The sequence below is a fragment of the Arachis hypogaea genome, chromosome 12 (assembly GCF_003086295.3).
Source record: "Arachis hypogaea cultivar Tifrunner chromosome 12, arahy.Tifrunner.gnm2.J5K5, whole genome shotgun sequence".
NCBI classification, from domain to species: Eukaryota; Viridiplantae; Streptophyta; class Magnoliopsida; order Fabales; family Fabaceae; genus Arachis; species Arachis hypogaea.
The window spans coordinates 117094728-117237286 of NC_092047.1; the positions used below are offsets into that span (position 1 = coordinate 117094728).

At 33.5% G+C, this 142559-nt stretch overlaps 16 protein-coding genes and 1 long non-coding RNA gene across 21 annotated transcripts in view; 6 read left to right on the top strand and 11 right to left on the bottom strand.

Moving 5' to 3' along the window:
* Window positions 1-25859: 25859 nt before the first annotated feature.
* On the bottom strand, window positions 25860-28835 carry LOC112729467 (transcription factor DYT1). The gene is made up of 4 exons (XM_072210239.1): window positions 26637-28835; window positions 26373-26549; window positions 26132-26308; window positions 25860-26053 (listed from the first exon to the last, which is right to left on the bottom strand). The coding sequence occupies exons 1-4, from the start codon at window positions 26859-26861 to the stop codon at window positions 25973-25975; spliced, it is 660 nt and encodes a 219-aa protein (XP_072066340.1). The 5' UTR covers window positions 26862-28835; the 3' UTR covers window positions 25860-25972.
* On the top strand, window positions 27121-29056 carry LOC112728648 (uncharacterized). The gene has a single exon (XM_025778875.3). The coding sequence runs from the start codon at window positions 27623-27625 to the stop codon at window positions 28793-28795; it is 1173 nt and encodes a 390-aa protein (XP_025634660.1). The 5' UTR covers window positions 27121-27622; the 3' UTR covers window positions 28796-29056.
* Window positions 29057-30171: 1115 nt separating this feature from the next.
* Window positions 30172-33946, bottom strand: LOC112728647 ((3S,6E)-nerolidol synthase 1). Of its 2 annotated transcripts, none has more exons than XM_025778872.3 (7): window positions 33698-33946; window positions 33013-33277; window positions 31696-32068; window positions 31402-31623; window positions 31050-31188; window positions 30724-30972; window positions 30172-30641 (listed from the first exon to the last, which is right to left on the bottom strand). In XM_025778872.3, the coding sequence occupies exons 1-7, from the start codon at window positions 33854-33856 to the stop codon at window positions 30309-30311; spliced, it is 1740 nt and encodes a 579-aa protein (XP_025634657.1). In that variant the 5' UTR covers window positions 33857-33946; the 3' UTR covers window positions 30172-30308. The 2 variants fall into 2 exon arrangements, with proteins under 2 accessions (XP_025634657.1, XP_025634659.1); XM_025778874.2 differs by having other exon boundaries at window positions 33013-33294; window positions 33698-33914.
* Window positions 33947-36074: 2128 nt separating this feature from the next.
* LOC140177381 (uncharacterized) lies at window positions 36075-36780 on the top strand. Its single transcript, XR_011869230.1, has 2 exons — window positions 36075-36216; window positions 36441-36780. It is a non-coding gene; the product is annotated as an uncharacterized lncRNA (long non-coding RNA).
* Window positions 36781-39587: 2807 nt separating this feature from the next.
* Window positions 39588-44808, bottom strand: LOC112728649 (uncharacterized). The gene is made up of 3 exons (XM_025778876.3): window positions 44433-44808; window positions 43427-43589; window positions 39588-43276 (listed from the first exon to the last, which is right to left on the bottom strand). Exons 1-3 carry the CDS (start codon window positions 44544-44546, stop codon window positions 39843-39845), a joined length of 3711 nt encoding a protein of 1236 aa, XP_025634661.1. The 5' UTR covers window positions 44547-44808; the 3' UTR covers window positions 39588-39842.
* A 940-nt stretch (window positions 44809-45748) lies between these two features.
* On the bottom strand, window positions 45749-47550 carry LOC112728650 (anthocyanidin reductase ((2S)-flavan-3-ol-forming)). Its single transcript, XM_025778877.3, has 6 exons — window positions 47280-47550; window positions 46986-47152; window positions 46710-46910; window positions 46472-46631; window positions 46177-46390; window positions 45749-46046 (listed from the first exon to the last, which is right to left on the bottom strand). Exons 1-6 carry the CDS (start codon window positions 47518-47520, stop codon window positions 45902-45904), a joined length of 1128 nt encoding a protein of 375 aa, XP_025634662.2. The 5' UTR covers window positions 47521-47550; the 3' UTR covers window positions 45749-45901.
* A 1277-nt stretch (window positions 47551-48827) lies between these two features.
* On the bottom strand, window positions 48828-50576 carry LOC112728652 (uncharacterized). Its single transcript, XM_025778879.3, has 4 exons — window positions 50315-50576; window positions 50079-50181; window positions 49836-49954; window positions 48828-49290 (listed from the first exon to the last, which is right to left on the bottom strand). Exons 2-4 carry the CDS (start codon window positions 50173-50175, stop codon window positions 49171-49173), a joined length of 336 nt encoding a protein of 111 aa, XP_025634664.1. The 5' UTR covers window positions 50176-50181; window positions 50315-50576; the 3' UTR covers window positions 48828-49170.
* A 973-nt stretch (window positions 50577-51549) lies between these two features.
* Window positions 51550-53977, bottom strand: LOC112728653 (uncharacterized). The gene is made up of 2 exons (XM_025778880.3): window positions 53751-53977; window positions 51550-51994 (listed from the first exon to the last, which is right to left on the bottom strand). The coding sequence occupies exon 2, from the start codon at window positions 51976-51978 to the stop codon at window positions 51727-51729; it is 252 nt and encodes an 83-aa protein (XP_025634665.1). The 5' UTR covers window positions 51979-51994; window positions 53751-53977; the 3' UTR covers window positions 51550-51726.
* A 610-nt stretch (window positions 53978-54587) lies between these two features.
* Window positions 54588-57018, bottom strand: LOC112728651 (protein HEAT-STRESS-ASSOCIATED 32). The gene is made up of 5 exons (XM_025778878.3): window positions 56698-57018; window positions 56403-56594; window positions 56085-56298; window positions 55098-55321; window positions 54588-54970 (listed from the first exon to the last, which is right to left on the bottom strand). The coding sequence occupies exons 1-5, from the start codon at window positions 56818-56820 to the stop codon at window positions 54860-54862; spliced, it is 864 nt and encodes a 287-aa protein (XP_025634663.1). The 5' UTR covers window positions 56821-57018; the 3' UTR covers window positions 54588-54859.
* Window positions 57019-69132: 12114 nt separating this feature from the next.
* On the top strand, window positions 69133-74202 carry LOC112728655 (kinesin-like protein KIN-14C). 2 transcript variants are annotated; one of them, XM_025778881.3, is made up of 17 exons: window positions 69133-69321; window positions 69443-69691; window positions 69831-69975; window positions 70355-70443; window positions 70533-70652; window positions 70838-71041; window positions 71315-71524; window positions 71631-71705; window positions 71851-71997; window positions 72103-72238; window positions 72342-72451; window positions 72546-72707; window positions 72791-73008; window positions 73190-73271; window positions 73384-73488; window positions 73583-73687; window positions 73832-74202. In XM_025778881.3, the coding sequence occupies exons 1-17, from the start codon at window positions 69277-69279 to the stop codon at window positions 73994-73996; spliced, it is 2367 nt and encodes a 788-aa protein (XP_025634666.1). In that variant the 5' UTR covers window positions 69133-69276; the 3' UTR covers window positions 73997-74202. The 2 variants fall into 2 exon arrangements, with proteins under 2 accessions (XP_025634666.1, XP_025634667.1); XM_025778882.3 differs by having other exon boundaries at window positions 69446-69691.
* An 800-nt stretch (window positions 74203-75002) lies between these two features.
* LOC112728656 (sulfite exporter TauE/SafE family protein 2) lies at window positions 75003-76893 on the bottom strand. Of its 2 annotated transcripts, none has more exons than XM_025778884.2 (4): window positions 76037-76893; window positions 75837-75941; window positions 75622-75750; window positions 75003-75528 (listed from the first exon to the last, which is right to left on the bottom strand). In XM_025778884.2, the coding sequence occupies exons 1-4, from the start codon at window positions 76820-76822 to the stop codon at window positions 75220-75222; spliced, it is 1329 nt and encodes a 442-aa protein (XP_025634669.1). In that variant the 5' UTR covers window positions 76823-76893; the 3' UTR covers window positions 75003-75219. The 2 variants fall into 2 exon arrangements, with proteins under 2 accessions (XP_025634669.1, XP_025634668.1); XM_025778883.3 differs by having other exon boundaries at window positions 75604-75750; window positions 76037-76888.
* An 11641-nt stretch (window positions 76894-88534) lies between these two features.
* LOC112728657 (probably inactive leucine-rich repeat receptor-like protein kinase At5g48380) lies at window positions 88535-90888 on the bottom strand. Its single transcript, XM_025778886.3, has 2 exons — window positions 89753-90888; window positions 88535-89565 (listed from the first exon to the last, which is right to left on the bottom strand). Exons 1-2 carry the CDS (start codon window positions 90665-90667, stop codon window positions 88630-88632), a joined length of 1851 nt encoding a protein of 616 aa, XP_025634671.1. The 5' UTR covers window positions 90668-90888; the 3' UTR covers window positions 88535-88629.
* Window positions 90889-99850: 8962 nt separating this feature from the next.
* Window positions 99851-105478, bottom strand: LOC112730689 (probably inactive leucine-rich repeat receptor-like protein kinase At5g48380). Its single transcript, XM_025780752.2, has 2 exons — window positions 105161-105478; window positions 99851-100792 (listed from the first exon to the last, which is right to left on the bottom strand). The coding sequence occupies exons 1-2, from the start codon at window positions 105476-105478 to the stop codon at window positions 99851-99853; spliced, it is 1260 nt and encodes a 419-aa protein (XP_025636537.2).
* Window positions 105479-128501: 23023 nt separating this feature from the next.
* Window positions 128502-130161, top strand: LOC112729468 (branched-chain-amino-acid aminotransferase 6-like). Its single transcript, XM_025779653.3, has 5 exons — window positions 128502-129066; window positions 129137-129367; window positions 129453-129665; window positions 129754-129866; window positions 129953-130161. The coding sequence occupies exons 1-5, from the start codon at window positions 128686-128688 to the stop codon at window positions 130065-130067; spliced, it is 1053 nt and encodes a 350-aa protein (XP_025635438.1). The 5' UTR covers window positions 128502-128685; the 3' UTR covers window positions 130068-130161.
* Window positions 130162-132105: 1944 nt separating this feature from the next.
* On the top strand, window positions 132106-134144 carry LOC112728658 (branched-chain-amino-acid aminotransferase 6). 2 transcript variants are annotated; one of them, XM_025778887.3, is made up of 8 exons: window positions 132106-132381; window positions 132464-132644; window positions 132721-133029; window positions 133101-133196; window positions 133301-133417; window positions 133518-133613; window positions 133679-133791; window positions 133869-134144. In XM_025778887.3, exons 1-8 carry the CDS (start codon window positions 132287-132289, stop codon window positions 133981-133983), a joined length of 1122 nt encoding a protein of 373 aa, XP_025634672.1. In that variant the 5' UTR covers window positions 132106-132286; the 3' UTR covers window positions 133984-134144. The 2 variants fall into 2 exon arrangements, with proteins under 2 accessions (XP_025634672.1, XP_025634673.1); XM_025778888.3 differs by having other exon boundaries at window positions 132467-132644.
* Window positions 134145-137050: 2906 nt separating this feature from the next.
* On the top strand, window positions 137051-139539 carry LOC112728659 (branched-chain-amino-acid aminotransferase 6). Its single transcript, XM_025778889.3, has 10 exons — window positions 137051-137227; window positions 137456-137525; window positions 137601-137769; window positions 137843-138019; window positions 138130-138261; window positions 138341-138436; window positions 138729-138845; window positions 138936-139031; window positions 139136-139248; window positions 139338-139539. Exons 2-10 carry the CDS (start codon window positions 137479-137481, stop codon window positions 139450-139452), a joined length of 1062 nt encoding a protein of 353 aa, XP_025634674.1. The 5' UTR covers window positions 137051-137227; window positions 137456-137478; the 3' UTR covers window positions 139453-139539.
* Window positions 139540-140981: 1442 nt separating this feature from the next.
* Window positions 140982-142559, bottom strand: part of LOC112728660 (protein trichome birefringence-like 13) — a 2994-nt gene continuing 1416 nt past the window's right edge. The window contains exons 4-6 of the mRNA XM_025778890.2: window positions 142046-142166; window positions 141511-141645; window positions 140982-141378 (exon numbers count right to left, since the gene is read on the bottom strand). Coding sequence (XP_025634675.1) covers window positions 141115-141378; window positions 141511-141645; window positions 142046-142166 — 520 coding nt within the window. The 3' untranslated portion in view covers window positions 140982-141114. The remainder of the gene's footprint in view (window positions 141379-141510; window positions 141646-142045; window positions 142167-142559) is intronic.

Here is a 142559-nt window from a genome sequence, read left to right on the forward strand (position 1 = left end):
GGATGTAATCTCACACCATTAAAAACACTATTGATAACTAATTAATTGTTACAAAACATAAAACTTGCTGTCCCCTAGCACTTCTCACTTTTTCTCCCTTTTTTAATTTAATATATTTGAGATCATGACCTCATTGCCTGGCTTGATTTTTCACTTTTAAGTTTTAAGTCTAGATCAGTTGTGACTTTGAAAAGCTACTAGAGAATAAAACACTTTAAGGTTAGGTAGATTTTGTTTGTATTTATGTTTGATGGTAAACTGAGTTGAGTTATGACAAAGGGGTTTAATTATGTTTAAACGAGAATAAACAATTAAGACAAATATTTGAGAACATTATTTTTGTTTGCATCAAGAGTAAAACATATAAAAAGAAGGAATTATTCATAGCAAAATTGCACATATTGTTCAACCAGCAATCAATTTCGAGTCTATTTCTTTTTGTGTTTTGTATCTCAGATTTTGCTTCTTTTTCTGTTTGTCATTATTATTGTTCTCCGCAGAATTTTTACTTTGCTCACAAACAAACACACCCTCCCTTCTTTTAATTGTTCATTTTACTTCATAATTTAGACCTTAATTGAGAATTTTGAACGGAAAATATAATCAAATATGCAACTCCCAATGATGAATTCATCAATGAAATTACATAGATTGAATACAAATCAAATGACATAAAGAACTTCTTCAAACGTATTACTTCATCGGACAATTTTCTGTTATTAGACTCAAGCTAGATTGTCTTTTAATTAAGACATTAAGTAATAAGTACGAATTCCTCTTAATACCAAAAAAGAAAAGTACGAATTCCTCTTTGCAATTTATATATCGGAAAAGCTCTGCATACAAGCCATTAGGGCTTGTATGCTTTACAAGCTCATTAAACAATAAAACGAAAATACGCGCTCCTCCACATACGTTGATTACACGCGCTATATAAGATCCCGCGTATATCTAACTACCAAATTCAAAATATTTGTTTCCTTCTTCGTTTTCGTTATTTTGAGATTTGGTTGTTCTTCTCGCGCGTCTTCTCTCGTTCTTCTCCATCGTTCTTTTTCTCTCCTTTTCTCACTGGTATGTTCTTCGTTTACGTTACTTTTTTCTCTCTCTGCAACTCGAGCTTTGTTTTCTATTTTGATTTGTTGTTTTCTGAAATCAAAGTTTGAACTCGTTTTGAAGATAATGAATCATTCAACCTCAGATTGTCAGCTGAATCCAGGCGAAGTGGATTATGAATTTGAATCTAACGAAGTTCCTGAGGTTTGATTTACATAATGAATTTTCTTTCAGTAACAGTAATTTGTATAGGATTGTGTAGTTGAAAAATTGCTGAACATTGACTGTGAAACTAACACGTTAACATGAATCTATCGATTCAATGTATTAGTTGTGATTAATTACCTGGAATTTATAGCAGACGTTCGGGTGTAGATCAGGTCTTTTTTTGGGTGTATTTTTGCTAGAAGTGTGGGTGTATTTACACTTTACTGGTTTTTTGTTATTTTAATTGAGTTGTTGTTGTTCAGGTGTATTATATCAGACATGATTGGGTGTGTTTTTAGTTTTTGACATGGTGTATTCTGCAGCCTGTGTATTTACAGCTTATGGCTTTAAAGGTCATTGTGTAGTTGAGTTGTTGCGGCTCGGGTGTATCATATTAGGCATGATTGGGTGTATTTGAATCATATCTATGGGTATATTTACAGTTTCTGACACGGTGTATTGTGCAGCCTCTCTCCGTTGTTGATGATGAGCTTGTTCCGAAGGTTGGAATGACCTTTACCACCCTTGAAGCTGCTGGAAAATTTTACAGGAACTACGCCAAGGCTGCGGGTTTCTCTACAAGAGTTCGGTGCACAAATAGGAAGGGAAACGAGATTAAGAATCAACTGATTACATGTAGCAGAGAGGGAAAATGGAAATCTAAAATATCTCCGACCGAGAAGACCAATCCGACAGCCGGTCTAAACTGTCCTGCAAGAATTTATATACACACATTGAAGGATGTCGGTGCTTGGATCATTTCAAAGGTTGTGCTCGATCATTCACACCCCTGCTGTCCAAGCAAAGCAGAGATGCTCAAACAGCACAGGGAACTAAGCATGTCCATTCGTCGTACAATAGAGAATAACGAGGAGGCCGGTATCAGACCAAGCAAAACATACCAATCATTTGTTGCAGCTACCGGGGGTCACCGCGAGTTAAATTTTATCGAAAAGGACGTGAAGAATTACATTACGAGGGAAGTGCGGAATGTTTCCGAACAAGAAGATGCAAAGGAATTCGGGAAATATTTGTTAAGAATGAAAGAGAAGAATCATAATTTCTTTTTTGAGCTCCAACTCGAAGAGGATCAATCGATTAAGCTGGCTTTTTGGGCCGATGCAAGAAGCAGAGCCACCTTTGAGTATTTCGGAGACGTCATTTCATTCGACACCACCTACAATACAAACAGGTAACAAACTGCCCCTGTTTATGATGCTAAATTAATTTATTTTTACGAATCTGCATCAGAGGTGTATATTGGCTGTTTCATTGGGTGTATTCGAAGCATTTGTTAAGGTGTAACTAATGATTTTGCATTCTGGACCATGGTAATTTGTTTCAGGTATAATTTGGTCTGTGGTTCTTTTGTCGGGGTGAATCACCACGGTTAGTCAACACTTCTCGGATGCTCTTTGATGAAGAACGAAGAAATTGAATCATTCAAATGGTTATTTTAATGCTGGCTTCGTTGCATGGGAGGAAACGCTCCGAAAGGGTTTCTCACCGATCAGTGCGCATCAATGAAAAGGGCTTTAGAGGCCTGTATGCCAACGACAATTCACCGTTGGTGTATTTGGCACATCATGAAGAAGATTCCAAGCAAATTAAACGGGTACAAGGGACATGCCGATATCGAACAAGAAATGAGTCAAGTTGTTTGGAACTCTCATAGCAAAGACTCATTCGATAGGAATTGGAATGATTTTCTGCTAAATTTTGGTCTTGCGGACAACAAGTGGCTTTCAGGTAATGTCTTTTTAAAATCTGCAGCAGAGGTGTAAATTGCATGTTCCCTCGGGTGTATTTAGATTCTGTGTTTGGGTGTATTATGCAGATCTGTACGAAGACCGTCACATATGGGTTCCTATCTATCTGGATCACTACTTCTGGGCAGGGATGAGAAGCACACAAAGGAGCGAGAGCATGCATTCATTTTTTAACAAGTATATAACCCGGAACAGCTCGCTTATTCAGTTCGTCAAACAATACGATAATTGCCTCGGAAGCAGGGAGCAAGCAGAGAGAGAATCAGATGCTGCAGATTTTCATACAGTCATACCGTGTGCAACCAACTCCTCCATTGAAGCTCAGTTTCAAGAGGCGTACACTCACGCAAAGTTTAGGGAAGTCCAAGCGCAATTCAGAGGAAAGGCGAATTGCATCACCAGATTAAAGAATTCTGCTCTAGGCTATTCAGTATACGAAGTCGGAGAACAAGTTTCCAGCTCAATATTCAACAAGTTCGTGGTTACTTACGACTCAGTTGCAGCCGAGGTAAAATGCCAATGCTTATTATTCGAGTCGAGAGGGATACTGTGCCGTCACGCACTAAGCGTGTTAAGCTTCGAACAAGCAAGCCAAGTGTCACCTAGATACATACTGGAACGATGAAGCAAGAAGGTAAAGAGGCGACACACACACATCAAGAGCAGCCACGACGAGCCACTAATGGAGCCAAGAAGCAAGAGGTTCGACCAATTGGTTTTTCGTTCGCAAAATATTTGCGAATTTGCCTCCGAATCGGAGGAGCTGACTGCAATTCTGCACCGTGCGTATGATAACGTCATGGCCGAGATGGAAGCATTAAAAGCCAAAAGGAAGGGGACATCTTCTTTATCCCACGAAGACGCCAACTTGGAATCCGTTAACGAGCTTCAAAGCCCGCCAAGGATTCGAACAAGAGGACGTCCAAAAAACAGGCTAGGTTCAAAGCTGGAGAAACAGATCGCAAATGGCACAAAGAAGAAGAAGACGAAAGTTTTAAGCGAGGTAAAAGTAATGTTCTTTAAATTTGTGGCGATTGAGTTTATTTTTCTCGTTAATAGGTTAGCTAATGTGTGAGTGTTATATTCAGACAAACCTGTTTGATGCTGCATCAGCGGCGCATTCAAATTCCAGCCAATATCAAGGACACGTTATGAATTATCAGTTCAGGGTACCAGCAGCAGGGGATAACTCTTTGGGTGTATAGTTTTATAGAATATGGGTGTAAAAGCACCGTTCTTTTGGGTGTATTTTTGTTCATTGACAATTTACATATAGACACATATATAGATTCATATAGAACAAAAGCTCTAAAAATTCGCAGGTTATGGGTGTATATTTGATTTGATGTTTTTCTTCATATTTTAGTACATGTAATTCATACATTTTGAATACAGCACAGACAGTTTGGGTGTATATTTTATGCAATCTTGGGTGTATTATTAGACCTGCGTTGGGTGTAACAGTTTATAATTTGCGTTTATATATGCCTTGATTTTTTCCTTCATATTTTACCACCTGTAATACAGCTTTTGAATACATCACAGACAGTTTACCAGCACAGATAGTTTAACTATGGGAAAAAATATACATGGAATAGAAGTTGTTGATAAATGGCAAATATTTACATCATTTGTTCAATTTACAAACTACCCAGCAGTTGGATTACGCAGTTTCTATATCAGCAGAATTAATCTGACAAAACGGACTCAATAATACAGAGGATGGCTTCGACAGCCTTATAGCACTACTCTCCCTAATTGCCCGATCTCTTTCTTTATTCATCTCACTGAATAGTATCCGGGAAGCATACTCCACTCTATAGTGGTCCACCTCCTCCTACAATTAAAAAGGATATTCTGTTTAAACAGCAATATTAATTCAGTAAAGTAATACAGAGTTATATAGTTCTAAACACAGTTACCTGTGGCCAATTATCCCATTCATACTTCCCCTTTTTAATGTTTTCCGGCTCAATTAACTCCATCCACTTCATAACATAGATAGCGCAGTCATAGCTGAAAACGAAGAAAATAAATTACAAATCTCATTTACGAAAGTTTAATGTTCAGACTCACAAATTTATACCTTATTTTTTGGTCTGATATTTTAACATATGATGATTTAATTTTCTTCTCGTTCTCCCCTTTCTGCAGAGGTTCCCCGCCGGCATATGTTATCAATCTTGAAATTACATATCCCTTAAATAGCAAAACAAATCAGTAATACACCCGAATAAATGCACAAGATACACCCAACTGAATGGACAATATACACCCAACACAACTAACGAAATAGACCTAAATATTAAAGTAAAGAAGACAGAGGCAACTTACAGTGAATTTATTAATGTCCTTTCTCTCATCGCTTGGAGCTTTTTTGTGTAGCGGGTCAAGTATATGACATTTCCACTTTGTTGTATTTATTAGCCATAACCACCAATGCCTCGAGTGGCAAACAGGAGCAAAAATCTGAAGGATTGCCACATTTCAACAGTGTGTTATTTTATTTGGCATATAAGTAAATAAGCGTACTAACAAATTTAGCAAACGAAAACTTACATATGGATGCGAAGTTAATTTTTTTCTATCTATGAAGGGAATGAAACTCGGGTAGGCTTCCACCCTAAATTCCTTTTTCGTTTTCGGTGATATGAATTCCCCCTTTGGGTGATCCGAAAGTGCCATGCACTGCAAGAATTGCGAAACAAGAAATGAAATACTAAACTTACACCCAATTGAACGTAAAAAATACAGCCAAATCAATACATAAAATACACCCAAAGTTCGTAGAAGTAACACTTACCACAATATCGGGGCGAGACAGTATATTTGTTCTTGAAACCTCTTTTCATTTTTCTGGTTGAGGATGAGGCAGATGGCAGATACAATCTAGAAATATATGCCGAAATCAATTTTACATTAATAAGCATTGCAATTGACTTTGGTGTAAAAACATTAATGTTATTCTAATATTACCTGAGATTCTATATCACTTTTTGCTTGGAGGGATACAAGGTGCATTCTCATCAAAATGTATTCTCCTTGGCCAATCAGAGTGCACATTTCCTCATACTCGTTAGTATTGCCATCTGCATCTTCCTTCAGTCTCGTCCCCCAGATGTAGCACTTTTGTTTCATATCATCCGTAATCTGATATAATCCCCCAGGAGTTTGAACTTTGCAGAACTTTCTCCCCCAGTCTCCCTCTAAATTTGTGGACTTTTGTTTTTTCCCTTCGCCGCACTGCTTGCTATTTTTTGGACCAAATCGTCCAATTGTTCTATCAAATTTGCAGATTCAGGAGATTTTGCCCTTTTTGTCTCCTGCGTTGACGCCCCCTCCTGGCTCGAATCACTCAATCCAAGGCTGAATGATGGCACCCCTGGATCTGTTTTAGGAACATAGGATGCTGTCCATGCCATCATCAACAGGGCAGCAGCGTCTTCTGCGTCTGGATGACTGCGTCATCATGTATAAGAATAAGAATAAGAATAAGAATATACGGATGATAAGCAAAGATTGATTTTATTCTGATGAACTTACATTTTAGTTGGAGCTGGGGGAAGCGCGGGTGTGGTCTCTTGAAGTTGTTTGGGGGTTTCAGGAGTGCTGCACAGTTACAAAAAATTAATCACGGCGTAAAAAAAACTAATCAGGAACAATATACACCCAAACTCTAAACAAATATACACTCAATACTATTTCTTACGTTTCTGTAGTCCCTTCAATCTGTAGCATAGGGGTTGGTTCAAAATCTGTCTCAGTGGTTGTTTGGGATGCCGGCACAAAAACCTGAATCGGGACTCTAAACAAGAAGAAAAATGAAAGGTTAACAACGCCTTTGAAAATAATAAGCTTATAAGGTTGAAATATTCTTGGAAAACTCACACTGCAAGCGCATTCGACGGTGTCTGTTCCCTCACAACCATCATATTCGAATCAGCCGGACTCAACCTAAAATACACCCAAAGAAATTCAAGAAATACACCCGAACAATTCAAAAAGAAGACAGGCTTTGTTTTTTTGAGAACTTACATACTTGCAGTTTTTGCTTTTTTTCCTGCCTTTTTTTTCTTGAATAAAATAATAAAGGGCTTTTTTTTCTAAAAAAAAATATATACAGAATTAGAAGTAGAAGGGTAATAGAAGAACAAAAGTAACGGTTAGTTGAAAGAGAAATTACATGCTCTGTGACGGCTGGTTTACACTACTCTGTTCTGTGCACCCTTGAGAGGAAGGACCATCACTTCCCAAGTTCACAGCCGGTATTCTAAAATAGATCTCATGTTATTCAGACAAAACAAGATACATGTATAAAATACATCCAAATGAATGCACAAGATACAACCAACCGAATGGATAATATACACCCAACACAACAAACTTAATATCCCAACTTATTAAACAACATACACCCAACTTGATCCACAAAATACACCCAAATCATGATAGCAAGATTTTATTAAATAATAAAGTTTCTTACGTTTCAGACGACACATAGCGACCTTCTGTCGATCGCAGGTCAGCTCGGTTCTCCCTGCGAAACAAGAAACAATTATTAGCAAACAAAACACACCAAAATCTGAAATACACAGCCCAGTAAGACATACCCCTCTGCAGCAGATTTATCAACATTTTCCCTTAGCCATTCATCTAGTTCGTCATTTGATATTTCATATGTCTCACTACATTCATAAAAGAAGATGTTAACAAAAATAATTACGATGATAGACGGTAATATAGCTTACGAGGTACTGTACCCGTCAAAGTATTGATCTTCTTTAGGAGGTGAATCCTCCACAACAACTTTTTTCTTTTTTGGTTGTGTTCTGGGTGGAAAAAAAGGAGTACCAATCAGAAATAAAAAATTAATTTTATCACAGAATATTATGCAAAGAAGTGCTTACTTTTTTGGTGTTGTTTTTGTTTTTTTCTTTTTCTTCTCCTTCTCTGCAGGTGATGATTCTTCGCTCCTATAAGTTAATAATAGACACTTCAGTTAATACACGAAATCTTTATAATGAAGCCAAAAGAAAGGAGTAATAATTTCAGGACATTACTCATCACTTGGTTCAGATTCAGATTCTGAATCAGAATCTGACTCCTCTTGCCTCTGCTTTCTTTTTCTGGAGTCCATTCTGGAAGGCAAACAACCATTATTTAGAACATACTAAAAATACACCCAAATGAATTCACAACATACACCCAACTGAATATACAATATACACCCAACACAGCACTCAGTATGGTACTTACTTTTTCCCCTTTTTGCTGGGGTGTTTTCTTCCTAAATCCTCTGAGTCTTCTTGAGTCTCAGACTCAGAGGTAGAAGTGTCACTGTCAGTAGCTGTTTCTGTTTCCAAAGACGATGTTGGACTCGCCTTCCTTTTTTGTTTTTTTGATTTCTTGTTTTTTTCTTTTTTTTTCTTTTTTTTTTTCATTTTTTCTCTTGCTCTTGTCTCCGCCATCTTCACAATCCCCTGAAACATTAGATATTTTAGCTAGCAGCATTCAGGTAAATAAAATACAAGCAACATATTATGTTTACTTACCAAAATTTCCTCTCTTTCTGCAGTCATTCTTTCCACCAACTGCTCCTTAGTCCAGTTGGCAATCCAAGGCTTTGGTGGTCTTTCAGCCCTCTTCTTGCCTTTGTTTTCTGAAAGATGAAAGTATATTATCATCAGGGCAAAGAGGCAGCCATCAATTGCCTTCTTCTTCTTCTCCTGGTAGTCTGTGATGCCCTTGATCATGAAGGTCAAAACATGCCCCCCCCAGTTTCTCTCCGATATGCCGTCCATCTTAAAAATTGGGGCCAGGTGCACGGGTGATATTTTGTTTATCGTCGTTGGCAAAAGGAACGCCATCTGTATGTAGAGGATGAATATCCTCTTGAACATTGTAACACCCTAACTACCAAAGTTCACACTTCCGGCTGCGCGACTCTGATAGCTCGGACATTACGACGACACTTATACTACTTAATACTAAAATATGAGCCTGTTTAAAACTTTAAACCGCAATACCGCTCCCAAAGATACTTTCGTTCGATAACGTACATCCATAAATACCATTCAACTTACAACAACTCATAAAGAGTACATCCATATATATATACATACATATATATATATATAAAATATTACAAACATAATCCAATACAATTCCTATCCCTCTTACAGAATATATCAAGATAAAGGCGAGGGTACAATAAACCATAACTAAAATGATACAGAGCATCTCAACAACAATAAAATAAACTCTTCGTAACTTCTGCGCCCATATCCTGAAAGGGGAAAAATGTAGGGGGGTGAGAACATCATCCTCGAAAGGGTTCTCAGTAGAGGGTTTTTGGGAATTACTGTAATAGGATACATGAAGATAACCGCACCAGTGATTCATAACCTTCTTATGCCTCTTTTCAAAAACAACGGTTTATAATGAAAGTAAAGTCGGAAATCTTTTCGGAAAGAAGAACCGTTCAATTCTCAAAACTCAAAAGCCTTTCAAAACGGTTTGTCTATGCGGAACCAAAATAGCCTTTCATAATTTTATTCCAAACCAGAAACACAACACCGAAATCAACCGTCAGTTCATCTCTTTCCAACCACGGCCCTAGGCCCAAACAATCCAACCAACAACCAATCACCACAATCCAACAGAGTCCCAGATGCAAACACAAATAGGAAGTTCAAGCACAAACAGTTATTACAAGTAGAACAGTTAGCAATTAATCACATAGGCAAACCAAGTATAATATGCACACCCAACCAATGTCACACAAATGCATATGATGCATGCCTGTCCCTAGTGGCTGATGATATCATCTGTCGGTTATAGAGCCAACCCGACAAGTCCTGGTAGCTAACCATTGGACTGTCCCTCTGTCGTGCATCCCCAACTCGAGTTATACTCATCATAAACTTGATCATAATCATGATCCATATCCATCACCATCACTGGTGAATATTTATCCATCACCATCACTGGTGAATATTTATGGGGGCGAGCTCATCCGGGCCTTTCACAGTGCCCGGCCACACTTACGACATTGGGTTAACAGAGCTTCGAGTCTCAACCTGGAGCACATGGTGGCTAGCCATTGCTACTACCCAGGGAAACCCTCATCTCCAATAGTGGAAGTGCAAAAATCACAATTATCAATAATTCAGCATATACATGCATTCATTCTCATCCATGGATCAACATCCATCTCAGCCATCCGGCTTACGGTTCAGTCCAGAACCAGCCAATATTGATAATCACACACAGCCATTCCGGCTCACGGTTCAATCCAGAACCAGTCAATATTCATAATCATACATAGCCATTCCGGCTCATAATAAAACAGCACTTCCACATTCAAAATCATCAAATTCATGAAATCGGCATTTAAACCATAAATCATTTTCTCAATTTATTTCACTTTGAAATCAAGTTTCAACTCTTTTCAGCCTTGGATTTAAAGATCTCATTTCTCAAATTATCTCAGGCTCATAAGCCAATTTTACTCAAGGAAAATTCCCTTTTTGAAATAAGCCACTCTCGGCTTCCTCTTTCCAAAACTTCCAAAACCATGGAAAGTTAAAGATTCCTTTTGAATCATTCAAAATCACCCATCCAACAATGGGATTTTTGTAACGAAAGTTCCTCAGCAGAGTCCCAAGTCCTTAGGGGAGAATAGCATAACTCATTTCGCCAAATTCATTTAAAATCATTAAAACCTTGGCTTTCCGATTTGAGTAATAAAATAAGATCTAAGCCAAACCGAGTCACGTAATCATTTACTTCCTTCAAAGCCGTTTCCTTTACTTAGGCAAAACCAGCTTTAACCCCCATGACAAATTCTAAAACGTTTCAACTGTTAAAAATTGTTTTAGTCTTGCAAGAAATTCAGAATTCAAAGAGTACTCAAAACCTTTCTCAAAACATTTCAAAATGAAACTTGTCAATAGACACTCAGGTTCTTTCAAAGTCATTGAAACTTCTTTAATTAAAATTCCCAAGTCAAATTCAAAGGCATAAACCCTTTTCACATCCAAACAGCTTTAAAACACCAGTCTCATCTAAGTAACTTTCTTCTGAAAGAGATACAATGCCTTTCTTAAGAAGCAAGACTAAATCACAATTTCCTCTTTATTAAATTCATTTCGAAAGCATGAATCATCCTTTTCTCGTTAATTCAGATAAAATAGTAGAAGTCCTTAACTCATCATTTTCCAGACAACATTTCAATAAAGACTCGGATTTTATAGAAATTTCGGCAGCACCTCCCCTAAAACTTGGACTTTTGCCACCCGGTTCGGGTCCCAACTAAACCGTCTCTCATTCCTTTTCAACAGCTCAAAACCAGAAATCAATTCAAAAGCAAGCAAAATCCAACAGTCGCCTTAATGGCATACCTCAAGAAAATCATTTCAAAAATCAACTCAATATCAACCGATTTAACTCATTTATAAAGCTTTAAAGAATCGGTTCAGCAATAAATCATTTATCAAAACCAGAGCAATTAAAGCAACCCAGGCTGAATTTCAAGAGCATTCTATCTTTCACATCATCAAAATAATTGACTCAATTCAAACCAATCCTCAACGGATTAAACTCATTTCAAATATTTAAAGAATCAACTTCAAACATTACATTTCACAAGCCACACAACAATTCAGCCAAGCAAACGTCCATAATCATTCGAGTCAATCAAATAATACATAAGGCAGATACAATCACTAATTACACCATATCTCACATCAGTATCCATATGTAATAATTCCAATAATAAACTGTAGTTTTCAGAAAGAGCCCCTACCTCAAAACGCAATTCCATAACCCAAACGCCTCACAGAGTCCTTTTTGTCCTCAACTCGAAATCACCGGCAACCAAAACCTCGGCTCTACTTGTTACAAAATCAGAAACAGCTACAAGCGGCATAAGCAAACCGGATTCTAACTCCTAACACAATAATACCGCAAGACCTTAATATACATAACAAGACATTAACGCGGAGGTTTCGAAACGTAAAATACTCACTGAATTAACAAAACAGCCGCAGCTCCATATCAACCTGGTAGCAGCTCCGTCAGCCGCCTCAAGCGGCAGCGGCAATATAAGACTCCGACAACCGCGACTGCACAACAACGTCATGACGATAAAGACCCATGAATAGAAAGGAATGAAGACCAAATGCAAGGACCCTTACCGGCAGTGGTTTTCCGGTGGCTAAGCTGCATTCTCCGGCAGCAGAAACGGCAAAAGCCTCGGCGGTGGTTTTAGCAGCGGTGGTAAGAACAGCAACCCAGGGGTGACGGCGACGCGGCTCCACCACCAGTGACCGAGGAGCGTGACAGAGGCGTTTCCCCCACTCAATGGCGTCCTCTCCTTCAAACCGGATCGGGGCAGACCTCCAGTAGTGGCGAGGCAGCAGCTTCGAACAGCAAGCCACGGTGATGGAGGACTTCGACGATGGTGGAAGGGCAGCGAAGGACCCGCGACGGCGGAGGCACGGCCGCAGAACAGGGACCCCCTTTTCTGCCGTTATCTCTCTCTCTCCTGCTCGGGCTTCTCTCTTCGGCCCTCCATGGATGGCGAGGACTCAGACTTCGCGGTGAGGAGGACGACGACGCGAGCATCACGGTGGCGGCGGCGAGCTAGTCGGCGACGAGGAGGACAGGGAAAGCCCTCCACTTGGCCTCTCCCTCATTCCGGCGCTACTCGCTGCGAACCTCCTCTTCGTCGTGGAATGGCGGCAGCGGCGCGGATGGCAAGGCCTGGCGACGACAACGCGACGGCGGTGGTGAAGTCCGACGTGCCGGCACGGCCTCCTCTCTCCTCTCCTCTTCTTCTCCTTTGATTGCTCTTTCTCTCTCCTCTGGCTTCGCGCTCGCCGGCAGTGCCGTTGGGGAACACAGAAACAGCGGCGGCGCCAAGTCCTTCTACCCTTTCCCCATTATGCCTTCCCTTGTTTTCTTTCCCTCAAATAACCGTGTGTGTGTGTGTTTAGGTTAGAGGGGCAGCTGCTGCTGCTGGTTTAGGGAGGGGAAACGGGTACCGGGTTAGGGTTTCAGGGTTAGGATTTTTCTTTCAAAAATTAGGGTTAAGGACATTATGGTAATTTCACATAAAATTGGGAATAATATAGTAATTGAAACCCAAATTAAGTCCAACACTAATTGTATATAGGAAATACAATTTGCTCATCAATTTCACAAATTATTTTCAATAAAATGTCCAAATCAAATAATTAGAAGTAATATACTTAATTTCTTCATTTTCCAAAATAGCAGTAATAATATTTAAAATATTACTTATCTAATCCAAATCATATAAAATTCTTATTATTTCATAACTATCAACCTTATACTTTAAATATAGAAAATAATCCAATAATTATAAAATTGGATAATAATCATAACTTATCTCAAATCCAATAAATCAAAACTTGCCTTGATTATCTTTAATAAAATAATTTCTGAAATTGAGGCTGTAAATAACTATATGATTTGAGACTTGATCATAAAAAGACTTTTCAAAGTCCTGGGTCTTACAAACATCAGGCGTTCCTCTTCGTTGCCAACGCCGATTTCCATCATTTCATTGGTAAGACTTTTGAGGGTCTTACCCTGGAATCTTCTATAAATTATTTTGTCATCATCAGAAAGTTGCTTATACTCAACTTTCTCAGGAAACAGATTTCCTACAAAAAGGAAAACAACAAAGTATCAAAGTCGGTTCAAATACACCCAAGCATCAACCTTAAATACACCCAAGCATCAACTTAATATACACCTATAATTTTGAGCTAGTTACCTGTTGCATTGATGCCAAGCGCATCAGCTATTGTTTTTGGTGTTATTTGGAAAGAACCATATCCTGTCTTCAGTCTGTTCTCCCCAAGTTTAAAGTTGTTTGCCAGTTCCCTTAAGAGTTGGTGATCCACCCTTAGTGGTGGGATGTGCATCAACCCACCGAATCCGAGATCCCTCACAATTGCCTTCTTCTCCTCAGTCATGTTTCTGAACTTATCACTCAGGAGATGTGTGGCACACTTAAGGTCTTTCGTTTGGTTTCTTGCTGCCATTTTCTCTGAAACGAAAAATACACCCAAAGATATCAGTAAGATACACCCATATATAAGAGTCAGATACACCCATTAATAACAGTAAGATACACCTACAGATATAATTTAGATACACTCATTGATAACAGTGAGATACACCCATAGATATGATTCAGATAAATCCATATATATCAGTCAGGTATCACTCAAACATGCTTCAATATCAAATTAATTGAGATATCAGTAAGATACACCCACATATATGATTCAGATACACTCATTGATAATAGTGAGATACACCCATAGATATGATTCAGATAAATCCATATATATCAGTCAGGTATCACTCAAACATGCTTCAATATCAAATTAATTGAGATATCAGTAAGATACACCCATAGATATGATTCAGATACACTCATTGATAACAGTGAGATACACCCATAGATATGATTCAGATAAATCCATATATATCAGTCAGGTATCACTCAAACATGCTTCAATATCAAATTAATTGAGATATCAGCAAGATACACGCATATATGAGTCAGATACACTCATTGATAACATTAAGATACACCCATATGTAAGAATAAGATACACCCATTGATAACAGTGAGATACTCCCATAGATATGATTCAGATATAGTATCCATATATATCAGTCAGATATCAATCAAACATGCTTCAATATCAAGCCACATTACAAGTTCAAGCAGTATACACCCCTCAATCTACGGAATAAACCCCCAAAAATCAACAACAATAGCAGCAGAACTTAGAACAAGAACGTAGAACGACGTAGAACTTAGAACAGTGTAACAAAGAAGCAAGAATAATAGTAAACCCTAGAAGAACGACGTAGAAGAAAAGTAAAATATACAGGAATCTTAATGAACTTACGTTGAGTATTGTTGCTTTGTTTTCTCTTTAGATTCTTCACGGAGAGTTTGATGGTGTTTTGATGGAGGTTTCGAACAACGATTTGTATATTTTGAACTTTGATTTTCGCTCGAAAATGGGAGGATTTCCTTGTTTTCGAAGCGCTTTGAGAAGTGAAAGAAGTGGAAGAGTCTGCCATACGTAACCGTAGTGTTGAGCGCGTGATTTTGATGCGCCATGTTATCTCTCTTTATGCGCGTGACTTATGTTTGGGCTGGGCCAACTTGTAAGCTTGTATGTGTAGCCCAGCCCTTTATATATATCCAATAGACCCCTTTCTTTTGTGGTCAGTTTAATTTTCATTCAAAACAATGTTTTGCACGCAACACATACAGGAAAGTAGCCTCATATTATTATATTATATGGGGAGTGTTAGGGGAATAATAAAAATTTTGAATAACATGAACAACCACCAATCAAATAAAAATACACTATACTCTAATTTAATGTTACTAATTAAATTTACTCTTTTAACCCTATTAATTCACATTGTTTAAAAATCTTATTAGTTACCTGTACTTTTTCATATTATATAACTAGAAAAAGGTCTTCGAAAGTAGGGATATGCTCCAAGTAACTACCCTAATTGATAATAAAGACAAGTAGACAACAAAGGGATATATACAAGTACAACTTTTTTTTTAAAATAGTCTATTAAAATTGATTTTTGAAAATAACTTTTTTTAAAATTACACTACATATATTTAGTTAATCAAACTAAAAATAATTTTAATAACTATAAATAATAGTATTTAAAAATATTTTTGCTCTTTTAAACTTAAAAATTATTTAAATAAAATTATAAAAAAATAAATTAAAGACATGATGTTACCATCATCTTCTTATTCTAAATTTCTAATATTTTAAGTTTATCATTCCCAATAATAAAAATTGTATTTTAATACTCAAGTAAGTATGAATCGCAAAAAAAATCTAAATGTACATATTTAAAATAATGCATATCACTAAGTTTAGTTGATTTTAAGTCGACGAGAATTACCTTTCTTTATGAACTAGCATTTCTTTACTCAAAATACTTTTTTTATATATCTTTTTTATGACATGCTCTTTTTTCATCAGTCTATTTTTATGAGTTACCTTTTAGATTTAGTTAGTTTAAGAGAATGAACTTTCTTCTCACATGTTACTTGATGTTTTGTTGTGGTATCATGCATTGAGTCACATTCTTTTAGATACATATATAATCAATTGGAACTTTCTCTTCTAAGAAAAAAAAAATGCTCGTTACAATGTAGATATATTACACTCATAAAATGAGTTTTTTTTTTTTTTTGATAACTAACAATTCACTAGTTTCTCAAAAGGAAGTGAGGTACAATAGAAATCAACAAATACAATACATCCAAAAAAAAAGAGAAACAACCCAAATTAAAATAAAAAACACACACCACAACCGCAACAACAATCAAAAATATATAACACCTATGCCTACCAACTTACATTCATCCCATTCTTTAAGCCACATCTTATAGTCACTACAAAAAAAAGGTATGCGATCACGGTTAGTGAAAATGGTGACCATAGGTTTATGGTTACAATTTTTTTATCGTGGCCTATTCTCTTGTAGTCATAGATCTATGGTCACGATTTTTTTTATTTATGGTCATAGTTTCTATGGTCACGGTTGTAATGTTCAAATTCTAGTACTTTAGGTCGCGTTTTTTTACTATGACCATAGTCTTTATGGTCACCCCTCCCCAAAACCGTGACCATAGTTCCTATGGTCACTCCTCCTTAAACCGTGACCATAGCCTTATCCATGGTCACGGTTTTTCACCGTAACCATAGCCTTTATGGTCACCCTACCTTAACCATGACCATAGCCTTATCTATGGTCACGGTTTTCACCGTAGCCATAGCTTATCTATGGCCACCCTATTTTTAAACGGTGACCATAGCCTGTTTTATGTTATGAGATTTAATTTTTTTAAAGAATAATCACATCCCAAAATGATGATAATCACAAAATAAATCTATGAATGAGAAATTTGATAAATCCAAATCATAAAAATTTCATTAAAAACTAGATATCCATTATAACACTAATCAAAATAGGGTGTAATTTATCTATTACATATAACATCGGATAAAGTCTCTTATCAAAAAGTAAAGAACACATCAAAATAATACATTTAGATAGCCAAACTAATTATAAGACCCATCCCATCTTATATTTGTATAGAACATATTTTCTTCACATCATCATGTCCTCCTGCTAGCAAAAGAAATAAACATGTTAGAACAGAGAAAAAATATTTTTGATGATGCAGTACAGTTGAATAATGAATATGGAGCACAAATTTAATAAGTCAATCAACATGAAAATTTCATCCACTAAATAACAAGGAGCATTTGCTAAGGTTTTGAACTAAATAAAAAAGACATACTAGGTATAATAAAAACTAGTAATCTTAGGCCAATAAATCAACAATAAAGTTAACATTAAACTATTTTATATAACAAGTATGATATAAACTTACTGTTTAGTTCCTTCATTTTGAGATGCCATTTGAAGTTGTTATACACGATACCACAACAACTAGTCAACTCCTTTTGTCTTTACAAGTCCAAAAAAATTATCCTGTATACAAAACAAAACAAAAAATTCAAGAGAAGGTAAAGAACATTCAAGAGTAGGTAAACAAAATAATCAATTAACAAATATTAATCCGAATTAATATAAAATACAAAATAATTTCTATTTTAAACTTCTTGAAAATAATCAATCTTAAAATGAGACATAATCAAGCATATTCTAGAAAATATTTACAGTTTAGCAATTGAAGATTTTACATATCAATAATTAAAAAATATCTTAAAAAATACAGAGCTATTTGAAAAATCAAAGAAAATAGATACAAAAACATTTAAAATTTTTACATACTAATCACATAAATAAAGTTGATGCATGACCTCTGGAAAATAAATAAAATTAAAATTCCTAATCTATCATTAAGACAAAAAAAATATAGTCATCAACCAAGCCCACCACCACTATAATATATCTAATAACTAGCTCAACAGTAATCAACCAATAACATTAGGATTCACTCTCAGCAATTATTTATCAACAATTCATAATTCACACATAATCAATCAATCTCATAAAATCAACAAGCTCAATCATATTCAACATCCATATAGTCAATCAATTATTTACAATAATTAAACCCATTTGCAATTACTCAATAAACCTTGTGGGCATTCTTAAATTAAAACCGCTTAAATTAAACCCCCTACCTTGATGAAGCAATCGCATAATTTAACGCAAAAAGCTCCTTTATCCCCAATCATGGCAGCAGCAGCAACAATTCCAACGTAATCGGAACAGAGACAGCGACACCAACTATGATCACACTCGCAGCAATAATTTCGACATTTTCGGCAGAACACAGCAGTACTAAAACAAATATATTGGCTACCGTAATTAAAATAAGAATATAACAGAGAAGCAATGCTAAACAGAACAAGAGTGAAAGCGTTAAAGGGTTTTGAACGGGAGAATCGATGTCAGAATGAAAAGGATGCCGCAACAACTTGTCTTCTCTGGTGACAAGCTTCAACTGTGATAATTTCAGCAAACTCAACAGAGTCAAAAACATCAGAAGCAAGCGCAAGGTTGTTACAAAGCAAATAAGGTTCAGAGGTGGTGATTATGGTAGCTAGGCACGATTAACTCTCCTGAATTCCGGCGGCGACCAGGAATTCTAGCGGCGGCAGAGGAACGGCTCCTCCTCTGTTGCGTCACTTCCTCACACGCGTTGCTTCCTTCCTTTCTGCGGTAGCATCAACGACGACCTCCTCTCCCTGTTTGGTTCCTCCCAACGATGGTGGCGGCTTCCATCAACGACAACGGCGGCAAGGCGCGGCGACGGCGGCAACGAAGACGAGCTCCTCTTCCTCGCGTCGCGTCTGTCTCCCTCAACGCCTCTGCAAAGCAAATCTCTCTCTCCTCTGGCGCCTCAACGACAACGGTGACGGCAATAAAGACCCAGCCGCGTCGTCCCCTCCTCTCTTCCCTTCTTCTCCCTCGAGCTCCCCCTTCTCCCTTCTCTGTTTTTCCTTTCTCCCTCACTTACTGAGTGTTGTGTGCGTGTGTTTAGGGATTTAGGGTAGTAAATTGGAAAATTTTGGGATATTAGGGTTTTTATTAGAAATTTTTAGGACTAGTGTAAAATATACACGAGCAATATAACAATTTTACAAAATATTTGAGATAAAATAATAATTTAGAATTTAAATATAATACTATGAAGATTATTTTCAGAACACATAAAATTTCATTTATCAAGATATCATTGAGTTCAAATAATTATTTCTAATTTAAATTATAAAATAAACATACTAATCACATCTTATAAAATACTGTTAAACTCGAAATATCAATTACCTAAATTAAATTATATGTGCTTTCATTATTTTTTCATTATAACTTTAATTTCAATTTATATAAAATAACCAATTAAAATAAAAGTTGTACATAAGTATTAATTGACTTAAATCTAAAGTATTTACAAAAATCTATTTAATCATTCTTAATAAATTAATCTCTAAGAACTCAATTTAATAAAATAAACCATAATTTATTCATAATAAAAATTTCTTAAATTTAATTATATAACACTTTTATTATGAAGTTATTAAATCATTTTTTATATTATTAAGTTTTAAATCTTTTTTTAATTTAAAATTAATAGTATTCAACTTAATTTTTTATTTATAAAATTAAATTTAAAATTTTAATATCAATAAATCATATAAAATTATTATTAGCTTTTAATTATTAGAATAAATGACCATTTGTATCCATAAAAGATGAAAACACTGATATATATACCTACACTAGATCGAAACTAAACTTGTACCCACGCCCTCCGTGTGACAAAAGTACCCTACGTGACACTCAAACCCTCTAAAGACAGGGTACTTTTGTCACACTGAGAACATCTTGTGTGTGTACAAGTTTAGTTTCGATTTAGTGTAGGTACATATGTCAGCGTTTTCATCTTTTATGGGTACAAATGGTCATTTATTCTATTAAAATTTTTAAATTTTAAAAAAGATAAAATATTTAAAATTATAAAAAATACATAAAAATCTTAATTAATTTAAACTCAAATGATTAAAACTGCGACCATAGACCCCTTTAGGTCACCCCCCAAAACCGTGACTATAGACCCCTTTAAGTCACCTCCCAAAACCGTGACCATAGACCCTTTTAGGCCACCCTTCTGAAAAACCGTGACCATATACACTTTTTGGTCACTGTAAAAAACCGTGATCATAGACCCCCTTTAGGTCACCCCCTAAAACCGTGACCATAGACCCGTTTAGGTCACCCCCAAAACCGTGACCATAGACCCCTTTAGGTCACCCTCAAAACCGTGACCATAGACTCTTTTAGGTCACCCTTCCGAAAAATCGTGACCATAGACCCTTTTAGATCACCCTTTTTTTGAAAAATCGTGACCATAGCCCATTTTTGGTCACTATAAAAAATCGTGACCATAGACCCCTTTAGGTAACCACCAAAACCGTGACTATAGACCCTTTTAGTTAGAGAGAATTCGTGTGCTTGGGAGTCCCTGATAATTAAAAAAACCAAGATTTTTCCATAACTGCAATTTTAGAGAGACGCGAGAGTGAAAGCCTATGGGGTCGCTTCTGTAACTGGATAACCAGCACTGAAAATCGTCTTTACATTGGATGGTTTGGTGTTTTGATGATCCCTACTTTATTAACCACAATTTCTGTATTTATTATCACTTTCATTGCTGCCCCTCCAATAGATATTGATAGTATTCGTGAGCCTGTTTCTGGATCTCTACTTTATGAAAACAATATTATTTCGGGTGCCATTATTCCTACTTCGGCGGCTATAGGTTTGCACTTTTACCTGATATGGGAAGCAGCATCTATTGATGAATGGTTATACAATGGCAGTCCTTATGAACTAATTGTTCTACCACCTCCCAAAACCGTGACTATAGACCCCTTTAGGCCAGCCCCCAAAACCGTGACTATAGACCCCTTTAGGCCAGCCCCCAAAACCGTGATCATAGACCCTTTTAAGTCACATTTTTTTTAAAAACCGTGACCATAGATCCCTTTAAGTCACCCCTCAAAATTGTGACTATAAACCCTTTTAGGCCGCCCTTTTTTAAAAATCCGTGACTATATGTACTCTATGGTCACCCTTTCCAAAAAAACCGTGACCATAACTATTTTTTTCTGTCATTCTAAAAAATCGTAACCATAGAGAATCTATGATCACGATTTTTTTACCGTGACAAAAAAAATCGTAACCATAGACCCAAAATGTTATAGTGAGTGCTCAATTCAGCTTTTTAATTTCTCCATATTTAGGACTTTTTAATTAAACTCTGCCTTATTTTCATCCTCCATATACTCCATAGCATGACAAAAAACAAGACCATCCACCCCACTTTTGATCTTCTCGACACATAACATATTGACCACAAATTAAAACAGTCTCTGTAATCTTCTGGCCACACCCAAGATAATCCAAAGGAGTTTAAAAAATCACCCCATACCTTTTAAGACATTTCACAGACAAAGAATAAATGGTGAATACTTTTCACCTTCATACCACAAAACACACAAAACGCAAAAACTTGATCAATGATACTATATTTACTGAATTTATCCCTCATTAAATTTTTTCAAGATAACAAACCAAGCCATCTCAATATGAGGTGTCACAAGACTTCTCCACAAGTTCTTCGAAATGTTATATATATTTGGCTCCTCCTCTTTATTTTTATAGAAAACCTACAAAAAAAAAATTCACAGAAAAATTCTCACTGTTGTCATATTTCAAACATAACCTATCAATTCCTTTCTCATAAAAGCCCACTCTTAGCAAAATATGTTAAAAATCATACAAGGTTAGCGCCGTTAAAATGGGTCAAACCTATCGGACCAATCTATTTATCCATTTAAATAGGTGGACTTTGTCTCTAAAATTAAGTCTTGGGCTAAACGGACTAAGCCTGATTAATTCAAAAAAATGACGAGTTAAACGGGTTAATCTGTAGGCTAAATGGGTGGCTCGTTTATTTTTTTTATATTTTTTAAAAAAAAATAACACTTTTAGCCGATATTTCTTCCGATCCGATCCAAAAATCCGACCCACCAACTAAAAAAAATATTATTTCTTAATTTTTTTATTTAAAAGTGATATTTTTTATCAAAAAATAAAATAAAAAGATAAACGCACTGACCCGTTTAACCCACCAAACTGACCATAAACGGTGCGGATTGAAAAATTAAGATCCGTGAATGAAACGAGTTTAAACGGTCCAACTTATTTAACTCACGAGTTTAACAATCCGGACCTGAATGAGTCAGACTAGCCCATTTGACCCCGGTGGCTTCTTTCTATCTTTTTAACGGTTTTTTCCATTGCAAATTCTATACCCACAATAAGTCGTTCCGCAATCCATATTCGTTAATAACGTAATTTTTATCAACAACTAGCATAAACAACTCTGAAAATAAATCTTTTAACCCCCTTAATGAATTATTAGGTATTATGTTAATTAATGAAGGATTACTATTTATATTCATAACATTTTCTATGAAATCTTCTTAGAATCTTAGATCAAAACTAATTCTTTTTACGTACTCTTTAACTTAATTCTTAATAATAATGAGTTTAGAGAATATTTCAGAACAAATAGTAATTATATTTGGTAAAATATTTTTTAAAATTTAAAATCATAATAAATATAAATATAAAGATAAATTTAGATATTATTAATATATAATATTATATTTTTTAATTTTAAAAATTATAAACTAATTTTTAAAAATACCACTAACTTTTAAAAACTATAAAAAAAATACGTAATTTTTTTCTATCAAATACAAACCAATAAAATATTTATGCTTTAAAAAATAGAGTAAAGTATCGTTTTTGTCCCCAACATTTGGGGTAAGTCCTATTTGTGTCCCTAACGTTTAAATCGTCCTATTTATATCCTTAACATTTATAAAGTGATTCAATGTTATCCTACTATCAATTATACTAGCAAATCAGATTATATTTTTCAATTATTCTCACTTGAATGTATTCATTCTCAATTAGGTCTCACTTGGATGTGTTTGATTTTAATATTATACCCATTATTTGTGTTTAGATTCAATTATGTCCCTAGAAAAGTGAATTATGTAAATGGTTGTAGGAATTAGTTTCAACATTTGATGAGCTATTTTTCGGAGTAGATCATCGATTCTATCCTAGACATTTGTATTCTAACTTCAAGAAGAGATTTTTAAAATTCAAACTAAAGCGCTCATGATGTGTAATTGACGGCAGGATAACATTGGATCACTTTTACAAAACGTTAGGGATACAAATAGGATTTACCCCAAACGTTGGGGACAAAAACAATACTTTACTCTACAAAATATTATCAAACCAAGTCATATATAAATACTAAGATTTCTGTGTTAAGTTAGCTCAATCAAAATCAATTAGACCATTAATATATAGAAAGTTAGATATGTGTATAAAACTAACTAATAAATAGAATATTTTTTAGAAAGTCACTTTCACGGAAACGTCAAAATATGAAAATATTTTTGCTCCTTCCTTCCAATTACTACATTCCAATTTCCTCACAGCAGACGGTTAAACTGCTCCTTTTTCTATCATTTAATGATAAGATAGTCTATGGGGCGAATAGATAGGTCGACCTCATTTGATACAGATTAATTAAGGTACAATAATTTTTGGTACAGCACAGCTAAAAGAAATGGAGGTAATCAACATATCTAAAGCAAAGATAACATTAATTTTTTGGGTAACAAGATAACATTAATTCAAGACAGTAGTAGAAAATTTTAGGCCGGTGTTAGAATTTAGAATATCAGAAGAGCTATTGAAGGTGATCTATGTATATAAGTATATTGCTTCAAAACGCAACATATTGCCTCAATAAATACACTGTAGTGAAGGCATTGAATTCAAGGTTTGGTGTACTAGATTTATTTGGCGGGGTTTCATTGTTCTTGGCTTCCTTAGTTTTCGTTTTGTTCTTTTAATATATTTTTATAAATTTAATTAGGTGAAAATCTAGGTACAGTCAACTTCACGTGAAGTTAACAGTTGAGAGACGTTAAATAATTCGAATAATTTGACTAAATTTTTATCTAACGGTTCTCAATTATCAATTTAACGTGAAGTTAACTGTATAAATTTTTAGGACATATGTTAAGATTATTAATTTAAAAATTATAAAATTTAAACTTTTAATATATTTATTAAAATTCTACTCACAATAATTATTATCGGTGGAATCAGCTTCATGTTTCGGGTCTTTTACACTGTATTTGGAACAAAAGAAAACTAAGAAAGAAAATAGAGAGAATGAAAATGAATAGAAAACTTAGTTTTTCTTTGATTGGATGTGAAAGGAAATTGGATGGAAAAGAAAAAGATTGACGTGGGACTCATGTTTAAGTTTTCACTTCACTTATGCAAGAAAATTGAAAAAATTTTGTACATAAGTATAATATTACAAATTTACTCTTTATGTTATATTAATATATTATAATTTTTATATAATATAAATAAGGATATTAATGTAATTTTATTTAGGTATCATTTTCTCTCTTTTTATTTTTCTTTCTATCCAAACAAGAAAAAATTTTCTTTCTACTTTCTTTCCTTTTATTTTCTCCTCATCCAAACAATACAAAAAAATTAATTTTTTCTTCTATTTTCTTTTCTCTCATTTTCTTTTCATCCATTTTCTTACCATTTATTTTTCATTTTGCATCCAAACAAATCCTTAAGGAAATGGTTTTTTTTTTTTTTTTTTGTCAATAAAGAAATTGTTTTTGAAATCCAAATTTTAATGTAACATGAAAGCACACAGAAAAAATACCTTCGAGAAATAGTGGGTTCCAAAAATCCAATATCAACCAAGACAATTGGATTCGATTATCCTGTGACCTAAAAGTTAGCCCATAGCCCAAAAGAAAAAAAGTGATCCCACATTTTTTTCTTAAAAAAACTGAGTTTGTTTATTTCTAATTGTATAGAATATTATTTAAGAGCCCCAAAAAAAAACCTATTCAGGATGTAACCTCAAAAAAGATTTTGAGGCAAAAAGTTCTTTTAAATTTTAATGTTCTTTTTTAGTTGATGCCTAGATCAAATGGCAAATTAGATTGCTTCTGAATATAGTTACACTTACACAGTTACACTACACCCCCGACAAATAAAAAAAAAAAAAGTTACACCAAGTTTAAATCTCATCACTCGGATAAGGTTTAAAAATCTCATAGTGTGAGTGTGGGAGTTATATAATGATAATTTTTTTTTTCCTTTTTAATGAAAACTAAATATGTACCTAAAGTCCTAAATAAATATTTAAACCCAAATTTCATGTGTAATCTTGGGTGTAGATTCAAATAGCTAACATTTAATTTGGATATATTGAATTCATTTTCCTATATAGATGCATGTATGTATGTACTATGTACTATGTACTGTTTTATTGAGGTACTCAACACCTCACTTTTGCAACTGAGCAGTAACTAGACAATGCTGATTCTGCTACTACATCTCTATACGCTTTAAGCAGTCACAGACTCTTCTCACTTTCTAACCCAACATCATCGTGTTTTTATTCTATTTAATTATTAGAAGTAACTACCTATAAAATTTCTCTAACTAGGAATATATATTTAATTTGGTCATTTCGCTTCATTTTTATTAACGTGCTTAATCTAAAAAAACGGACTTTAATTGGAGGAAAAATAAATGAGCTTCTTGTAGTTTCTGAATTCTCTGCTAACAAATTTTATAAATTATTATTGCAATAATAATAATACTCTCTTAATAAGTTAATTCATATCATGAATTGATGAACAAATGAACAAGTAAAAATGTCAATAGGTGTGTGTGGAGTTGATAATATCTAGCATCAACTCTTTGGTTTGCTGAACCACAAGGGCTTCACCATCCATGCCCTGAAGCATAAGATTGTGAGTAAGGTGATAGAGCATAGTTGCTGAAATGAAAGGAAATAATGGTAGATGACTACTCACCTGTATAGAAGCTGTGATCAAAAGTGCTCCTTTCATGGTTGTAACATTTGTGTCTATGAGCTCTATGCCAAACGAATGAATGGCATCCATCAACTGTGTGAACCTTCCCTTCTTCTTCTCGATGATCAGCTTCAACCACAGCTTCTTTCCATCAATGTTGGTCACTCTCACCTCTTCCTGTAAAACAACATTATTATAATTGTACTTGTAAAGGTGCCAATTGGAAAAAGCTAAGGTTAACCTTTATCCCCCATTCTTTCATGGCTTCACCATTGTTAGTCTCATTAGTCTTTGGTTCTACAAGTGTTGTCTCCGATGTTGCTTCTATTTCCTGAAGCTCTCGGGTGAGACTGTCAACTTTGTCTTTAAGGTTCTTAATGTAAGTGATGGCATCCTCAATTATTGTTGCTTTGTTCATCTGAAGAAATCAAAAGCAGGCTTCATAATGAGCAGAGAATTACAAGAAAGCATTGGGTAATTAAAAGAGAAGGGTTAAGGTGGTTGCATTTGTGATGATGGGGACTAAGGAGCGCAGCATCAAGAGCCTGTCACTCAGCTTCTGTCTCCTCCTCCTCTCAGTCTCAAGGTTCTTGGATTTGTACACTACTGTGTCATCAGCATCATAGTTCCTCCTTCCCATCCTCCCCCTCTTGTTGATGCTACTGTTTTCAGCATTGAAATATAACTCATCTACAGACACTGTTAGCCTATTATCATATAGGTTTCCCATTCTTGGAGCAACTTTTCTTAAGAAACAAATTAAAATGCTTCTCACAAAGCAATCATGTCAGATCAGAGATGTTGTTGTATATTTTGGCGTGTGTGTGTTTTATGGGGGGATTTCATTTGGTTGGTCCAAGAGTTAACACACCTTATTCTTGTGAGAGAGAGAAAAAGTTGTTTTTTTTGGGTCATAAAAGTGTCATGAGAAATCAAATTTATTTTAAAATCAATGTACACTTGAAAATAAAAAATTGTAGAGCTTCACAAGGTAAAAGTATAACATTAGATCATTAATGAATTAATGCAGTTTAGTTAGTGGCCTATAGATGAATTAATTTATTTGTGGTATTTGTGCATCTACATGAGCAAACAAAATGTGAAGTTTGGGAACTGAGTGATGTGTGGCAGTTAGTCCTTGTTGACTGCCAAAGTACGATTGACTGAGGTTGTTAGAGCAAATGGCCACATCCTTGATGCCTTTTGCTTCTTAGAAAGTTCCAAGAATTTTTGTTAAGTACATCAACATGATATAACCCCAACTTGTCATGTGCTGTACCTACTGTGAGTAGTCTCCTTAGCTTTCCTCTCATGTTATGCTCATGTTATCCTCTGTTGGGCCAACACTCTGATCTGAGCCCAATAAGAAAATCAAAATGGGCCTTAACATGATATGATCCAATACTCATTTACTGTGAGACTGAGACCTAACATGAGTTCTTCCGCCACCCTCCAATTCTTGTAGCGAAAAACGCTCCACGCTCCACGGCCATGTATCGTCGCGTTCTCCACCGCAGCCTCTGCACGGCCACACAATCCGCCACCACCTCCTCCGCCGCATCAACAACCAGCATCAAGGCAATATCTCAGGACCTGTACAAGGAATCGAACTTCAGGCTACTCGTGGAGAAGTTCAAGAAGGCCTCCGACCTTGAGCGCTTCCGCAAAAAGACTGGCATATACGAGGACACCGTTCGCCGCCTCGCCTCCGCCAAGAGATTCAGCTGCGTCCGCAACATCCTCGACCACCAGAAGAAGTACCCGGAGATCGACAAGGAGGGCTTCTGCTCCCGCATCATCACGCTCTATGGGAAATCTCGCATGTACCGCCATGCCCGCAAGTTGTTCGACGAAATGCCCCAACGAAACTGCACTCGCACCGTGCTCTCCTTCAACGCCCTCCTCGCCGCGTACCTTCACTCTCGCAAGTTTGACCTCGTCCACACCCTTTTCAAGGAGCTTCCCAAGGAGCTCTCCGTGGAGCCTAACTTGGTGTCCTACAACACCCTCATCAAGGCTTTATGCGAATCTGGTTCTTTCGATTCAGGGTTGGAGATGCTTGACGAGATGGAGAAGAAGGGAGTGAAGCCTGATTTGATCACTTTCAACACGCTGCTTGATGCGTTGTATGCAAATGGTCGTTTTGAGGATGGGGAGAAGCTGTGGGTTTCGAAGCGTGGGAAGGGTATTGCACCTGATATCAGGACCTGCAATTCGAGGTTGATGGGGTTGGCTCTGGAGAAGAAAACAAAGGAAGCCGTTGAGTTCATCGAGGAAATGAAGAAGGATGGTGTGAAGCCTGATGTTTTCAGCTTCAATGCCTTGATTAAGGGGTTTGTGAATGAGGGCAATTTGGATGAAGCAAAGAAGTGGTTTGGTGAGATTGGGAAATCTGAGTTTGATCCTCATAAGGTCACTTATGCCACACTTGTTCCTTTCCTGTGTGAGAAGGGTGATTTGAAAACAGCACATGAGGTGTCTAAGGACATCTTCAACCATAGGTTGCGTGTTGATGGGTCGTTGCTGCAGCTCGTGGTTGATAAGCTGGTGGCCGAGTCTATGGTTTCAGAGGCGGAGGAGATTGTGGAACTAGGGAAAGCAAATAAGTATTGCCGCTATAAGCTAAATTTGCCTGGACCAGCAGAGGAAAAGAAGAGCGAGTAGAGTAGAGTAGAACCCTTTTGTGTGTGTGTGTGTGTGTGTCTTGTGTCTACCGTTAATCTTGCACTTTATTTGATGTTCTGTCATAAGTGGTGAATTTGCCATTGCCACTAAAAATGGCTTAATACGTTTTGTTTAGCATTCTGAGATCAGTAAACTGATTGCTTGAAAATGGCCTTTGCTGTGCGATTGCGCTGCTCCTTTTAGGTCCTTAGGTATTAGCCATCAAATGAATTATTCATGCGAACTTGGCCTTATGAGTAATTGGTTATGTCCCAAAGAATGAAAATGTCTTCAGTCTCGTGGCTCTGACATATGGCTTTTTTACACCTACAAGAGCCAAAGTAAGTTTGTCTTCATTGATACACCATATATCCTTATGCAGTTATGCTATCTCTTAACATTTTTCTCTACTTGGCATTGGCAAAGATGCAATTCCATGGTCGTTTCTTAGCTCCCTCACTTTGTCTTTCAGTCGAGTTGAGTTTCCAGCCTTGAATTTTGACTACAAGTCTAGAAGTGATGGTTTATGTTCAGAAATATTCATTTAAAAATAATTTGGCAGATATTAGAGTTTTTATTTTTTGAGAATGCTCTTTTATAATTATATTATTTTGGTCTGATATCGGCTGGAGAAGAATAAGAATCTCGTTTCATCTTTCAGCCGGAGAGTAAAGGCTATCGTTGATTAAGATAAGAGATTACCATAAAATTATTTGGTGGGTTCCACAGTAAGATAAGTTATTGAACAATGTTTTTTGTTTAAATAAATACTGTTCATTTTTTCTGCATTTTCATTCATCATCCTTTGTAAAGTTAATGCATTTTACAAAAACTAAGGAATCTCAAATCCGTCCTTACCAATCGCAAATCTAACAACCCAAATTTTGTCTTTAAAATAATAAATCTTTCTAGACCAACATAATAATGATAATAATAATCCTTTATAATTCATGTATATACCTTGTTTTTGGTCCTGATGTATTGCATGGTCCACAGTGAATAAAAGACCAAGATAGATATTGATGTATTTCATAATCTTCAATGTCGTGTGTGACGTGCCCAACTAACTATAGACAATAGACATTTCTTTTATAATTCTGTGCATTTTATAACAACCAAATGAAGAACTTAAGATTGCCTGCGTCATCATTGCCAGGGTAAGCGGAGCATGACCCCACGTGGCATTACAGGAGGAGTCAACCTGCATATTAACTATGGGCAACAATCCATTGCCCAATTAAAATAAGGATGTTACAAATATTTGTCCTAAAAATATATTTGTCTAAAGATACTATAAAAAACATTTTTATTATTAAAAATATTGTAACAAATTTATTATTATATTTTAAAATAGATTTTTAAAAGATAAGAAAATATTAATTTTCCAAAGAACTTTCATTGCTTATTTATTGTACATGGCTCTCGAAACAATTTACAATACACTTGAGCTTATATTTACTGTATACTTTTAGAATTATTTTATTCATGGATCAATCTTTATCCTATGGTTGCTTCAGGCAACAACTGTGGCGTGATCTTGTGGAGGAGTAGCTTGTAGGTTAGCACCATTGTAGAGCAAGGACTTGACATGCTCCTCTAGCTTTGATGGGCTATCGCCATCATAGCTGTACATGAGAGGTACCATGCGAGCAGCATTGAAGCACATTCTAACAAAAGACGATGGTAATTGATTTTCCGGTGCTAGCAATTCCTGGTTAAGTCGTTTCCATTCTTCTGAAATTCGATGACTGATATGCTTTCGTGTCTCTTCAATTGAAATTCCAGAGTGATCCTTTATGTAGCATTTTATGTACGATCCATCACTAGTATCATCTTTGTTAGATTCCTGCAGCAGTGAAAAATATAAAATATGTATTGATAAAGAGAAAGAGAGAAAACAGAGTTTATGTGATGGTGGTGATAATTACGTTGTGGCCTTCCAAGTCATCACATAGCCTAAGAATTGTGCTTAATGTGGATATAATGGTTGGGAATTCATTCATTAGAGTCACATTGTGATTGGTTAATCCCTGACCCATGGAAAAGAAAGCATGGACAAGGATCACGTGCACCCCTGTACTCACTCTACCAATTTTCAAATACTCCTCAGCACTTGGTAGATTCCCTGACGCAAACCATTTTGCTTCTTCCAGGAATGCATTGAATAGTTTTACCCACTGCAACATTATCATGCATGCAATAATTAATAATTAATTACTTGTATTTTCGTAGCAAATAATTAATATTTTATTACCGATTTTACTAAGGTGCTTATTGGATTCAATCCGTGTTTGATATAGGTCTTGAGCGCAAACTCGTTAGTCACTTCGTAAAGAGCCTTAAAGCACACTTTCATGCAATTTGGTAATTCTTCCATGGCTGCCAAGTCCCACCTACATATCAAATAATCGTGTTTTAATTCTATATATATATATTGGTGAAAACTTAAGTGTCGACTTCACAAGTTGATAACTGAGAACTGTTAGATGAAAATTTAGTCAAATCAGTCAAATTATCTAACAGCTTTTAGTTATCAACTTTACGTGAAATCGACTGCACCTGAGTTTCTACCGTATGTATTTGTATAAAACATCATGTACATATACCTCTCGACTGCATGAGTGAAAAGGGTGAGTTCATGGATGCTTCCACCATAACAATCAAAGATATCATCGACGATGTAAATTAAGGACAAAGGTTTAGTGAGGTCAACTCTTTCTTGTGAGAAGCGTGGACCAGAGAGACATGCCATGGGCCACATGTACCATTTTATTGCTTCATCTCTAACAAACTTCAACTCCTTCGCCAAACCCAAATCTTTCCACCACCTATATTAAAATGACAATTACTATGTATGTATATAGAGTAACGTGAATTAATAGAAAGCAAAGGGAACTGACTTGGAAACTTGGAGAATTTCCTTGAGATGCAAAGAGTTAACGAGTTGGGTATCTATTTGAGACAGTTGTTGTAAAGAAGTAGTCCACGGTGCATTTCCAAAAAGTTGTAAGGTTTGAGGAATGAATCGTGGAAGAGTTCTATGAATTGGGAAGCGCAATGTGTGTTGAATAGATTTGGCTTGAGGATGATCATGAAACCTTGAAGCAATGGACCATAGGTACTGCCGGCTAAACTCCTCTGCTTCATCAAGAAAATACTCCCCTGGAATTCTTAGTTGAGATGCTTCGAACAAAGCAATTAACTCATCTATGTCCTCGTATAATAACGTATGTTTGAGCTCGCCTTTAGTGTTACGGTATTCATCAAACACGTCTATAAGATGCAACAACATGCATGATTAGCACCACCATCTTAGACTAGCATTACAACATTAAACAATATTGTCATTGCGGATAAATTTTCTAGAATAACATATACGGGGTAAATTATTCAATTTTTCCTTTTCTTTTTTCATATTGTCAGATTCGCGACGAATTAGTTCTTAACATGTTGGGTTGGGCGATACATTAAAAAAAAAAAAAGACTAATGAATAAAGTAGTGAATAATTAAAAGCAAAAGTAAGGAGACAATCATTTTTAGTAATGTGAAAGGAGACAATCATTTTTGGTTAACTAATATTAGTATTTTTTAAATTTTAAAAAATTATTAATTTTTGAAAAATTTAAAATTTTGAATTTATAATTTAAGAATTTATGTTTAAAAATTTATGATTTAAGATTTAAAATTTAAAATAAATAAAATAATTTTAAAAAATTTCTAGAGTTAACATATATGTTTTTTTTTTCAGAGAATCATTTTTTTTAAAAATTAATAACTAAAAAGGGAAAGTAAGGAAAAAATATTTTTAGTTAATTAATATTTATATTTTTAAAATTATAAAAATTATTATTTTTTAAAAAATTTAAAATTTAAAATTTAAAAATTTATAACTAAAAATTTATGATTTATGATCTAAAATTTAAGATAAATAAAATAATTTAAAAAATTAACCGAAGTAAGTTGAAAAAATTGACTCTCTAACATTAATATTTATATTTTTTGCTTTTGTACTTTAAAAATTTTAACTTTTTAAGGGAAAAACATTTTGAAAAAATCCCTTTAATAACTAAATAATTGAGTAGGAAAACGTGTGTTGCATGGCATGGTTCCACACCTCAATAATTTGACTATATTTGGGATAATTAAAGTCATTTGATATGTTGGCTAAAAGTAAAAGTTATGGCTTAAAAGAGTGAAAATGACATCACTAAGTAACCTGTGGGAGCGTAGTAGCCTTGTTGTCTCAACAAACGAAATTGAAGCGCAACTCTTGACAGCTTTTGACGACGATGATATTCATTGCTTCTCTGAGTTTGAAGATATTTATTTTCAATTGTTGCTGCAATCTCATCTTCAAAGTGGTGCTCAATGCCTAACCTTTGGATGGAGTCCACCATTGACAAGCATTCTTCTGCGTTGCTCATCATCAGTGCACGCTTCACTTTCTCCACCACTTCACCATGTCTCACTTTTACGCTTTCCTGAAACTTATAAATCTCTATCAAATGCAGAAATGAGGAAGGAGTCAAAAAGAAGTTTAGATCTTTTCCAGAATTTCACTCTAAATAGCACACATGAGTAAAAGAGTTGTATATACTTACATATATTTTTTGGATATATGCACTACTATTTTCTTTTTTGTACATTTCTGTTTTAGATTTTTTAATTTTTTTTTATTAAAAGTGATTTATAAGAAGGGAGAAAAAAATAAACTTTTTTATCTTTTATAATATAAAAAGAAAATATAATTAAAAAATGCAAAAAAAAAAATGGTACAAACATCAATTTTTTTTTTTTTTGAGTCATCACTTTTGTTCCATGATACAGATCAGTGAATTAATTCATTATTTAAAAAGATCGAAGATTAAGAAAAATAAAAGGAGAAAGTCAATTTAATTTACCTTGAGTTTTAAATTTTCCGGAAGATTATTTATAGTTTCGTTGAATACGATAGTAAAATGGGTTTTACTACGGCAACGGCTCCAATAGTCATGGTTTGGTTTGTTGGGTGAAAATGATATCTGATTGGAGAAACCAAAGGAAGAGTAAGAGATGGCCATAGATATATACTATATTAAGGTTTGTGTATTAGTGTATATAAAGGAATTCCAGGAGTGCAGAAAATAAGGATACATAGATACCCTATTTATAGATCTGCAACCAAATGGGTACATCATGATTAAAACGTTTTCAAAATTTTCAATTTTTAGGAAATAAAAAAATAAAGGACGATTTAAAGGTACATATTAGTTTTGTTAACTAACTTTTTTTTCTTGAAAAGTATAAGATTTAATTTTTAATATTATTGTGTGCTTGTTAAAATATATATTTTTTTAATTTTACTAATAATAACCTGAACACATGTGTTCTTAAAATAATGTTTGGTAAATTCATTTATCAGTTATCAACTAAAATCCAATATATGTAATGACGTCATCACTCATTATGATGATCGGCAGACATGAAGGTTTGCATGGGGAGCCCGCATATGGATGACAAATAATAATGGAGAGCCATTTCGTATGTTTTGCTAAAATCATGATATTTAGAAAAAGAATAATTACTTTTTGGATTCACAATATCTATCCCTTAAATTTTTTTTTTCTTATTAGTTTACGTACATTATTTGTCATTCTAATATTTGAAATATAAAATATTTATTAAATATTTCTTATTTTTTCCTGTATAAAATGGTAAGTTCAATAACAATAAATATTCGCACCACATATAATAAAAGTATTTTATTTGGTAAATAATTGAATTTAATAATTAATTATTGATTTTAAATATTTTTAAATAATATACAAATAACTACCGCAACATATATTATTATAAGCAAGATAAGATATTTGTGGCGGAGGCGTATTGCTTGAGTTTGGTAGACTTTATATCAAGACCTAATTTATCTTGATGTGCTGTTTTCGGAAGTCTATTAGAGTTTTAGTAGATTGCAATTTGCATGCACGATTTGTTTTTCGAAGAAAACTATTATTTTTAGAGTTTAAATATTTTATATAATATTTAATTATATTTATTTTTTTAGAATTTAAATTATCATGTACATAGTTAATATTAAAAATAATTATTTTTATTGATACAATATTACATAATAAAATATATGATAGACTGCTTTATATTAAAAATGCAATAAAATTAATTTAGAATGTTTATAAATGAATAAAATAAGTTTGTATTTATGAAAAATAATTTGTGTGATGAAAAAACTCAAATATTAATTTTGCTATTGGTAAATTTATTAACACTAAAATTTTTATGAATAAAAATAAATATTTATTTTTTTATAATATAAAAATAATTTTATCTTTTTATAAAAATATTTGTCAATATTATAATTTTTTATGAATAAAAACAGTTTATAAAATTTTTCGTAATTTTAGTACATACTCCTGTTGTGATTGTACTCGGCTAACAAAATGCTACGTGTACAAAATCAAAATGTATATATTTACATTTGCATTTGCATTGTTACGCAGTTCTACAATAGTCATACCATTTATGTTGATCTTCCCTTATTAAAAGAAAGAGGGACCGTATCCATTCTTATAGCTAGATGACGAGAATACTAAATAATGTGAATAATGAATATATCGAATGTTCAATTTAATAGGTATGTAAATGATTATGTTTATTATTTTTAATTGGATGATTATTTCTTTTTATTTAATTTATTCATGCACAGTTAATAATAACTGAATGTTCAATTCATTAAGTGTGCAGATGGTTATCTTAATATTAAAATTTAGAAATTAATTTAAGATGGAATATTACTTTATTAGATCAATTCTAAAATCTATTATTCAAATTGTCTACACAAATTATTCGCTACCTACCAAAACGGATAAATTAAATATTTGAGAACTCTAATTCAGTTATCCATCTCTATTCTTCACTTATGCTGAGACCTAAACAGGCATTAGGCATGTTAGATGAATAGCTGAGACATATTTCCGATTCTGACCTGCTAATTAGTATTATATGATATAATCCATTGTTGTGTGTAAGGGATTACATAAATCCCACCAGAAAAATAGCACATTAATTAACTACGACTACTCTACTATACGTACCTAATAAGATTTTGGCTGTTATATTGTGTGGTTAAAATGAGCCACATAGAGCTTATACCTTAACAACAGGATATTCATTCTTTCTGTGGTGTTGGTCTATTCGAGATTTTCTACGACAACGAATGGCTGACTGGCTAGTATATATAGTTTCTAAATTGGTGTGCCAACAGTGACAACACGTACAATTGTCACTTATTATGGTGGAGATCCAACACCTTATTAGATTTTTCTTGCAAATAAAGGAAAGCACATGCATTACATTACGCTACGTTCCGGTTAAGAGAAAAACAGAAACTGGTGTGCCGCACCTATAGTTGCTTCCCGGTTAATCTGTGAGTCGGTCATCCCTAAACTTCCATTATACATATTGTACAGATATTCCATTGGTTATGAGTACTTATGGTTGATTGTTTCATATTACCGCTTACTAAATGGCCCACACGAACAATGTGATTGCGTATATACTTGACTAATCAATATGAATCTTAATTTGAAATTTTGAATGTTGTGTCTTCATCATAGTACATATATTTATTTGCTTCATAGTTTCCAGCAGATAGGGACAAAATACGGTTTGTTAGAAGCAGTAAACGAACGGACCCAGTACAGTAGAGGAAAAATGGCACATATTGATGAAATGCACCATCCTGTCACTACTATTTACGTACTTGCCATATGCACGTGTTCTAATAGGATGTGTCAATTAGTTTTTATTAAAATTATTTAGCATATCTAAATATTTATTATAATCGACCCCACTTAGTGGGACAAGGCTTTGTTGTTGTTTGTTTTTGTATCTAAATATTTATTATAGGTCTTTATGATTTCGATTTTGTAAATATCTTTTTATATTGTATCATTCGATACAACTTAAATACATATAAATTTTTTCTCAACTGCTCTCTCTTATTCTCTCTAACGGAATGAAGCCCTTCTAAAGTGGAACTTATATATCATAAAAATTATAAATTCAATGGTGATTAATCTCTCAATTTATTACTAGCAAATCTATCTCTATATTTAAGAACCTATTAGTATTATTGTCGGTGCGTCCATGGCCCTCAAATTCTAATGGTTATTGTAGTGTGTAATATAGACTACAAGTATATCTGTAATTCTGTATATATAATAATAAATACGCTGTATACTTAATTTTATGTTATATTGAACATTACTTCCCTTTTTCAAATGCATGAAAGAGATGTGTTCCAGGATAGTTAGTGAGTTTTCAATTTTGAGAAGCACAGAATCACAGATTAGTTATTTTTTATTTTTTTTAAAAAAAATTGTTTTAAATTGAGTATAGAATTATTGAAATCGAGACTAAATAATGTTACTAGTTCCTTCCAAATATAAGCAAATGACAACAAATTGTGGTTGGTTGATTCAGAAATCTATGGATATTTAATGGCAGACATGCATGCTTGCGCAATGGTCTATTATTCGCTTCTATATCTTTTTCAATAAATTTGTTCTGACGAGACTGACAGTTTTATTTAGATAAATATAATATGTATTAATATCTTAGCTATTATTTTTACAAAAAGATATAAGATAAAAATTGTTGGATAATTTAATAGGTTGATTAAATCACTTAACATAATACGTTGCAATTTCTTAATTATTATCTTTATGGAAAAATATCTTCAATATGATTAGTTACTTAATAACAAATCAAATCAATTAAAGCATGATTTTAGATATTTTTTGATGGTTGTACTTGAATTTGAGAAGGGAATTGAATCAAGTTAACTTAAAATTTAAAGTTTCAAACTCTGTATTCACTGAAGCTGGAAATGCAGAAATTTTTTTCGTTTTGTCTTATGGGCAGAAAATAAACGGAGAAGGGAAGAAGAGAAAGAGACCAGTGGTTTAGATTCCAAGTGCCATGAATTCTACGTCCAGTCTCCACCACAAATCATGGTGGAATCTTTATTATAATCCACTGATTACAAACATAAATACTATTGAATTACAACCTAATTCAACTAGTATCTATCCCTAAGCTTTCTTCACCAAAGTTTAGTACCCAAAGTACTGTCTCAACTTGGAAGGAGAATTCAAACAGATTCAAACTGATCACCAAGTGTTAACCCAACCTGGCAAGGGGAACTAGTCCTAGTTCAACTTCCATTTACACAAGAATTTAGTGGCTCTTTTGCATCACTCTTACCTTTTCTCTCTTGGCTTTTACAACTCACATTATTAGCCTTTTTCTCAAAACAGAAAATGACACAAGACAACCATAACAATGAAAATCAGAAATTAAGTTTGAGTAAAAGAAAAAGATTTTAGCTCAATAGTTGAGATGATACTCTGAGTTTGTGCTCTCTTTTTCTTGTCTTCAAATGTTAGAATGAGGTTAGTTATATATCTTCAGCTTGTCTTCAAATTTTGCCTCTTCCATTTCTTGTACCAGCTACCCGTTGGAGTTGTCTCAGCTGGCATGCAGTCCTTTTTTATTTCGCTCCACTATCTCTGCTGCTTGAGGAGCCCGTACACCACCTCTGTGGTCCTTTGCTTTGCTTTCTTCCTTGACATGCACTCCTTTTTCATTTTATTCCATTTCTCTGCTGTCCGAGGAGCAGCCCCACTACCTCTGCTCATTAGCAAATTTGTGTTTTGCTCTCCCATACTCTGAAGTTTGCTTTACTGATGTCCTTGGAGTGGTGGTAGTATCCTAACTGTCCTTGGTGTGTTGTTTCTTCTTTTTTCTTCCAGCGTCTTGCTTTGTTCATGATGTAGACAACTGCCCTTTTTCTTTTATCAAATGGATAGCCTTTTATTTTTGCTTAACGGTACTATGTTAGAGTGCTTTGGACTTGTGCATTAACTTGAAGCAGCAAGGGAATTGGAATAAACCAACTACATTGTTTGGCTGTGAAAGTGAGTATTTAGGCCTGTAACAATAAAACACACATTAAACAATATTGGACTTTTAACCCAACCAATATCTGTAATCATTTATTTGCCCAAAATCAAACTAAGCTCAACACTTTTGTTTTACAACATTCTTGGTAATTACATAGCTTGATTTGTTACTTTTAAAGCCTTCACATACATTTTATATACACATATGTCGGCATAGTGAAATACACAAGAATCTGTTTAATACTTAGATAGCATCGATCATGTACAAGCCTTTCAATTAATTTTTTACCCACATTCCTAAGTTCATGATTTATGCACAGACGTCCTTGCAAATAATTACACTTCACAGGATTAGCCCAAGGTTTCTATAAGTTACTCATTCTATTCAAGAGACACTACCAGTAAAAGTTGCGCATTTGTGCATACATGATTTACATTTGTTAATCAAAGGAAAAGGATCAAGTTTGATGCTTGAAAGAGGAAAGGCAAGGCTTAATTTGGAGTCCCATATATGGCAAAAGGGAATTTTACTCAAGCTAAGTGATATCAGTTGCTACCATCATCATCATGCATGAGATAAAGAGGTTATGGGAAAGAGGAGAGATCGATACAGAGAAGCCAAAAATAGAAAGAGAAGAAGGAAAAGATGAAACATACGAGGCTAGGGGATAGCTATTTATCTCTTCGACATTTGAAATTCAAGATGTTTTAATAATGGATGCTCATTAATAATACAGCAAGTTTGGGTTGAGTGGGTTTTGAAATTCTTATAGGAACAATGTTAGTAGTACCCAATAACCCACCTTATCAACTAATAAAACTTAGTTGTGAATTAGTTAATCATGCAATAGACCTTCAAATTTCTGGTGTGGTAGTTGTGAATCAAGTAATAGACCTTCAAATTTGATCATGTTTCTATGATCATAAAGAAGGTGGTCAGCCGTACAATGAACTTGTTTTCAACAGAAAGCATACACACAATATGAATAAACGCACCATATATTTACCATACAACATGGATTCTCTCCATACAACATGGATTCTCTTCACCAATTTGAACAATTTCCAGCTTGAAACTGTACCATCATCACCCAGATGTCATTGAATTCAGCTTCTTTTCATACATTTTGGCACGTCGAAGAGCGTCCAAGGCTTCAGCTTGTTTTCCTGAACGTTTCAAATTAACCGCCTTTCTTTTTTCATCTTTGATTCTTTCTTCTAACTGAATTCTTTCTTGGTTAGAGTTTTCACCTTTAGTGACATTGGATTTCACAGGCTCTTGTCTCTCCGGGCCTCTTGATGCAACATTAGCATCTTCAATTCCAATAGCTTTCAGAGCAGATAAGAGTTGAGGATCAAGAAAATCCTCAACAGTCACATCTTCGGCTGCATCTGGTTTATTGGCATCATGGGCTGCCAACTCCTCCAACTGGGTTTCGATCGCCTTTGCCTTTTCAAACTCGGCTTCTGCTTCCTCTGTGCGGCCTTCCCTCCGTAGTTTTAGGGCTTGGCGTTTGTGCCCCAGGGACTCCTGTTGCAGCTTGAACCGATCACGGCTACTCAATGGTTTTGAAGCAACACTTGTTGACTCTTGCTTCGCGGCAACACTTGTTGACTCTTGCTTCTTTACAGCATGAGATGCATCAGGAACATTGTTTGCAGAAGAAGTAATTGGCTGCGCACTTCCATCCTCCAAACTCTTCTCTAACAGCTTGGCCTGCCGGAGTTCTTCTTTAGCTTCTGCAAGTTTCCCTTCTCTTTTCAAAGTAACTGCCTTCCTTTTATGAGCTAAAATATCTTGATGTAGGTGGTCCATGGAAGCATAATTCTGAGCAGCATTTAACTTGCTAATGTTAGGTTTTTCATTTGTGCCAGTCAATTCTCTTTTCGTGGTAACACTGTTTTTGAGTTGCTGATCTTGGCTGAGATTTTCCGAGGAGTCCAAATGAATAGGATTACTTGTTTGAGATGAACTTGTTGAACCATCACTAGTAAGTCTATCTATTGAATGCATGGAGTGGCCAGCTGAAGTGCTATTATCAGTTGTTTGTGCTGTGTTCATCTTTTCTGCAAGATTTTCCCTTGAAGCACTCACCTTGGCTGATAATGAATCCTTATTTTCGATTGGCTGAGAGGGAGGAAGCACTGAATTACCTGACTCCCTTAAGAATGGAATATTTGTATCTGAACCTTTATCCACTTCAACAGTTGATCTTAAACTCTCAGGTTTTTCCTGTAAGTCAGATGATTCAGGCATTACTGATTTTTCATCCTCCATTTGAGCTTCCAGACTCTTGGTCATTCTTAAAACTTCCTCAGCTTCTTCTATTTCTCCTTGGCGCCTTAAAGCAAGAGCCTTCCTTTTCAATGCTAAAAGTTCTCTTTGAATCTCACCCTTACTCCTAGAAGCTTTAGCAGGAATACCTGAAGACGAATTGTGTATATATAGTTCCTTTTTAGCTGGCTCTTTTTTTACAGTCACAGGTTCAAATTCATCCTTCCACCCCAGATTGACGAGCATGGAATTCAAGGCGGGGTCACGCATATCCTCTTCCGAAACAAGAGTATTGCTTTCTTCATCAATTGCAGATTCAACTGGAGGATTTAAGATTTCATGTGTCATCATAGTAGCCTCAACCCGTGCTTCATTTTTTGGTGCTTCCAACTCTGAAAGCTCTGTTTCCAATGCTTTAGCCATGCTTAGCACTTCCTCTGCATCTTCAGCTTTCCCTTCACGCCTGAGAGCAAGGGCCTTTTTCTTTAATCCCAAGAGCTCCCTCTGGATTTGACCCTTATTTTTTCTTGGTGCTCTAGAATTCTTAGTTAAAGAAGCATCACTGACAGGCAGAGAATGATCATTTTCTTTCTTCAAAAGCTTGCTTGGAGAACTAGAAGGTTCATTACTGTCATCATTCCAACCCAAGTCCTTAAGGAGTGAAAGATAGGCTGGATCAGACATATCTTGATCTGTCACATCATCTTCACTTCCTTCCTCAACTTGCATATTTCTATGAATATCAGAATGCTTTCTTGATGTATGCAAGACATTGTCTGTGGTACTACTTATCTGAGGTGCTTTGAGATTTGAAGCCTTGTCCAACTCTGTCAGCTGACGCTCAAGATCAGCCCCCTTTCGCATTTCTTCCTCTGCTTCGTTCAGTTTTCCTTCCCTTCTCAAGGTAAGAGCCTTCTTTTTCGAGCTCAAAAGCTCTCTCTGAATCATCAGTCGGCTTTTTGATGCCATTTTTGAAGCAGAAGTATTAGTGGCATTAGTATTTCTCTCATCAAATTGAATGGAGTCTGATCCATTACCCGTAATGTCAGAACTCATATTTTTCTGAACAGCAGTGGACTTTTCAAATATGGTGCTGTCTTCCGACTCAAAGCCCCTTTCTAATAACTTCGCCTTTTTTAAGGATGCCATTGCTTCTTCAGTATTACCTGCCCGCTTCTGATTAAGAGCTTCTCTTTTCAAATATTGAATTTCACTAAGCACTGCTTCTTTGTCAATGGTTTGGGACTTTATGAATGTTTGTTCAGGTTCAGTCCAACCTATTGATTCCAAAGCAACAGCTAATTCAGGGTCCATCATATCCTCTTCAGTCACTTCAAAATTAGCACCAAGATCATCAGAAATATGAATAAGGCCATCAAGATCAAAACCTTTCCCATGATCATGCAGATTTGAACCTTCTTTTTCATTATCCATGCTACGGATAAGCGCTGATAGTTCATCATCAGAATCTTCAGCTTCAGCTAGGAGTTCCTGTTCTTCCAGCTGCTTTTCAAGAATTTTAGCTCTTTTTAATTCCTCTTTCGCCTCTGCAAGCCTACCCTCACGCTTCAACGTAAGAGCCTTTTTTTTCAGAGCAACAACCTCAGTCTTGTCAATTCTGCTGCCCTTTTCTTCACCAGTCTTCGGACGGACTTCTCCAATGATTGATGACAGTTCACCCTCCAAACTCAAGCTTGCTGGCTTTCTATCTTCACTATGTAGATCCATATCAGACCAACCCAGCTCTCTAAGTTCAGACATAAGATCATCCTTTTCTTTACCCTCATGAGGAAGTGACTTTGTTTTACTGCCAACCTCTTCTGGACTACCTTTGTTATGCATGTCAGACAAGTTTCCAGAAGATAACATCTTCTTACGGTTCTTCCTTAACTGAATTTCCAAAGAATCAGCCTGCCTCTCAAGTTCCTTTCCTCTCTTAAAAGATCTCAAGGCCTCCTCAGATTTCCCTTCTCCTTTCAGAATTTTGTACTTCCTTTTTTCCTCCAATGCTTGCTGACGTAACTCATCAGGAGTGGTGGATCCAACATCAATGCCCAGAATATCAGGCTTATCATTTGAGACAAATTGTTGTATTTCGCTGTCATCAGAATTGGAAAATCCCTTAGCACTTGAAGATGATGCAGTGCCACTTGATTTTTGACTGCTGGGAGCTTTTTCCTCTCTACCAGAACCAAGAATCTGGCTTAAAACTTCATCCTCATCTCTAGAAGTTGATTTCACGTTCCCTGGATGAATTGAAGTGAATATTTGAAAATATGGAACTGAAGTGATAAAGAAAGAAAGAACATAATTGACAGAGTACAACTCCAGGGTAAACTAGTACACATACAAAAGATTTTGTTTTTCAAAAAAAAGGAGAGAGAAAAGAAAAACACCTCTTCCCAGTCTGCGTCCCTGTCTCAACTCAAACCGTGCTGCCTCTTCTAGCTTCTTACATGGTTCACAAATACGTACAGGGGAATCACCTTGTCCACGTAAAACCATTCTTTGCTGGGTACAACTGTTGCAAAACAAGCCCCCACACCTTCTACAATGATGCTGAAACATGAAAGAAAACTGCCTATTAAATTTTGGACAATTATTGCTAACATAGTTCCAATAAGACTCTTATAAGCAAACATGGAGAAGCATATTCCGGCATATGAATCCCATTTTTCAATTTCCACAGAAGACCAAAATACTGACTTAACCCATCTCATTGTGTTTATTGAGACCAAAATTCCATTTGACTATAACAGAAACATTGAATTACCCATCTCATTGAAAATACAGATGCAATGCAGAAGGGAAGTGGTACCAAAAGATCAAAACACAACCACATGACATAGACAGATGTTCTTTTCTACATTTACATAAATGAGTAGGAAGTAAATTCGCACGTATTCTCCCAATGGGAAAATGAGCAAACGAACTACTCTTGTATTCATGGATCAATGAGAAAAGCACAGCATTTTACTGTAGTTTTGACAGTTGGAAATATTGTAATGCAAAGCCAATAAGTTGAGATAGTCATTTAGTTAGGATCAACTAAGAAGCAATCTAACACATAATTATACACATACAACAATATCTCTTATAAGCATGGCATTTACATACAATTAAACCATGTAATTGAAAATTCAGTCAGCTTAACCGGATTATCCCAGAAAAATCACTGACGACTAATTTTCAAATCACTTTTAACTTAATGGGAACTAACTATCCGTGAACGTAACAACATCAATGACAAAATTTCAATCGATCATGAAAAATCATGGGCTTTCTCCCTAAAAGCAAAAGTTTCAACATTTGCTCATAGAAGAAGAAAAGAATGAACAATCGGATCATGAATAATATGAAACAGAACCCAAGAGAATACAATAAAATAAAAAGAAGAAGAACCTTGCGATTGATGAAGGTGAACTGAGAGGAACATCCCTGGCAGTGTGAGGAATCGACGACCCAAGTATTCCCTCGCAGCGAAGGCTTTGGCGGCAACCCGATCTTCTCCAACATGTTGCTCCCTTTCTTTTGTGAAGAGAAAAAAGGATGGGGAAAGATAATTAGTCTGGTTTCGTGGGAGAGAGAAAAACGATGAAATCGGTGAAGAAGAAGAAGAAGAAGAAGAAGAAGTAGAAGAAAAGTGGCGATGGTTGCAAGCTGCCGATCCCGAAACGCGTACGTGACTCCGGTTCTTGTACGCCGGGTTTAGCCAGTTTCACATACGCGTTCAATACTACGTCGTCGTTTTGCTTTTATTCATTTTTCAGATTAAATCAATTTTTGGTTCCGGAAAGTATTATTGTGATTTTTTATCATGCTAGGCCAAATATTTTTAAACTATTTTCATGTGTAATGAATAAGAAAATTAATTATTTTGCTAATAAATTTTGTTATGAAGCATGCACCTAACAATTTTATATCACATTTGATTATATCAAATACTATTATATAGATAAAAATAATTAACTTACACATTCATTGTTTATATATAACAAAAGGATCAATGTAGAGATTGATCTTAAGTCAGAACATGTGAGTGGAGTAACATACATGCCTTTATAGTTGGAAGAATAATTCCCAAGTATTTCTTCGAACATATACTGCTGGACCAGTTCAGGATACTCCACAATAATATGAATAAGGATGATGGTGGTACTTGAAATATTTGTAGGTGTTTTTTTTCCTCTTGTTTGTTCTAATCTTCAAATTTATGCATTACATTTCCCTCATTTATATTCATTTCATCAGAATGATATATTATCTTATTTGTTAGGAAGCATCAAACAATGTTGTATTCTCGATTTAAAGGGTCCTACTTTCATATAAAATGAACTGCAAGTTTCCTTTCTCACTATTACCCTATAAAGCTAGAAGCATAAAATCTTTCTTTCCAATGTACTTTTGAGTTTTAAAATCTAAATTTTGCTGAGCAGGTCACTGATTTTGGGCTTTCCAGACCTCATGCTTCGATTGTCCGAGGAACTTTTGGATATCTAGATCCGGAGTATATGTCTACAAGAACCTTCACTGAGAAGAGTGAAGTTTATAGTTTTGGTATGCTACTCTTTGAGCTTATTACTGGCAGGAATCCACAGCAAGGTCTCATGGAATATGTAAAACTCTTTGATAGTTTGATGTTATGAACTTGGAAAGTATGAAAGTTAACCATGAATTAATCCATATTTTAGTAAAGTAATTAACCATGAACTAATCCATCACAAACACAGTAGGAAATTGACAGTAATAAGCCTACTGTTTCCTTGATTTAGGTTATTGTTTAAATTAATACATCACACTGGACTTCAAGAAATGGCTAGTTATTACATAACAAGCGTAAAGCATGCTGAAGGCATTGGATTTATCAAGATCTAGTTCTTGAGGGCACCCTTAGTCTTTAAGTATTCCACAGTCTGATCATAAATTTCTTCAACTCCATACTTGAAACTGAAGCCTTCTTTGATAAGCTTCTCAGAAGAGACGATTAACTTTGTTTTGGAGGGGCAATCATTGAATCTGCAATTACAAAATTGAAAATGAGTTGAAAACGGTATACATAATAAAGGCTTCACATAAAAGTGCAATATGAAATCAACAAAACATGATTCTCAAAAATTCACACCAAATTTCAGAATTAGAAGCTTACTCAGTTGGAACTTTATACTGAGGGTACCGTTTGTTAAGAAACTTAGCAAGCTCAGGAACACTAGTGTTGTGGCCACAGCAAATGTATCTACCAGAAGCTGATTCCTTCTCTGCCACAAATATATGTGCCCGGCAAATATCCTCCACATGAGTTATGGATATTGAACCTGACAGCATCTGCATTCCTTTCAAACCATTTATGAGGAAATCGTTGCCTGCAGGGTTTCAAAGAATACCATTCTTGAAACATGAACGAACTCAATTATTATTAGGAGTATTTGTAATGTTTTTTGAACCTGTTATAAGGCATGTGGGAAGGCCAACACTAGATGGGATATCTGGGGTGAGAGAAGGACCAACTGTGAGGGCAGGTATGACAGTGATGAGATTAATGTGATTCTCTTCAGCAAATTTCCATGCAGCCTTCTCAGCTAGTGTTTTGGATGCTGGATATCCCTGAACATTTGGATTACCAACTTCACTTTTAGTATCTATCATCATTCAATAATATAGTTTGGTTTCTATATACATTACCCAAGTAGGTGGCTTTGCAGTGTTCAAGAATTCAATATCAGTCCAGTTGGTTTCATCCATGACCAAACCTGTCCCATTGAGTTGGTTTATAGTCACTGCAGCTGCCGATGATGTCAGGATTACTCTTTTAACTTGTTTTGCTTTTGAACATGCTTTCAACACATTCAGGACACCTTTTATTGCTGGCTTTATCATGTCATTCTGCAACATGTCACTCTTTTTTAATTCAATCACTCATTCACACGTTTAAAAGTATCTAATTTCAATGTAAAATACCTCAGGGTCTTCAGAAGCAAAGTTCACAGGGGTAGCAAGTTGGAAGACTAGTTCACAACCTGCTATTGGGGCATCAAAATCTTCTTCCACTGTTAACTCTGCTCTAAATATCTTCAACTCTCCCACACTTTTTAGTGCCAATAGGTGAGATATTTTCTTAAGATTATCTGCACACAAATTTTGTTCAATTCAATAGAATAAAATGGTAACTTTAATACATTTTTAAAATTTATTGGAATAACCTGTTGATGAAACGTATTATTAGAATGCATGGTAGAGAGTGAATAGGCCAACCTGGGTTTCTAACAGTGGTGTTGACGGCATAACCTTTCTCAAGCAACTGCTTTATGAGCAAAGAAGCCACAAAACCAGTTCCACCAATGACGCATGCCTTCTTCTTATTCTCCATTTGGTTCTCGATGCTAGCCATGTTCAAAGATGTAATGGGATAATGGAGAGTTATACATACTTGTTTGCTCCTTAAATAATACGGTGTTTCATTTCCATCAGTTACTTGAGCACGTGACCAACGCATCAACAACAAGTCCTATGAAACTAGCTGAACAAATCTATCAATTTAGTAAGAGAGATATATATTAGAATATCAAAATCAGGAAAATATTAAAGAGGATTAAAAAAAAAATCAATGTAATTTATTAGGATATTATTTCATAACGAGCGTACTCTTGATCTTTATATTAGTAAGAATCTTGTAATCACAGATAAAAAATATGAATAATAAAAATAATACTTTTCTAAACCTCTTTGATATTTGTCTGATTTTGTTTCCTAATTATGATATTCTAATAATATATTCATTAAAGTTATTTAACCTTCATATATTCATTTCAATATTTTTAATTATCAATTCCCACCTCACCTTACAGACTCACATGATTCATCTACTATTCTAACATCTAACGTTTCACCTGCACAAGCATATAACAATAGCTAAAGGTGGGGAGAATTCTCATCCTCTATATATATATTGCTATAATTTTTATGATAAAGATATTACACTTTATTTTTAAGATTGTTATACACCTTATTTAACATTTGAAAATTTAACATTTATTTTTTTATTATATGATATAATTAAAAAATTATTAAATTTATTTTATCTTAATTATCCTATAATTAATGTAGTCTTTATTGAACTTAATAATTCATGTGGGACTCGGTAACGCTGTATTCCCATGGAGAATGGAGATGTATAAGAACGTTTTCCAATCATGAAAATTGAAGGTGCATAATATGGGTTGAGAAGCACGTTTTGGCTCCGTGTATTGCCATCTTTTTTTTTTCATGGTATTTCACTATTTCTCGATATGATAGGTTAAGAATTAATTCGCGGTGAATCTGAACATTTACTTAAATCGACGAGTGAACTGATGTTTAACAATATAATAACCGAATTTAGATTTTGAGCACTTATTATTCATGGCTGTTGGCTTTTGTGACCTAAATCTAATCACTAAGTTCTAAGTGCTTCCACAATGTTAGTGGAAATATACACAAAATTTCACTGGATTTCTCATGCGATGTGAGGCACCTAACTAATTTAAATGTGAGAGAATGGTAGTTAGGTAGTTTGATTAAAATTTTTCCCCTGTAATTTACTGCAAATGTCCAATGCTTTAAATTTCTTTAGTTAATCAATCAACATTTCCATGCTCCATCAGATAATGCTTTTTCTGCTCCCTTTTTACCAGCTGATCTACTAAAAACTATATATAGAAATTAGAATAGATGTCAAAATCTATGGCTATATTGGCTTACTTCTTAGCCAAAAAAGACGGTGACATCTTCCTCATTTTCATGTGACAGCTAATGGAACATGAATTAGGAAATCTGCTATGCTGGGGTTTCAAATAAACCACTTAAGATTTAGCAATCCAGCAGTACATTCAATATCAGAAACGAGGCATTCAACTAACGATGGGAATCATGAGAAGTTGAGAACTAAAAGCCATAGCAACTTCCAGAAAAGAAAATAACATCGTTGGAAACTATTTTTGCCTAGTCCACTGAGTGTAAAGTTCACTCTGTTAAGAAGCAATAAATATTACCAAGAACTCGCTCTTTAGCATTAATCAAAACATAATTTTTCTTGGTACTTGAAAGCATATTCTGTCTCTGAATCACTGGCCAAATTGAATGATATCTTTATTTGCACTATTTGGGTTCAATCATCATTCTCATCTAGTAAATGCCCGTAAATTTTGTTCCAACGCTCTGAAGCTTCTTCTGGTGTGCGGAAAGTCCAAATGTGAGGCTTTGAACTCTCACGAGCTTCCAGAATTTCCTGCACAAAGTAATTCATCTTATTACCAGAGCTGAAAGCTTATTTTGATCCTGCAACTTGTGCAATGCAACAATGAAAAAGCATGAACATGAATGAGGCCATTCCATAGCATACACATACCACATGAAGATTGCAAGCAATAGACAAACAATGCAAAGAGGAAGAATACCAAAAAAAGATCATTTGAAAAACATAGCTATAAGCATTCTCAGACTCCTCATAAATTATAATCAAGCTGCAGAAGAACTACCCCTCACATAGCATTGATATCTGCCTTCACTTTTCCATTACTGCCAACTCTAGCATAGGATTGATCATGAAATCGAATTCGGTTCTAACTCTAACTATGTAGGCAGCATGACAGCAAAAAAATTGCAAAATCTAATGTATCACTTAACATAATCAGAGATTTGGGACCTGAGAATAGTAAAACAGATTTGAGGAAATCAACACAAAGAAAATGTTTCCATCATCTATAAAATTAAATATTCATCCAATTACAGAGCACAACACACGAAACCAGAAAGGATGAGGAGGCAACCAACCTGGACCTCGGATTCCCTCTTCGTCTTGAGATTTAAGCAATCAAACATGGCTTTCCATTGCTTGGAACAATTATCAAGAACACCAACCCTGTAATATTGCTGCATCTGATGAACGGGGGCTGCGCGTATTCAAACAAAAGTAAAAACGGTGATAAAAATTCAAATTTGATTAGTAGTATTTAGCTAACCAGATTGAGAAAATAGGGTTAAAGACAGTAACGGAAGAGGGATGAATGGAATTACAATAGCAGAACCAGAGAGCATCGAAGCAAGCGGAGCACTTCAATTCGCGCTTAACAGTAGAGCCGCGTGGATATTCCTTCTCTTCCGCCTTAGACATAACAATCTGAGATAAAGTCAATATTTCTTTGACAGTTGCCAAATTTTGGAGCTATGATTATGAATTGATTGCTGAAAACCGAACAAAAATATAGAAGCAATGAAATAATGAACCCCCGTCAGCAATGTAGAAACCAAACCTGTGGATTTTCGGAGCAGGAGGAACGACGATGAGGGGAAAATGGGGAAGTGAGGTGGAGCTTAAAGATTTCTTAAGTGCTTCGGCGTTGCCCTCTCTTTTCAACGGAGACCAGAAGATCGTGCCTGGCGGAGCACGCAGTAGCTACGGCGGTTCCTATCTTTCTCTTTTTTTTGGATAATGGGTATAGGATTTGGGCCCCTTTGCTGGATTGGGCCAGTCAACGGGGAGCTGGCCGAATAGTAGTTGACCATAAGAAAAGGGACTTGATACTCGTCATCATCCAATTAAATTCAATGCAGAAACTAACTTAAGATTGGTTGAGTCCGTTTAATCTCGCAAGTTTGAATTTTACTTTATACATGCAGCAATTTATTGATTAATGACTGATCTTAAATGAAGTTCAGATTCATGACTGGATTGGTCCTTGGCTTAAAAAAAACCGTGGGCAACCAAATAAAAAATTCAATGCAGAAATCTGGGGAATTATTAAGGTTCTCAGCATGGCTTGGACAATCAGCAGGACAGCAGCCCCATAGAAATTCACTATGATGTAACTTGGTTTGTCACTTTCGTTTCTCTTTTTTTTTCTCTTTTTGTTTCTGTTTGGGCTTCGGCCCCCTATGTCACCAAAAATGCATCTTTTTTTGTCTGTTTTTTATATTCTCTCCATGTGTGTTGAACTATTGATGTGGCAACTTTATTGCCAAGAAGATTAAGATAACCGAGAGATGGATTAATTATATAAGTTTTAGTAAAGTTATAGTATAGTAATAGACTACCGTATTATCCAATTCATAAAATGACCATAAATGATTAAATTATATAAAAGGCCTTCACAGTTTACAGTTTACAGTTAACAGTTAAAAATATCATTTTTTTTTATATATAACACGAAGTTTAAATACTACACTCCCAAACCAGTAATCACTTTATGTTTTTTTTTTCCTCCCTTAAAACTAAACTCATTACAGGGTTTCTCAACTACTTCAAAGATATACTGAAATTTTAATTGTTTATATGCAATTCAAAGTACTTATTTTATTATTCTAGGAATTTATTTATTTTTAGTTAGTTTGTTATTTTTATGAGTATGCTTCAAAATCGCTTGATACAAAATAATGCAGGATCCAAAATCTGGTTGAACGGTTGACGATATAATTCAAGATTTGACAACTATAATTTTTGGTACTAAGGACGTTCTTAAATTAGGCAGATTAGAACAATCAACAAAAAGGAAACAATCAAGGGATAGCTTCATTATACAAGGTCTGTAATCTGTATGCATTTGTGCTCACAATAACCAAGATAAATACTATGTATACATATAACACAATGATTATACCTGAGTATGTTTCCATTTCATGTCACCTAACACAATCTCCACCAAAAATAATATTCAAATCACAAATGTCAAAGATGTTTCAGTTTACCCTTGGCAACAGAAGCCTTAAGATGCTGCATATGACATGAAGCTTTCTCAGGTCCTGTCAACCCAGAGCAAATGTCACTGGCTCCTAATGTGACAGCAAAGTAAAGATAAACACTACAAAGGAGAACTAGTAGAACAAGAGCTGACAAGAGGAACCGGTGCCTCTCCATGAGTGTTGACCAACTTCCCAGTTCATTCTTTGTGAAGGGCCTCCTGAAAGATGGTGACCTCATCGGAGCTTGCCAGAAGCTGCATGTCATGTCAAACATTTGTAGTTTGTAAATATCCAATACACACATATCTTTGGCTTCACAGAAAATATAATGAAATGATTCATTTTTATTTCTATTCTTTTGGGGCTTTGAGAAATGACATCAGAATCACATTCCACTCAAAACTTGAGTTCGGAAAATGTAGTGAATTGTCTTCTTGACTTGGCCTTAAATAAAGAACAACGGGATGTTCATGCAACTAAATATGAAAGCATCCATAGCTCAATAAAAGCCATGAATCACACTCATTTCATTGGTGTACATCAAGCAAGATGATAGGAAAATTGAAAAGCCTAAAACTACACAATTTCAATCTCTAGTGAATTACAATCAGTTCTCAAGATATCAATGCATGAGACCGCTGAAAGTAGATTCAACTAGTTACACATCCATCGCTTTGGAAATTCAAAATATTTAAGAATTGGAGAAATCCGCATATGTTGAATAATGTCAAATGGCAACCAAACTGGAAACAGCAGCTTTCAAGTTCAACCACAATGGAAAACAATATGGTAAAAGTAGTCTATAAATTTCATGCTAGAATAAATAAAATAAACAACGATAGCAACATCAATTGTCATAAAACAGAGAGCCTCAGCAAAATATATTTTGTCATTAGACTCTAGAAGAAAATAGACTCCTCCAGATTTTTCACCAGATGACATAGGCCACCCTGAAGTTTAACAAAATCGAAAATAATATTTCCACATTAACATAATAATAGTGCAACCCCTAAAAACCACTGGAACATTCTTTTCAGTGATACTTCAGCAATGTAATGACTCAAGAACCAAGAAAAGAAGACAATTTTCCCTCTTGCAAAACTGGTTCCTTTTCTAAATATATAGAATAGAAGGTAAACCATTTTTCCCACTCAGAAAAACATGTTCAAATATTATATATGATTATATGAATTGTTATAAAGCAAATATGCTGCAGAAGTAGCTTATAATTTATCACAATTTTCCTGTTTCACTTCTATTGTTGGAACCCTGATCCTGAATTGTATCAACCACTATAATAAGTTGATAGATACAACACAGCTGTGATCACAAGAAGTCAAAAGTGGGAATATAATTCATAAGAGAATTGTTGATTGCAAATTGCAATAATAGCACCTAATCAAAAGTGTAACTACTCTTAAACTCATCATACAATGCCAGTAGGCTTGCAATGGAACAACATAGATCTCACTATGACACTATCTATAATTCTATACCAAATGGCAATATCATTTTTTACCTATTTTCTTATCCTAGCAAGATCAATGAAATAGCCACGGCAGGAAAACAGATACACAATCCAAGGACCAATACTGTTGATAAACAAAAACCATCCACTCTCAACCAAGGTCACACCAATGAGAATAATAGTTCCTTCGCAAAATTCAGGATGAGAATATTAATTAATTTAAGCCCACAAATTGAATCTACCGAAACCCTACCCCGTTTTAGTTGCAAATTAATATGCAAATGCAACATCAGATCTGAAAATTCAAGCAGTGAATACTAAGGCAGTATCGAAACATGAATTAAAAGTCTCATCTAAGCAAAAGTTACTCCACGCTCATACAACAAAATGTTTTTTTGTTAAAATTTTCCGGGTAACATATACGTATACACAACAAAATCCGAGACTAGAGATAATCCAAGACACAAAGCAAAGCGAATCAAAACCAAAACCGTAGATGAAAACACAGATCGAATAAAAGGGAAAAGGAGAAAAGGCGTTACCGTGAAAATGGAAGGGCGTGCTTGATTTAAATTGAACTGAAGGGGAAGAATAGGGCGTGATGCAATTCGCGATGAAGAGCACGTAGCTCAGCAGCATAAACTAGAAGAAGATTAGAAAAATAATAACGGAAATGTATTTATTGTTATGTTAGGTGAGAAAGCATGAGATCCATCAATGTCAAAACTGATGCACACAGTCTAATATGCCGCGGGGATAGACAACGATTCGTCGCAACTTGCAACTTTAATGCAAACACAAAAGAAAACTTCTTTAAATCCTGTGGTTGCAACCTTCCCCGACTCTTCTGTTCTTGGCCTGTATTTTCTTCTTAATATTTTTTACGTCACAAGGCTTTAAATAAAATTTTTCTACTTATAAAATTAGGAATTTGTGATTTTTATTTTCAATCCTTAAAAAAAATTATGGTGTTGATTCAAATAAATATTATCATTCTTTCCAGTATCAATTATTATGTTCACACCCATATTTTAAAGAATAATAAATATGAATCTCTTAAGTTGCTTTGTATGTGTTGAATAATAGGAACTACTTTGAAAAGCTACAATATCCATTTTCTTTTAACACTATTTCCTTAACGAATAAAATAAATTTTAGTTAAAAGGTCATAACTCATAACTAACCTATCAAAATTTCAGGGAGTAATCCTATGCCTATCCCACATCACCTTGTTTAACTTGAGGTTGTCTTGATGCACATTAATTTGGCCTATAATTATGAGATAGAAGTCCAAAGCAAATTACAGCCATGCGCACATGATGACATTGCAAAAGGCAACTCTAGTAGAGTAGCAGTCTAACACATACTTACAATAGAAATGACGAAATTATCGCTTTCAGAATGTTTCAAGTTTTCTTCACATTAGGAGCTATATATTGTACGAATAATCCAACACAAAATCAAGTAGGGAAATGCATTCCTTGGAGAATATATTACAAATGCTTCTATCTCCCCTCCTGAATTTTCAGTCTTCACTCTTCATTTTTTTTAAAAGATGTTTTTAATTTTAATACCCACTATAACAAACACACATGACTTCTACATTTGACAAACAAGTCCAGTACAGGGTGCTACACAAATTCATGTCCCTTCAGAACAGGAAATATGAAGAACCAAGAACAGATGCATGATTTCTTCCCAAGTTGCGCCCTCGGAGGCATTCCACATCAACAACATCCGAGTGATCTATGAAGAGATTCACCTGAAACATATCAAAGAGGTATAGTATATGTTTAATATCCCAATAAAATAAAATGAATAAAAAAACCCTTAATATCAATAGAAGATGTGGTATGTAAATAAACATATAGTAGAGAGTATTCATTTACATTTGGACCATATTGTTTGATAAACCACTCGGATGTTCTCTGATTTGATGCTTCAAACATAGTCTTCTCAATCCCAAGCCGCCCTATGATCTTCGCTATAAGGTCTGCGCGCATGTTATCAGCATGTTTGGAAAGATCATCAGCATCAATCATTATCATGTCCGCACCGGCTTCCAAACATCTCTCAGCCCTTCTGATCAAGAGATCCACATCTTCCACAAATTCTGTGGCAAAAGTTTCAACACAAGTCAAACTAATATTTTGTTGTATGGTGATTTTGGGTGTTTGTGTGTCATTAACAAGTACAGAACATTTATATCATCATACTCTGCCCTTACAACTTACATCGCTTATATCACCCTTAGATTTTGGTATAAACTTCACTTCAACACTCAAACTCTTATTTTTCAAATTTGATCACGATGGTTATCCAATTGACATCCACATTATATGCTCAAATAGCCCTCAATCCAAAAGGATTGATACCATGTGCACCACCAGTAACTACAAGCTACTGCTTTCTAATACAGCATTCAAATTACTGAGGAAGATGATAATACCATGGTAAAATATGTTCTGCATCATCCTTTTGATTTCATACACATTCTAACTTTGAAATTTAAGAAAAGAAAAATTAAATGAATAAAAACTTATCTTATTATCTGCATTCATTCATCTGCTTAAAGACAATTTATCATCCAAATTGAACTCACAGACATTCTGAATTTCAATATTTCATTTCATTTCAACTCATTGTACTCAGCAAAATTAGAAAAGGAAGAGCATAGAGCAAAACAGAGACATGCTATATTTATTTTTCCCTCCAAAAAGATACGAGTTAACCATTTTATGAGGTAAAAGCTGAGCTTCCATTTAATTATGAGGTAGAATGAGCAGGTATCGGACAAGTTTACATCTCAAGATAAAATTATAAAAACATAAATCATAGACACACACACGCGCTTGCGCGCATATAAATATGGTTACCAGATGATCTGGGCGCTGAAGGAGGAATATAAGCCCCAAAAGCCCTATAAGGACCTCTTGGAATATCAGACTCCTTAATCTTGACCTCAAAATGGGGCTTAGCTTTCATGCCACCACTCTTAATCAATCTGACAAATCTGAGAAGAGTCTCTTCGGGAATCCCAAGTGAGCCCACATTGAGCTCAATTGTGTCAAAACCCATCTGCTTGCATTCCTGTCACAAGTCACAGCAATAAATCATGCAAATTATTATTGACCTAGCACAACAATAACAAACAGCTAATTAGAAACCAATAGAGAGAATTCTCAGACTCAAACCTCAACAAAATCTTTGAAAGCAGAAGGACCTTTGGGAATGGTGTGCTCAGCCCAATCACCAGTGCTAACGTACACATCATGGTGATGAGCCATGTCGATCACTTCTTTGAGAAGTGACTTTGGCATCAAGCTGTGAGACCCTCCAGAAAACTTCAATCCGTCAACGTACTCTCCCATTGATTCAAATATATCCTAAAATTAATCAATTAATTGATTAATTAATGTAATCTCCACTTAAGCCTTATATAATTAAATTAGAGGCACGCAATGCAGTGCAATGCATGATAATGTTAACCTGAAGAACATTGTGGTTGAAGAGAGAGTAATCAGGGCTTCTCATCTCGGTGACGCCGTAGCGGCGAGGCTTGGAGGGGCGGTCCTCGTTCTCCTCGAAGCTCTTCCATCTGTACGCTGACATTTCTCTTTCGCGATGAGATGAGAACTCAAAAGAGAGGAAGCGGGGAATTGAAGATGGATTCTTTTGGGATTAATTATTGAATCGAATTTCTCTCTGCAAATATCCAAATGGAAATGGATGCTGATTGTGATCGTGATTGAGTTCCTTCTCGGAGCTGAAAGAAGGATGCAGTTCCTTCTAGAAACACGGTTTATTCATATTGCCACGTGTTCATTCATGGTCTTTTTTAGACAATAGAACTTTGCATTTACACTTTGGATAAAAAATAAAAATATAATAAATAAAAATTTATTTTACTAAAAAAGTAAAAAAATTATAATAAAATTAAATTATATTAATATTCTTAAATCTTTTATTTTTTTACTAATTAAAGGATGAATTAATAATTATGTTAATATTTATATTTTTTTTCTTTGTTTTCTGATTAAAAAAATAAAATTTAATGAGTTGTACGTTTTTTTTTTTTCATCCAAACAAAAAAAAATTTCTTTTCTTATCCATTCTTCATTTTCTTTATAAATTACTTGACCAATAACACTTAATTTTGTTGAAATATCTGGTTTGTTTGTTATTATAATTTTTTATAAAATATTAGGTAGGATTTTAGTTTCTAAGATATAGGTCAAAAAATTTTTTAGTCCCCAACTTTTTCTTCATACAAAATGGTCCCTAAGATTTAACTTGGTTTTAAACTTGTTCCTAAGGTTTAACTTAATTTTAAATTTTTGACGACCAAAATGGAGGTAAAGATGGATAGTGGACAGATTCTTCTTCTTCTCTTCTTCCTTTTTTTTCTTCCCTCTCCCCTTAATAGGAGCAGAAACACTCCTTTTTTTAATAATTTTTTTGTTATAAATAATTTGATCCTATATTTTAAGATTTAAGTAAAAAGAACGATTTTAAATTTTAGATACGATTTTGTATAAAAAAAAAAGATTAAAAACAAAAAAAACTTTCGACTTATACTTTAGAAATCAAATTCGTACTTAACCTATAAAAAATTTTAGTATGATATTTAGATGAAACAAACCAATTCACTCGTTATTTAATAACTATTGTAATACACACATATAATATATATATAAAACTCATTGCCATGGGGGTGTTTTTATTTTTAATTTAAAGAAACAATAAAATAAATTGTAGATACCAGTCATACCACCAATAAGTCAAATATCTGCCCTTCACGATTGAATTAGTATGAGAGGGTAATAAAATTCATATGAAAAGAAATATGTGAAAAATATATAACTACCATTATTTTTTATTTTTTTAATCAAGTCATATCTAAAAGGTAAAAACAGTGGTTCTTTCGGGTTCTAATAAACCAATATCTTGGAACATGCAATGTTCAATTTTTTTTTGTGACTGAACATAACATAAAGAAAAAAGATCTAAGAAAAAGAGTAGTACTCTTCTCTAATAATAATGTCTAAATTATTAGAAGGCAATAACCACTCTACATACACCTGCTTATTTAAAACAGCAGTCTTAGCCATTAAATCAGCCGCTCTGTTTGCTATTCGCTGGATGAGCACTAAAGTAGCTGTCCAATTGCGTTGGAGCATTTCTTTGATTTTGTCAAGCAGATCAGAGTCATTCCTAATCATGCTGGTTGTGCCTCGCGAAACAAGAAGAAACGCATCAAGATTATCAGTTTCACATATGACCTCTTTGCACTCGCAATCCCAAGCCATAACAACCCTCTCCAAATAGCATAAAGCTCACAACAGAGAACACTAGAAAGAGGTATACTGGCAGAACAACCTTTTATCCAAATTCCCATGCTATCTCTAATAATACATCCAAAGCCAGCTAATTGCTCATTTTCAAAAACGCTTGCATCGCAGTTCACTTTACAGACATTCATTGGAGGTGGTTTCCAGTTATATTTCAAAGAAGAAGGAATAATATGTTTTTGGTTGATAACAACATTAGAGAAATCTCGAGCAGCATGTTTAACTAAGTGAACAATTTTCTCCTTACTCCATGGATCATCTTGGTGGAAGATGTCATTGTTCCTATCCCTCCAAATCCACCAAAAGGCCGCTGCAAAGAGAAACTCATTTTTGTTGAGGTTAGAACGAATCCAAGACACAAAATCCAAATTAGAGTCCTCAGCGGTCATTCCCAAATTTAAGCTAATCCAAATTTGACGAGCTTTTTTGCAAGTCCTAAAGAAGTGGTTAATATCCTCTAGAGCAAGATAACATCTCTGACAAAAATCAGAAGTAGAAATACCTCTTTGAAACCAGTAACTAGCTGTGGGAACTCCATTGTTGAGGCAAAGCCAGAGCAGACACTTTATCTTCTCCGGTATTCTCAAGCGCCAAAGCCAAAGCCAATTTTCATTATCATTCCAGCCAAATTTCTTCTTCAATAGCCATTCATACCCACTTTTAGTCGAGTAGGTGAGAGTATTTGAGTTTGTCCAAAACCAACCTGTTTTATCTCCTGCCTGCTTGATAGGATCAAAGAGCATCAAATCAAGTTTAACTTCTTCCGGAATCATTGTGCAAAGAATATCCCACCGCCAATGCCCAAGGTGCCAGACATCTTCTAACTTCAAGTGAGAATCAGAAATGTGTACAAAAGGAACCAAAGGAGCTAGCATTCCGCATGGTCGCCAAGCATGATACCAAAAGGATTGAGACATCCTGCCTGTACACCAATCAAAACCATCACGAAGCTTTTCTATTGTCTTATAAATCGCTCGCCAAGTGCTTGAAACATTATTAGAAAATTTGGGTGAAAAGCAAGAACTCCCAGATAAATATTTTGCCAACATAATTCTTACCCAAAGCTTATCTTTATTATGCAATAATTGCCAAACAAGCTTTCCGAGTAAAGCAAAATTTACGCATTGAGTATCTCTAATTCCCAAGCCTCCATATTTTCTTGGAGTGACAACTTTGCTCCACTTGACCAAATTTAAGCAACGCTCCCCCACCTTTCCCTTCCACAAGAATTGTCTAAGCACAGAATCAATCTTTTGACAAACCGAAGTAGGAAAAAGAGTCACTTGCATCTGATAAATAGGAAGAGAAGAAGCAACAAATTTGATTAAGCAAAGCCTGCCTGCTCTGTTAAGGAGCCGACCTTTCCAACTAGCCAGCCTATTCTTGATCTTCTCTAAAGAGTCCGAAAAAATAGATCTAGCAGCTCGAGGATAATTAAGGTTCACCCCCAAGTATTTGCCTAGGTCACTAGTAAAAGGAATATGAGAAACACCAGACAACATTTCCTTCCTTCTATTAGAGATATTTCTAGAACAAATAGCTTTAGATTTTTCAATGTTAACCTTCATACCTGAAGCTTTACAGAATAACTCCAAGGTGTGCACAACATTCTGAACTTGACTTTTCTTCGCTTTACAACAAAGGAGGAGGTCATCTGCAAACATCAAGTGAGAAACTCTAGGTCCCCCTCTAGAAACAGCCACACCATCCCAAATACCCTCGTCAACTTGTTTGGAAATGAAGCACGCCAATCTCTCCATGCACAAAACAAATAAATACAGAGAAATTGGATCTCCTTGCCTGAGCCCTCTGCGAGGTTGGAAGCTATCCAATCTATTCTCATTCCAAAGGATGGAAAGATTTGAGGCCTGAACACAATTCATTACAAGCCGAATAATTAGAGAAGGAAAGCCAAAAGATTCAAGAGTGTGCTCAAAAAAATTCCAATCAACTTTATCATAGCTCATTTCTCCAACTGATTTTTTCGTATTTTACAGAAAATAATGAAAACTAAAAGTATAGAGATTAGAGAACAATATTGGTTCCAAGAAGTTGAGTAGCAATACCCATGGATTTGAGCTTTCCTTGCTCATGAACCTCTGGTTTTCTTGTTCTCCATGAAAGAAAGGAATATTAGAAAGGGAAACAATAAAAGAAGAAGAATAAAGTAAAAGCAGCTTTTACCCCTCTTAATAACAACTAATAATTGCTCTCACAGGAGTAGGGATATCAATGGGGCAGGGTGGGGGCGGGGATGCCTCCCTGCTCCCCATCTCCGCCCTCATATTTACTCCCCATCCCCGCCCCATTCCCCGCCGTGGGAGAATATTGTTCCCCATCCCCATTCTCACGGGGCCCCATTCCCCGCGGAGACTCCATTCCCCATCTACATAATAGTTTTAACTAATTATTAATTTTCATATGAATAGAGCTGCAAGTATCTATCTTATACAAAAACTGCAAGATTTTATACAAAAAATTTAAATGACACGATGGTGACTTCTTTCGAAATAACGCAATGGGGGGACGCAACGACGAGCCAAAGGACAAAGTAGTGGACGAGGTGGGAGACGCGGCAACAGAGAGGAGAATGGACACGACGGCAGAGTTACGAAAAGGAACGCCGCAAATAGAAATTATGACGCGGTAAGGGTGATGGCACGGTGAGGTGTGACGATGCGGTGAGAAGGGTAACGAGGGGGTGGCTGCAGAGAGGTTGGATGGAGTATGGACAGCCTTAGAGATCTCTGAATTGAAGAAGGGTTATGCAAATAAAGATTAGGAGTTTTGGGTTTCTATATATATATGTGTGTGAGAAATGACTAAAAAACATATATGAGAAATAAACTATTAAGGATAATTTAAGAAATTCATAAATTTCAGGGAATAGCGGGGACGGGACGGGGATCCCCGCTCGGGTCCCCGCACCTGCTTCAGGGGAATTTTGTCCCCCATCCCCATCCCCGCGAAAAAAATTCCCTACAATCGGATCCCCATTCAGAACAGTCCCCGCAGGAATGCCCACGTCTCAGAAAATTTTGCCATTCCTACACATGAGATAATTGGCAACAATCCTGGCTCAATCTTTATTCTTATGTTGGTGTGTGCACATGCAATTGCTCACTTGCTTGGAAGATGCATTTGCATTTGGTAAGTTAATAGCCCTTCATTTCACTTTAATCTTCAATTCTATGCCATAAACTTTAAACTTGATGTGAATGATTATCATTCTTATTGCAGGATCGTATTAGGGGTTGCATTCTCGATGTTCATCATAGGCACATTAGCCAACTCAAGATCAAGAGAATCTTGTGGGATATCAAATAATCGGTTTGGGGTAAGTATGGTTTTGGTCCTTAAAATTTTTTGTCAGAATCAAATTCGTCCTTCATCTAATTTTTAATTTAAAATGGTTCTTAACGTTTTTTTTCGTATTAAAATCGTTCTTTTATTTTTTTTTGGACAAAAATACCCTCACCACTACTAACACAATTACCTCCTCCAACACCAACACCACCAACACCAACACCACCGCCACCACCACCACCACCACCACCGCCGCCGCAACCACCACCACCACCACCACCACCACCACAAACACCACCACCAACACAACACCAACACCAACTAACACCAACACTAAATTCAGAAATCAACAAAACCAACAATTCAGAAATGAAATCAGATTCAACAAGAACAAAACCAACAATAATTCAACAAATCAAATCAGATTCAACAAAATAACAAATCAAGAAGCAGAAGAAGGAGAAACAGAGATCGAAGCAAGAAGCAGAGGCGCGCGAGGAGCAGCGGCGAGGCGGTGAAGAGCAGCAGAGCGGAAGCCGACGACGAGGAGGTCACGGCGGTGACGACGAGGGCGAGGAGGAGGAGCAGAAACGGCTCGAGACGAGGGCAAGGAGTGGCGTCGGCGAGGAGCGACAAGGAGTGGCGTCGGCGAGGAGCGACGAGGAGCGGCGGCGGCGACGACCCCTTCTCTCCCCCCTCCTCCCTGTTTCTCCCGATCCCCCGCTTCTCTGTATCCCTTTCTCTCCTTTCTTTCGGCGACGGCGACGGCAGCTTCAAGCTTCGCCGGCGCCGGCGCCGTCCCGCTCCCCCCTTCCCCTTCCCCCTCCCCCTCTTCCCTTCCCCTCCCCTCCTCCCCCTTCGTATACCCTTTTCTTCCCCCCCCCCCCCAACATGCTTTACACGCGTTTTCTTTTTTTTTAATTTTATAATTTTTATTATTAAAATAGGAATATGGGTAGTTTAGGAATAATATAAAAAAATTATTAAAAATGACGATTTTAATACGAAAAAAACGTTAAGGATCATTTTAAATAAAAAATTATATGAGGGACGGATTCGATTTTGGTGAAAAACTTTAAGGACCAAAACCATACTTACCCCTAATCGGTTTCTATCCATCGGAGGGATTTTGTGTTTTATTCATGCATTGTTCAATGTTGCCTATTATGTTTCTGTCACTGCTTCAAGAAGGGAAGAGAAGAGGCAACAAAGCCCCAATTAATCATTCACTTACCAAATGTTTCAGATACAATGCCTATCATTTCGCCAAACATTTCGATTCATAGAAAAGAAATGTACATGAACAATTATTTTTTCCTTTTCACATATCTTACCTCCTCTTCCTTTTTGCTCATAACTCATAACTGAAGTATTGACAAAAAATTATTGACATGTACTTGTCACGTGAAGTTTGAATTAGGATTTTGTATAAAGATAATATAATTTGTATGTATTTTGGTCCCAAATATCATCCACAACTCTTTTTCTTTTTCAAATTAGATATTTTATATATATGATTTGTGAGTGAAAAAGTTTGAATAATTTAACCGTCACTTTGTTACATAAACTATTTCAACAGCTCCTCAAATAATTACTTAAAAAGAAAAAGAAAAGTGTATTTCACACGCATGATTTCTCCTTTTATTTAAGTGGTTGTGTTTTTATTTTTTACGAAAATAAATAAATTTAAAAGTCAATACTCATTGTGTGATTGATACAATCTTACAAAAAAATATGTAAAAAGTAAAAAACTATTGATTAGCTGTTTTTATTTATAATTTTTATACATAAATATGTTTTTGAAATATTTGTATCATTTATTTTTATCAATATACCAAACATAATCCCATTTTTTTTAACAGAAAAAGGATGAATATAAATCTTCATTACTATCAAATAAAGAAACACATAAATTTGGCTAATTATGAGATTGTGATAACAGTCACCATCTTCCACATTTGCAAACTGTGATGGAACCAAACTTTCATTGTTACACTAACATGATTTATACTAGATTTAGTACTAGAAAATGATGATGTTTCAGTTATTAGTCTTTTTTTTTTTTTTTCGCAAATTCGAATTTTACAAAGATTCATCGGTCATATTCTTTTTGAAGTAAAAAGGTTCAACACAATAAAATGGAACAATAATAGAACAAAAAAACTAAATAGTAAGTATAAAAATTAATCCATATTCATTACCATCAACAATTATTATGATCAACTTCGTTTTACTCTTTATAGCTCATAAATGACTTGTTAATAACTTCCGCAATTTCTGCTTCTTTGACTCCTCAAGATTTTGTTATTCTTTTTCTATTCATATGTGCCAAATAATAACAAAAATATCAATTAGCCACCTATTACTCTCCTCCTTTTTTACTGTCGTTCATGTTCAGCTCTCAAAGTGTTGTTTAATTGTCCCTAAAATAGTCTACAATTTACCATAGTCAAATAACTATGTACACCATATCTGTCAAGTAAACTCACAATGAAAAAACAAGTGGTGAAAGTCTTTTTACTAATTTTTAATTATTAAAAAATATTTTTTGCTTTAAATAAACATCAAAGAGACTTATTATCCTATAACAATCCTTTAAAAGAAGGTTTATGCCATAGTGATTAATCTTACGTGGCATCCTCACGATTTTTTTCAAATTTTTAATGTATGATCTTTGTTACAATAACACCCCATTATCAAACCATCCTCATTCCACATTTTCACTACTCCTCTGAACATTGTGCCTGAGTTTTCATTTTTCCTTTAGTTTTTGATGTCTTGGCTTTTATATTTTCAGAGTAATTTAGGAACTAAGGCAAAAGAAGGTCTTGCTGTGTAGCTACTGTGGAAGGTTTGCATCCACCCACTCTATTGAGTTTTTATTAGTTTTTTATTTGTTCAATTGCTTAAATTTATTTTTTGCTTTTGCTTATTATTATTCTTCTACTTATTATTACCTTATCTATCCTCCTTCCTCTCAAGTTTGGCTATGTTCTTCACTCTTCAGGGTGGTAGTTTCAATTCTCAATTTTTGGGTCTTTTTCCTTCTAAAACTGGGTTAATTTTTTAGAGAAAATTCTCCTTTATCGCTGTATCTGAGATATTATACGTATATATCTTTTCATTCATAATTAAAGCTTATTTGTGAAAATAGTATTATCCTATGGACTACAATTTTTATATTATGCATTTGAATAAGATTTTGAAGTGAAATAAGTCTAAGTTATGTTGTATATATGGCAACGAACACACTCCATTTTAATCATCAAATATTAATTATAGACATACTATGCTTAGATTCACCGTCTTTAGAAAATTTGTTGATGAACTAAATTCCCATTTTTGACATGGTCGAGATTGAACCACTTATTATTGTCCTGCAACTTTCAAGTCTAGAAAATAAAATGGTGATACTAATTACTTTTGGTATGATTGGTTAATGCCTTTCTTTTAAGTCTTAACTTTGGATGGTTTGTTCATCATAAATTCATAGACTGTTTTTTCTTGAATTCTATTTTTTTGGCTGTCCTTAATGATTATGAGTCTTTTTGGACTATGTTTATGAGTTTGTTTAACTTATAAACTTAATTCTTTTTGAACAAAAATCCACGTTCATCTCTTTTTTTCTTTTTATTTTTTTACATAATTAAAATAGTGTCTAGAAAATATTCTTGGTGCTTTTAGTTTTTCTTTATTTCGTGTATAACTTTCAAGTAAGTATTTGCCTTGATTACTATTTTGATATCTATACAGTATATCCAAAGTCCCAAAAATTACCAAATAAGCCTTTAACTTTTTTTTGTCTTCTCCGGTGGTTAGCTAGACATGGAAACTACTTACCACAGTTGTGAAAAATAATTTGTTTATTGGTTGGAGTTGTAGCAATAACTTTCGGTTAATATTTAAGACATATCATACCAAGTTATCTTTTGGCAATGTCATATAATACAACTTAAAATAGTTCAACAGAATAATTGATTATATGTTGAATCTGTTTTTGACCAATTTTTGGCACATAATATATTTATTTGAAAATTGCATAAGATAATGTAGGTTATCAAGTTTCTAGCTTCCCTTTTATTGCTTTTTCGATTTTTTTTTCCAAATTCATTTGACCCTTTATATGATATTAATAATTTCATTAGTTGATTATAGAAAGACAAAAGGTCAAACTTGATGGTTTTAAATTCCAATCTCTTTGAGGAATGGCCTAATTTTATTGCTTCTCAATTTTAGTATTTGTTTGAAGAATTTTTTTACGCATGGAGGTGTTGGAGTTAAATTTTGATTTATTTCCTAATAGTGATGTAAATGTTAGTATCACTACTATCTTGAACATATTATATATAAGGTATTTTCATAATTGCTATTCATTAATTTTTCTTTTTCATGTTCTTTATTGTTCATTATTTTCTTCTGATTTTGAACTTAGTGTTAATTCTGGTCCTGATAAGATGCTTCTTGGTCTCTAATTTTTAATGTAGGCTGTCTTTAGATTGACATAACTAGATAGAGTAACAGAGTATTTATCACGATATATTAGGGAGCATCATGAATAATGAGTAAGTTTAATTCAATGATTAGTTCTCATCAACTATGGCTCTTTTCATATTTATGTGTGATGGTTCTTTGGAAGAATCTAAATTTCATTGTTGATTAGGTTTATATCGATTCTTGATTTTTTTTTTGAGAAAAAAGTATTACATAATTATTTTTTTTTCTTTGGATATCATTACTCTGTTTATGATTTTTGGAATGGGGTACTTTTGTTGTCTATTGGGTGCCACAAGCTTTAATACTATTTGTTGCTATGGTAAATACAAAAAACTAAGCTTGGTGGCTAGAGAGTAGTAATAATTATAAGAATTTTGTTGTTATTTTTCATGATTAATTTTACATCTCATTCTTAGATGTGTTTCTAGGTTGGTTGATATGGATTCTATAGCATAGCCATACCAACATCGCTCACTTTTAACTTAATTTTACACATTTTTTTACATGTTTAATTTTGCACCTTTATTTTGATATTAATAAAGTATAGATAGATGTAATTGGTCCTCTAATAATTACTAACTGAATCATTTTAACTTAAAACACTTCAATAATAGCCCTAAAATGGGCCTTTAAATTCTTCTAATCAATTAAAAGGGCATTTGGAAGTTGGAACCACCTAACAGGAACAATGCATACCAAATTCTTATGGAATCTCCTTCTCGTCGAGTTCTTAACTTCATAGTTCACATCTTTTTATGGAGATATTGATGACTTAGTGTAACTATCAGTTTATGACTTAGTGTAATTATCAGTTTTTGAATCAGCTTAAAAAATTAAGAAACCCTTTCTCTCATATTATCTTTTGTTTACTACTACTACTAATAATAATAATTATAATAAATATGATTATTAATTAATATTAAATAAATATTTCTCTAACATCTTTTTTTTTAGTATTTCTCAAGGTATGATTAATAAGGAATTTATACATTTTTATTAATTAGAATATTTTAAAAATATTGATCTTTTTGGTAAACAATTTTCACATAAAGCCTTGCTTTTTGTTAAAGTTTTTCGACTTAATAGCAACAATATTATTTCATTAAAACTATCATCTTGTTTATAAGGTAATATCAAGTTTGACAATGGTTAGAAAGAGTTCTGCAAAGCATACAAGTTGGAACAATTATTTGTTACATTATCAAGGGTCAAATAAAAAAAGAGGTATTATAATTCTTAATCAAATAAAAAAAGCACTATAATGCTTATTCAAAACAATAGTTTGATGCCCAACAGCAGTACTATAAAGTTTAAATGTAGTATTTAACAGAGGTCTTTAATAATATTGCATGATGTGATACTTAGCTTTATTTATTTTTGTTCACATACAGCGACAATGCACGATATATTTTGTCATTTTTTCATAATTATATAAGCATATTTCTTTGAAGTAATGAAGATAGATGGTTAAATCCTTTTTTTTATGGATTACGGTAGTTGGTTAACATATTTTTATTTAAATCACAAACTCAAATTTCATTCTCATCTTCCTTCTGATTTGATACTTATGCCAATCTTTTATAATATTTTTGGTATCTTGCGACTCTTTTGAATAAAAGTTATATACATATAGTTTGTGAAATTACTTTTCACTTTGTTCGTGTCTTTTAGTAAGTGCTTTGAATCTAAATATCATGGTTTTAGACCTTTTTTCAATAAAAAAAAATAATAACTGATAATAAGAAGTAATCTTCTTAAGAACATACCCTATTAGTTTTGATGTGTCAGAATATTTACTCTTCGTTTTTAAAGAAAAAAATTGATAAAAATTAATCTCATGTTTATATGTCCAAGTAGTCATATTGAAGATTAAAAAAGGATAATCATTTTCATCTTATAGCAATTTTGTTTGATTGAATATGATTATTTATTTTTATTATTTTTTATTTGAAACTGTTTTTCAGCATTTGAGTTTTTGATATCGAAGTTTTTAAAAGGTTTTTTTTTTTTTTTGTCTTAAAAAGGAGAAAAATTAAAAAAGAACAATGAATTTAGTACATAAGAGTTTTGAAACAAATATAAAAATTAAAAAATAATGAAAATTATGGGATTATTCTGTATAGTTTTCATTATTTGAAAAAAAAAATAACTTTATTATTATAATGCAAATTGAATTGTATTTTAGCTTTAGATTTTTTTAGTATTTGTGTTGATTCGTAAACTTTTTTTTATATGAGACTTTAATATTAAATTATTTTGTTCACAACTTCATTATATAATTATATTATAATGTATTTATTATAATTAAGTCATATTTTTATTTTATTTTATTTATTTTTGTAATTTTTTTTAAAAAGTAAAATCACATATTCTTATTTTTATGATCTAATTTTATATATATATATATAAATAAAAGTCTATATCAAGTCCTTAATCTAATAATATTTTAATATTAAATATTTTTCATTATAATTATGATACCCGTGCATCGCACGGGCACTTCTCTAGTTATTACTAATTTTTTGTTTTGATCATAATTTTCTTTCATGCTCATATAGAAATTGAATTAACTATGATTTTGAAATAACTAGTTGCCCACTCTATGCAAATTGCAAAACTTGGGTGGGCTGAATGTACCAAATCACCCTTGTGTGGGCCTTAGCAAAAATAAAAAAGACGATTTTTGTTACGAGGAAGATAACCGTTAGTTTCAAATTTGAATTTATAAAAAAAAGGATTATTTCTTTATTTTATTTTATCGTAGATGATTAGATCAACTGGGTGAGTTAACCGCGCCACACCCAAATTCAAATTTCACGCTCCATCCACAACACAACGCAACACCCCGCTCTCTTCGTCTTCCCTTTCCCACAAACCCTAAGTTCCCAAATTGACCCGACCATTTCCGAAGCCAAACATGGCTTCTCGAAACCAGAACAGGCCTCCTCGCAGCCCCTCTCACGTAAGTCCCCATTTCCCCCCTTTCATCTAATTTCAGCATCGATTTCATTCACTGATAGTGATAATAATTTTCGAATCTAAGGCAATTTCTTCTTCGGATTTTTTTGTTTGTTTTATTTTAGAAGAAGGTGGGTTCAGAAGAATTATTCTCGGATAAGCGTCGAAGGATCGGAGCTGACAAGATGGAGAGACAAGGAGCCACTGGAGGTAGGATAAGGACGCCATTTTCCTCCGTTAACAACCGCACGGATGCCGCAAGTGAGGCCGGAAGCGCCGAACCCTCTGAGTGTGATACCATTGAGTTCACCAAGGAGGACGTAGCGGCCTTGTTGAATGAGAAGATGAAGAAGGGGAATCCTTATGATAATAAGGTACTTTGACAATCTTAATGAATTTGTGTTATCTGGGCGGTGGATCTTATTTGGACAATTTTTTTTTGCTGAAGTACTTAGGTGGTTGTTGTTATGCTGGTGTTTTAGTTTCATAGTGTTTTCCCAACTCGTTTTGCAGAAAAAGATGGAGCAGATGACTGACCTGATAAAGCGGCTTAAGCTTTGCGTTCGCTGGTTTAAGAAAATTGAAGAAGGAGATGCCCAAGAAAAGCAGAGGCTTGGTTCTGAACTAGAGGCAGCTCAGAAGAAGTGCAATGATATTGGTATTGTGTTTCTCTCTTGACTATGTGGACTTTTTCGGTGACAACTGATAAGTTGATTGGATGTGTTGTTGAAAATATCTGATTTTTGTTAAATATGTGGTTGAATGCTAGCTTCTTTGAATTATACTATTATTACGCTGTGGCATCCAAGATGCAGAGTATTATCCGTGAATATGGATGTCTTTCTTTAGTATAACTGTCTAATGATTTCAAATTCCTAACAAAATTTGATGTTGAAGAAAGCTTCAATTTTCTACCTTGTTGCTTTGGCTGCTTTTTCTAAAAGTCTACATAGTACTTACATTTCCTTTGACATGTTATAAGAAATTGATACCATTAGACCAACCATTTATTCATTAAATACTCATGTTTTTCTCAGAGATTGAGTTGAAGAATATGATGGAGGAATTGAACAAGAGAATCTCTGATTTAGAAGAGAGAATTGCAAAGGAAGAATCAGATAAGTTGGTAAGAATGCCTGGTTGAATATCCCAATTGAAGAGTCTATTTTTGCCCCTCTTGCCTAATGGCCTAAGTTTTCTTGGATTTAAAACCAGGAAGCAGATAATCGTTATAGAGAAGAAAAGGAAGCAAGGAATGCGGCTGAGAAAGTTTGTAAAGAGAAATCCACTGAGCTTGAGCGGATTCAGGGCGAGAAATCAGCTGCTGAGCGAAAGGTAATACTGTGCTATATTCTAGAAAAGATAGTCATTGATAAACTGGTCAAATATGTCAGGCAAAAATATTTCTCTTGGGTTATTCCTCACTTGATTTAATAATGCTAGTCAGTTATTTGATTCCTGGTGATTCCCTCATTGTTATTTATTTATCATTTTTTCTTTGAAACTGTTGAGTTTTGCAGGCAAATTCAAATGAGGACTTGTACAAAAGATCACAGGAGTACAATATGAGTCTGCAGCAGTACAATAGTCGTCTTCAGTCAGATCTTGAAGCAGCTAAGGAAGCACAGAGAAAACTTGAAACAGAGAAAGCAACTGCTGTTGAAAGCCTTAGTCTTGCTAGAGGTCACAATAAGATACTGCAGAATGAGTTGGCGACTCTTAAAGTAAGTTTTTTCAGTCTGATCTTTCTTTCTTTCACCTGCTAATGCAGTTATGCTGTTTTCTGTGCTGGCATCGTTCTTCATGATGGCACTGGAATTCAACTTGTACTCTGATTCCTAACATGTCATAAAATCTTATTGTGAAAATAGGAAATACTTTTGATTTGAGCATTACGCTGTTACGTGCTTTTCAATTATTGGCATTAGCTTCCAGTTGTTGTCTTTGTATAGCATTCTAAAGTTTGTTCACTCCCTTTTTCATATTTGGTTTTTCAGGCTTCACAGAGTGAAGCTCTAAATGAGAAAGAAAAATTAGCAAATGAACTAAAATGTCTTCGTGAGGAGTTAAAACAAATCAGAGATGACCGTGATTGTCAACAGAAGCAAGTAAAGAATTTAACAGCAGAAGTAGCAAAGTACAAAGAATTTACTGGGGAATCATGTAAACAATTGGATTCCTTGATAGATAAAACAAACGCCCTTGAGGTTTGTACAGATTTCCAGCTTTGTAATTTTTTATCCTTTTTATTAATTATGTGCACTCCTGTGACCATAAGTCACAATATCATAATAGAGTGGGCTTTCTTTATAGGAGACTTGTTCTTCTCAAAGGGAGAGAATATTCACACTCGAGCAGCACCTGGCAACTGAAAGGGAGAAGTTAAAGGTAAGGCAATTGACTTATATGTATCACATATTCTTACCTTTGTGGCTTTGCTAAAATTTTATCGGAAATAATTAAATGGTATTTATATATATAGTCCTCATTTGATTACTAGATTTGATGCTAACATCTATTTTATTTCTTTTAGATGGCTGATATGTCTGTATCAGAAACAAGAACAGTGTTTGAAGATCAGAAAAGAATCATACGTGAACTGCAGGATAAATTAGCAGATAAAGAATCTCAAATAGTTGAAGGAGATAAGCTGAGGAAAAAACTTCACAACACCATTCTGGTAATACTTTTTTGCCAAGTAATTGGTATCATCTCCACATTCCCTCTTCAGTTGTGAGGCAATATATTCTAACCAATGGTCATTATTCTAATTTTCAAATTGTAGGAGCTAAAAGGAAATATTCGCGTGTTCTGCCGGGTGAGACCTTTGCTACCAGATGACGGCACAGGAACTGATATGGTCGTTTCTTACCCTACATCAACAGAATCACTTGGCCGGGGAATTGAATTGGTTCAAAATGGTATATGCTCAAATTTCTTTGCACCATTCTCTCTGTTATGATTTTCACTTAGTGTCTATGCTTGCCAAACAAGTATAACAATGCCATCGTTGATGATCAACAGGGCAGAAGTACCCTTTTACATTTGACAAGGTGTTTAATCACGACGCTTCTCAGAATGACGTATTCCTAGAGATATCCCAGCTGGTGCAGAGTGCACTTGATGGATACAAGGTTGATTTTTTACTTTGACATGTCATACTCAACACTTATCTTTTCTTTTTGGTACAAACTGCATTGACAAGAGGATCATGGCTTGTTATGGCAGGTGTGTATCTTTGCGTATGGGCAAACGGGTTCAGGCAAAACTTATACAATGATGGGCAGGCCTGATGCTCCAGATTTGAAAGGGTTGATACCACGTTCTCTGGAACAGATATTCCAGACAAGCCAATCTCTGAAAGATCAGGGTTGGAAGTACAAAATGCAGGTTGGTACCTAGTATACTTCGTCCTGGTTTTCATGTGGTTATACCTATGAATGGGAGCTGAAATATTTTGTTAACATTTGTAGGCATCAATCTTGGAAATATATAATGAGACCATCCGGGATTTGTTATCAAATAGGCCATGTGGGATTGACCAGACACGAACAGACAATGGTGTTTCTGGCAAGCAGTACAATATTAAACATGATGCAAACGGAAACACACACGTTTCTGACCTAACCATTGTGGATGTTTGTAGCGTGAACGAGATTTCCTCACTCCTAAAACAGGCTGCCCAATGCAGGTATGGTTTGGTTTATATATGTTGGATCCTCCAATATAATGCAAGAACCTGTGTGCTCTTTCACATGAATTGCAAATGAAATATTGTTCTCTTCCAAGTTCCAGCTACTCATATACATAATACATTTTTGTTCTTGTTCTACAATTTACTTATAACTTAAGATTTTTGTGCCCTCTTTCAGGTCTGTGGGAAGGACACAGATGAATGAGCATTCATCTAGAAGCCATTTTGTCTTCACTTTGCGTATTTGTGGGATAAATGAGGTACTTGACTCCTAATACACATTGATAAAACTTTTATTTTTCATTCTGAGACACACTTCTAAATCTTTGTACTGTTTTTTTGTCTTAATACTTTATTTTCTGATGCGTGTAGAATACTGAACAACAAGTACAAGGTGTCTTAAATCTGATTGATCTTGCTGGAAGTGAAAGACTTTCAAGGAGTGGGGCAACTGGGGACCGGTTGAAGGAAACTCAGGTATCAATTTGATTTGCATTGTTCAACAAAACAGTAATTAATGCTTGTAATAAAAAAGAGATAGTAACTAATTTTGTTTTGCTGCAACATTCAGGCTATCAATAAAAGTCTATCATCTTTGAGTGATGTAATATTCGCTTTGGCAAAGAAAGAAGAGCATGTTCCTTTCAGGAATTCAAAACTTACATACCTTCTTCAGGTATGATTCTTAAATTTGTTACATACTACATAGATGTCCATACTACTTAAATTTCTATGTTCTATGTCCATACTACATAGGTATGATTCTTAAATTTGTTACATGCTACTTAACTTTCTATGTTGTATCCATGTGCATTTGCAGCCATGTCTTGCTGGTGATTCAAAAACATTGATGTTTGTCAACATTGCACCTGATCAATCATCAACCAGCGAGTCGCTTTGCTCGCTTCGTTTCGCAGCCAGAGTCAATGCGTGTGAAATCGGGGTTCCAAGGCGTCAAACTCAGACAGCCACATATCATCCATAACCCAAAAATAAAACTGTTATTTATATATTAGTGTTTGGAAAAAAAAATGCTATTCTTTCATGGTGCTTTGATAGATGTAAGAGTGTAACATTTTAGAGAAATGGGGCTTGTGTAGTTTGTTTGTAAAGAGGCTTAGATTTAGCCTCCAAAAGAAAGTACTAATGATTTGTATCATTTAGCTGACCATAATAGTCACCTTTTCATTATTTTAGCAGTGTTGACCATTCTTAAAATAAAACTTTCATCCTGTGAATTGTTCTTGAGGGAAAGCTCTACATAGAACAACACAAATCCTTACTCCTTTTCTTCTGCCTCTTTTTTTCTAAGAGGGATGAAACTTCGTTTTGAAGAAAATTGTGAATAAATAAAGGAATACGGATGATAGGAAAATAAGAAATAAATAAATACTAAGGCATGAACTTGTGTATATTAATAGAGTTGAATTTGAGTAACTGTCAATTCCGTGAGCATTTTTAGTAAAAGTATTTAATCTAAAGAAATATTCCTTCCATTAAGATTAAGATTATTAAAATGAATAACAATTTCTAGTCTTTTAACATTTTATAAAAATATGTATAAAGCCTGTTAAGACTTGTTAACATGAATAACCTATAAGAAATAATTGAATGTTAGAATTTAAAAAGAAATATGACTATTAACTTTTTTTTCCAATTCATTACTAAAATTTATAGCCTACTTTTAGGTATCCCAACATAAAAAGATAATAGTGATATGTGGGTAAAATGGTATCAAACGTCAAAGAACTGAAATGATAATCAATTTGAAATATATGTTAACCTTAAAAAATAAAAGAATATAAAAAGAATAAGAGAATCTGAGATACCATATTCTGTTGTGAGCAACAGAACCGAGAAACGTAAATTTTTCTATTTCTTGAATTTACTCATCCCTTCTTTCTTAATTGTGTTTAGGTACTGTACTCTCTTTTCTTCAATAAGAATTTCTCTAACGAAATAATGACAAAGTTACATTCATGTGATTCATCTTCCCGGAAGCTGTTATATGTTATTGCACATGGATATTACATGTCAGAATATAATAGCAGTCAAGCCTATGCTACATATTAATTTCACTCTCATAAGCTTGGCTACATTATCTATCTTAGTAATTTGTTTCCGTGACTCTCAGTAAGTCCAAAATTGCACTCCATGTACCATGTATGTAATTAAAAAAAAAAAAAACTAAGGTTATAAAACTGAAATTCAGCATGGTTGGTTGAACCCCATGTATTTCCCTGACTTGTAGTCCTTCCAAATATCCATGGCTCCAAAGCTAGTCATTAGGACATTGCTGAGTGTCATCACTAAGCTAACAGAAAATACTATCAAGGATGGTCTTCCATATTCTTTGATTGCTCTATGCAGCACTAATAACCCAAGGAGTGATGCAATGAAACATATTATGGCCAATGTTACTGCTGTCTCTATGTATTCCATTCCCAACATTACATATTGCAATGCTGACATGGTAGATGAGAAGAACACCATGAATGAGCATGTTGCTGCTGTTACCTGCACAACCAATATATTCGAAATTAAAACTCCGAACTCAGATTAATCATAATTAATGTCATAAGTGAGATTTACCTCAGGAGGTACTCCAACCTGAATGAGAAGTGGACTTATGAGCATTCCACCACCAATTCCAAATACACCACCCAGCATCCCTGCTAGTAGTGCCATCACTGGAAAAATCATCTTATTTGGTTGCCCACTTCTGCTTAGGCATGGACCCTGCATAATCAAATTTCAAGGGAAGTTGAGTAACTTAGTTGAATAGAGAAGCTTCTATTCTAAATTCTAATGTGATGTTCACTAACTTCTTTTCTAAGCACAATCCAGGCAGTGAAAACTATAGCCAGAGGTACTTGAACTGATGAGAGGATCCAAAATCCAACACCACATGCCTCCATTGGAATTATACTCTGCACAATTTCACAATTCAAAGTATCTGATTAAATAAATCTGCTAGAGCGAAATTGCCTATGGCTATAATAAAAAGAGTGAAAGAAACTGTTACCTGTCCATATTTATTGCCACGAAGAAGATAGAGGAAGAAGAAACAGAACCAGACTAAAAGCAACACCCCCACTTTCAACCAAGGGATACCAAATTTTCTATTCTCTTCAGCAGCAAGAAGAGGCTCAAGACTCTTCAACCCTTCTTCAATCTCTTGTTTGTTCTCCTGAACTAGCCTCTGGCCTTCTTCATCAGCAGCATTATCCCCATTCTCAACTCCCTCAAACCCTTTCTTCCTAATCTCTTCTGACTCGGCCTTCCAAAGCAGTACCCCATTGATGCAAGTTTTTGAGGTACACCAAGTGAGAAAGATGGCAAACAACAAAGTGATCAACCATTCTGGGAACACAAGGTTACAGATAACTCCAATGCTCACTCCCAGCAACATACACGGTTCTGACAAGAGGGCTATATCATAATCAATCAATGATTTGCCACCAAATCTAGTACTAGTGGTGCAGAGGAGGTTGCAGAAAACGTTTGCAATGGAGCCTCCAGTGACCATGAAAGCAGAGAGAGACGAAGCTGTTTTGAGGTCTAAAGAAGCAACAATGGTGAGTATCGGTATAAAGAGGCCACCACCACCGATCCCACCAGCACTGGATATGGAAGAAGCCACGAAACATAAGAGTGATGCAAGAAGCATGTGGCCTGATAAAGGTACCTTGGCATGTTCTTGTGATCCATTATCATCATAGATTTTCTCCACCGAACTTGTTTGTGATTTTGCAGAGTTGAAGGCTACGATGAAGATGAGAAGGAAGCATGAAAGAGAAGCGTGGTTCATGATTGGAATCAGTGGTGTGTGGTTTCTGTGTTGTGGGGTTTATATAGTGACACAATTAAAGGAAGAGGAAGCATATGATAAAGAGTATGAATCCAAGTGAGTAAAAAACAAATAAACAATATTGGACCGAATTCTTTAAATTAGTTAAAACAAGATTTTGCTGTTAAGGATAGTATAAATTAATATTAGCTAATCTTTTTTTTATCTTTATCTTTTAGAAGATTTAGAATTTTTAATTTAAGTCAATGATAACAACAATGGATGGCTGATCATAAAGGGTAAAATTTTGATATTAAGAATGGTGTTGGAAAGAAGAAAAAAATATGAATTAAAAAAATTAATTTCTAATTAAAGTAAAAAACCGTGGAACTTTTATATTACTCGATTTTTTTTTTTTGGTGACTGAAATAAATTAAACAAAGAAAAACAAAAAAAACAAAACAAGGAACTGCTTAAATAGAGGGACAGTCCCGTTTAAGACTACTCTTAAACTCCTCCCAAGGTGAAAGAAGCTCCACATGCGAAAGTTGTAACTTCATCGCCATCTTTGCCATAGTATCTGCCACCGTGTTTGCATCTCTCATAATCAAACGAAAGTCAACACGCCAATTCCAATGCATGATATCTCTTATTTTGAGCACCAGTGGATCAATAAACCCAAAACCATCTTGAGTAACAAGATTAAATGCTTCCACACAATCTGTCTCACAAATAACATCTCGTTGACCCACATCCCAAGCTAAGAGATATCCTCTCCAAATAGCAAACAATTCTCCTTGAAAAATACTATTACTCTCAATCATTCCCAAACACCCCCTTTGCCAGCTCCCATTACAATCTCTAATAACACAAGCAAAACCAACACTATCACCCGAACCAAAATAACTAGCATCACAATTAATCTTAAAAGTACCAATGGATGGGGGATTCCAAAAACCATTTAGAGTAGAGGGAAGGGACATACGTTGTAATTCAAAAATATTTCTAAGCTCCTTTTCTGAAGTTAATGCCAGACAAATGACTTTTTCCGGTATATTACTCGATTTGATTCCGCACATAAGTAGTGGTTTTGATTTTTGAATTCAATTGTCGTAGGAAATTAGGATTTGTTAAATGTCGAAAAAGAAAAAATCTTTTACTTTCATATTAGATATTCCTTTTTTAATTTATTGAATAAAATAAATATGACCAGAAGACTAGAACGTAAGAGTATTTCTAATACTAGTTTTAATTATAATTTTATTTTAGATTTTATAAGATAGCACATAAATATTTGTGGAATCATTTATTATAAATAATAATTTAAAATTAAAAATAAAATTTATTTTTTTAATTTTTAGTCTTAATTCAATCAAAATTTTATATTATTTTTAATTATTTTATAGATATAATTATACGAATGATAAAATTTTATTAGTTTTTTATCAAAGTGTACCATATCTTTAAGATAATATTGGTTTTATTTCATCAACTAACTTTAATACAAACTTAATTTTAAATGAATTCACTTTTTAAAAGTACCAAAAATAATACTCTAAAAATATTGCTCTAAAAGATTAAAATATTTACTAGCTAATTAATTGCATATTTATTTTCTACATATTAATTAAAAGGATAGATTAGGATTGCAAAATTAATTTATATTAGGTGAGTCAAATACTCAAATGGATAGTAGTAATCTATTCGTCAGACTCCAATAAACTTAGAGTTTTGCTCAATCACTTTGAAAATAGAAATTTTCAATACAAATCCTCTTATTATTTTAAAATAATTTTAAATTAAACTTAATTCTTTAAGAAATCTAAATTATTAAAATAAGTCAGTTTATAATTTATCAACGTTGAAAAATATATATGGATAATAGAATATTTTATTTTCGAGACTTTCAGCTTTGATTTTATTTGTTATTATATATAGTGACATGCAAGCTTTTTAATTATGTTTAGTTTTCTCCACTCATGCAACAATATATTGGAGGAAAATACTGGTCGAGATTAGGAGTCACAATTGGTAAGGTAAAGTAGGGTAAGGTTTAAATTCAATTTTCTATCGTTAAGTTGAAATTTTTATATAAATTTAATTTTAATTTATTTGCGAGTTGAGAATATTTCAACTCTAATTCTATCCGTTCTTAATTTGCGGATACTAGATCTTATCCACAGATTACTAAAAAGATGCAACATTATTATATAATTTAATAATAATTTAAAATAAAACTAATTTTTATGTAAAAAAATATTAAATTATCAATTAATAATCTTCTCTTAGTAACTAAATATCTTTTATATTTAATGAGAAGTCTTTGATTCAATATTCATTTAAAAGATATAAAAGAAAAAACTTATAAAAAAATAAAAAGAGAATAATACTAAAAACTTACTTTTTTTCAATTAACAATATTATTCGATTAATAATATTAGTCAGTCTTTTTAAAATTATTTTATTTATCTTAAATTTTAAATTTTAAATTATAAACTTTTTAAATTATAAATCTAAAATTTTAAATCTTCAAAAAAGTAAAAAAATTTAAATTAAAAAAGATAACTAATATTAACTCACTAAACATTTGGTCTCTATTTTTGTTTTTAAATTAAATGAACCGGTGAATAAGTTAGAGTTAAACTAAATGCATACACTTTTATGTCATATTTTAGGTTAGAATCTATGATACATGACTGTGTATGATATGCATGAATATAAATAATGATGACTATACAGTAATTTTCTTTTTAAAGATGATTAAGGACTGTGACAAATGACAGCTTGATTTAGATTGAGTGAAGATTAGGTTCAAGCTTTCATCTTTGGTAATTACTATAGGAAACATTTCAAGTGCATCGGAAGTACCGGTGCTCCAGTTGTTTTAACCGTTGATCTGAATTATAAAAAATATATATAATATATATTAATTAAAATCAACAGTTAAAACAACTGGTGCATCGGTATTCTCCGGTGCACCTGAAATGTTTCCATTACTATATATATCCTTGTCAGATGTCTAAAAAGTATTGTCTAATTACTAAAATAGGTAAAATAATTAATTTTAAATTTAAAACTATAAAAACTAAAAAATTTTAAATATTTTAAAGTTACTATAAAAAATAATTTAGGCAAAAATTAGACACCAAACAAAAGACACTATAAAATTAGCCATTACATAATTTTGAAAAAGGAATCTATCGACATAGGATGGGTCGGCATCAATCCAATGAACATGAACACACATGCCAAGATTCCAAGCTCTTGGTCTCCGTAAATTTTAAGGGTATTATTATATTATTTAATACAGAAACTAATTAATACTGGAATAATAGATTGTGAAACTTAATTAGTGAATGTATAATTGTGCTAAAATTTCGGCAAAGGCATAATAGAGAATAATATCTTTTTGATAATCTAGAAGAAAGAATTGGTAAAAGCCCTTTCAGCAGCCTCGATCTCTTCATCAGTTCATCATTTGCTTAGGTGTTAGTGGCAACATTATTATGTGAGATTAAGTGCATGTTTGGGCGTCATTATTTTGTTAAAAAAAGATCTTTTTTTAATAAAAAAATATTTTTTTTTATTTTTTAACGTATTTGGCAAATTTCTAGTAGTAAAAATAAAAGCACTAATAAAATCAAAAAAAGATCTTTTTTGAGAAGTTGTAATTTACTTGTTTGGGTGAGCTTTTTAAAAAAGATCTTTTTTCGAGTTATCTTTTTTTAAAAGATCTTATAGAGAAGTAAAAGTAATTTTATGTTTGGATATCTCATATAAAAATGTCTTTTTATCAATCAATTACGTTTGGGTATAACAATATAAAAGTACTTTTTTGTTTATTTATTACATGAAAAACATCTTTTTTTTAAGGAAAAAAGATCTTTTAAAAAAAGATGTAAATTACAGCTTCTCAAAAAAGATCTTTTTTTTATTTTACTAGTGCTTTTACTTTTACTACTAGAAATTTGCCAAACACGTTAAAAAATAAAAAAAGATCTTTTTTCATTGAAAAAAGATCTTTTTTTAACAAAATAATGGCGCCCAAACATGCACTTACATCTTTTTTTAAAAGATCTTTTTTTTTAAAAAAAAAGATGTTTTTTATGTAATAAATAAACAAAAAAGTACTTTTATATTGTTATACCCAAACATAATTGATAGATAAAAAGATTTTTTTACATAAGATATCCAAACATAAAATTACTTTTACTTCTCTATAAGATCTTTTAAAAAAAGATAACTCAAAAAAAGATCTTTTCTTAAAAGCTCACCCAAACAAGCCCTAAGTTAAGGCTTAATTTCTAGGTTATTTACTTGGAGATTGGTTTCCATTTGTAGCGATGAGCGCAGTTAGTTGCATAAAATGTCTATAGAGGCTGATTTTGGCTTTCCATTATTGTTAACGATAATATTAAATTAAAACTGACTAAAATTTGTCTTATTTAGTATTTATTAATTAATATAATAATTAATAAATATTAAATAAAATAAAATTTTAATAATTTTGATTTATTTTTTTTATTGTTAAATATTTTTGTATTATTAATTGAGTTAAGCCCCACTTTGGTTTTTGAGATTGGCGAATTAAACTGATTTAGTCCTCGAAATTCCAATTGCACTAAATTAGTCTCCCAAATTCAAAAAAGTGTACCATGTTAGTCCTTCTCCCAATTTCTGTCACCGGAGCACTAACGCCGTCAGTGACGTGACAATTTCTTGCCACGCTGGACAGAATGAAACGACGTCGTTTCTAATTTAGCGCTAAACATCCCTTTAAACGATGTCGTTTGTATGTAATGGGAAATAAAACGTTAGGCACCCTTTTTTGTTTCTACTCTTCCTCTTCTACTTCTCCATAAACGACGCAGAGAAAAAAAAAAGCTTCTCTTCCATGAGTGACCCAAAGTAGCAACAAGTGGCTGCAATAGAATTTGTCGAGACTATTGGAACACAACGTTCGCTGTGCAATTATTGGAAGAGTTCGTTTGCCACTATAGAGATCTTCTGTGTCGTCACTAAGGTTAGTGAGGATCAACAGTTTTTTTTTTTCAAATTTAATGGAATGCTGTGATGGTTGTTGATCATGATTAAGTGTTTTGTATATTGTCAGTTCACAAGTTTTAAAGCTGATTTTGTGATAGGATTTTGTTTTGATGTTTTGTGGGACTGTGTTTAGAATTTTTTTTTATGCTCTGTTCTAGTGGTGGAAGAATCAGCAAGGTGTCAAGGGGTTGGTTCAAGATTTGGTTAGTCGAATTTCACCCTAAATTGTTCTTGTTGAAGAAGATAGCTTCCATATATGTAACCTGTAGTCTAAGCATGACTTATAATTACTTTTTGCTATGTGCAGACTTGCTTTCTAAACTAACAAGACGAGAGATAGCAGCAAAAATTAAACCCGACCAAAATATCGATATATACATGAAGGTGAAAGGAACTAACTCCATGCTCCACTGGAAAATCTGCATAGCAAATTATAAAGCATTACTATTTCTATAGAAATGAACTTCAGCAATTGATTCTATTATACATTACCACCTTAGCCATACTCTTTCCTCTTAAGTTCAGTTAAACTGTTAATTTTAATTGATACACAACCTTTTAATCTTATTGCCTTTCTAATAATACTAGGCAACAGCATCTGAAGGCCAGGAAGCAAACCAGATGATAACAGAATATATACTAAAGCTGACATCTTCAACTTCAAGTAGTTCTGAGTTCTGATTTCTCACAATATTGCATCATCACAAATGCAAATACTGTCCTTATGGTTTCTACTATTTATCTAATTTGTGATTTACAGATCTTGGATTTAGAAATATGTGCTGATACTCTAATAGGGGATGAAATGTTGCGCAGGATATCCGAAAGACAAAGAAAGCGTGTTACCACAGGTAGTGATCAAACTCAGTCCATCAATTTTATGTGTAATTCTATTTCAACTTTTATGAGTGACATGCAAAAGGTAATAATTTTTATTCATTCATTATATTTATTTCCTTCCATGGTAAATAGTGTAAATAAACTTGTTGATTTCTTGTATTATTTCTTGTTGGTAATAATCTGAATGGATTCTGGATTATAAATAGTGTAAATGAACTTGTTGATTTCTTGTTGGTAATAATCTGAATGGATTCTGGATTATGAATAGTGTAAATGAACTTGTTGATTTCTTGTTTGTAAATAATCTGAATGGATTCTGAATGGTAAATAGTTCAAATGAACTTGTTGATTGGTCTGAATAGGACTTACCAATAACTTGTTGATTGCACAATCAGCCTCATCTTGGATATTATTTTATTGGAATAGGCACCACCTCAAAGGCCATCCAAGTTGCAGACCAGGAGGAAGTCCTCACCACCATCAGGACTGGTCACCATGGATCCACTGCAAGGAGCAAGCTCAGCCACATCTTCCAGACTGGCCAACTTCTTAAAATTTGTCCCAACACCTGGTTTCAAGCCCCCGAGAAAGAAGGAATGAAGATGTAGTTGAATTAGGAATCTTTTTGTGAATCATACTTTTGTTTTTTGGCTTCAGTATATGACAGTAGACCAATTATTATATTTGAAAACATTGTAAGCTTGATGGCACTATCTGTCTTTGTTATTGGTGTATTTTGGATCAAGAACTAGCTTTTAATTAGGTTGGGGAGGTGTCACTAATATGGCAGCTGTTTTGCTTGTTAATACTCATGCTGAAAACTCATTGTTAAGTTAGCATCTTATTATTATAATGACAAATTGTTCTACCTTTAATTATGCTACTAACAGGTTCTTCTTTACAATATTTTTTCTATCATTTTGTTGGATGACAAAAACAGAGTTCTTGGTTTATATTTAGAGCAAGACTACCAACTTCAAATAATTCACAATGACACTTTTTCTTTTGTCTACTTTACAATAACTCTAAAACATAATCATCCTCAAACCTTAAATACCAACATGAAAACAGCAACAAACATTATAAACAGAGCCAACAATAACATGTACAATCTATGGGTCCTAACTTCAACTTCTAACTTTCCAATTCTCTAGGCCAAATTGACCCTCACTTCATCAACATTCTCGGTAGCAGTCACCCTTTCACCCCGATGTCTTCTTCTCTAATGTCAGCCCAGACAAACAAACCACACCACCTTTTTTCACTGACATTGTAATTAGGACACCCAAAGAATGACTTGTTAGAGTTAACCTCTGTTGTGGACCACCGGAGAACAGGGCAGCATCCACACTCACACCACTCTGAAAAACTCGATGCTCTATTGGTTCCTCTGGAGATCCTTCTGCTTGACCACATGGAACTGTGGCTCCCATTTGCACTCATGATCCTAAACCCAGAAAGCTGCACAGCGAGGAAGAAGACAAAGAACTAGGAAAAGTGGGTAGAAGAAGAAGAGGAAGAAGTTAGGGCAGAAATCTTGGTTATAAAAGGGGACAAGGACTAAATTGGAGCTAATCAAATTTGAGTGCCATGTCATCTAATTGTTGCTGGGTCCAGCGTGGCAAGAAATGGCCACGTCACTGACGGCGTTAATGCTCCGGTGACGAAAATTGGGAGAAGGACTAACGTGGTGCACTTTTTCAAATCTGGAGGACTTATTTAGTGCAATTGGGATCTTGAGGACTAAATCAGTGCAACTCGCCAATCTCAGACCAAAGTGGGGGCTTAACTCTTATTAATTACAAGAATCTCATGAATATATATATATATATATATATATATATATATATATATATATATATATATATATATATATATATTGTGATTTGCATGCAAACTTAGTTTGTACAAAATAAGGTCAATATTAATACAACAATGCTAGGGAACTAAGAGGGTATCAACAAAAAATCAGTTAAATGTCTTTGGGTAAATCCAAAATTTTTACATAAATGGTGTTTATGTTAGGTATTAGGATGTTTTTTCTACTAAATATCTGAATGTTTCTTTTTTATACTAAGAATCAGGATTGTTAGAAGTTCCGTGATCTCCACCCCTATTCTCCAACATATCATTCAGAATTTTAATTTGGGGTGAGAAGCAATTAATATCAAATATTATAAATTAAAAACAAATAAAATTAATTAAATATAATTATAAATTAATTAAGTTGTTTACTTTTTGGCTGATCACTTTTTAATTCGATATACTTTTCCATGTTAATATTGATGCTGGAACGAAGTCGGGTTATGTTATAGTGGATGGAGAAAAGCTTCCCAAACAAGTCTTTATTTGTTTTTAGAATAAATTATGGATATTAATTATTTAATTATTAGATAAGTAATTTGATATATTTAATTAAATTATTTAATATAAAATATATTAGATATCTTTATATGCATAACACCATACAAGGTGCGTTTATTTAATGGACGTGTCTACCCAAGACATAAGTACATTGGTATATATTTGCTATTTGATTGTGAGACAAAATCTTGACAGTTACAAAAAACGTAAAGATACATAAATATTTTTATTTTAAATTTATAAGGTGAAAACTCAAGTGCAGTCGATTTCACGTGAAGTTGATAGTTGAGAGCCGTTAAATAAAAATTTAGTTAAATCAGTCAAATTATCTAACTACTCTCAACTATCAATTTTACTTAAAGTCGATTGCACCTGAATTTCTACCAATTTATAAATCCAAAATTATGTTTAAATTATGTTTAGATTCTTCTTCTTTTTCCTTTTTTTTTCCGCTAACACTCAAAGCACAATGAGTTTAACCTCTTTTTTCCTTGTTAGTCAGGCTATCACGGTCTCTCCTCCCTTGCCATTAGGCCACCGTCGCCTCTCTTCTCGGTGTGCCCTCAGACCACTGTTGCCTCTCCTATTTTCTTGTTACTAGCCTATTACCATCTCCTTTTTTGCTTCCCTTCCACTTAAATCAATGTCGCTTCTCCTTATATTAAATTTGTTGGATTAAATTTGTTATTTAGTTTTAAATTGTTAACATAATTGTTTAGTTGAGATAATAATTAATTGTTAATGGTAGTAACTTAGTTAAGATGATGACTGTAAAATGATAGTACTCTGATTAAGAATAATATTAATATTTTAATAAAATTGTGATTTATGTGTTTTATTTTGTATTTATATATCAAACAAGTTAAAAAATATATCTTATTATTTTTATGTATTTATATATCTTAATATTTTCATGTGAAGGGATGCTCAAAACAAACGCAGCCATACTTAATGGCAGGTAAAGCAACTTATAAAGCCAAATGAGGAGTTGATTGTGTTGATCTTCAATTATATACAAATAAAAATAATACAACCTCATTAATTTCTTATTGACCATTGATCTTTAAATATAAAGAAAATATTAGGAAACAATAATTTTAATATACAATGTGTACAATAGATAACATAGAAAAATTAAATTGTAATTAATAACTAGATTTTTGATTAATTTTAAATTTTAAATTTTAAAAAATTAAGATTAACAATTAAACCTTTAAATACGTACAGTTACTCAACATCTCATTAAAATTTCACACCCATTGGTATCTGACGTTGACGCCGCAGCGATTCCCGGCCGACCGTTATGCCGCTGCCGCGTGGTTCTGGCCGACCAAAACCGCACGTGGTCTCTCCGTTGGCGTATCGGATCCCTCGGCAGGTCCTTCCTTTCTTCCCCGTCGCCGCGGCCACTTTCGGTTATCGCGCAACTAGCAACTGTTCAACACTGTACTCCCTGAATCCTGGCAGCCGCGCTCAGATTCAACTCGCACCCAATGGCCTTTGTGAACGTTCCGTTACCCTTAGAAAGTAACAGAACTTCGTCGTTGACTTTCAGGAGGTCTTTTTTCCACACCTTCATCACGAATGCATCACACGCGATTCTGTCCACGCCTTTCGCCTTCAGCTCTGTTGACTGTTGGACGTGCTTCTGCAAGCAGGTTGGTGTGAAGGGCTCCTGGGACGGCAAAAATGATGGCTTTTTTGCCCTTCGTTAGGTCGGAAATGATGATGGTTTGAACTTCGCCGGCGTCATCTAGGTAGGAGAAGGTCGCTTCTGAAAAATTTGAGATAGATCTAAACCCAACAAACAATCATCCAGATATCTATTAAAATAAACATCCGACTACCTAATGAAATGAACATCTAGTATTTGTTAATTATATATACTTAAACTAACCATCCTCGTAAGAATTACAATAACCATTTGCCAACCTATTGAACTGAACATCTATCAATGGACATGGATGCGACTGTGGGACTACGAAATTAAAATTTAAAATTTAAAATTGGGGAATTTAAAATTTAAATTTAAAATTTAATGATTATTTTATTGTATATTTTGAAAAATTTGGTAATAGGTAGAAAATAGTTAAAATTTGAAAATGAAGATAAAAATTTTTTGTTATTAAAATTTAGGAGATTTTTTTTTTAATCTACGGTAGACCAATAAATCAACTCATTGTATACATTGTCTCTCATAAATATAATAGCGACGTGAGTCATACATGAGACAAAAACAATATATATTAGAGTAGTAGGCAACTTGCTAGAGATTTCTTTCAGTACCACGCGGCGGCTGAGTGGCACTTCTAGTCTAGTGCTAATTCATGGTGACAAATGTATATATGTTTGGCACTGCCACATTCTTGCAATATAATTATTCAAAGGCTAAAATGATTATGTTTATGGTTATCGGTGCCAAGCTCTCCATCATTCTGCTTTATTGCTTTTAATTAGTAATCACTTTCTATCTATTTCCTTCTCTAATTTCCAGTTGCACAAACGTCCTTTCTATCAACATGTTTTTGCCAATCACATGATCGATCTTATCTGTACTTATTCATAGTTAAAGACTCATATGTGACCTAATTATCTCACATCCATGCATTATTTATGATAAAAACTTCCTCTTGAAATGTTTTGAATACCACAATCATCATTTCTCTTTTTCTTTTTCCAAATATGCCAAAAGTAGGGATAAGTCATTGTACTAATTAAAGTTGTGTTTTACTCCTATACATGTGCCTTGGTTACATTCTTCAATGATTTTGAATACTTTTCATTATTTAAAAGAAAATAATTTTTTATTGTTGAAGAAGATACTCAATTATGTAAATACATGAAGTGAATTTTGGTTCTGAAGAAGTTACAGGTTGGAGATGTGTGCCTTTTGGTGCATATCAAGTGACAAGAAACACTTTAGGCCTTTAGTATATAATTAAATAGTGATTAGTGGTAGAGTGACAGGGCAATGCAAGTGGCCATGAATTTCCAAGCCCAAATCAAATCACTGTGATAATGTGTCTAGTTTTGTTAGTCAAGGCAAGATTTTCAGTGGTGGTGAGTTGGTGACTGCCACAACATACAACCACTTAATTAGAAGGATTTGGACTACCGCCCACTGATTTTATTATTAGAACATGTGACTGAAGTCTGAACCCTTCATTGACACCAAATGGCAGAGAATGTACTATATACATTAGTACCGTGTTGTTGTAGCCAAGTATTTCCATTTGCCATAACAAGTTAGAACTAGATATATACACATCAAGTATGCTTGGCTTGTGTGTGTTGATTGCAGTCAATGGCATTCTTCAGGAGACAAGATAAGAATTTGTTCATCGAATCCATTCACAAAAGAGATGATTAATCATCAGGGAAATCAGAAAAACCATTTGATACTGTGCATGGAATTCTTGCACAGTTCAAATTTAGAATTCACAATATGTTGATCACTACAGTAACAACAAGGATACAGCATCATATATGTAACTTGTACTTTATTTTCATTCACATCCAGCAAAGCTTATTTATAATATATATCTGAATTCATAAGTAACCTTATACATACTAATTTCTTATAACTCAACAATTTCACTACTATCCGTAGTAGCAGAAACAATTTCTAATCCCCTGGCAAGCATGTCAGAATGATCAATAGACTCATGCTTCTCTTCCCATACATTGGTCATGCTGTTGTAAACTTGAAGCATTGTTGGCCTATCATCTGGAAAAGGCTGAATACACTCACAAGCAACTTTGACAAGAGTAAACACTTCATTTTCAAATCCTTTCCCAATAAGAGACTTGTCAATTGCATCATAAATAGTTGAAGGGTCAACAGATAAGTCAGCAGTGTTAGATAAACACACCAATTCCTCCAATGTTTTTCCGGTGACCAGCTCAAGAAGCACACTACCAAGATCAAAAACATCCTTCTTGCCATCCTCTACATAAAATGCCATGCCTAGATCATCATGCTTGTTGGGGTTCATAAACTTAGCCTCTCCAAAATTTGATAGTTTTGGTTCAAAACTCTCATCAAGCAAGACACACTCAGAAGATACATTAAGATGGACAACATGCCAATTGCAAGTGTTATGAAGCCAAGATAAGGCTCTAGCCATACCAAGTGCAATCTTGATCCTCTGTGGCCATGTCAATATCAGAGCCTCAGATTCCACAGGATGCAACCATTTGGAAAGTCTTCCATTTGATGTATATTGGTACACCAGAATCCTTTCCTTATTATCCACACAGAATCCAAGCAGAGGAACTATGTTTCTGTGTTGAAGCTTCCCAAGAATCCTTATCTCTAAAAGAACTTCTCTCTCAAACAGTTGAGAATCTGATAGCCTCTTAACAGCAAGGTGCCAACCATTAGCTAGTACTCCCTCATACATTATTCCCATTTTTCCCACCCCTATGGCATTGTCAATAGAAAAGCTTTCGGTAGCATCATTGAGTTCTTCTAAGTTCATAGTGGATGTCAATCTTTCCACTAGTACCGCTATCTGTGGATTCAACTCAAAACAGTCATGATTTTTCTATGAAAAGTGATGAAGACTAAGTTCCATTCATTTCTTTGGATACTATAAAACAGGACAAGACAGAACCGAACACATTTATTTTGGCAACCCATTACATTCCATATTCTTATAACATGGCAAGATGAGACAAAGGGGGTGGTTGAGGGAGTACCTGTTGGGTTCCATTGTGTTGCAAGTGCAGAGGTAGCAGTTGGCGTATGTGATAAACAAGCGGTCGCATCTTCCACCTTATGAGGGAACAAACATATTTCAATGTATCTGGGTGGTTGAATTTGGCGGGCTTCATGTGTTTCCTAGTCCTAGAAGAAGAACGGAAGCACATAGTGCGCACAACAACACAAACGATGAAGGAGAAAACAAAAGCAAGGAGGAGGGCAACCTTAAATGTTAGGTGCAGGTGCAGGTGGAGGTGCTTGTGCGAGGAGCACGGTAACAAAGAAGGCCCTCCACAAAGCCCTCTATTATTACCATAGCTAACACTTCGACCACTTGGGAAGTTAGGTACTGGTCCTGACAACTCATTATTGGTCAAAGACAGTGTCTTAAGCCTGCGGAGACTCGCAAATTCTGGTGGGATTCCACCACTGAGCTTGTTGTCATCAAGCTTGAGATAATTCAGGAAAGTGCAGTTAGCCAAAGATGGTGGAATCTCTCCGCTGAACATGTTACTTGAGAGATCAAGGGTGGTAGCATAAGTGAGGATTGATGATATATCAGAAGGGATGTGTCCCGATAAGTGGTTTATAGAAAGGTCCAAGCCAGTCAAAGATGAACAATTCCGAATGCCCCGCGGGAACTCCCCCTTGAGACCCATGTTCGATAGTTTCAGATTGAGCACTCTATTTTCATCGGGATGCCAGCAATCAACACCAGTAAATCTACATATGAAACCTTCGGTGTAGTTGCTGAAGTCCCAGGATTGTAAGTAGTTATCTGGATCTTCCAAGGACTCCTTGATGGATTTCAAACAGAATATATCTGTGAGAGTAGCATGGCCTGGTGTGAAAACGGTGGCGAGCAAGAAACACAAGAAGGCTTGGATGATGTACAGGAGAATAATACCCATTCTTTTATTGATATCTTGGTGACTGTCTCTATGTAATGGAATGTAGGATTAATTGATGAGAAAGTTCTTCACAAGGGAACTCACATGATTACATCAAGTTTCCTACCTCATTGCTTGGACTTGGAGCCAAAAAGAAAAATACACTTCTGGTTGACTCTTGAGTCTTGACCAAGATACATATTCCATCCTAGCAACGCAAACGGACCTAAATTCGCCGGACTGACCCGCGTAACCCGCGTAACCCGTCAAAAAAGGCGGGTTGGCCTGGAAAATTGGAATTATCAAATAGTAAAAATCTGCCTAACTCGCACCGCTTAAATCGCGGACTTTAGCAGGCTTTGGCGAGGCGGGGCGAGCTTTCTCGCTGGACTTAGTATTCTTTTGGCAAGAGGTATTTTTATAATTTTTTTTTGCCAAAACCCAACTTACAAGAGAATGAGGATGAAAATTGAATGTTTTGGATTATGTTTATTTTGTTTTAGAAACAATATTTATAATTACAAAGACTTTAATGTTTGTGAATATAAAAATTATAATTTGTTTATATTTTTAAAAATTATAATAGTTAAAAGTAAAAAACATAAGAGATTTTTTTATGCATTTATATATATTATTTAATAGTTAAAAGTAAAAAAAAAAAGAGAGAGAGAGGATATTTGGCGGGCTTAGCCCGCCAGTCCGCCAGCCCGCCGTTAGGCGGGGCGGGCTGGGATTCTGGAACCACCTCACTAGGCGGGGCGGGGCGGGCCAGCCCGCCAAAGAGCAGGCTTCTCGTGGGACGGGACAGGCTTCCCCGCTTGCCACTATATGTTTTCTCATTGTATCTTCCAATAATGCTTCTTTCTAGCTCCAACTGTCTCATAAGCTGATAAGCGGCCCACAATCGTCTTTCCTTCTAAATTAAAATAAAAGTGACTTTTAATAAATATAAAAGGATAAAATATACTTTTTATTTCTTGAAATTAGGCAAAAATTTTAAAAATATTCTTAAGTTTTAGCTGTTGGGGGTATATTTCATGTAAATAAAAATATTTTAGGACAAAATCAAAATAAAATAAAACTTATGAATATTTTTAAAATTTTTGTCAAACTTCAAAAACAAAAAATATGCTTTACCCAATATAAAAAGTAATGCCACTATACTATCGACAAAATTTATTATTATTTGTCTATTAAATTTTAAATTTTAATATTTAAATTATAAATTCTAATAATATAAAAATTAAAGTGTTAGTTTAAAGTTTGATTAATATTAATAAAAAATATAAATTTTGTATTATAAACTTGTTTGGGTATTATTAAATTGATAGAAAAAAAATTTTGAATAAAAAAATACTTTTTCTTTTTTTTAATGTGTTTTACAAAATTTTAGTACTAAAAGTAAAAAAACTAGAATAAAGCATTTTTTTTAAAAGTTATAATTTATAATTTTTAAAAAGATTCTTTTTTTACTTGAAAGAAAGATATGTTTAACATAATAAATAAATTAAAAATATATTTTTATATTATTATATCCAAACATAATTATTAGATAAAAAATATTTTTATATGAAATATCTAAATATAAAATTATTTTTATTTTCAAAAAAAATCTTTAAAAAAATAAATTTTTTAGTGTCTATAAAAATTATGCCTAATTTGTCTAAAAATAGAGATAAAATAAGGTGAGACCCACCTTTTATGTTTGAATTATATGAGTGAAATATAAGCAGTTAAGCACTATAAAAGATACCTTTAAAAAAATCACTTGAAAAAAAAAATCTTTTTTATAAAAATTTATCTAAATAAGCTCTATTTCCCAAATAATAAAAATTACAAAAATTATGTTTAGTAGACAATTTTAACATTTAAAATAATTTTAGTAAATATAAATACTTATTAATAATAAATTTATATTAAATTGTTTAGCATTCAAAAACACAAATTAATTTTAAAAACTATGTTCACAACCATTTTAAAAGGCTTCTTAACTTTTGAATGAGCTTCTTTTTTTTCCAATAAATTGATAGCTACAGCAAATAGCCCAACAGCGGAATAAGTCCACACGCGCAATTGATATATTTATGTCAGTCAAATTGTTAATGTCCCAGAGTCTCACATTGTTTGATATATAATTGATATTAATTAACTAACAGAAAATGGTGCGAAATATTGAGCGCTATTAACTAATAGAAGTAGTCACCAAAAAAAAACTAATAGAAGAGATATTTTTTAAATGCAATATACAAGAAGGATAGAATATATTTAGCTCTAAATATACTGTTACATTTTTGCGCTCTAGTTATACCCGCTTCATTCTGTAGCGTTAGTGGTTTAATTAATTTTCTATTAGCATGGTTAAGAAAGTTATCAAATGCTATAGATTTCGATATGATTGTACTCCGTACTCAAAGAGAATGAGAGAAGGAGAAAGCGGGGGCGAGCGGTTGAGGGTGAAACAGGGTGAGAAAGATGGTCATGCCATCGGAAGAGATAAGGGGGAGAGCGTGGGTGGGTGTGTATCCGGTGTTAAGGAGGATTCTTCTCGAGAGGGGTTAGGAAAGCCATCCAAGGTTTCTTTTAGAGATAAAGTCATTGGTGCAGAAAAGTCCAAGGCCTTTGCATTAGTAGGGTCTTTATCTGGGGATGGTATCGCGACGGTGACAGGTAAGCAGGGTGATTCTCGTCCACCAAGTGTCAGTTTTACCAAGGAGGCAAAGAGCTGTCTAGCTGAACCTTATAAGGAAGCCATCGTGACCAAGGTGCTGGATAAGTATTATGGCTACACGGCTCTCATGCATAAGCTCCGGATAGTATGGCGCATCAAAGGAGGGTTTGATTTGTTGGACGTGGGATTTGGATATTTTTTGGTTAAATTTGATATTGCTGGGGATCGTGAGAAAGTCATTCTTGGTGGTCCGTGGTTGATAGACGGTCACTATGTTGCAGTAAAGCCATGGGATGTGGATTTTAGGCCATGCTAAAAATCCTTTGGATCAATGTTGGTATGGATTCGAGTCTCGGAACTTCCAATTTGGTGCTACCAGGAACAAGCAATGCTGCGAATTGCTTCTGTAATTGGGATTCCGGTGAAAGTAGATTTGGCTACTAAGCTTGCAGAAAGAGGAAAATATGCCCGAGCTTGTGTTCAAATTAATCTTGAGTTGCCTGTAATCAAACATATTATAGTGGAGGGTGTGACTTATGAAGTGGAGTACGAGAGTTTACAGTTGATTTGTGCTACTTGTGCACGGTATGGGCATGATAAATCGTTGTGCATGGAGAAGGAGTCCTTGGAAGGAAACATAAATTCCTTTGGTGATGGAAAAAATAATGAAGCCCCAACACTAGTGCCACACAACAATCATGAGATTCAAAAAGAGGCTGAATCAGAAGCTCGTGATTTGGGTGAGAAATTAGGAGTTGTTAAAGGGAAGGATGTGGTTACGGAATCATTGGCTCCTCACATGCCTGATGGTCTTGTTAATGAGGCATGCATGGATGATGGAGAGGGCTGGCAACAAGTGCTGCGTAAGAAAAAATTTACAATGGGCCAGTCATCAGGTTTGAAGGATCAAGATGGAAAGCAGCACAAGTTTGGTTCGAGAAGGGTCCAAGGCCCAATTTGCATGGTGATGGAGGCAAATCAACTGGCATTAGGATGGGGAAGCAAGAAAAACATGAAATTGCGCCATCTCCATCGCGCAGAACTCCTGCACGTCGTGGAATTTCTCTACGGAAGCGTCCTCGGCCTTCCTCCTTGCAGAACTCGCCAGTTGATAAAAATGGTGGCACAACGGAGGAAACCTTAGTAGATGGAAGCATGGCAAGTGCAATGTCAGGGTGTCCAAAGGTGGCAATTATTGAGGATCAGAGTGTGCCAGTACCGCAGGACAAACCACCTATTGAGGTTGGTGATTCTGTTTAGAGTTTATGTTCTTATTTATTCTGTCCCTATTATTTATGGATAGTTTAAATATGATTGTTTGGAATATTAGGGGTGCTTCTAATAAGTTAGCCCGGGTGCATTGTAAGGAACTTGTTAGGAAATTTAGATCTGTTTTCTTTATTGTGGTTGAAACTCACTCCCCTTTTCAGCATTTAAAATTATTTTGGGAAAGGTTGGGGTATCACTCTGTTGGTATAGTAGAGGCACAGGGGCACAAGGGAGGTATTTGGTTTCTATCCTCTATGAAGGGTGTTTGTTGTAAGTTCATTAATGCTTTTGATCAGGGTGTTACTGTTGAGGTTCACTTTGATAATTTAATTTGGAGGTGTAGTGGTATTTATGGCAGTCCTCAATTTAATAAAAGGGTTCTCCTTTGGGATTATCTTGTTGCACAATCCATGGTTTTTCAAGGACCTTGGATTGTTCTTGGTGATTTTAATGAAGTCAAATTTTCTCATGAATCTAAGGGCTGTCAATTTTCTCATCAAAGAGCAGACATGTTTGCTACTTCATTAGGGGATAGTGGTTTGTTTGATCTAAAGACTATCGGGAGGCAGTTTTCTTGGTACAGAAGGGTGAAAAATTATGTTGACGTGGCAAAAAAGCTTGATCGAGTCTGTATAAATAGTAGTTGGTTATCTATCTTTCCAGAGGCTTATGCAGAAGTTTTAAATAGGCTTCAGTCTGATCATTGCCCTATTCTGGTGCGTTGTAAAGGTCGTCCTCAGCCTAAAGGGAATCGACCTTTCCGATTTGTTGCTGCTTGGGCTACTCATCCTGGGTATAAAGATATTGTGAACCAGTCATGGTGGTCTGGTAATAGAGGAATTCATGGCAAGCTTTCAGAAGTACAGAAGAATTCACTAGAGTTTAACTCGAAGGTATTTGGTAACATTTTTGTTAAGAAATGTGAATTAGAGCAGCAGATTAATTATTTACAAAAGCGTTTGGAAGTGGTGGATAGTATTTATTTGCGTCAGAAAGAGCAACAGTTGCTTGATGATTATAATAATACTCTAGTGCAAGAAGAGCTCCTATGGTTCCAAAAGTCCAGAGAGCAGTGGGTAAGGTTCGGGGATAGGAATACAAGATTCTTTCATATTCAAACTCTTGCGCGAAGGAAGCATAATAAGATTCATGGCCTTTTTCTCAAGGATGGAGTGTGGGAAACTGATCCAGAGGTTCTGAGTCAAGAAGCAGAGTCTTTCTATAAAAGCTTATTATGTCATTTGGATGATGTTGATTTGGGTTGCCTTGGTGATGTGCCTCTTCCTTCTCTGAATGAGGAAGCTTGCAATAATCTTACGGCACCAGTTACTATGGAGGAAGTCAAAACAGCTGTTTTTCACATGAACTCTTTTAAAGCTCCAGGTCCGGATGGGTTTCAAGCTTTCTTCTTCAAAGAATATTGGGAGATCATTGGTCTTGATGTTTGGAAGATGGTTAAGCAGGCATTCTCCGGTGTTACTCTTGATCCGAGAATGTTGGAGACTTTACTGGTTCTCATTCCAAAGGTTGAATCACCAGTATCTATGAAAGATTTCAGGCCGATTAGTCTCTGCAATGTAGTTTACAAGATCATCACGAAGGTCCTTGTTAATAGGCTTCGTCCTCATCTTGCGGAGATTGTTGGCCCGCTTCAAGGAGGATTTATTCCGGGACGAGGAACTCCTGACAACATCATTATTGCTCAAGAAGTCCTCCACTTTATGAAGAAGACTAAATCAAAGAAAGGTACACTGGCCTTTAAGATTGATCTGGAGAAAGCTTATGACAGAGTTGACTGGAGGTTTTTAGCTCATACCCTTAAGAGCTTTGGTTTTCCTATTCCTACACTTAATTTGATTATGAATTGTGTCACTGCTTCTTCCTTATCTATTCTTTGGAATGGGAGTCGTCTGAATGGCTTTACTCCTAGCCGAGGTCTTAGACAAGGAGACCCTATGTCACCCTATCTTTTTGTATTGTGTATGGAGCGACTGGCATGCTTTATTAGTCATCAGGTTGATTTGGGCTTGTGGGAGCCGGTTGCTATTTCTAGAGGGGGACCAAGAATATCCTATTTAATGTTTGCGGATGACTTGCTTCTATTCTGTAAAGCTACAAAGAGACAAGTGCAAAATGTGATGTTGGTTTTAGAGACTTTTTGCAAAGCATCTGAGATGAAGATTAATGTGGAGAAGTCTAAAGCACTTTACTCCAAGAATGTCTCTGCAACAAGGAAAGAGGTTTTCACTGGGGTATCCTCTATCAGATTTGTCCAAGATTTGGGCAAGTATCTTGGAGTTACCCTTAGCCATTCTAGGGTGACTCGTTCAGCTTTCAATGGTGTCCTGGATAAGATTCGGAGTAGGCTAGCAAGCTGGAAAGGGAGTTTACTCAATCGGGCTGGTAGACTCTGCTTGGTTAATTCTGTTGCCGCTGCTATTCCCACGTACCAGATGCAGGTCTCTATTTTTCCCAAAGGAATCATTAGTAAATTGGAGTCTATGATGAGGAATTTTCTTTGGAAAGGACAAGTTGATGGAAGAGGATTGAATCTTGTTAGTTGGAAGGTACTGGTTACTCCAAAAAAATATGGAGGTTTGGGGATTAGAGATCCTTATTGTGTAAATATTGCTCTTCTTGGGAAGTTAGTTTGGACTTTTTTCCAGCAGCCAAACAAGCTATGGGTCCAATTATTGGATGCCAAATACCGATCATCTCTATATGACTGTTTTAGTTATCCTAAGAACAAGGACTCTCCCATTTGGAGGTGTCTTTGCAAGGCTTGGAAAGTGTTGAAGGATGAGTTTGCTTGGTGTATTGGAGATTTGAACCAGAATTTTTTGTTTTCTAGCTGGAGGAGAGAAGGACGGTTATCTAATGAGATGGATTATGTCCACATTTCTGATTCGAATCTCCGGATACAGGATATTTGGTCGGTTGGTAGGTGGCATTTGGATACTCTTTATTCTCCTTTATCTCAAAATTTGAAAGATAATATTCTCTCTTACAATCCAGATGAACAAGCAGGTCCGGAAGTGGGTTGGTATTGGAGTGGGTCTGCTGCCAAAGTCTATGACTCACGCAATGGTTACTTGTGGTTGTGTAAGCAGCTGTTTGGTTGGGAGGAGAGGGAGAATTGGCTTTGGCTTTGGCGTCAGCTTGTTCCGGAAAAGCATAAGTTTTTGGCTTGGTTGTGTCTTAAGGAGGCTCTTCCTACTGCAACTTTTCGCTTTAGAAGAGGGATGTCGTCATCGGATAGATGTCCAAGATGTCTTTCTAGCCAGGAATCGGTTATACATTGTATTCGGGATTGTCCAAAAGCTCAGCTTGTCTGGCAAAGGTTGGATATTCCTTGTCATCCTTTGGATTTGAAGAACTGGTTCTTGTATCATAGCAGAGAGCACCCGTTTAAGTTCTTTTCGGGACTTTGGTGGATATGGCGAGCAAGGAATAACGACATCTTTAATCCCATGAAACTTGGCCTCCGGAAAAAGTCATTTGTCTGACATTAACTTCAGAAAAGGAGCTTAGAAATATTTTTGAATTACAACGTATGTCCCTTCCCTCTACTCTAAATGGTTTTTGGAATCCCCATCCATTGGTACTTTTAAGATTAATTGTGATGCTAGTTATTTTGGTTCGGGTAATAGTGTTGGTTTTGCTTGTGTTATTAGAGATTGTAATGGGAGCTGGCAAAGGGGGTGTTTGGGAATGATTGAGAGTAATAGTATTCTTCAAGGAGAATTGTTTGCTATTTGGAGAGGATATCTCTTAGCTTGGGATGTGGGTCAACGAGATGTTATTTGTGAGACGGATTGTATGGAAGCATTTAATCTTGTTACTCAAGATGGTTTTGGGTTTATTGATCCACTGGTGCTCAAAATAAGAGATATCATGCATTGGAATTGGCGTGTTGACTTTCGTTTGATTATGAGAGATGCAAACACGGTGGCAGATACTATGGCAAAGATGGCGATGAAGTTACAACTTTCGCATGTGGAGCTTCTTTCACCTTATGAGGAGTTTAAGAGTAGTCTTAAACGGGACTGTCCCTCTATTTAAGCAGTTCCTTGTTTTGTTTCTTTTGTTTTTCTTTGTTTAATTTATTTCAGTCACCGAAAAAAATGCTATAGATTTCAATAATGTTTTGTAAACAACTCAAATCAAACAATTATGTAGACAACTATATACATATATAAGAGAGAGAGAAACATGTATGTATAAATATAGTAGAACAGTAGAGATGTGTATCGAGTCAGAGAGATATCTCTCTCCTTTTTTATTAGTTGTTGATAAGAAATGTTATTATAGTATTTCCCTATAATTTTTCTAAAAAATAAACAAATAATGCATATGCGTAAAAATAATTGCACTTCACTTTAGATTGGCTTTTCACTTGATTTTATTCGTCGTTTTTGATAAATTAATAAACATATATGTCAATGTACCAACTACCAAGTGCTCCATAATTTGAAATTAATTAATTTCAACTAATGAAAATGAAAATAAATCATATTATTGTACTGCGCGTATCATTACAAACATAGACACATATCCAAGCGTTATATAGCTAGAGAATTTGGTTTTTATCCCTAGATGGTAACAGTACTAAACAGAAGAGTAAGAGGAACAGTGAAAGTAATGTTTATTATAGAGATGACAAGCTAAGGGGTATTAATTTGTGTGTGTAGTAGACTAGTAGTAACTATTTAGTACATGCTTGTGTTGATCCAATCCTCTCTACTTTATTATAAGAAAGTAAAAAGTAGAAATATGTATTATTGATGTAATTTTTTTCTAAATTATTATTTTATTATTGTGGATTAAAAATTATATTAAAGTTATGGTAAATTATTATTGAAATATTCATATAAGTGAAAAACATCCTAAGCCAATTAATAGTGAGATTTAAACATACAAATTGGGCAGAGTTGAGAAAGTGGAGGGAACACTAGAGAGAGAGATCCTGAATGTGATGGTGCTATGCCTTCTGAGTTCACTGGTGGAGTATTGCAAGATCGAGAACAAGTTTTACAGCAAATGGGGGCCAAAATAAAATAAATATTATATTATAGGAAACATTTCAAGTGCACCGGGGAGTACCGGTGCACCAGTTGTTTTAACTGTTGATTTCAATTAATATATATTATATATATTTTTTATAATTCAGATCAACGGTTAAAACAACTGGAGCACTGATACTCCTGGTGTACTTGAAATGTTTCCTATATTATATATTATATATATACACAATACGACAACTATGGTTATAATTCAACAAATTCATCACGGTCAGTAGCAGAAAAACTCTCTGATCGCGTGGAAGTGTTAGAATCACCGCAAAGTTCATGTCCCTCTTCCCATAGACTGCTCATTTTGTTGTAGACTTGAACCATTGTTGGTCTTTGTTCTGGAAAAGGCTGAACACACTCGCAAGCAATCTTGATGAGCATAAACGCTTCACTTTCAAACCCTTCACCAATAATAAACTTATCAATTGCACTATAAAAACTTGAAGGATTAGGAGATAGATTAGCATTGTTACATGAATTCTCCACCAATTCCTCATATAATTTTCCCGTGACCAACTCAAAAATTACATTACCAAAATCATAAACATCCTTCTTCCCATCCTTGATATAAAACGACATGCCTAGACTCTCATGGTTGTTGGGGTTCAAAAACTTGGCATCTCCAAAATTGGATAACTTGGGTTCAAAATTCTTATCTAGCAAGATACTCCGTGAACAAATATTCAAGTGCACCACATGCAGATTGCATAAATGATGGAGCCAAGATAAGGCTCTAGCCACACCTAGTGCAATGTTAATCCTCTGTGGCCATGTCAATATCATAGCCTCAGTTTCCAAAGGGTGCAACCATTTCGAGAGTCTTCCATTTGAGAAGTAGGGGTACACCAGAATCCTTTCATCGTTATCAATGCAGAACCCAAGCAGGGGAACTATGTTTCTGTGTCGGAGCTTACCTAGAATCCTTATTTCTATAAGAACTTGTCTCCCAAATTGTTGAGAATCAGTTAGTTTCTTAATGGCTAGGTGCCAACCGTTAGCCAATGTTCCCTTGTACATTATTCCCATCTTTCCAAACCCAATTGCATTGTTTATAGAAAATCCATCTTTTGCATCATTTAGTTCTTCAAACTTCATAGTGGATGTTAATCTTTCCAGTAGTAGAGCTATCTGTGAATTCTGTTAGGATTTGGTTGAATTAGTCCCACATTGCTCAGGATAGCAAATGGAGTGGGTGGCCTAGGCTATAAATATGAGGCTAAGTTCTCCATTTGTTTTTGCACCAGTCAGAAACACTTTAAGCTTGTATCTGATTTTTCTTTTTCTCTGTACTCTTTGATTAGAGAGTGTTGTGAGGTGTAGTTAGGTATTTGCTTTGAGAGAGTGTGGGTGTACTGGGGTGCCGGTGAGAGAAAGAAGTCTATGTGTTGTAACAATTTTCACATAGTGATATTCTCTGGTTGTCATTTGACAACGGCCGTGGTTTTTTCTCCGGTAATTGGAGTTTCCACGTTAAATTCTTGTGTTGTGATTGTGTCTATTTTATTTCTTTGTCAAAGATGTTTTCTCAAGGGGGAATGGTGTTTTATTCCCAACAAGTGGTATCAGAGCTTCGGTTCGGTGGGATTTATTCTTAGTATGCTCTGTAGTTGCAGTCTAGTCTGACCTTCCACATCAGAAAAGAATTTTGTCCTGTGGCTTGAGGTTGATCTTTGGTTGCTGTTGTTGTTGCTGGAAGGCAGTGTGATACTGTGAGAGTGCAATTTGGAAAGGTTCTGGCTAAGGAAAGACCTGGTATTTAAGTGTGTCCATTGTGACCCACCTCTCTTTCCTGGGGACCCTTCCTAGTGCACGGTCTACAGTTGAGTTATACTATTCCAGTATACGGTTGCAACAATGTCAGGATATTCAAGTGCTGTGAAGCTTGAAATAGAGAAATTTGATGGAAGAATCAATTTTGGCTTGTGGCAAATACAAGTCAAGGATGTGTTGATACAATCAGGTTTGCACAAGGCGTTGAAGGAGAAGATCTCTGGTTGCTCTCTCTATGAGAGAAGATGATGTTCTCTAGAAGACAAGAAGTATCCTCATGGTATTACCGCACTGCCATGGATAAGGATGAGTTGTGGCAATCGGGTCCACAATTGCACACGGGCATTGGTTGGCGTTGAGATGCAAGATGTGTGGCGGAGTTAGGTCGATGGCTGAAGAACTTCCAGGAAAAGCCAGTTTGGAAGTTGCACCATGAATTTTCAGCAAGGTTCCGATCTGTACCAAGGCGAAATTCTTGGAGTGGTCTAATTCCAAGTGAGTATACTTTCATGGTGGAGTATGATAGTTCTCTGAACTATGATTGTCGGTATAGACAATGGCAGCGAAGAATTGTCGGTGTTGACAATGGAAGCTGAAGATGTGTGACTATTTCAATCAAGGTGGAGATTGTTAGGATTTGGTTGAATTAGTCCCACATTGCTCAGGATAGCAAATGGAGTGGGTGGCCTAGGCTATAAATATGAGGCTAAGTTCTCCATTTGTTTTTGCACCAGTCAGAAACACTTTAAGCTTGTATCTGATTTTTCTTTTCCTCTGTACTCTTTGATTAGAGAGTGTTGTGAGGTGTAGTTAGGTATTTGCTTTGAGAGAGTGTGGGTGTACTGGGGTGCCGGTGAGAGAAAGAAGTCTATGTGTTGTAACAATTTTCACATAGTGATATTCTCTGGTTGTCATTTGACAACGGCCGTGGTTTTTTCTCCGGTAATTGGAGTTTCCACGTTAAATTCTTGTGTTGTGATTGTGTCTATTTTATTTCTCTGTCAAAGATGTTTTCTCAAGGGGGAATGGTGTTTTATTCCCAACAAGATTCAACTCACAACTATCAATGAAATTATCTAGATAATAAAGCTATAGAAATTCACTTAATGTTTGCATTCATGAAATGTAATGAAAATATAGTAGTCTAGTATATCTCTAAATTCAACCGATAGATCTCAAGTCATTTGGTTTGAGTTGATTCAGTTTATTACTAATCTTAATGTTTGGGTCAGTCAAGCAGCATCAATAATGGGTGTGATCGAATCAATATACAAGTAAATTAAGATCAAAAGGCAAAATAGAAAAAGCAACATTAACAATCTTCGCCTCAAGTGTGAACTAACACATCGAGCACATCAACTCCCCCTCTTCTTGAATATTCCTTTAAAAGAGAACATAAAATGATAAGATACCACATCCAATTCAAAACCTTAAAATACTAAGCTAATAGGTCTCTCATCTTATAAACTTCTCACTCTTCTTTACTTTCTTCAATGTTAAACTAATTTCATACACTTTTCACACTTGCAGCATTAACAAGGCTGCACTCATGTAGGAAACTAACATGATAAATGTATAAGTAGCTAATTTCATTAACATGAAGTCCCAGCTAGCTAAGAAATTATATGGATCTTCCAAGGAATCCTTGATGGATTTTAAACAGAATATATCTGTTTCAGTAGCATGAATGCAGAGCAAGATTTGGGTGAAGATGAGAATAGTAATAGTAATTCCCATTCTTGTTTTAGGACTCATACTTCCTTGCTTCATTTTGAAGATTTCCAATGGTCATATTTAGCTGTAACGTAACAAGAAGTGAATTAGTGAAGATTTCATCTTGGTACTCTTTCTTCCTCACAACTACTATATTTTATTATTTTATGAGTTTCCGCATTCTGACTCTTGACTCTTCTTGGTATACTTTATCCCATTCATTTTTTAGTAAATTAAGGAAATATCAATGTTATATGGTTTTTTTTTTTCTAATTTAGATTATGGTTATTTCATTATAAATATCAGTTTCCTTTTTTTTGGATGATATGTTCGTAATTTCACGGAATTGTAATTGTGTTTAGTCCGTGTTATTTTTAAGAGTAAAATAATAAATAAATCTTGAAAATTTATATTTTAGACAAATTAATTTTTAAAAAATATATTAATAAAATTTTTTATAATAATAAATGTGAATAAATTAATTTAAATTAAAATTTTTTATTCTAATTATAAGAATTAATTTAAAAATAATATATCTACACTTATTATCTTAAAAAATATTTTTAATTAATTTATTCAAAATATAAAATTATTTTTGTTATGAGAAAGAAGTTGATGTTTTGGGAGGATATTGGAAGGTGGGGTGAATTATCGGCGGTGGAGCTTTCGGTCAACACGCAGGGGGCGTGGTGTCTCTGCTGTCAGCAACACGCCGGGGGCATAGTGACGCGGCGTGCAAGGATCTGGCAGCACGCAGGGGCGTGGTGGAGCTGGCGGCGCGGAGTCTTGAGGTGCCTGCACCACGGGAGGCGTGTTGCAGTTGCTGCCATGCAGGGGACAGATCTCACCCTAATAAACAGCAAGTGGCCTAATGTTGCTCTATATAAAGAGCCTCTCCCAACTGCAATGTATACAAAGTGTGTTAGTGAGAGAAGAAAATCATTAGTGCATTACACCAGAAACAGAGGAAAGGGGGGTTGTGATTTAACTAAAAGGGGAAGGGTGTTGCTGCTCCACAAGGAGAAGGGGTGAAAAAATAGGCAGAAAAAAAAATATTATTTTGTATTTATTTTAAAAAATGGTTCGTAATTATAGTGCTTTGAAAGAACATATTATAAATTATTTGAATTATCCAATTTATATAAGTTGTTAAGTTATATTTTTATTGTGTATTTAAATTTAAATTTCTGTTATTTTTTGTTATTTAACATGTTAAAATATAAATTTTTTGTTAATTTTGAATTAATTTTATGTTATAAAAATACTAAAATAAAATATACATTATACTATATAATATACTAAAAATCTTTTAAAAAAATATATTTTTCTATGATAAAAATATAAAATAATACTATAGTAAAATAAAATATATATTCTGTAAAATAAATAGATATGTTTGTGGAACATATTCAAAATTTTAATATATAAATGTTACAGTAATAAATACATATTAGAAAAATATATACGTTGTTATTAATAATATTAGAGAAATATATGCTATTGATGCACGAAAAAAAAATTATTTTAACTATGATACTGATAATGCACTGCACGTTAATTATTTTAACAAATAAAATATTAAAATAAATAAATATATAAATAATATTATTAAATGAAGTGATCACATACAAATAGATATGCTAATATTTGTTTATCAATAAATATATTTTTGTTGATGCAGCTTAACAGAAATTTATTGGTGCGTAAACTGGATCCGCCACAGAGTTGAAATCCGAGAGTCGAAAACTACTTACGCGCCACGGGATTCTACCACTTATCTAGGATTGGGATGATAAGAGGATTTCACTCATTGTTAGCTGCCCTGGTTGAAAGGTGGAGGCCGGAGACTCACACTTTGTACAAAAATATTTTGTGGTTCTCATCTTGTGCAACAGCGACCAGAAGTGTACCTTTGTACTTTCCATATAGGTGTGTTCCGTCAACCTGAACTAGGGGTTTGCAATGCCTAAATGCCCTAATGCATGGATTGAAACTCCAAAATACGCGATAAAGTATTTTTACCCCTTGCGCCTCTTCATTCCCATTGTACAGTGGGCGTGTTTCTATCTGGACAACTGACCCAGGCATCTTCTGAACTATAACCGAGAGCCACCACGGCAAGGCTTGGAAACTCTCCTCCCAATCACCGAAAACTTTCGCTATAGACTTCTGCTTTGCCAACCAAGCCTTTCGGTAACTGATGGTATAGTTGAACCTTGACTGGACTTCGCCTATTATAGATTTTACCTTGATGGACGGGTCAGTCTCGACCAATGGCCTTATAGCCTCAGCAACTGTATCCGAGTCCAACTTGGAATGATCCTGTGAAATCACTCCCATTGTGCACGTGTGCCTACCGTTGTATCTGCATATCTCCCAACAACCTTTTTTTCCGTATCAAGATGGCTTGGATAAGCCAGTCGCACCCACGCCCATACATCTTGCATTTTGCATAGAACGTCTGTGGCTCAGACTCATACACGTCGTAGTCAACTCCTCTAGCGATAGTGTAACTTCTAATTGCTGCCACGACCGACTTTCTAGAACTGTATTCCATTCCAATCCAAAACTCTCCGTCCTCGGGATCAGCAACGCCTACAGAAAGTGCCCATCATCGTTTATTAATCAATCTAAAGTATAGATTAAAGAAAACATATTATTCGGTCATCACGTACCTATGTTTGAATATTCCGGAAACTCCGGTGCATGCATGGCGTCGAGATCCAACTCACGCATAAAATGTGGCACGTTCATCGGTTGACTGATTGAGGGCTGAACCACTACATTATCCGCTGCTGTCTCAACTCCCACATCACCATCCTCGTCTTCGTCGCCGGCTTCATAAGTGGCTTCGAAGTCCTCTTTGCTGTCACTATTCATTCCCTCGTACATTGTAGCTCTATCATCCTCCACCTCTAAATCATTTTGAATCCCTTCCGCCTCTATGGTTTCAAACTCAACATACAGCTCAATCTGTGGCTGTCGCATCTGAGTCTGCTGGTGAATTTGAAACATATTATGCATAGTCACTTCGTCAGTGATTGGCATGGTATCAAACTGTATTAGACCACCAAAAACTACAACCGAATTCCGGTACAGAATTCTGCTCACTCTCATTAACGTACCGTTCTCCATGCTTTGACAGAGACCGTTCTGAAGTTCCATAAACGTCATGGTGCATGGAACTACAAACGAAAACGGATTCTGGCACACAAACCTCACTCCCTCATGAGTATTACGTATTATCTCACCGTCGCGATACACTACCAAGTTTGCGGTACCTTCCATTACACCAGAAACACTTTCAAAGAACACTCATACGCTTCCTCAGAATGAAAATGGACCCGAACACTGCCTTATATAGAGAGTAGCATTCACCATGCCCCCCACGTTTTGATTGCCTCAGGCCAATCACGTATTGCCACGTGTCAGGATGCCCCTGCGTGTTGACTCAGCACACCCCCACGTGATGCCTGCGTGTACCACTCAAGCTCCGCCATGTCATCATCACGCCCCCACATGCTACGTCAGCACGCTCCCACGTAATGCCCCCGTGTACCACTCAAGTTCCGTTACGTCATCATCACGCCCCATGTGTAGCAGTCAACACGCTCCCTGCGTGTTGATCATGCACCCCAGACGTCCACCATTGGATAAAATACAATGTTCTTCCATTTCTGGCCAAATCACCACTTTCCTTCTCATATTTAAATTCTTGAGCCATTTGAAAAATTTATTTGTGAATTTACTCTTTATATTATATGGTACCTAATCCTTTCGTCAAACTGGTTGATTTGTCTCCAGTAGACTTGAAGTACAGAAGTAGCATGCATCTATTCAATTGATAATTTATGACAGGAGGCAGAATAAGTCCACACATGTGAAACTCATATTCATTGTACATGCAGTGTACCATCTCTTGCGTAATTTCATATTTAATTTAGCTAACAGAACAGAAAATGACGTGACAGTGTGCGAAAAATTCAGTGCTCTTGTCTCATAGATAAAACATTAAAGAAAGACTAGAGAGATTTTAGAATGCATGTAATTTGTGTCTCTTTTATTTTTTTACTTTAAATTTATAAAATAAAAAATAAAAAACAAATCAAAATATCAAATACACAATTAAAAAAGACAATACATTTGGGCCGGACATTCTAGCTAAACAATTTCCTCTTTTGTGGTCTAAGGCGAAATTTGACTTTTTAGTTTTTGGTCAACAAACCAAATTCGTCTATATATACAAGAAACATCCAAATGGATTGGATTGGAGATCAAATAATAATGAAGCTTTACAAAGCAAATCTCGACCTCCTCCTTTTCCCAATCAAAGCCCAATATTGCTTGTCCAAAAAAGAGCTAACTGATGATGTTTATGTTTTTGGCTATGGATCTACGATTATTGAAATACATCAAGTGACAAGTCCAAAAAAAAAAAAAAGTAATACATTCAGTGAGGGCGCTCCAATCCATCTAACCTAAAAAAACACAGAAATAAAAATATTAAAAGGAAGGTGAGCAACATATGGGATTTTATCTTTACTTATTTCATATCAATTATTTTTAATTTTAAAAATTTAATTTTAATGTACTATCACTTATAAAATATCTTATACAGTCGTTCAAATATATTAGTTCTTTTGAATAACTATTCACGTAATTAACATAAAAAGTAGTTACGTAATTAAATACATGTGTAAAATTGTTTTATATTAACAGTGTATTAAAATGAATTTCTTAATTTTAAAATTTAGATGTTCAAAAATAAGATAATAATAAAATAATAAAATAATAAATTAAAATAAAAAATTAATTACCATTAATTTTATAACTTCGATTATATATGAGTTTCGCTATATTGGTTTAAAATTGATTACGATACTTTCTCACTTTATCAATTATTCTCTCACTTTAGAAGATTTTGAACCTTAATTTTAAGACTAAAAATAAAAGGTGTATTAGAATATAAGACACAAAATTAAAGTGATACATATAGTATTTTTTTCGGTACAATATAATTGTAATTTTATTAAATTAACTCAGAGTTTTACAGTTTCATTCATATTAAAACTAACCATCAATATTAGTTATTATATATATATATATTATTTAATTTATTTTTAATATATATTTTATATTTTAATATATGTTTTATATCGCTGATAATTAATATTGTTGTAATTGATATATATATATAAAAGGTTGACAAAACACAACGTGTCTTGACTCTGGATATGTTGAGACAGATCGATGGTACTATATATAATCTGTGAATTAAAATTGTAGCATTGACGACTAGGAAAAATGTTAGATGATTAATAACTTTATTTCTTTTCTATATATATTTGAATTAATGCTAACAAAATTTCTATTTTATATTACTAAAAGTGTAGTGACATGAATAAAATGCATCTGTTGTCTAAGCTTTAGAAAGTGCTTATTGAAATGAAGAGAATGGTAGAAGCGAAGCAGCAGCAAGTATAAAAAAAGAAATCCATTATTAATAATAGATGGAGCAAGCAAGGTAGGTAGGAAGAGAAGAAAGACGAAGCAGGAAGTAAAGTATTAAAAGAAAAGGATGATTACATGAGTATAAGCAGCAAAGAGTAGCGGCAACCACTATCCTAAGCCACATTTTATTTAACATTTGAAATCACCGTAACCATCACCATATACTAACAAGCATACATGATACATGCATTTAGTTGGCAGTTGGAGGCCAGTGGCCGTGATGAGGTGGGTGTGGCTTGTATGGGTGTGGATGTGGTTTGTAGTAACCGTCAGTCTGCTCATTCTCTGCCGGAGGGTGGTGACCGCCGTGTCCACCACCTCCATACGGTGGCTTGTAAGGACGAGGCTGATGGTGTTGTGGTGGCTTGTAGTACCCATTAACCTCAACCTTCTCTACTTGCTCCTCCTGATGGGGTGGCTTTCCATAGGGTGGCTTCTCGTGTGGTGGTTTTTCATATGGTGGCTTCTCATGTGGTGGCTTCTCAAAGGGTGGCTTCTCGTGTGGTGGTTTCTCGAATGGTGGCTTATGGTATGGAGGCTTCTCATAGGGTGGCTTTTGGAATGGAGGCTTGTCGTGAATAGGTTTAGGGTATTCATCAGCAATGGAGACTGCTGCAAAGAACAATGCAAGTAGCAAGACTGAAAGTGTGTATTTGAGAGCCATGTTTGTTTTGGATGCTGAAAGCAGGGAGGAGGGAGTGGGGTTTTATAGTGGTTCCATGGCATGCATGATGGCGTCATGGCACTTGTCATCTCTTCATTCTTTAGTCTCTTAAGTCCAATTGCTAAGATTTTTAGTGGAATTTATTCAGACTTTGACAGAGACGGATGTCTCATCTGCCTTGTTGCCTCATATTTTATCTTGAAGAATGTTAGGGGTCAGTAACTTTTGTAATTTGTAGCCATCAAATAGCTATCAATGATGGTTTTAATGGTGTGAGATTAGTGTGAGATTTCATCAAATGACTTACGTTTTTTTGCTGGTTACATGCTGGCCAGAATTTAACAAAGATGCTGGCCCTAGACTTTTCTTTTTATCCTTATGTAATAACTAAACCTTTGGACTGTTAGGAATAATAAGCTGCACCAGTTGAAATCTTTGACTATTTTGCTCAAATAATAATAGGTACCAACTTTATTAATTTCGTTAGGTAAATTATGTTATCAGAATCATAGGTAAAATTCGTCAAAAGTAATGCATATGCTTTTGTTTTCCGTCATCCACGAATAATATTTTCCGCATATTTTATTTGTCGCCTCGGCTAAGCATCATACCGTTAGTGCCTTCTTTTTTTTTTTTTTTATCTCAGAGAATGATAGTATAATATTATTGCACTAGCTACTTCTAATTTTGTGTAGTTTTAGAAATAAACTAGATTAGATTTTATCTATGTTTATATATATTAAAATTATATGGAATTGAATATATATTGGATTATATATGATCACTTTCCATCTTAGTTTAATATGGAGAATATATATGTAATTTTCTTCTTTAGATATAAATGTAAATGTCTTTTTGTTATTTGTAAGTGTTGTATGATTATTTTATGAATGAAATATTTGTTCCATTTAAAAGTTAAAACAATAATTTGTTGGTAAGATTTTATATATTCGTTTTGTACTATATATAATGTATAGAATATAGTTAACATCATATGTATATACAAGTCTTATGTCTCACCTAATGGTTAAAATGTCTATACGAGTGGTTGGGTAGGAGACAAAATGTATTAATGTAATTAACAAGATCTATCTTGAGCAAGAATTTTTTGTCCACGTGCGTTGCTGGTTTGCTCGGCATCCACCTACTAATTATTCTACATTATTCATTCAATCATTCATTAACTAAATCTCATCCATCTCTCATATAGTAGAAAACTCCGACACGCAACTCCCAAATAAATTAAGGTAACTCAATAATCGTTTGTTCTCACTTTTTCTTTCTAGAAGTAAAATAGGGAGTCAAACTTTTTCTATTTGTCTAAATTAAAAAAAAAAAAAAGAATTTTATAATAAAAAATTAACTAAAACTGTTTAAAAAATATTTTTTCTTAACTTTTTTCTTTCGAAAATAGTTAAACAACCAGAAACCCAATGTCAATTTGCCAAAAGGAGGTTGTTCCATAAGAACGGGTAAAACGATCTTTTTATAAAAACACTTATGTATCCTATTATTGGACGTATGAATCGATTATTTTTTAATTTTTTAATAAATCAGAATAAAATTAATTTTTTTATAATAAAAATAATAAATTCAATTGTTATCAGATTCAGTCGAATCGACTAATTTATAAAATTCATTGGATTATAGTTTTTTTATTTTTTTAAATAAAAATCAGGAATATATTTATTTTTTTATCAAAAAATTTAAACATGATTCAGTTCAGATTGTATAAATCGATCGGATCTAATAATTTTAATACGGACAATTGAGTTTATTATTGTTACTATAATAAATCGATTTTATTTTGATTTATTAAAAAATAAATTATTAACCGGTTTAATAAAAATGTCCAATAATATCATAAGGTTTAATATCTTTATTAAAGTGGTCTCTTTTGCGAAATTCATCAAAAAAGTTGATTGGATGAAAATTTTGAACTCGTCAGACTTCGTAAATTTTGGTGTGTTGGGTTATTTTTTTAGGATTATAAGAATATATACAAAAATTAAAAATTATAATTTTTAAATACATTTTTTTATTATTTTGTTATTTAGTTTTTTTTGTGATCTAACTTATTTCTTAAAATAAAGATATTTTTTGTTTTTTTTATCACAATTTTATTCCTAATTTTATGTTATATTGTGTTGTAATTTTTTGTTCCAAAATTATTTGTTAACTGAAAATTAAGTTTAAAAGGCCTTTTTTTTATTCTTTGTAATAATTTGAAAATGATGAATATTATGATGGAAAACTCTTTTGACGTTGAAAATTTGTGTTATAATTTAATTTTTTATTTATATTTAAAATATAATTAGATTTTTATTTATTATATTTTTTAAATTAATTTTTATTAGTTTTATCTACTTAATATACTAAAATTGGGTTTTCCCCCAACTAATGAAGGTGAGGTGTCGATCCCTCGTGATTCCATTTTTTCTCCAAAATGAATACACATTTTTCTATTTTAAATTATTTTATACAAAATATCTTTATTATAATTATATTATAATTAATATTTAATGAATAATACATAATTATATTAATTTAGGAACATATCTTCATTATAATTATATCAAATCAATATTTAATGCATTATTAAACTACTTATCAATTGTCAATTAAAAATATTTTTAATTATTTTTAATAATAATAATAATAATAATAATAATAATAATAATAATAATAATAATAATAATAATACTTTTAATCATCTTTATTATAATTATATTACAATATTATAATTAATATTTAATGAATAATGCACAATCATATATACTAATTTAAGAAAATATCTTTATTATCTATCTATTATATTATATAAAAATAAGATTTTTGCACTTAATAACAGAACTGATGCGACATGCTCTTAAGGTGTTTCCTGATTTATTTTATTTAATTCGTTAAAGCAAATCAATTATAATTAATTATATCAATTAATTATATCAATTAATTAATTTAGTTAATTATATTAATTATTTCATTTGATTGGAGTAAATATCGAATTATTTAATAAATAATAAATATGATAACGAAATATATAAATTAATTTAATTAGTTTATTTTTCTCAATACCCTCTATTTATACAAGATCAAATATTTTTTACTCATTCGTTTTTTTTTCTCTCTCTCCCTCCCTCCCCTGTCTCTCTATGGTGTTTAGGTAAATTTTTGTAATTTATTGAATTTTTGTTTCTTTTATCTTTATTTATATTTATTTTTTTATATTTTTTAAAATTTTATTTATTTTAATTGCTTATTATTAGGTGCACATTTTTTTTTTATTTTAGCTTCTGATTAACAAAAAAATATGTGATTTTTATGTTGTTTTTAAATAATCTTACTATAATTTTATTTTGTAATATTCTATTTTGTCATGTGTACTTCAATTCATATATATATATTATCTTTTTTTTTTGTGATTCACAATTAATATATACATTGTTTGTGTATGTGGTTTATATATTAATATTTTTATTGATTCTCTTTATTTTTTTTTTTTTGTGTCTCTTTGTTTCTCTTTATTTTAGTTATATATATTCATTAATTTTTCTGTATTGATACTCTTTTTATTTGAAATATTGTGACAATTTAGAGTGTATGTTGTGCCCCATGTGATATTCGTTAATTTGGTATATCTTTTTAGATGGTTTATGTTATAATGTGTTTAAGGAGTTGACTTAAAATTATAATATCATATATAAATTTATAATATGATTTATAGTATGCTAAAATATTAGGACATTATCATATAAATATTTTTTTATTTGTCCGTTAGATTTAACTATATAGGATCTTTAAACTTATGCAATTATGTAATTAGTTATTTTTTTATATAATTATTGTATTGATCATTTACATTAGTGAGACTATTTTTAATATTATTATTTATAAATATGCTATTATTTGTATAATTAATTATATCGGCTTATTCGTTTAAATGTAATTCTATTGAATTAATTATTCAAGATGTAATCACTATTTCTATTTTTAAATAATTTTTTTAATATTATTTAACAATTATAATAATAACAATTAAAAAAAAGTAAGACGGTACAAAATTACAATGACGATAAGATTGAAATACCCGTGATAAAATTATGTTGATAAATACACTTGGGTATTACTGACAACTATGTTAGTAATTACTTAAAATAAATAACAAAATAAGTTATAGAGTATTATTTTATTTAAATTATTAATAATTAAAATAATAAAAGGTCAGTAATTATTTTTAAAATAGATATTAAATTTAATTTTATGGTACTAATTTATTTGAGTTGTTAATAAAATTTATAATTTTTAGATTTATATCTACTCAATTTATATATTTTATTTTATTTTACTTTAACAAAAAATTGAGACATGCATTTTTAATTATTTATTTAAAAAGTATAGCGAAATGAGTTATATCAATTATAATTAATTATCGATAATTAATATCAATAAATTAATTGTATTAATTTATAAGATGAATAACCTGTAATAAATGTTGTGAAATTAATTATAATAAATTAATAATTAATAAATAAAAAACTAAAAAGAATTTTTTTTAATTATTTTTTAATGGATATACATTTTTATAATTTTACTTTCTCTTTATCTCTTCCTTTCATATTTATTTCTTTTAATTTATTGAACTAAATCAATTATATTAATTATTTGTATTAACTAATTCAGTACTTTTTAATGGGTTATTATAACTATGCCTTTAAACCATAGGTTAAAAATATTATAAAAAACCTTTTATAAAAGTTGTTGCAAAATAAATATTTTTAAAATGTGTCCTTAAGACACAAATTAACTAAATTATTTGTCAATTTAATACGTTTGATTCATTCAATTGTATTAATTATAACTAATCAATTATGTAATTTTATTTGATTATGATAAATATTTCATCATTTAATATTTTATTTGATTCATTAAATTACATTAATCATAACTTCAAATATTTAATTTAATTAGAGTAAATATTAAATTATTTTAAATTTTTTTGATTCACTAAACCAAATTAATTATAACTAATTTATTATTTAATATGATCGAGATAAATATTAAATTATTTAATAAATAATATATAAAGCAATGAAATAAATGAACTCAATTAATTCAAATTATTATCTTATTATTTTATATATCCATTTTCTTTCTCTTTATTTTGTTCTTCAGCTAAAATATTTATAATTTTTTTTTATTTTTTTTCCTTAATTTTGCTAATATTTTTCTATAATTTTGTTTTATATTAATTTTTTTATTTATTTTGATTAATAATTCTTAAGGGTATTATTATTTTATTTAAAGATAATTTAAATTTTTTGTAATATTTTTATAAAAATTGATTAATAGGTTATTTTTTAAAATATTTTTTGAAATTTTTTTAATAAGATCGTATTTTGATTTTTCTCTTTCATCCTTTTTATTAATTAATTATATTAATCTTCTATTGCAATATATTTTTTATCTACTCCACACATTATTTTTTCTATCTTTTAATTTTTTTAATTACTTTTTTTATTTTATTTTTAATTATTTATTTTACTTTTACTTCTCATATATAGATTTATTATAATTCATCACAGGTTTTTTTTTAATTTAAGTGATTTTTTAGGTTATATTTTACCATTGATGTTTTTATTTTGTTTAGTGTATTTTTTTAGTTTGTGTTTAATATAATAATCTGTAAATATCTATTCTATTATGTAAAAATTAAATTTCTGCACTTAATGATAAAACTGTCGTAACATATTTCTGATGGTGTTTTTTGATTTATTTCTTTTAACTCATTAAATTCATTTTATTATAATAAATTAATTATATCAACTAATTGATTTGGTTAATTTTTTTAAATATCATACAATTTATTATAATTTCTATCAATCAATTAATTGTAATTCAAATTGAATCATTATTTTGTTACGAAATTATTATTTCCTAATCTATTTATGGGCAATACATATATTAATTATAATCGTAAATTAAGCTATTTTACATTAAATGACTTATATAATGGTCATCTCATTTATTATCATAAATACTAAATTAAATAAGTCATTATTACTTTTAATTTAGAATTAAATGAGAATAAAATAAGTGATACTATTTTATTTGGTCTTTCGGGTTTAATGGGTGTGACATTCAAATATAAATAGTGATTTCCAGATTTTTGTCTCCAATACATCAAAGCCATCTCCGTAACTCTTTTTCCATAAAAGGAATTTCGATTCAACTCTATCAGGGATACAGAAGGTTTTCAAAGAACAAAGAAATGGTTTGAATTTGCACGAATTCTAAATGTTCGAACTTACGACGTTGTTTCAGTTCGTAGTCATTACGAGAATAACTCTAATCTATACGTATCTAAGGATTAGAATAGATTAAATATTATTTAAGTAATTTATTTCTAATATTGGTATTTGATTAAATTAGTTTTAGGGAAATTTAAATTGTTGACTCAATTTATATATTACGAGTATTCTTTTTGAATATTTTATTTTTATATTTTTTAATATAAAATTTCTTTTTTCTGATTTTTAAGTTTATTTTTTTTTCATTTTATATTTTAGATTAGTAATGTAATTATTAAGAAAAATATATTTAAAAAAATATTAAAACATCACTATTTAAAAAAAAGAAAGATACGTGAAAAAAAGGAAAATAAAAAATTAAAACATCACTATTAGAAAAAAAACTGTTAATATGCGTATGAATGGAGTCGGAATTGAGGAATATATATAGATATAAAAAATAAAAAATTATTACACGATTGTAGAATAAAAAATAATCATATATATAAAACGAAATAATTATAACAAAAAAACAATTAATATATGTGATTTAGATATTTTTAATAACCGGTAACATAGAGTTTAACAAAATATAATTCACATATTTTTTATTTATGTATATATATAGAATTATTTATGTATATGTATATATATTAAAAAAAACTACCGTAATATATAATGATTTAACAAAATTAATATATAAGGTTATGAAAAGTTCTATCCAAGTTTGACAAGAACAAGACGACTTACATAGAAATGGTTCTCATGGATAGTAAGGTAAGTTGATTATTTTTCATGATTCTTTCAAGTGATATTAGGTCCATTTTATAAATATTTTTGGTTCATATATTTGAATATTTTTAATAACCGGTAATATAGAGTTTAATAAAATATAATTCATATATTTTTTTATTTATGTATATGTATAGAATTATTTATGTATTATATATACGTATATATATTAAGAAAAACTACCATAATATATATATATATATATATATATATATATATATATATATATATATATATATATATATTATTTAACAAAATTAATATATAAGGTTATCGAAAGTCTCGTCCAAATTTGACAAGAACAAGACGACTTACATATAAATGGTTCTCATGGATGATAAAGTAGGTTGATTATTTTCCATTATTCTTTCAAGCGATGCTAGATCCAATTTATAAATATTTTTTGTTCATATTTTAAATTTATTTGATAATTAAACCATTGCACGCGAACAAAGAGAGTGCAATTTTATAGATTTATAAGTGCTAATAGCCTTTATATTTTATTTGTTTTATAGTTTGATAATAACTAATATATTTATTGGTGGATTTAACTATTACTATGTTATTTATAATCACATTCAATATATATGTCTGATTTATTGAAAAAAATAGATTATTAAAATCGATTAATAACTATTTTAGAGTTAATCCAATTTACACTAAATTTTTTTAAAAAAAATAATACACAACATGTTACTTTTTTTAATCAAATTATTATAATTCAAATTAATTTTAAAAAATAATTTAAAATTATAATTTCAATCTTACTACGTACATGACACGGATAATTATGCTTGTTATTAAAAAAAAAAATAGGTGGACTACCCACTAGCCCTCCAATCTTTCAACAAGCCAGATGAACTAATATTTCAGGCAAAGTATCAAAAATCAAATTGGTGATCGAATCGGTAGAATTAAAAATTTAAAATTTTAATCGTTTAATTGATATTCAATTAAAATTGGTCGATTTTTATCATAAATTAGATGAGTTTGATAATCGATTTTTAGTTAATTCAATTAAACCAGTCGATTCAATATGATTTTTCTCAAAACGATTATTTTAGATCTATTTATTTTGATGGATCGAAGCGACGTCAATTTTAGATAGGTCTCCTCGTGATAAAATTCAGAGTCCACTTTATCATGTCGATAATTTATTAGTTATAGAATAAGAAAAAAAATTAATTATAATTAATTTACTATAAAAAAAATAAAAATTTGATTAAGAATAGAAGAAATAATTATTTTTTGAAATTTAATTGACATAATAATTATAGATATCTGAAGCTTCTCAACTTAATTAATTTTCTTTTTCATGGACAAGTGCTCATTATATTTGCTTAGAATTTTATTAGAGAGCCCATAAATAATCTTGATAATGTATATAATAGACTGTTATTTTGCCGCTGGATAATTGCTGCTGATTATGAGGAGAGAGAGAGGACTATGAGGCGTAGAGTGAGTGGAGGTAACAGATATAAGATGATGGCTCGCTCTACTAGGATTTAGATGTAGATATCATATGTAGTGTAAATAAATTTAACTACTATTTCTAATTTTTTACATTTTAAAATCTAAATTTAAATAATTATTAAATAATTAAGTAAAAATCTAATTTTTTATTTTTAAAATACATTTCTTTTTAAATCTATTGTATACATTATACACTAAAACTATTGGGTCACATACTTTCTCATTTGCTTCATACCAAGGCAGTAATTTGTTGAGGGATTTTAAATCCGAATAAAATATAATAATGTATTTGGACGTATAATAATAAGAGGTACATGCATGATGCATGAGTCATTTTCCACTATATGCAGAGTGTAGAGTGATTGAATCGTTTTTCTAATAATGCGGCAAAATGCTTTTCACAACACGCGCTGTGTTGCCGGAGTAGCTGCTTTATGTCTCTCATCTATCTTCATCTTCATCTTCCTTAATGCCAAATGCTTTGCAATATCTTATTTAATTTATAGAGGAAAATTCGTTACTACTTTAAACAAGCGTTTAATTTTGATATATTGAAAGAAGATTATTAATTACATAATTAAGTGGCATAGTGCATGAGGTTTAAAATTAATAAATTATGATTATGATGACACATTGTCATATATATCTCAAAATAATAATAATGATAATAGGACCCAAGCCATGTTATAAAAGCTACGATGTTCCATCACTTGCATGCATTCTAATTAGAAAACATAATGATGGACATATAGGACTAGATGAGTTACAACGGACAATCAATGGCAGAATAGTCTTCAATGGCGTCTGATGTTCACACTAGGCCTCTCATGCAGAAACGTGTAATTGGTCCCAAAACTTTTTCACTCAAGTACTGTACAAATTTCGTCTTGCAATAATATTGTCTTCTTCCCAAAGTAATTAATTATTAGTTGAAAAGTTCACTACAAAGCTTTTGGAATGGAGAGACAAAATTCTTTTTTTCTTATATATTATTAAATACTTATTTATTTATATTTTATGGTAATAAAGTACTAATATGAAAAATATTACTATGTTTTCTTACTATGTAATAAATGCAAAACAAAAATAATATTCATACACTAAATAATTTTAATATTCGTATAAAAATACAATTTTTATTAATTAATTATGTATTTAAATTATTTTTAATTAATAAAATAAAAATATATATTTAATTCTTAAAAAAATATTAATATTAAAATGGTATTATTAAAGAATATAGATATAATAGGATTGGGTATCGAATGTCTCACTATACTGCATAGTCATACATGTAACTTTCTTGAGCCCACTCTAAATTCCTATAAGCGAACGTAACGAACATTCCCGATTAATTGTTAGGTAATCAATTAAAATATCAGTTAATTTGAATCACTTTTTAAATTTTAAAAAATACGCATTGTCGCTCTACTAAAAAAGAAACATTCAATAATCAACATAAAAAAATTATCTATTTACTTTAAAAAAACATCTAAAACTATAAAAGAAACATCTACTTAATATAAAAAAAAAAACAGTTAAAGAAAAAAAAAACAGGCATGCACCTCCCAAAAAAAAAAGGGTCATAAAATCTAAAAAATAAACATTCAGTAATTTACATAAAAAATTATAAAAAGAAACATATATTAGAAATTCTGTAAAAAAGATCCAAAAATTAAAAATAGTTAAAAAAAACAGAAACCTACTGCAAGAGAGCGCTATGGTAGGAGAACCAGAAAGGAAGAACGTAAATAGGAGTAGAAGAGAAAATAGGAGGTGTGCAATTATTTTTTTTATTTTAAAATTAAATTTAAGGGTGTCTTTTTTGTCTAATTATATCTTTTTATTATAGCTCACATTATAATCAGTTGAAATTGGCTAACACCCTAGTGGTTCCTAGATTTTTTCATTCCCAATTATGTGCGACCAGTAAACTTTATTCAGCCAATAAGGTATAAATGGCTATAAAATTTTAATAATATTTAAAAATATATATAGCAAACATTAAGATTATATTTTTAGTATTTAGTAATTTTTTTAATTTGATTATCTTTTAAATTAAAAATAATACTAACAAATAATAAAAATATTATTTTAATTTAAATTATTTTGTAAATTATTAAGATTTTAGTCATCATAATAATTGTTACGATGGGTAACCGGAGATGGTGGGCTGGACTTGCTAGGTTGGCCCAATCGTCTGAGGAAGGAAGCCTTTGAGCGGGTCTGCGCCTTGGGGGCCTCCGTCCGACTTGTGAGTATGAATGAATGGGGGGTGGTACCTGCAAAGACACTCCGATGCCTAAGTCAGCAAGGGTGTTAGCAGGTCTAGAGAGTCTTGGGACTTAGAGATACCTGAGGAGTGTCAGTGTATTTATAGCGGTGAGCCAATAACCACCGTTGAGGTAGTTCCACCTTTTAAGGTGGATAACCGTCCCTTTATTTTAGGGAAGTTGGGATATGGCTCCTGAAAGTGGGTTGAGAGATCTTAGGGGCAGTTACTCATTTGAGTGGGGATTTATCTGCCAGCTAATCTTCGTCCCCGACTTCTTTAGAGCAAGTCGTGGTGAGAACCGACTTCTTTGGGGGAAGGTCGGTGAGGGGTGAGGCTCAATCCTTTGGAATGGGTCCTTTCGTTTGGGCCTGGGCTTTAGTGTTGGGTCAGGGTATGAACAATAATAATCATTATATTGCATTCAATCATAGCATAAAACACTTATGATCCTCAGACACTTTACTGATTTGTCGTGTTTATCTGTCGGATACGTTTTAGACATGATATTCGTCCAACACGCGTGTCTGCTGTATTTAACCGTATTTAAAAAAAAAATTGAAGACACATCTAAATATCATCATGTGTCAACATATCTAGTCTTATTCTTAACATATATTCTTAAAATGAATGTAGAAATAACATGTATTGTTATTTATCAAAACAAAAAATATTTTAAATACTTTATATAATTAAAAAAATATATTAAAAATAATTAAAAAATTAATTTATAATTTAATATTAATAAAATATCAAAATATTATTATAATTTATTTAAAAAATACGGTATATTTTATATATATACGTGTCTCCGTATCTTATCAAATTTTAAAATTTGTGTCTCTACATACATATTTCGTATCGTATCTCGCATTTTATGTCCAAATCTGTGTTAATATCCATTCTTCATAGTAAAATACATCATATATATATACAGTATATAAGAAATGGGAATATGCTTGATTTCACTAACAAATAGATAAAAAAAGAGTAAATATCCTTTCCGTCTCCTGTCCTTTTTAAAATTTGACTACCCGCCCCCTAACATTTATAAAATATCAGATCGGCACCTGTCCATCTATTTTGTGAGACCAATAAGCCCTTCCGTTGATTTCTCCGTTTAGAGTCGTCAGAAAAAGTTGAGATGTAACGTGCAGCCTGTGACATGGCCTTGGGACATCCTACGTGAAATGGTATGTGTTGGTTGAGACCATTAAACCCTTGTACAGTCAGCAAAACGACATCGTTTTGCTTGCCTCCCCTTTTGCGTGTTATTGTGAAATCTCATTCTCCCCCTTGTGCACACTTCAGCAACCATACATTACCCTCATTCTCAACACAAAATTACGAGAAAAACCTAAGAAAGCGAAACGTTTCCATCCAAGGCAAGCTGACAGAGACTTCCAGGCGGGAGGTGGTGATGGTGTTGCAGACGGAGCAACTGACGGCGCTACTAAGGTTAGTGCCGCTATCTGATTTTGTAGCTTCGTTAGTTGGTATTGCTCCAATTTTTTTTGCTTAATGTGATTTTTTTAATGATGCTGTCGCTTAGTGATCATCCCATGCATGGTCTAATAATTATTGTCTTTAACGATTGAAAGCTGATTAAAGTAGTTATTTTAGTTCTAATTATTGCACATTGATGTTCTAATAGATGTCGTATGAAATAGTTCATGTTTTTCACCATGGGGTTTGGTTTGAACAGGATGAAGATCGTGTATTATACTACTATGACGGAAGTGTTCGTACATTTCCTCCATTAGACATAGATTATGTTAATTTCAAGGATTTGGAGAAAATGTTCAAGGGTTTAGGGTATACAAGCTACAAACAGATGTATTGGTATGATGGCAGTGCCCTTGATTTAGAGTCTGGGCTACATGTTCTCAAGGGAGATAAGAAGATCAATGAAATGTGTGATAAAAAGATGGAGAATGTGGAGTCAGATTTGCTGGTTATTTATTTTGAGCATGATGTTAGTCAACCAGAATATGGTCCAGATGTTGTTGAGGTTGATTCTTCTTCTTCCGATGATGGATATGAGACCACTGAAGACGAGCCTTACAAGCCCCCTCCCACCTGGATTCGAACCTGATGGAAGTAGTAGTAGTGAGGAAGTTAATGTAAAGAGGAAGAGTTTGAGGAAAAAGGAGCCTAGTGTGAGGATGAAAGACGCGTTGGGTGCTGGACAATCCAGTACTAAGAAGGAGAGTTGCGTTAGACAAAAAACACTTAAGCAGAAGAAGAATGTGCCTCCTGGTAGAGATGATGATAAGGACATGTCTCCTAGGACTAAGAAGAAGAAGGCAAAAAGGTATGTTAGAAGAAAAAAGAAAACATATCCTGTCCCAACAAGAAGGAGACAATGTGCCAAATAGTGGGCCTAGTGGAGAACAAGGTGATGGCCCTGGTGAGGTTGACCCAATTGCTGAGGCAAGGGATAAGCCCAATTCAAATCCAGTGGGTGAGGATTTGGACTCAAACCTGGACAAGCCATATCAATATGAGTCTAAAGAGTTTAACTCTCCAATATCCAGTTCAGATGAGGAGCATAAGGCAAGATATCCTTACTTCAATGACGAGGCCGAATATGGTGATGTTCAGTTTCAGGTAGGACAACAATTTGAGACCATGACAATGTTCAAGCAAGCACTTAAGGACTAATTTATCTTTGAGGGTAAAGAGCTGATGTATTTGAAGAATGAGCCAAAGAGGATTAGAGCAAGGTGTGTTGAGGAGGGTTGTCCATGGCTAGTGTTACGCTCTCATAATAGTCAGAGTCTATATTTCTAAATCAAGACATTCATTGGAGAGCACAACTGTGGCAGAAATTTGAGCAGTAACATGGTTGATAGAGCTTGGGTAACAAGTAAATTGGTGAAAAGGCTGCTTACTCAACCTCTAATGACTCCCAAAGAGGCACTGGACCACATGAAACAAGACTATAATGTCCATATACATTACAAGATGATTACCAGAGCTCTGAAAGCTGCTAGAGAGCAAACAATTGGAAACGAGTGAGAACAATATGGAAAGCTCCATGACTACTTGAATGAAATTCATAGAAGCAATCCAAGGTCCACTGGTATGATTGACGTAACTCCTCAACCAGAGGATCGTCCACTGTTCAATAGGTTGTACATTTTCCTAGATGCTTGCAAGAAGGGCTTCAAGGCTGGCTGTCGCCCTCTGATCGGATTGGATGGATGCTTCCTAAAAGGGTACTTCGATGGTCATCTTTTGTCAGCTGTAGGGCAGGATGCCAATAACAGTTTCTTTGTAATAGCATTTGCCGTAGTTGAAGTTGAGAACATTGATTCCTGAAAATGGTTTCTTTCAATCCTACATGATGATCTTGGTCCAGTGGCAGCCAATGGGTGGAACTTCATGTCCGATCAGCAGAAGGTAACATGCATTCAGTTTCTTTGTGTTTGTTTTTGTGTTGTTTTGATTTCTTAATTCAATATTCGGTTGACATGTTATTGAAGAGGTTGGATATGGATTTGCATGAGATAATGCCACAAGTTCATCATAGAAATTGTGTCCTACACATATGGAAAAACTTCATCAAACACTTCAAGGACAAGCAAACAAAAGGACTTGTTTAGAAGGCTGCTAAGAGCACAACAATGAGAGAATTCAACGGCACAATGGAGCTTGTGAAGAAGGTGAATAAGGATGCTTGGGAGTATCTACAGAAATTTGATCCCGGTGCATGGACCAAGGCTTACTTTATCCACGGTCCCAAGTGTGACAATATAACCAACAACATGTGCGAAGTTTGAAATGCCAAGATCGTGTAGTATAGGGCCAAACCAATTTTAACTATGTGCGAGGACCTTCAAAGCTACATTATACGAAAGATGGTAGGGCACAAACATAGATTAAGCAAGTGCAATAGTAAATTGGCTCCTGTTCAGCAATTAAGGCTGGATGAGTACATCATCCCTAAGAGTAACAAGTGGACGGCAGAGTGTGCTGCGGATGAAGCCAGAGTCTTGTTTGAAGTCCAGAGATACCAAACAAGAGTTGCTGTCAATTTGCAAAGACAAGCATGTGCTTGCAATGTTTGGCAACTAACGGGTTTAATGATAAATTTAGTGTCTGGTATTGTATCTTATGTTGTAGTAATGTGAATTCAGTAAAATTTGATTCATGTATCTTTTTCTGACAGGGTTGCCATGCAAACATGTAGTAGCTGCTATATCAAGACTAAGGAAACAACAACTAAGGCCAGAGAATTTCGCACACAAATGGCTTACCATAAAGGGTTGTTGATGTGGTGGCTGAGTCTCAAAGCCACAAGGTCACAAGGTGAGGAAGTCATTTCAAGTAACATGCAGTAAATGTGGGCAAAAGGGACACTACCATAGGACTTGCAAAGGCACACTTGCAAACCCGAATTGGCAGCCAAAGCAAAAGAAGGCAAGGCCACAACAAAATGGAAACCAAGAATCACAGACACCTGCAGATCAACCTCCAGCACAGGTTAAAAAGGTTCTACTTGTTTTTGTCATATTCTAGTTATTGTTATTTGCATAAAATGAGCAGAATAGTTATAGTACCATATGCATGAAAGTAGCTGAGGTTTTAAATTTTTTATTTGCACAGGCCCCCGAAAGAGCTCAATCAAATAACTCCTAGAATGTTATTGCCACAACACTGGACCCAGTGGCAGCCGACTGTCTTACTACCTATAGTTATTTAGTTTTTTTTTTTTTTTTTGTTTGGATGAACAACTTTACTTCTCTTGTGTACTTCACAGGCTAAAGCAAAAAGGAAAAAGAAAAAGGTTCCAAAGAGATCCACCACTATTTCAGTTCAAGAAGAGGCAAGAGTTGATATCCAATATTCACAGTCTGCCCCACCACCTACAGAGGTAATTTTATTTTTCAGATTGTTGTGCACACTATACCATATTTTAGCCCAAGTGCATAGACCCTAAATTCTATTGTTTTTCTGAAATTTAGGGTGTGAATTCCAACACTGAGCAATCAACCCCTACTAATCCAACTACACTCTATCAGGGGCCAAATTTTAAGCCCAAGCAAGTAATAACTAGGCCACCAGCACCTACATTTTACCACCCTCAACAGCAGGCCACACCTCCAACAGCTCAGCACACTCTGTAGCAGGCCACACCCCCTACACTTCAGCCACCTCTCCAGCAGGCCATAGCCCCAACCACACAACCACCAACTCAGCAGCAACACACAACTGATGGAGCAACTAGTTCAGTGACTGCCACAACTCGCTTCAAGTTTATCCCCACACCAAGCCTAAATGCACCCCACAGCTTCAAGCAAACATATGGGTTTAGGCCACCAAGACTTTAGAAATAACATACTTGTAGTCATAGTTATGGAGACTGAATATTTTTGTGTAAAATTTTTTGGTTGTCAAGTTACAATATGTAATAGACTTAAGGCTACAATTATGGAATTTGGTAGACTACTGAAACATGTTTTTTGTTTTGTGAATTCAGACATATGATGATATTTTTGGCTGATACATCAATAAACTAATGCAGGCCTTTGTGCTTAGCAGTATGAATATAAATATTATGCTTTTGGCTTATACATCATTGTGCAAAATTATTATGGTTTCACACTCGGGATTCTTCCAAAAAAAAATCCCATTCCATTTATGTAGAAGCTACAATTACAGAGCAAATTAACTCATGTCTTAACCTTGTCCATATATCACTTACAGCAATACAGTTTACCCTAAAACACTACATACACAATTGCTGTTAACAGAATTAACATTGCCAGCATAACAAATACACTATAGTGATTACTACATTTCTTTGATTTTCTTTCATATTCATGCTTAATCTTATATCCCAGTTGCTCCAATCTATTCTCCAACATCAGCATTCTTCCTTCAACATCATTGTCATCTTCATGCCCAGAACATTTAGAAATCAGTTCATCCAACCAAACAAAATAGTTGCAGTGACATTGCTCTGCCTGCAATTGCCATTATAATGAATACAACTTGTTAAATCACAGAAGAAGTTGATTACATAAATGGAAGATAGAAGCACACTTACGCGATAGTAGGAACAACCGAGGAAGATTCTGTCTGGGTTCTTCGATGTCCCAGATTCTTGCATGATTTCATAAGTTCCACACTTGCATTTAGGGTGCTGGAACTTGGCCTTCTTCCACTCACTTGCATTACTACTCGAACCCACCATAGTCTTCCTCCGGACACGGTGTGTGTGAGAGGTTGCAGATTGCTCTGGATCGCTCATGCTTGAGGCTAGAGTTAGGGTTCAGTAAAGGGGGAGAATAAGATTTCACAATAACACGCAAAAGAGGAGGCAAGCAAAACGACGTCGTTTTGCTGATTGTACAGGGAATTAATGGTCCCAACCAACACATACCATTCTACGTAGGATGTCCCAAGGCCATGTCATAGGCTGAATGTTACACCTCAGCTTTTTCCGACGACTCTAAACGAAGAAACCAATGGAAGGACTTATTGGTCTCATGGAATAGATGGACAGGGGCCGATCTGATATTTTATACATGTTAGGGAGCTGGTAGTCAAATTTTAAAAAAGATAGAAGTTGAAAAAGGTATTTACTCGTAAAAAAAAAAGTATGATACAATTAAAATATAGTCATAATATGCATCATTGAAAAAAGAATATCAATATCTATCATTCTGAGTTTTCTTTTATCTTTTTTCTTAGATATAAAATTATTTTGAGTGTTTCTATTTTATTGTGCTAACTGTTTTTTTAGTAAATAAAATAAATACTAAAAATATATAATAGACACATTAGAATTTATTTATATTTATAAATTTTATTACATCTCTTACTTTTAACATAAACAAATTAATTATGAACATATCTCATCCTCAAGATAGACAAATTAATTCTGAATGTTTATGTTTCAAGAAGTTTGATTTGTACTAATACTTTTGTATTAAATAAAATATTAAAAAATATTTTTAAACATATATGTCATCCACGTCATAAATGAGATATATTATGTTCCACTTGATTTTTGGTAACTTCGACAGGATGTCGAATTAAGTTTGTATCAAGATCTTAGTTTGGGAAGCAGATATGATTTTTTTGAAAAAGATAGATTCGACCTGAAAATTATTTAGTATTTGTGTCGAAACAAACAGTGTCGAAATGCTTGTAACAATGCAAATTGTAACGAATAAAAAAAAGTACACAAATAAAATAAATGAAGGCTTTAATAAAATAAAAGAGTAAAAGAAGCAAAATGCTCAAAGAAAATATAATAAGTTGACAAAAAAAAAGAACAAAAGAAATAAATTAAAAAACACACAAACGAAAACAAAAGAAATAAATTAATAGTGGATCCCTATATTTACATATACTTGCACTTCATGATTTTTTTTTTTTTTTTTGCATCAGTATGACTTGAATTTTTGCAAAATTTTTGTGATAATGAGATGTTTAAATTGAAATCCTAGATTTCTTCTAAATTTTTCCTATTTATAGAGCACAAAGATAGATTTTACATATTGTTTCTCTTTTCACGATCTAGATTTCTCCTTTTTTTCAGGGGTTTCATGACCCACGACATTATCTTAACCATAAAGAATCTTGACTCCAAAGTTTGATATTTCACATCTTCTCTTACCTTGGTCTTCAAGCCCCACGTCCTTTATAACTCTTTTGGATAAAATCATGTGCAATTATCACATTTAGACTTCCTTATGGTCACGTGTTCAAGACTTTCAATATATATTAATCCATGTGCTATAATATCCCGACTTGCACAATACTCAGACTTTTATATAGATTGGTCAATATTTTGTTTTACTGTGGTCGAACTGCCTATATTTTGTCAAATTTTATATTAACACATTCAAAACGATTGCACTATTTTATCTCATTTGCAGACTAAAAACTCTGTTAATAATTTTTTACATATTTTATCTATAGTATGAATGAGATATATTCGTAACAATCTTGTTATTATTGAGGACGAGATATATAATAAAATGTATAAATATAAATTTATCCATGCATGTCTATAAGCGTAAATTTAGTATTTATTTTGTTTATTTATAAAAAAAAAACGTCCTAACTGCTATCTTACTTTTTTTTTTTAATTTGTTTTTAATTAGTGGTCCAAAAGAAGCATAGTTGGATGTCAATGCTTGTGTTTGGTTTCAGTTTTGGGTTACCAAAATTGGGCTCTCCCGTAGCCCGTAGGTTTAAGTCGATAACAGTTCCCTTCGTAAGGCCCTCCATAGTAGACCACGTATTACAAAACCTCTACCCGAACCCTACTTATTGTTCGTCATTCAGTACTCATTTATCTATATTTATGTTTATCTGTACAAAGTGATGTATGTGTATTTCATTCCAGCGGGCCCAAAAATCAAGCTAAATAAAGCATGCCGTTATTTTCAAATTACGGTTTCTTGAATCCACAGAATCCGGAGTGAAATTCAAGACTTATTTAAGGCTTCCCCATGACCGAAAGATAAAAGCACATTTTGTTGTAGTCACTAGTTTGGAGCAACATTGAATTCTTGGGTTGGCAGGCATGGCAACATTAGCCACAAATGGTGATGAGAACGAAGAGAGGCATGCTACGATGGATTGGGAGCAGCTATCCTATGCCGTAATTCCAACGGATTACATGTACGTGATGAAATCCAATCCAGACGGCACCTTTTCCGATGGAGCTCTCGTACCATTCGGAACCATCGAAATCAATCCCCATTCCTCTGTTTTGAATTACGGACAGGGATTGTTCGAGGGGATGAAGGCATACAAAACACCAACCGGTGAGGTGCAGATATTCAGGCCGGAGGAGAATGCCATTCGCATGCAGATGGGAGCTGAGAGGCTTCTGATGGCCTCACCAACTGTTGACCAGTATGTTGATGCTGTCAAACAAGTTGTCCGTGCCAACATGCGCTGGGTATGAATATGACTTTACACGTTTACCCTTTTTTTTTATTTTTCAATTTGACGAGCATGCATGCATGCAGGTGCCTCCTCATGGAAAAGGAACACTCTACATTAGGCCATTGCTATTCGGAAGTGGATCTGTCATGGGTATTGCACCTGCACCACAAACCACTTTCTTAATATTCACCAATCCAATTGCCAATGCCTACAAGGGAACCTCTACTTCCTTGACCTTGTTGGTTCATCATTCACTTCCTCGCGCCTTTCCCGGTGGAACTGGCGGAATAAAAAATATAAGCAATTATTCACCGGTAACTTTAATTGTTAGTAGAATTAATGAATGTTAAATACTGCAAATTCTGACTGAAACATTTTTGCATATATAATTATATATAGGTATTCCAAGTGGGAAAAGAAGCAAAGGCCAAAGGATTCTCTGATGTGCTGTTTCTAGACGCAGTAGAACACAAGTATGTTGAGGAGGTTTCTTCATGTAATGTTTTCATAGTTAAGGGTGACAAGATTTCAACTTCACCCACCGCTGGAACAATTCTCCCCGGAGTCACAAGGAAATCTATCCTTCAACTTGCTCTTGAATTGGGCTACCAGGTCCTGTTACGCTGCCCAAGTTATAAATTACTCCAATGTACTAATTAACATGCTTATAATTGATGTGATTAATCACGAATTTGTGTAGGCCGAAGAAATCAGAATTTCAGTGGATGAATTTCTTGAAGCTGATGAGGTCTTTTGCACTGGAACTGCTGTTGGCATCTCTGACGTGTGCAGTGCAACCTACATGGATAAAAAGTAATTCTTGTTCAAATTAGTAATTTCATCATAGTATATAGTTAGTAACAAAATTAATTGATACTCGTTAATTTGCTTGCGTGCAGAGTTGAATTCAAGACGGGAGAGAACACAGTGACGAGGAAGTTGTTTGAAACGATTAGAGGGATCCAAAATGGTCTAACAGAAGATAATAGGGGATGGGTAGTCAAGATTGATTGAGCTATGTAGGTTGACTTTTTTGTTCGTTATTGCTCCCACATTGCATACAAACTCCACAAATTGGTAGTTGTTATTATTATTATTATTGTGATTTTCTTTTTAAATAATACTCTAAACCAAGTTAATTATTCAATTAAGTTTAATCAAAGTTAGTATAACCTAATTAATTGATATCCACACGCTATTATTTCTAATCATTTTTTGGCCAAACAAGTCATTATATATATATATATATATAGACTTTTTGACTATTTCTTTTTTTGCGGACTTTGTTTTCTTTTTAATTTATCTACGTTCTTCTCATTCTTCTCATCTTTAATATTGTTGTTTTTTCTTCTCTTCTTTATTTTTCTTTATCTTTTTCTTTTATTATTGTCGTCGGATAAATGATCAAATTTGTCTCTCAAAGATCACTCATTCTCCAAATTAGCCTCCAAAAGATTTTTTTTTTTAATAAAAGTCGTCCTTCAAAGATTTTAAATTAATCATATTAATCATTCTGTTATTTTCTTGGTTAACGATGCCAAAATTTGTTAATGTAGTATGTTAAGTGATACTACAATACACACATAAGAGTTTTAATTGACTATTAGTATGAAAAGTTTATGAAATTATATCAAATTAAAGCCTAATCGAAGAAAGAACTTGAGACAATAAAATTCCTCAATTTAGAGTTGATTTGATATAATTTTATAAATTTATCATGCTAACCGCCAATTAGAACTACTAGGTTATAATTTTATAAATTCCTCAATTATAATTTTATAAATTTATCAACAAAATTTGATGTTGTTAGCAACGAAAGTGACAGAAGAACTAAAATGACTAACTTAAAATCTTCGAATGACGAATTTGATTAAAAATATCATTTGGAGACTAATTTAAAAAATGAGTGATCATTCGGGTACTAATTTGACCATTTACTCCATCTTTCTCCTCCGTTCTTGTTGTCACCACCACCTCCATCTCCTCCTCCTCCTTCTTTTTTTATTTAAATTTCTTCGATCTCTTCCTTCATTTTCGTCGTCCTCCTTCATCATCATTATTATCATTATCGTTATTGTTATTGTCATTATTGTTATTTTCTTTATATATATATATATATATATATATATATATATCAGAATGCACTGAAATTTTTTAATAATAATGACACACAAACAAATTCAATTTAAAACAAATTAAGACCAGAATACACCGAAATTAAATACAAAATGTGTCAAAATTTAAATCCAAAATGCACCGCTCTTTCTCCTTCTTCATCATTATTATCATCTCCTTTTTTTCTTATTCATCATCTTTTTATTTTATCTTCTCATTATTATTCTGGTTTTACTTTGTTAACAAAAATTAAAAAAAAAATCAAATAAAGAAAAAGAAAAAACTCATTATGCTGCAAAATTACTAGGAAAAAGAGAAAGAAAATAAAAAAACGTAGTAACAATAACTATAAAAGAATGATGATTAGAAGGAAACATGCGAAGAAGAAGAATGAATGCAAAAAAGAAGAAGGAGAAACATGGAGAAGAAGGAGAAGAAGAAGAAAGAGGTGAAAAAGAGAAACGCAAGAATATTTACATAGTTGAAGCGTGTATTTACGTTACTAATTGTTATTGAGCTTAGATCAACTTAGTTAGACTTAGTTGTCAGAAAGTAATATGACTCTTTGTTTTTTTATCTTCACGAAAAGAACAAAATTGTTGTACGGAGATCAATAATTTGATCAGTACATGGAATAATTAAATCAATTAATGATATACATCATTAAGACATACCGCTCTTCATCTTCATGTATATGTGGATGTTGGAAAAACCAAAAGGGTCAAATTAAAAATGTAAGAATATTTTACCCAAGTTTGCCATTTTGGTAGTTGGCAGCAATGCACACCTAATTACTCGCGTGACTCTGACTTGGCCAATAAACAATTCAGAAGCCACCGATGAAGTGAGGAGATCATCAATTTTGCAACGAAATTGTAACTTGACACTATTCTTTATACATTTTCTATATACAATACACAGTTCGTGCGAAAAAGTTATACAAATATCCAATGATATCTAATAGTACGTAAAGTGTTTGATTCTCATCATAATCACTTTTATAAGTTTTAAAAATGGTAGTATAATAGGTGATTGGCATGCCACTTTGGACTCCTTCAATATTAAAGGATCCTTTACAAATACAAGTAATAATGGAATTTTGAATATTTCAGTATTTGATGCATATATATAAGGTCATTGCTACGAGGCATAAAGTTGAACACAATATGGATCCTCCTCCTATTCTAACATCCTCTGATTCTGCTGCTACCAGGTACGTTATGAAAGCCATTAATTAAAGACTATTAACTTTATGTATAGAATTTGTTTCCAATTCTCTTCCACTCCACATGTAGTAGTGCTGGTGAAGAAAGGCATGCAGAAATCAAGTGGGATGAGATTGGATTCGGTATAGTTTCAACTGACTTCATGTATGTCATGAAATGCTCAAAAGGAGAAGACTTTGGAGATGGAAGCCTCATTCCCTATGGAAACATAGAGCTCCCTCCATCTGCTGGAATCTTAAATTATGGACAGGTTAGAAATTAAAGGACACAGTATACAACATATAATAATCCTTCCTCTATCATACCTTCATTCCAATATTATGTAGGGAGTGCTTGAAGGGCTAAAGGCATACAGAACAAAAGATGGGAGTATAGTGCTATTTAGACCAGAAGAGAATGCAAGGCGCATAAAGATAGGAGCAGAGAGAATGTGCATGCCATCTCCATCAGTTGAACAATTTGTTCATGCAATCAAGAAGACAGTAATTGCAAACAAGCGTTGGGTACCTCCATTTGGGCAAGGTTCACTTTATATTAGGCCATTGCTTTTGGGAACAGGAAGTGTCTTAGGCTTGTCTCCATCACCTCAATACATGCTTCTCATATATACTACTCCTGTCAAGAGTTACCACAAGGTTCAATTCCCTTTTTCTTTACTCATTGTACAGTTAGGAGTTTGGACTAATAACTTCACCTTTTTTTTTAGGGTCCATTGAACTTGGTTATTAAAGATGAGCTCTATAGAGCAATTTCTGGCCCTGGAGGAACTGGAGGGATCAAAAGCATTACTAACTATTCCCCAGTAAGTGGGATAATCCCATCATTTGATTTGAAGTATAAAGAAAATAAATACAAAGTTACTGTTAAGTGTTACTCAATGTAACATATATATGTTGTTTGCTGTAGGCTTATAAAGCATTGAATGAAGCAAGGGAAGAAGGGTTCTCTGATATATTATACTTAGATGCAGCAACAGGAAAATTTATTGAAGAGGTCACCGGATGCAACATCTTTGTGGTCAAGGTACAACAGAAGCTATGCTTTTCTTTGTTATATCTTTATGCGAAGAACTAGTAAAATCATCTATTTATTCAGTAATGTATGTTTGGATTATCTTGTGAAGGGTAATAGCATCACAACTCCAGAAGCAGTAGGAACTATTCTTCCTGGAATCACAAGAAAAAGCATCATTGACATTGCCATTGATTTGGGTTATCAGGTGACTTACATTGTTGTTTCCTTCAATTAGTACTGAAATCAATAATTAATTGGAATCTTTTGTAGGTAGAGGAGCGTGGTGTTCCAGTGGAAGAATTGTTACAAGCTGATGAAGTTTTCTGCACCGGAACTGCTGTGGTTATCAACCCTGTTTTCTCTGTAACCTATAATAAAACAAAGTAAGAATTAAGAAGCTATATCTTAAATGCTGTTTTACTATATTATGTGTTGTGTAATGTGTATTTGCGCAACGCAGAGCCAAATATAAAACAGGACCAGGAACAGTATCTTCAAAATTGTATCAGACACTAACTGGAATTCAAACTGGACTTGTTCAAGACAAAAGAGGATGGACACTCCAACTTGATTGAGCAGAGCAACAAGCATATCTGTTATTTTGAATATACTATGTTATGTGTACACTAAAATATATGTTAGAATATAAATACATAAATACATTGGTGGCTGATTTTAGTGGTTGAAATTGATTTTATTAATACATGAAATTATGAATACATCAATTTGGCATCAAGTAAGGCTTTTTACTTTTTCTTATTTCATTTTCTAACTTCAGTTATTCTAATGTTCAAAAGAATTAAAAAAAAAAAAATTATACGTATTAGAAACTGAATTTTAAGATAATTGTTGTTCATTTCGGGATCTAAATCTTAACAATATATTTTCATATTTGTTAGTAATATTCATAAGTCTTCTGAAAATTAGACTAAGTACAAACTATATTAATTATTTTTTAAGTGATTTAGCTAACAAATATGTATTAGGTTTACACTCACATAACAAAGTGAAGAAAAAGAAAAAGAACTCACAAAACATAACATAGAGCTACTTTCTCGGTATCTCTGTATATCTCTAATATGTATCAGAGTAAACACTATATGATGATGATGATGATGATGATGATGATGATGATGATGATGATGATGATGATGATGATGATGATGATGATGATGATGATGATGATGATGATGATGATGATGATGATGATGATGATGATGATGATGATGATGATTATTATTATTATTATTATTATTATTATTATTATTATTATTATTATTTTAGTAAATACACAATAAATAATTAAAAATTAAATTGTATACTTTTTTATACAAAATTTTTTAACTAATAACCTGAATATATATCTTACAATATATATTAGGTAAATTCTTTTGTAAATTATAAATAATTAATTATTTTAAAAATTAATAATTAATCTTAATCGTTTGATTAATCTAACGTATATAATGCCTTATTTTTTTAAAAAATGAGATGTTAGAATATTTTTTTTCGGAACTAATTAATGTAGTTGTATAAATCTCCACAGATTCTAATTGCGCTAACAAAACATCTGAATTATTGTTTTTGTGAAATAGTGTTTTTTTTATTATTATTAAAACATGTACTTAAGTTGACCCCAACAAAAGAAATGTATATAACTCCAGTCTGTAATTGAAAATTTTGTTAATCAAATAAATTTTAAATGGCATATAATTAATGTGATTAGCAAAATTCGAAAGATTCTAAGCCTAATTTGATTATTAAATTATAGAAGCTTTAGCAATAAAATAATATTTTTTTTACCAGAAGACTCAAATCCATGACCTCTTGAGAGAATATGAAGAGATTATGCCATTTGAGCTATAACTCATTATCATAAAATAATTATTTTACAATTAATGAATCAAAATATCAGATCATATTTAATTTATATAAGTTAATCTTTCAATGGCAATAGCATAAGTAAAGGGCTTGCTTCTAAATAAATCGAAGGTGTGTACGATTTGAGTTTCAACTGATATTATTGTATTGGTGTAATTAGGTATTTATTATAATTCATCTTTTAATCCGTCATTATTTATTTAAATGAATTTTAGATGTATACTAAAAATATTTTGTGTATTGTCTTATTATTTTAGATATATTAAAAAAATATATAAAATAATATAATTAAATATCTATCATAATTCATTTTTTAATTTGTCATTATTTATTGTAATAATTATTTTTAGATATTATGTCTCAAAATTCTTTTTATATATTTAAAATTATATCTCCTTAAAGTTAGAACATTTAAATTTAAATTTAAACCAAAAAAACAAAAATAACAAATTAAAATTAAATTTTAACTAAATTAAAATTAAAATAATACTATCAAAATCAATTTTTTCAATTTTGAGATTGGTATATATGATTTTTTTTATTCTAAATTAACAAGAATAATAAATATAATTCTTTTTGGATGAGTTTCGAATGTATTAAGAAATTATTAGTATATAATTTTATAATTTTAGATATATTCATTAATGTATATATACAGAAACACTATTAAACATTAGCCTCAGTAGCAGTGACGACTAAATTTGCTTTATGACAAACAATATTTTCTTTTTCTGAGTATACAAACACAAAATTTGTTTAACTACCTCGTTTCTGGAAAAAGTACTATATATATTGACCAGTTCTCAAAATCAAAACAGCAAAGTATATAAAATTAGCGAAGTTATTTTATTTTATTTCATTGGTCAGAAAATGAGTGAAGTTATATAGAGGGAAAAAAGACCATGTTTATACCGAACATGCGTACCTATTAAAAATTGGACTCAACTTCTACACCAAAAAAATAGTACAAGTCAAAAATCAACAATTGTAAAAGGAAATTCGGAGTTACAAAAATGACTAAACTCATCTTATAGTTAGAATGTGATAACAAAATTATTCTGAGTTGTTAGATTTAGAAAACTCTTGGTGATGGACCATGCTCGTTTCTGGATTTAAAAAAGGGTAACAAATCACAAATGGATAGGTAGGAAGGAAGGAAGGAACCAACCCTAGTAGGGACAGCAGGTGTAAATGCATTTTTGCAGTTCTCACTTCCCACTATGCATACTACCCAACCTAGGTCATTAATTATATTATTATTAGATGGATATTCTCACAAAAATATTTTTATGTTAAGATGATAATGTTTATTATTACGGTTCCGCTACGTTACCAACAGCTCAACTTCTGCCAACTCTTATTTATAATTATGTTTCATGAAAATGTGTTCGTGGATGTGTCTAATAAAAATATCTTTTTTATAGCTGTGTTTAATAGAAGTGTCTTTATAAATATATTTTCTGGATGTGTCTCTTTATATATGTATTTAAAATATATTAATTATTAGACACATCCACGAACACACTTCCATGAAACACAATTATAAATAAGAGTTGGCAGAAGTTGGTAGATAATATGTTGGTACCCTATACTTTTCCTTATTATTATATGGTTGGATTGTTTAACATGTTTGAGATTTCAGGACACATATAAGTAGTATCACCCTCTCAACTTGAAAAATGAAATTTATGGTTCTAGAAGAAGCTAAGGTGAGTTTTAGGAGTAAAATAATCATGTTGTAACTAACGGGAAGGATCATGCCACGTGGCATATTGGTTAGCTTGTTCCAATGGTTCTTCCTATATAAAAGGCCTTAACCCCGATATCATAGCTCTGTGTGTGTGTGTGTGTGTGCATTAAGATCAGCGTGGTTATTGGTTACGTTCCACTCCCATTCATATTCCTTTCATTCTCTTTTCTACCCTAACTCCCTCTAAGGTACCACTGCTTCTCTTCATTTTCGTATTATATATTATGTGCATTACTCAACAACGATTGTATATTATTATGTGCTCTGTTATCTCTAATCTCTCTAACCTTACAAATGTGAAGAGAATGCTCTTATCTTTATGCGTCCCTCACCACAATTAGAGAGCATTGGTGGTGGTGGTGAGGACCATGGACCAATATCACAATTATTAATTTATTATTATTATTATGTTGCAGAAAGGCCCCACTGCATAACAACAATGGCTCCCCCTTCAGTTTTGGAGAACTGCTTAGAGGATTCAAACAGGTATAACCCCAAGTATAAGGCAAATTAGTTAATGCATTTTTCATTAGTTAATGCAGTTTTGTGATGAAACCACAGTGAAACTTACCCTGACATCAATTGGGAGGACATTGGATTCAGTCTAGTTCCCACAGATTACATGTATGTAATGAAATGTGCAAAGGGTGAAAAGTTTTCACATGGAAACCTCATTCGTTATGGAACCTTTGAGGTCAGCCCTGCTGCTGGCATCTTAAATTATGGACAGGTAAAATTTCAGTTTTTATTTAATTAGCTAACTTCACTCTACATATATACATGAAAAATTGTGGTTGTGTCAGGGGATCTTTGAGGGGCTAAAGGCATATAGAACCGAAGAAGGGTCTATACTTCTGTTTAGGCCAGAGGAGAATGCCCTGCGCATGAAGGCTGGTGCTGACAGATTGTGTATGACTTCCCCATCCGTTGAGCAGTTTATTAATGCTGTCAAGGACACAGTCCTTGCCAACAAACGCTGGGTATGTATGTATTTTCAACTAATCAGATTCGGTTCGAGATACTTGTGATTTTGATTTTAAAACTTAGGATATAAGAATGAAAACTAAATTGAGGTTGGAACTTGAAACAGGTGCCTCCAGCAGGGAGAGGAACACTGTACCTTAGGCCATTGCTGATGGGAACAGGTGCTGCCTTAGGCGTGGGACCTTCAACTGAGTACACTTTCCTTATTTACTGTTCTCCTGTTAGCAACTATCACAAGGTAACTAAAAAGAAGGAACAAACATCACAACCTTTTTCTTATGAAGACTAATATCACTTTGTTGATTATGTATATATAGGGTCCTCTAAACTTCAAAGTGGAGGAGAAACTCTATCGAGCAATATCTGGCCTCTCTGGAACTGGAGGGATTAAGAGTGTCACAAACTATGCCCCGGTAACCACCATATTATTAGCAACTACCTATTAATCACCATTTTCTCCAACTTAGATATATGTCTATTTTCTTTGGTATAGTTTTGACTTTTGAGATCACTCAAGTTTTAAGGAATCTAGTGAAGCCACAAATTCTGTGTTACATAACTGTGGTCCGGGATTTCATTATTCAATTTAAGTATTTATACTACAAAGGAGAATGACAACTAAATTAAATGACTTTATTGACTAAACCATACTACTAATTAAGCTAAACAGCCTACCCTGAAAGCTCCATGTTTCTGTTGGTATAGGTTTATCCAGCAACCACTGAAGCAAAGGCAGAAGGGTTCTCCGATGTCTTATTCTTGGATGCAGCAACTGGAAAACATATAGAGGAAGGTTCTGCGTGCAATATGTTTGTAGTTAAGGTACATATCATAAACATGTAGTTACTAATTTACATCCCAAACAAAAATTTGTGATTTAATTCGTTATTTTTTTTTTGTAATCTTGTGAAGGGAAATGCTATCTGCACTCCCACAACAGATGGAGCCATTCTGCCTGGGATTACTAGAAAATCTGTCATTGCCATTGCCATTGATTTGGGTTACCAGGTATTTTAATTTTCTCCATTATGTATAGAACTATGGAAATTTAATTATTTAATGATCTAACATTTTAAACTACGGAGTTGGTTATTGAAATTATGGTTGAGCAGGTAATGGAACGCGGCGTAACAGTGGAGGAAATGCTGGTTGCTGATGAATTGTTCTGCACTGGAACTGCAGTGGTTGTGAACAATATTGCATCTGTGACATATAAGAATACAAAGTAAAATGATCTTAATATCATAGTGAAAAAGACTTGTGCCTAATGAAAATTCATGATGCTAATTGCTAATTAATAATTGTTGAATGCAGAATTGAATACAAGACAGGAGCAGAGACAGTGGCTCAGAAGCTGCGCAAAACTCTGCTTGGGATTCAAACTGGAACCATTGAGGACAGAAAAGGCTGGACAGTCCGTGTACTTTAGATTTAGAATTATATTAACTAACAATAATCTTATTTATTATGCAGTTATGAAAATGAATCAATGATGAATGGTGAATTGATTATTGAATTAGATGAGTCAATGGTGAATGGTGAATTGTGTGATATACAGTAATACAGATACAAAGTCTCAACTAACAAAACTAGTTGCCAATTTCTACGCTGTTTTCATTTCTTTTTTCGCCTTCCAATTAAAGGATCGGATGCATGGCCTATTAAAATATTATCTACAAATAATTTTGAGTAGTTTGGTTTTTGGTACATTTATTATAATATTTGTAACGCATCTTAGAGATCGATTAAAGTACATTTTAGAGTCTATCAAAGTAACATTAATGCATCTTAATATAATCAGTTTTAGATCTGCACAACTTCACATGATAATAATTTATTTTTTTGGAAAGATTGTGTTATAGCAGATTAAGTGTAATTTTATTTATTTTTTCTGGTGCACCATAAGTTTGTTGTTCTATGACATTGATAAATTATTGACACGTTATGTATCACGATATATATTTATTGAATGATTATAATAAATAAATAATAAGCAAATACATGAGTAATATTATATTCTATAATTTACTAACCTAGTGAACAGCAGGCAAGATCACACGTAATTAATTAAGCAGAAAATGTCATCAACTATATTCATTTTTATCTTTTTCTTGTGCGAGAGTATGAATACATTACTCACATGGTGGTTTAGTTGCAAATACTTTGGTATTTAAATTAAAAAGAAATGCTAAGTAACCAACATTTTTCCCTTGTTTTGATTTGTATATGAATTAACACTAACTAACTCTATGCTTTTTTATTACTAAAAGTATTGACCGTCTAATATTTTTGTAAATTAAATGTCTTGAACTCTAGTATTGAAAATTGCAAAACTTCTCAATAAAAGTCCTAAAGCCTCCTCCAAAAACGTCAAGATTGAGTCTGATTAGTCATATTCTGAGTAATAAGATTCAGTAAATTGGTTAGCTTCACCCAGAAAACAGGGTATGAGTTGCTGGTGTTTTTGTAATTCACTTTAGACATTATTATTTGTTTATTTTACATCTATCTCTTTTCGGTGCATGTATATGAAATTTAGGCATTGGTATAGAACTTTCCCAAAATATTTAAATTGTTAGCCTCTATGAACAGGCAGAATCTAAGTTCAGTGATTGGTTTAACATTTTTACCATGCCACTTCACGCATAGGCATCTTTCCTTTTACATTGGAAAATTTAATTTTGATGCATTCCCGTTATAAAACAATTTTACACGAATGCTTAATTACGCAACTTCATGTTAACAAAAAAAATTACACTTTACATCGATCGCATAAAAATATATGTAATTGGACAACTGTGTAAAACATTTTATATAATCAATACATTGAAATTAAACTTACTTTGGATCATACTTTGAAATATAATAACATTAATTAGCAACAAAGAACCGTTGAAATGAGACGAAAATATCCAAATACACGGATAATATGGAAGGATAGTAAAACGGAGCACAAGATTTTTACTTAGAACTATTTTATCTCATTAATTTTCAAATGAACAAATGGAAGAATATAGACTCATCTCAAACAGTTCAACCACCAAAATTCGTTCATCATAATTTTTCCTAATGAATATTACTATGGAGTTCATCAACTTCTACCCTTGACACTATTCAGATGTGTTACGAACAAGTCATTCCAAGTATCTGTGAGTCCTGGTAAGCACCAGTGCATGCAATCGTCGTGTTTTTTCCCTCCAGCCGCAGCTGGGTGGGCATCAGCCCTGAACTCACTCAAGTGAGTGATGTCTAAAACAATGAATGTAGATCCCTTGAGAGCCTTATAGAGGTGTCCATTGACCAATCTAACCTCCACGTTTGTCCCATTATTCTTCACAGAGAAGACTTCTTCTACCTGAAAGGGTGATGATAGAATGGGCCAGCTTATCAAATAAGTAAAAACTGATACTAACGCCGTAATGAGGAATCGCATGCCATTTCATTGGATGAAAGTTCTATTCAGAAAATACTAGATATATGGACCGACCTGCTCTGTTGATAATGGTTTATCCCTTTGGCAGCTACCACCCTGATCCCAATCTCCCCCTTCAAAATGTCTCGGAGATTGAGTGCGGAAAAATTTGACCGCACCTGGTCGTGCCCTCTCCTCGACATATGCGATCTGTGAAGGAATCACTCCATATTAAAGTGCACAGAACAAGCACAGAACTGTTTGAACTAGTTGTAAGTTCACAATGCCATCATTGAATTTGCAATCATCAAAAGTTTTGAATTGAACTCACTATTTAGACCTACCGAAGACCTATTACTGAAAGAAGATTCGTTCTGTATGTTCACAACATCCATGAATATGTAAAAAATGGAAAACTTCTCCATACAACAGAATAATATCCAAGTCTACTAGGTGAGGTTGCCTACATATTTCACAAGATTCCACAGGGTCATATAGAAAACCATGTCTATGTTCCACCATGAAAACACATGCACAAAAATTTCCTCTTTTAGTTTGTAATTGTTTTTAAACTCTACCATGAAAGCAGAACAGGGGGCAAAGACATTACCATGTGCTCCAAAGCCATATCCAGGCCTTGATCAGGAGGTAAAGGAGGGAGTACTGGCTGACCCTTCTTGAAAAATAGCATAGGTGATTTCACCGGATCAAATTTTGAAGGGGCCCACCACCTGTTTATATGAACCAAAAACCAGATTAACAAATCAAATTTTCTCATAACTTCAAAAGATATTTCCAAAGAACAGCTACAACAATATTAACTTAAAACAAAAAATGAGGTGCAAGCAGTAAAAGGCAGCTCTTCGTGGTTAAAATAAATAAATCATTTAAAAAAAAAATCCCATACTATCAATCATCAAAGAAACTCTAGCATCAGCTAAACTATAAAAAGAAAATTAGAAGCAGATCATGAAACTCAAGGACACCGATGAAATCAAGATCGTAAAAATGATCACAAATACAACTTCTGCCTGGTAACCTGCTGAGGTCTTGAGGAAATCCAACACTCGAGTAAATTCACAATCACAGGAAGTTATGATCAAAGCAATCTTAGGATGCAAAGA

Excerpts from the sequence above, each read along its gene's own strand:
- LOC112729467 (XM_072210239.1), bottom strand. The coding sequence starts at position 26,861 with ATGGGAAACCTATATGATAATAGGCTAACAGTGTCTGTAGATGAGTTA. Across the intron at positions 26,550-26,636 it reads TAGTCCCCATCATCACAAAT|ATGAACAAAGCAACAATAAT; the intron begins GCAACCACCTTA and ends TGATTTCTTCAG. Across the intron at positions 26,054-26,131 it reads TGATCACAGCTTCTATACAG|GGCATGGATGGTGAAGCCCT; the intron begins GTGAGTAGTCAT and ends CTTATGCTTCAG.
- LOC112728648 (XM_025778875.3), top strand. The coding sequence starts at position 27,623 with ATGTATCGTCGCGTTCTCCACCGCAGCCTCTGCACGGCCACACAATCC.
- LOC112728647 (XM_025778872.3), bottom strand. The coding sequence starts at position 33,856 with ATGGCCATCTCTTACTCTTCCTTTGGTTTCTCCAATCAGATATCATTT. Across the intron at positions 31,189-31,401 it reads TTCACTCATGCAGTCGAGAG|GTGGGACTTGGCAGCCATGG; the intron begins GTATATGTACAT and ends TTTGATATGTAG. Across the intron at positions 30,642-30,723 it reads ATGACTTGGAAGGCCACAAC|GAATCTAACAAAGATGATAC; the intron begins GTAATTATCACC and ends TCACTGCTGCAG.
- LOC112728649 (XM_025778876.3), bottom strand. The coding sequence starts at position 44,546 with ATGTTGGAGAAGATCGGGTTGCCGCCAAAGCCTTCGCTGCGAGGGAAT. Across the intron at positions 43,590-44,432 it reads TCACCTTCATCAATCGCAAG|CATCATTGTAGAAGGTGTGG; the intron begins GTTCTTCTTCTT and ends TTCATGTTTCAG. Across the intron at positions 43,277-43,426 it reads GGGACGCAGACTGGGAAGAG|GGAACGTGAAATCAACTTCT; the intron begins GTGTTTTTCTTT and ends CAATTCATCCAG.
- LOC112728650 (XM_025778877.3), bottom strand. The coding sequence starts at position 47,520 with ATGCGTTGGTCACGTGCTCAAGTAACTGATGGAAATGAAACACCGTAT. Across the intron at positions 46,632-46,709 it reads CTGCAAAGCCACCTACTTGG|GGATATCCAGCATCCAAAAC; the intron begins GTAATGTATATA and ends CCAAATGTTCAG. Across the intron at positions 46,391-46,471 it reads TCCCACATGCCTTATAACAG|GCAACGATTTCCTCATAAAT; the intron begins GTTCAAAAAACA and ends GAAACCCTGCAG.
- LOC112728652 (XM_025778879.3), bottom strand. The coding sequence starts at position 50,175 with ATGTCTAAGGCGGAAGAGAAGGAATATCCACGCGGCTCTACTGTTAAG. Across the intron at positions 49,955-50,078 it reads TGCTCTCTGGTTCTGCTATT|CCCCCGTTCATCAGATGCAG; the intron begins GTAATTCCATTC and ends GAATACGCGCAG. Across the intron at positions 49,291-49,835 it reads AGAGGGAATCCGAGGTCCAG|GAAATTCTGGAAGCTCGTGA; the intron begins GTTGGTTGCCTC and ends TACTTTGTGCAG.
- LOC112728653 (XM_025778880.3), bottom strand. The coding sequence starts at position 51,978 with ATGAGGTCACCATCTTTCAGGAGGCCCTTCACAAAGAATGAACTGGGA.
- LOC112728651 (XM_025778878.3), bottom strand. The coding sequence starts at position 56,820 with ATGTCAGCGTACAGATGGAAGAGCTTCGAGGAGAACGAGGACCGCCCC. Across the intron at positions 56,595-56,697 it reads TCAACCACAATGTTCTTCAG|GATATATTTGAATCAATGGG; the intron begins GTTAACATTATC and ends GATTAATTTTAG. Across the intron at positions 55,322-56,084 it reads TTCAGCGCCCAGATCATCTG|AATTTGTGGAAGATGTGGAT; the intron begins GTAACCATATTT and ends CTTTTGCCACAG.
- LOC112728655 (XM_025778881.3), top strand. The coding sequence starts at position 69,277 with ATGGCTTCTCGAAACCAGAACAGGCCTCCTCGCAGCCCCTCTCAC. Across the intron at positions 69,322-69,442 it reads CTCCTCGCAGCCCCTCTCAC|AAGAAGGTGGGTTCAGAAGA; the intron begins GTAAGTCCCCAT and ends GTTTTATTTTAG. Across the intron at positions 71,525-71,630 it reads ATAAAACAAACGCCCTTGAG|GAGACTTGTTCTTCTCAAAG; the intron begins GTTTGTACAGAT and ends CTTTCTTTATAG.
- LOC112728656 (XM_025778883.3), bottom strand. The coding sequence starts at position 76,822 with ATGAACCACGCTTCTCTTTCATGCTTCCTTCTCATCTTCATCGTAGCC. Across the intron at positions 75,942-76,036 it reads GTGGCAATAAATATGGACAG|AGTATAATTCCAATGGAGGC; the intron begins GTAACAGTTTCT and ends GAAATTGTGCAG. Across the intron at positions 75,751-75,836 it reads GGATTGTGCTTAGAAAAGAA|GGTCCATGCCTAAGCAGAAG; the intron begins GTTAGTGAACAT and ends TTGATTATGCAG.
- LOC112728657 (XM_025778886.3), bottom strand. The coding sequence starts at position 90,667 with ATGGGTATTATTCTCCTGTACATCATCCAAGCCTTCTTGTGTTTCTTG. Across the intron at positions 89,566-89,752 it reads AACACAATGGAACCCAACAG|ATAGCGGTACTAGTGGAAAG; the intron begins GTACTCCCTCAA and ends TTGAATCCACAG.
- LOC112730689 (XM_025780752.2), bottom strand. The coding sequence starts at position 105,478 with ATGGGAGTGATTTCACAGGATCATTCCAAGTTGGACTCGGATACAGTT. Across the intron at positions 100,793-105,160 it reads GGAATGAAGAGGCGCAAGGG|AATTCACAGATAGCTCTACT; the intron begins GTAAAAATACTT and ends AAATCCTAACAG.
- LOC112729468 (XM_025779653.3), top strand. The coding sequence starts at position 128,686 with ATGGCAACATTAGCCACAAATGGTGATGAGAACGAAGAGAGGCATGCT. Across the intron at positions 129,067-129,136 it reads TCCGTGCCAACATGCGCTGG|GTGCCTCCTCATGGAAAAGG; the intron begins GTATGAATATGA and ends GCATGCATGCAG. Across the intron at positions 129,867-129,952 it reads GCAACCTACATGGATAAAAA|AGTTGAATTCAAGACGGGAG; the intron begins GTAATTCTTGTT and ends GCTTGCGTGCAG.
- LOC112728658 (XM_025778887.3), top strand. The coding sequence starts at position 132,287 with ATGCATATATATAAGGTCATTGCTACGAGGCATAAAGTTGAACACAAT. Across the intron at positions 132,382-132,463 it reads TCTGATTCTGCTGCTACCAG|TAGTGCTGGTGAAGAAAGGC; the intron begins GTACGTTATGAA and ends CTCCACATGTAG. Across the intron at positions 133,197-133,300 it reads GCATTACTAACTATTCCCCA|GCTTATAAAGCATTGAATGA; the intron begins GTAAGTGGGATA and ends TGTTTGCTGTAG.
- LOC112728659 (XM_025778889.3), top strand. The coding sequence starts at position 137,479 with ATGGCTCCCCCTTCAGTTTTGGAGAACTGCTTAGAGGATTCAAACAG. Across the intron at positions 137,770-137,842 it reads GCATCTTAAATTATGGACAG|GGGATCTTTGAGGGGCTAAA; the intron begins GTAAAATTTCAG and ends TGGTTGTGTCAG. Across the intron at positions 138,262-138,340 it reads CTGTTAGCAACTATCACAAG|GGTCCTCTAAACTTCAAAGT; the intron begins GTAACTAAAAAG and ends ATGTATATATAG.